The sequence below is a fragment of the Musa acuminata genome, chromosome BXJ2-2, assembly GCF_036884655.1.
Source record: "Musa acuminata AAA Group cultivar baxijiao chromosome BXJ2-2, Cavendish_Baxijiao_AAA, whole genome shotgun sequence".
NCBI lineage: Eukaryota > Viridiplantae > Streptophyta > Magnoliopsida > Zingiberales > Musaceae > Musa > Musa acuminata.
Window position 1 is genome coordinate 32654862 of NC_088339.1, and position 124896 is coordinate 32779757.

General features: G+C 39.5%; 14 protein-coding genes, 1 long non-coding RNA gene and 1 pseudogene across 26 annotated transcripts in view; 8 read left to right on the forward strand and 8 right to left on the reverse strand.

Moving 5' to 3' along the window:
* LOC103976460 (large ribosomal subunit protein eL20z) overlaps positions 1-1655 on the forward strand; it is a 5157-nt gene extending 3502 nt beyond the window's left edge. Inside the window, exons 3-4 of the mRNA XM_009391665.3 lie at positions 286-400; positions 1464-1655. Of these exons, the coding sequence (XP_009389940.2) occupies positions 286-400; positions 1464-1523 (175 nt within the window). The 3' untranslated portion in view covers positions 1524-1655. The remainder of the gene's footprint in view (positions 1-285; positions 401-1463) is intronic.
* A 4257-nt stretch (positions 1656-5912) lies between these two features.
* Positions 5913-9323, reverse strand: LOC103976461 (OPA3-like protein). Its single transcript, XM_009391666.3, has 4 exons — positions 8979-9323; positions 7134-7268; positions 6757-6843; positions 5913-6326 (listed from the first exon to the last, which is right to left on the reverse strand). The coding sequence occupies exons 1-4, from the start codon at positions 9105-9107 to the stop codon at positions 6171-6173; spliced, it is 507 nt and encodes a 168-aa protein (XP_009389941.2). The 5' UTR covers positions 9108-9323; the 3' UTR covers positions 5913-6170.
* Positions 9324-9556: 233 nt separating this feature from the next.
* On the reverse strand, positions 9557-10291 carry LOC135605049 (uncharacterized). Its single transcript, XM_065094730.1, has one exon. It carries the CDS (start codon positions 10221-10223, stop codon positions 9621-9623), a length of 603 nt encoding a protein of 200 aa, XP_064950802.1. The 5' UTR covers positions 10224-10291; the 3' UTR covers positions 9557-9620.
* A 7750-nt stretch (positions 10292-18041) lies between these two features.
* On the forward strand, positions 18042-33146 carry LOC103976462 (uncharacterized). The gene is made up of 14 exons (XM_018820418.2): positions 18042-18510; positions 20792-20953; positions 24756-24821; positions 25008-25151; positions 25275-25388; positions 25538-25639; positions 25747-25932; positions 28329-28418; positions 28494-28628; positions 29835-29957; positions 30636-30721; positions 31032-31644; positions 31724-31801; positions 31894-33146. Exons 1-14 carry the CDS (start codon positions 18199-18201, stop codon positions 32722-32724), a joined length of 3042 nt encoding a protein of 1013 aa, XP_018675963.2. The 5' UTR covers positions 18042-18198; the 3' UTR covers positions 32725-33146.
* A 599-nt stretch (positions 33147-33745) lies between these two features.
* LOC103976463 (uncharacterized) lies at positions 33746-37035 on the reverse strand. 2 transcript variants are annotated; one of them, XR_010484701.1, is made up of 4 exons: positions 36766-37035; positions 36245-36699; positions 35897-36022; positions 34205-34345 (listed from the first exon to the last, which is right to left on the reverse strand). XR_010484701.1 is itself a non-coding variant. In XM_009391668.3 (3 exons), the coding sequence occupies exons 1-3, from the start codon at positions 36928-36930 to the stop codon at positions 33910-33912; spliced, it is 1056 nt and encodes a 351-aa protein (XP_009389943.2). In that variant the 5' UTR covers positions 36931-37032; the 3' UTR covers positions 33746-33909. The 2 variants fall into 2 exon arrangements, 1 of the variants encoding a protein (XP_009389943.2); XM_009391668.3 differs by lacking the exon at positions 35897-36022 and having other exon boundaries at positions 33746-34345; positions 36766-37032.
* A 1481-nt stretch (positions 37036-38516) lies between these two features.
* LOC103976464 (uncharacterized protein At4g28440) lies at positions 38517-40794 on the reverse strand. Its single transcript, XM_009391669.3, has 2 exons — positions 40467-40794; positions 38517-38947 (listed from the first exon to the last, which is right to left on the reverse strand). The coding sequence occupies exons 1-2, from the start codon at positions 40711-40713 to the stop codon at positions 38757-38759; spliced, it is 438 nt and encodes a 145-aa protein (XP_009389944.1). The 5' UTR covers positions 40714-40794; the 3' UTR covers positions 38517-38756.
* Positions 40795-43613: 2819 nt separating this feature from the next.
* Positions 43614-48071, reverse strand: LOC135584462 (auxin response factor 11-like). Of its 2 annotated transcripts, none has more exons than XM_065096985.1 (15): positions 47487-48071; positions 47298-47407; positions 47065-47160; positions 46913-46969; positions 46626-46778; positions 46451-46535; positions 46252-46342; positions 46011-46175; positions 45748-45861; positions 45522-45594; positions 45276-45441; positions 44553-45175; positions 44258-44445; positions 43996-44158; positions 43614-43910 (listed from the first exon to the last, which is right to left on the reverse strand). In XM_065096985.1, exons 1-14 carry the CDS (start codon positions 47530-47532, stop codon positions 44017-44019), a joined length of 2109 nt encoding a protein of 702 aa, XP_064953057.1. In that variant the 5' UTR covers positions 47533-48071; the 3' UTR covers positions 43614-43910; positions 43996-44016. The 2 variants fall into 2 exon arrangements, with proteins under 2 accessions (XP_064953057.1, XP_064953056.1); XM_065096984.1 differs by having other exon boundaries at positions 43772-43910; positions 46626-46820; positions 47487-47677.
* A 4843-nt stretch (positions 48072-52914) lies between these two features.
* On the reverse strand, positions 52915-60891 carry LOC103976466 (uncharacterized). 2 transcript variants are annotated; one of them, XR_010484702.1, is made up of 2 exons: positions 60153-60891; positions 52915-53094 (listed from the first exon to the last, which is right to left on the reverse strand). It is a non-coding gene; the product is annotated as an uncharacterized LOC103976466 (long non-coding RNA). The 2 variants fall into 2 exon arrangements; XR_010484703.1 differs by having other exon boundaries at positions 60148-60891.
* A 2754-nt stretch (positions 60892-63645) lies between these two features.
* Positions 63646-66740, forward strand: LOC135606154 (exportin-2-like; annotated as a pseudogene).
* Positions 66741-68595: 1855 nt separating this feature from the next.
* LOC103976468 (uncharacterized) lies at positions 68596-77703 on the forward strand. Of its 2 annotated transcripts, XR_001976883.2 has the most exons (7): positions 68607-69282; positions 69480-69674; positions 70655-70684; positions 70783-71892; positions 75243-76443; positions 76851-76958; positions 77236-77703. XR_001976883.2 is itself a non-coding variant. In XM_009391671.3 (5 exons), exons 1-5 carry the CDS (start codon positions 68842-68844, stop codon positions 75792-75794), a joined length of 2328 nt encoding a protein of 775 aa, XP_009389946.2. In that variant the 5' UTR covers positions 68596-68841; the 3' UTR covers positions 75795-76459. The 2 variants fall into 2 exon arrangements, 1 of the variants encoding a protein (XP_009389946.2); XM_009391671.3 differs by lacking the exons at positions 76851-76958; positions 77236-77703 and having other exon boundaries at positions 68596-69282; positions 75243-76459.
* Positions 77704-78650: 947 nt separating this feature from the next.
* LOC103976469 (phosphatidylinositol 4-kinase gamma 4) lies at positions 78651-82275 on the forward strand. The gene is made up of 2 exons (XM_009391672.3): positions 78651-80366; positions 81716-82275. The coding sequence occupies exons 1-2, from the start codon at positions 79053-79055 to the stop codon at positions 82124-82126; spliced, it is 1725 nt and encodes a 574-aa protein (XP_009389947.2). The 5' UTR covers positions 78651-79052; the 3' UTR covers positions 82127-82275.
* A 571-nt stretch (positions 82276-82846) lies between these two features.
* On the forward strand, positions 82847-88148 carry LOC103976470 (uncharacterized). Of its 4 annotated transcripts, none has more exons than XM_018822284.2 (4): positions 82847-83620; positions 84505-84688; positions 87425-87536; positions 87640-88148. In XM_018822284.2, exon 1 carries the CDS (start codon positions 82974-82976, stop codon positions 83544-83546), a length of 573 nt encoding a protein of 190 aa, XP_018677829.2. In that variant the 5' UTR covers positions 82847-82973; the 3' UTR covers positions 83547-83620; positions 84505-84688; positions 87425-87536; positions 87640-88148. The 4 variants fall into 4 exon arrangements, with proteins under 4 accessions (XP_018677829.2, XP_009389949.2, XP_009389950.2 ...); XM_009391674.3 differs by having other exon boundaries at positions 84508-84688; XM_009391675.3 differs by having other exon boundaries at positions 84552-84688.
* LOC135606155 (probable pectinesterase/pectinesterase inhibitor 34) lies at positions 88120-90151 on the reverse strand. The gene is made up of 2 exons (XM_065096988.1): positions 89059-90151; positions 88120-88978 (listed from the first exon to the last, which is right to left on the reverse strand). The coding sequence occupies exons 1-2, from the start codon at positions 90149-90151 to the stop codon at positions 88281-88283; spliced, it is 1791 nt and encodes a 596-aa protein (XP_064953060.1). The 3' UTR covers positions 88120-88280.
* A 791-nt stretch (positions 90152-90942) lies between these two features.
* On the forward strand, positions 90943-97410 carry LOC135606157 (cytochrome b561 and DOMON domain-containing protein At3g61750-like). Of its 3 annotated transcripts, none has more exons than XM_065096989.1 (6): positions 90943-91771; positions 93701-94164; positions 94928-95079; positions 95187-95431; positions 95994-96292; positions 96933-97410. In XM_065096989.1, exons 2-6 carry the CDS (start codon positions 93745-93747, stop codon positions 97191-97193), a joined length of 1377 nt encoding a protein of 458 aa, XP_064953061.1. In that variant the 5' UTR covers positions 90943-91771; positions 93701-93744; the 3' UTR covers positions 97194-97410. The 3 variants fall into 3 exon arrangements, with proteins under 3 accessions (XP_064953061.1, XP_064953062.1, XP_064953064.1); XM_065096990.1 differs by having other exon boundaries at positions 96003-96292; XM_065096992.1 differs by having other exon boundaries at positions 96006-96292.
* Positions 97411-99002: 1592 nt separating this feature from the next.
* On the reverse strand, positions 99003-121509 carry LOC103976473 (protein REDUCED CHLOROPLAST COVERAGE 1). 3 transcript variants are annotated; one of them, XM_009391679.3, is made up of 25 exons: positions 121313-121507; positions 121060-121152; positions 120895-120956; positions 120272-120364; positions 119278-119350; positions 118649-118981; positions 118469-118536; positions 118247-118378; positions 118044-118085; positions 116848-117372; positions 116392-116549; positions 115738-116290; positions 112727-112789; positions 112518-112619; positions 112087-112404; positions 111918-112010; positions 111738-111839; positions 111545-111649; positions 110865-110998; positions 108749-108932; positions 107873-108004; positions 107647-107759; positions 107335-107425; positions 103553-106042; positions 99003-99334 (listed from the first exon to the last, which is right to left on the reverse strand). In XM_009391679.3, the coding sequence occupies exons 2-24, from the start codon at positions 121118-121120 to the stop codon at positions 103745-103747; spliced, it is 5835 nt and encodes a 1944-aa protein (XP_009389954.2). In that variant the 5' UTR covers positions 121121-121152; positions 121313-121507; the 3' UTR covers positions 99003-99334; positions 103553-103744. The 3 variants fall into 3 exon arrangements, with proteins under 3 accessions (XP_009389954.2, XP_009389955.2, XP_064953059.1); XM_009391680.3 differs by having other exon boundaries at positions 99003-99337; XM_065096987.1 differs by lacking the exon at positions 99003-99334 and having other exon boundaries at positions 105866-106118; positions 121313-121509.
* A 2145-nt stretch (positions 121510-123654) lies between these two features.
* Positions 123655-124729, forward strand: LOC135606158 (plasma membrane-associated cation-binding protein 1-like). The gene is made up of 4 exons (XM_065096994.1): positions 123655-123823; positions 123897-123986; positions 124074-124158; positions 124237-124729. Exons 1-4 carry the CDS (start codon positions 123713-123715, stop codon positions 124548-124550), a joined length of 600 nt encoding a protein of 199 aa, XP_064953066.1. The 5' UTR covers positions 123655-123712; the 3' UTR covers positions 124551-124729.
* Positions 124730-124896: the final 167 nt, after the last annotated feature.

Here is a 124896-nt window from a genome sequence, read left to right on the forward strand (position 1 = left end):
TATATATATATATGTATACATATATATGTATATACATATATGTATACATATATATGTATATACATATATGTATACATATATATGTATATACATATATGTATACATATATATGTATATACATATATGTATACATATATACATACATATGTATAATGTGTGTGTTTGTGTGTGCATACTTATATGTGTGCATCTATACCTACCTTGTTTTTTAATCTTTCAAATATTTTTTTGTCATTTCTTAGTACGTTTGGAAGGCTAATGACATGTATTTTTCATTTCTGGAAGGTTCATAGTTGGTTTCTTTCTACCTGCCATTCCGTGGTATGTTGGATCTTTTATTCTACTTTGTGTTAGAGTAGACTACCGAGAGAAGCCAGGCCTAGTTGCTTGCACAATTGCAGTAAGTGATTTTTTAAAAATTTGTATTCATTGTGAACTCGTTTTTGTTTCATCATTTTGATTTTTGTTTCCTTCAAATTCAGCTAAACTTTACTTGTCATTGACTGTGAACAACATACCTAGCTGCAATGATATACTAACCGTTGCTTAGTAATTCCAAATTGATATTTTCCTAGTTGCATTTAAAGTTCAAAATTGTATTTGTTATTTTTGCAGATTAAATCTATACCAGTATTTTGAAACAAGGGCATCATGGTACTCATCTTTTAGTAAAAAAATTATCTAACTTAATTATGAAGACTTCACAAAATCTCATACAAAAAATATGGAGATTAGATTCAAACACTCATTCCTCTCACAACACCATCACTACCTGGCCCTTTGGTGATTATTTTTCTCTCATTCACATTGGGTCAATCCTTTCCATACATTTTGGGTTAAAAAGACTTCGTGACACCTCAATTGAGTCTCGCTCTTCTAATATTAACTCGGGCATAAGTATTTTGGACCAATGATTAAATCTATCAAGTATCAGTAATTTTATATCTTGGTGATGAATTTGCACAGGATTTTGTCCTTACCGTTGGCCATACAGTTTTTCTAATTATTGTGTGCTGCTGGCCTCTAGATATGAAACCTGCATTGAATGAGAACAGGATTTTGTCCAAACACTACCATATTATTTGCTTCTTATAATTATTTTGTGCTACTTACCTTGGCATGAGTTTGACACAGGATTGGTCTGACAGACTATTTCATGCCTTTTTATCTGTTGAACCATGGTTTTAATAGATGACTGCTTAAGGCAGTGGTGTTGGTCTTAAAACATAAGAATATACACAGACTCTTTTCATTACATTTGTGTGCATATTGAAGAATAATCATGACACTTGATAATGTTATGAGGTTAAACTAGATTCTAACTTCTACAAATTCAGTTGAGGATACATTTTAGTAGTGAACAGCATCTTAGAACTTACTTTTGACCACCTCATGTGTCCGTGAATAGATTTAATTCAAGGCGATATTTTCTCATGAGGATTGTAATGTTATTCTATGAGCAGGCCATCCTTGCTGCAATTGCTGCTACTGTTGGTGCAACCAAGGGAGCTGATGTGTGGTGATAAATGGTGTGATTATTGTGTATATGCATTCTTTCCTGTCTCTATACCTTGACTCTAGCAAAAATATTAGTTGGTGTTGTGGATGTACTTGTAATATGTCATGGTTCCTCAATAAATCACTGATTCCTTGTATTTTAAGCTGTAGTGGTCTTATTTGTTTGAATGTTCATACTTCCTATGGGAAAGACTTATTGTGGATTGGGTTCTTCCACAAGGTTTTCAGAGTAGGTAATTAAAGGTGTGTTTTGGGATAAGGTCTTAGTCCTCTCTACTTTAACCAATATAAAAAAGGGGATGTCGAGATAGTTATCATTATCAGCTTGGATATTGACTCGGTCAAGTCTTGATTTCAACTGATCCAACCTTACTAATTTAATTTTTTTATGAAAGCTAAAAATATAATAATGCATTATGTTAAGAATTATAAAAATACATATAATATGTTTGGTGGAGACAACTATGACATTTGAGTAATGTTTATGTATATTCGTATCTTTTTGTTTTGTTTATATTTTATACCGTGATATTTTGATTGATTTTTATAATTATTTCAAGCTTAGATAAAACTGTCTAGAAACAAACGATAATTATTTTAGGAGTTTTTTAGCTTCGCAGAGGTGAGGATTATTAGTCAGCATAACACCCAAGAGTTACATGGGTGGCACATGATTGGATGGGCCTTTTTACCTTCTTGGTTCGTTGTCTTGTTTCGTAATAATGCCATATGAGCACTTGTGAGGACTTCTGATCACGATGGACCACCTTGGACCTCTTGTCACACGATTATTTAGAGCTTGTGAAGTCTAAGTTTATAATTTATATTGTCTATCAAGTGTTTGTTGAAATGATGAATCTTAAATTTAAATGCTTCATCTAATCCGTCTTCTCTTTTGCAAATCCTTAAGGGATCATAAGAGATTTCAGAGAGGTTAACTTTATGTGGTGGGACACGTAAGAGTGTCACACAATTTAGACAAAACCAGCTAGGTCCATGATAGATGGTATCAAAGCGGAATAAGCACACTTAGAAATACTTGGCATACAAACATGAGAGACCTAAGAGTTGTGTTGAGGGCATCTAGCATACACGGTTGTTTAAGAGAAATGTGCGTTGAGATGTAGAGAAAGGAGTTACTCAGAAGAACCGGCATATGAGATTGACATTCAGAGAAATGACCAACCCTTCGTATGAGAGATACCACGAGGATAAGTGAGATGAGAAGAACACGTAGCACATAAAGGTTGGCATAGCTGAGTTCTAGCTATGGCTCAACGTTGACAACAAAACTTGATGGTGCTCAAGACAAGCGGAGCACTTAGCAAAGGATGAAACAGTGTTAGGAGGGATAGATTGCTTGGTGATGAAAGAGTTGTACAAAGCTCATAGAGGTGAAGAAAATTGCTAGCTCGAAGAATTCGGTATTGATGCAAGGACTTATATACAGACGATGGATTATCTATGTCCATCCTAAGGCGATTGAAACTTGGCATCATCTCTTCAGCATGTGAAGGATATACCCGTAGAAGGTTGAAGTGTGCAATAAGTTCAACATATTACTAGACCTTGAGGGGTGCAGTGGAGGGTTGTATTGAGGAAGAGTTATAATCTAGCAAGTGCATTTGCAGTGGTAGAACAATACATAATTTGTTCAGTAGTATGAGGTAGTCTAAGGTGATGGTGGTCTTCAAAACTTTCAAAGGAAAGAATGTGAAGAGAAAAATTGCTCTGATGGGCAGATTTTTAGGAGGGATAAGTCTCGATTCTTTAGAGGAAGAATCATGTATAACGGACCATACATGTTGAGGAGGGATACCTCAAGACGACAACTCCACAAAGCTCAATGAATCGAGCAAGTTGTTGTATGATCTCGCATAAGGTAATGTGTTAGTAAATACATTGCGAGATCAAGTAAGGGAATGACCCGAGGTAATACCAAATAAATGTACACTTAGAGTCAATGTGGAGATCTGATTTAATGGAGGAATGACCCATGGAATGGTGAGCGTATGTGCTACTATCAACTCAATGCAAATCGAGGAGCGGAGCAACTTGGGTGGAACTTGGTGAAGTGCCTAAGTCATATGAAGGGAGTTAACATAGAAGATGAAACTTGGAGTGGAGGCATAAAACTTACCTTGGATAGAGGTTATGGATATGAACTCTTGTAGAAGCAAGAGCGGGATTATATCATTCCATATCATTCTGATGGAGCGGACTCATCGTGCATGGTGCCAAAGTTAAAAGGAGCTTTGAGACATATACACATTATCTCGACGAAGTATTTAATGAAGGAACTAAGACGACTCAATTTGCGGAGGTGAAGTTAGGGTCAGAAGGCCTTGGCATGGGACAAAGAGGATGTGAAGGCGAATACCCTTGAAACATATGTCACAATGTTGTCATTCAAGTTACCGCGAAGAAAGCGATGTGCAATGGAGATTATGTAAGGGTAGGGACCTAGGATCCAGACAATGATGCACTAATATCAGCAAAGTTGATGGGCTTCGATGGTTACTTTACGATAAACTATTCTAGAGCTATGCTTCATCCAGATGTGACCCAAGAGCGAGTTAATAAAGATCAATTACCAAAGAAGCGAACATAATCGGAGGTGGGGGAGGCCCTACGATGTGTTGGCAAAGGTTACTCATGATGAGATCACAGTCCGAGTTCATCCCACAAAGATCAAATGGAGATATCATCAGGAGACGATATAGTGCAGCGAATCATGGTGGAATAGTATGAGGCAATGCGACATGCACAGGAGAAATCCCGTGAGGGACTTGATCATACGGAGGTATAATCAGGAGCTACCGAAAGCTCTACTTCAGTGAACAACATGACGACATGAAGGTTTACGGATTCGATGAGTGAATGTTATAATATTATAGAGGTTGGTCTTCTTTGTATGTATCAAATTTTGTATCGGATGCAAGCCTTGATCATTAACATATGAGTTTATGTGCCATAGAGGGAAAATTTTGAGTGCAAATACTAATGAGCCTCGTGGGGGAGACATAATTATATAGAGGTATAATCAGTACAGTTGAAGAGTTGAACTATTTCATAACTAATATTTATTTAAAGGAGCTCGACAAGTCCAAGAATAAGATCTAAATAAATATTGTTACCAATGATGTAAATGAGAACAGAATGAGCTCTACAACATAATCTTAGAAGCTATGCATGAAAAAAGTGGAAGACAATAGTAAAATTGCTTTGCACATATTCAAAGACCTTTGGAAGAAAGTGGAAGACAACAATTGTCAAATTCTCACCAATGGTGATCAATTCTACTAAGAGTAGATTGTTTACTTCATTTCCCAACAGAATATCAATTGAAAGCAAAAGTGATGCGAACTTACTTAGATGTGATAATTAAATAGAAGAGGAATCGATGGGTAAATTTTGTGGAGGAAAGACCTAAAAAACTTCAAAGTTGGGAAGGTGATGCTTGTTAAAGCTCCATAGGCATCCAACCAGTTCAAGTGATGCAAGACATTTGAGAGACTAGCGCATAACAAGGAATGTCTCTTTCTTCATTTAAAGGATCCGTGCAAACCAATAAAAATTATCACAACTCGATTGACCTCACACAAAAGCCAATCATTGGCGAGTTGAAGTAGCATGGTATATCAAAGTTCGATTATTTAACAACAATGACAAAGAGTAGTTGAGAGCCAAGAGACACATTGTAATCAGAGCAGATGAGTGAAGATTTAACAAAAGCAAGGAGATGCAGCATCCGCAAAGGCTTCGACAAGAATGTCGAAAGAATAAGTAAGGGAAAATATCATTGACAAAGTTGTAAATAGGGTGTTCAATGTAATGCTCATATATGTACATGTCTCTTAGTTTTGTTCATGCTTTGCACAACATGTAGAAGGCTTGCAGTAAGCTTGACAGCCTCATTTTGATTGGCTTTTGTTATTGTTTAATGCTTGTAAATGTAGGTTATGTATAATCATTACGCAGAGATAATAACCCAAAAATAAGTCATCCAGACAATTATTTTTGATGTTTTCTAGCTCTATAAAGTGGTACGAAGTGTCAATCAATGTAATATCCAAAAGTTACCCGGATGACACGTAACAAGATGGGCATTTTGGATAGTGTCTAGGATTGATTCGTTATCTTATTCCATAGCAATATCATGTGAATACTCGTAAAAACTAGTAAAAACTCTTAACCACAATGAACTACCTTGCACCCTTTATTACGACTATTTAAAGCTTTCGAAATTTAAATTTATAATTTACATTATCTATCGATTGTTTATTAAAATGATTAATTGTGAGATCCTGAATTACAAAATTTCTCTAATTCGTCAAATCATAAAAAGTTGATCACGAACATAGATGTAAAGAGATAGCACAACTCAAGTAAAATAAACTAAATTTGTGACAATAGATCTATTAATCTTCAAGATTACATTAATAATTATTTAATAATTTTTTTCTTTATTTCCAACTCCAGTAGAGAAATAAAGCTTCGTGACACTGTACATTGGCTTGGATGTGTTTCACCGGCGAAGAGTGACTATAGAACATGACCTTCCTACAATCCAACCACTAACACAAGATGCCCTACCTCTCCAATGGAAGCATCAACACCCGGTTTAGCGCCAGCACAGGAATCTTCTCGAGTCATTCGGATGATTTGACGCCTTCGAGTGCGTGAGCATGCCTGAAGTTGAGAATACCTGAAAGGCCTCGTCCCTTGGCAAGCCGTTCGATCTCGCTGATCTTCAGCTTGAGTTGTTCTACTTCTCTCACTAGCTCTTCCTCTTTCTGTTTCATAGCCTTCAAGAACAGAAAAACACATTTTTGTTAGATAACAGAAGACGGCTTAAAGTAAATTATAAGGCTGCAACACTGCATTGATAATATAATGATTAGAACATCTTGACCAAGAGAAACATGCCTCAATAACCAAAACAGAAATGTGTGTTTCTTGCAGTTGACTCGAGTCACATGCCAGAAGACTTATCTGAAGGATGTTCTTTGACCTATTTATGGATTCTTACAAGTAGCACAGGATTGGAAAAGCCAAAAAAGAGAAAAGAACTTCTCTTAATGAATTGCAGTTGTTTTGTAGCTTATATCAACCCCAATTATCTTTCAGGTCCACGTAGATTTTCTAAATGCAACAGAAGTTCCAAAAGAAGAAAAGGAAATAATTTAACAATGTAGAAAAGAAAACATACTTGTGAATGAAAATTTCAGTTATTACCTCAATTTCCTGCCTGCGGATTTCCTCCTTCCTAGCTTCTGACCTTGCACTTCTTTGCACCTCAAATATCAAACCAGCTCCGGCCACCTACCGACCCAAAGAGGCCAAGGCATAGTCAAACAAAATAAAAATGCAAAGTTTCCTCTCATCTATTAGAAAACAGAATCTTCACGACATCAACCATGAGAAATGCATTAGTTATCCTTAGAAGGATCGACACATAAACAGTACACAGGGCAAACTTGCAATCACCAATTCATAAAACAGTTTCTATCGATTGCTGGCACAATAGAGCATCTAGTAATTATCAGCTTCAGTTCAAAATATTAAATTTGCTTGTGGTTTAAGTATATAATCTATTCATGGCATGTACGTACTGAGAAAACGAAGAGTTCTCCAATAAGGTCCGCAGCAGCTTGAACAGCTTTTTCCTCATTTAATGGCTGGATCTCAACGTTGGTTGAATGACCATAAATTCGTCTTTGTATGTTTGTTGTGATGCGATGGTTGGCCTGTTACAGATACATTAAGCGGTAACCATGTTGTTATGCTACTAATGACAATATTTTCAAAGCTAAACTATTTTTTGGAGGATTTTTATGAAAATATAAATAAATGGTTGTAAACCAAGCAACCATTTTCTATACCAATCAGAATATATATCAAATGTGTGATGAAAGATAAAAAGAAGATTACATAATTCACATATAACTTAAGGCTGCAGGATAAATAAAGTGAAACGGGTAGGTTTACTACGGATTGTAGAGAATAATTGTCAGAATAATGATACCAGCTTGGATACATCATGAGAAAATGATTCAAGTATATGACTGGGCTATCATGATTCTGCAATGCTTTAGAATAAAGAAACTGCTACATTTAACCAGTGTCATAAAATGTTGTTGATCTTCTAAGTAAAGCACTTATTTTCTTTTCTACGTAAGTACAGATTTTCTGTCAGTGTAATAATGACCAATAATGCCAAAAGCATAATTACTTCAAAAATGTAAATTTTGCTTTTAACTGTAAAAAGCCAAAGTCAGCTGGGCCAGTTTTTTCGTTACTAAGAAAATAAGAATAAAATTTATAATTAATTGACATTACTTTATAGAGGAAAGGTAACTTCAAAGATAATTTTATAACCACCTCCAATTTCTTTGAGAACACTTTTACAACTGCCAAACGAATTTCCTTTAAGAATACTTTGCCCTCATTCAAGTTCAAGTTTATTATACAAATGGTGGCTCAGATCTCTCATCATCGTATGAGAACCATAATTATAAATCCTCTAACTAGCGGTGTGTAGTTAACAAAGGCCATCACTTAAATGTATTATTTACACTATCAACTTACTATATTCTTATAACTGAAATTCCACCTTGATAGTGCCATGATGTCCCTTGAACCAAACATGTGATGAGCGTCAATAACTATCTCTTAAACTGGATCTCTCTATAAAGAAATGACATAACTGATTCGACTAAAGAAGTCCCTTTTAATGAGTCAACTAGAAATTCATATTTATTTGTCATGAAAATTTTTGAATTTCAAGGATTGAGGTGTATGCTTAAGCAACTCGTAATAATATTTATTCCATTCGTCAAGTACTTCACAACCAAAAACCATAATGTCTCAACTACCTGGGTTTGTCTACATTGTTAATTACTTCAGTACTTCACTATTCATGGAACTTCAAAAAAATGTGAAACCTACAAGTTATAAGAATATCATGAAATTTAGCAATATTGTCGTACAGCACAAAGACAAGTCACATTGATCCATCCTCCAGAAATGGGTTTTCCATGCTATTTTAACTAGTAATTACCAGGTTGTACCACAATTTGTGACTACAAATCCTATAAAAGGATAACATCAAGTTCTACGTGGCCAAAAATGAGGTCAAAGACAGAGCCATTGGCATAGTCTCTAAAAAGTTACCAACTTCAGTAGTGCTTTGAAGTCACCAGCAACCAGATTAAAGAATTTCTCCGATTATGGTATGCATCGATCCACCAATTTACCCACAACACATTTTAATGAGGAGTCAGATAGTAGCTTTATCAACAAGCCAATTTCTAAGCATATGAAAGATCACAAATTTTGATCACTAGGTAGATAAATAAAGGGTTTTGGTCATAATAAGATCTCATCGCCCTAATCGGACCTGATGCTGAGTGTTTCTAAAAGAGGATTCAAACTCGGGGAAATGGAAACTTGAAGACCTGAGCTAGATTAATGATCAGCTGGCGGAACTTTGGATGGAGGCCGGCCTCCTTCTTGAGCCGGTTGGCGATGGGCTTGCAGACCGTCTTCAGAAGCAACGTCCCAAGCTTCACCACCGGCAAGATCATCCTTCCTCTCCGCACTCAACGCGGCCCAGCCGAGCCCTTGGAGAATTCCGGAGGAATCAGGCCAATACGAGGAGGGGAACGAGTGGATTCCCTCCCGACATTTGCGTTTTGTCCCTCGAGCTGGCTGCGGAGCGACGCCGGCCGGGACGGGAAAACCCTATCTCCGTCTCTCTCACACATCTTGAGAAAGCGCTCCCATGAGACAGATGCCGGGTGAGGCAGTGTGTCCCACAAGACTCTCATGTCGTGGCATAAATCGCCCTGCAGTCGTGAAAGATACAGAAGTACGCAGTACTCAACAAAGCAGAACGGTATATTTATACGCTATCAGTTCTGTTCCTGGCGATTACGAGTTACGACACTCCATTTCGAAACAAAATATGGGGGATGTTATCATCAATCGATCATGTCATGTGCGCTGCGCCAATGTATGGTGATCATATTTAATGCTAATCGCAGTGTGTACTCAGAAGAGGCTTACTCTTTGAGACTATGGCTAGAATGTTATTTTGCTTACAATAGCATCACATTGCGAGCCACCGTCCTCGCCCACAACCTGAGCTGCTCCTTCGCGTCTGCGGCCGATCTCCTCTCGTCCCACGCAAGCTTTGGAGGTGCAGTTCTCTCTATCAACCACGCTTTCGACAGATACGCTCGACACCCTCCGCAGTCGCCAGATATCGGCCTCTTGTCTCGCAGGCAGCGAACCACATCTGCGAGCCTCGCGCTCGGTCCTTCCTCGACGAAGACGAAGCCCAAGTCCCTGAATCCTTGGACCTCGAATGCCTCCATTTCGCTGTAGCTTCTCCACTTCCTCCTCCCTTGGATGAACCTCCTGCGTGATCTCTTGCCGTCCGGTTCCTTCTTTCGAGCTCGATGCGACGGCGTCGATGGAGGTCGGAGCAGCTTGCGAGCAATTTCAGTGGCACCAGCTTCTTCCTTGGCCGTGGTTGGAGTGCAGGGAGGTCTTGGTGGTGGTCTTCTGCCTTTGAGTGGATTGTGGAAGAACCAGTACTCATCTAAAAGATCCATCGGCGACTCCACCACCGCCTTGCCATCTGTGGCTGCAGCAGTGGCAGACCCAAATGCTTTCTCCTCTGCGGCCATGCCGATCATGATCACATCTTGGTGGACAGCGAGAGAGAGAGAGAGAGAGAGAGAGGGAACTAAAAAGAGATGGGGAGGAGGAGAGAAGCCTCTGGTGGAGCAGCAGCGACGGTGGTACAGATGCATGTAACGTAGCTTTGATCACCAAACGAACTTTAGCGGGTATCCATTAAAGGGATCGATTACATGCTGTGGGACATGCCGAATCTTTTTGCTTCTTCTTCTTCTTCTTCTTCCCGTATGGATCGATTACATGCATGAACATGTTGATCACACCGGTCAATACGTGCATGTATAGTATAATTTAGTATTTTACTACGATAATAGAAGGCATGAATTGCATTAAAGAAGCAAATCCAACAAGGGGCGAAAGTACAAGAACGCCATAGTGTCGTAACCTACCAAAAACATTGGGTTTGTAGGAGAGTTCATCCCTCCATACCCAATGCATCTTGTTAGATACAGTATAATTAGCTAGTCAGTTAGTCAATTTGGGTCATTGACTATGAAGGGATTCATTCTTTGGTGGATATGATTAAGGAGGGAGAATGTTTGATAGATCTGATAATTTCTTATTTCTTTTTTCCAGTTTAATTGATTTAAAATTTCAAATATTTTATATGAAAACTCATCCTAGACATTATTTAACATAATATATATCATATGACGACACATGAACATTAATTTAATATAAAATCTTAAATTTGTTAAGTCGTGGATCAACCTAATATTTATCGCATGAGCATCACGACGACTTCTGAATCTAAAATTATCGGCTAACCGATGCACAAATCGGTGATTCCTGTAATAAGAAAGAGAATTCAACATATCTCCATCCTATGATCAAGCCAAAAAACAAAAAAGGAAGAAGGAAAAAAGAACACCCAGGGCTGCCACAGATGTTCCAAAGCTGACTGTCTAAGAGTTCCCAACATGGATCCAGAAAAATACAATCACAGGAACAGCTTAGTTAAACAAACAAATCTTATAAGGTATGTGATGAAATCTTACACATGGTGATGAGAATTTCCTATCATTTCCATATCACTGTTTCTTTTAAGTGACTTCAAGATCGAAATGTTAAATGAAGCATAGGAAAAGAAACAAATGTATCATGTCAAAAAGATCAGACTCCAGGAATCAGTGATGGTTCTTTCCACCACTATTCAAGTTCTCATGAAACCTCTGTTTTCTTTTCAACAATTGACAAATCAAACCTCAGTAAACAAATAGTATCTAGATCCTCAAATCTAAGTATTATCAGAATACAAAAACAGGAAAGAGGAGATCGACGAAATGAGATGACTGCATGTTGGGAAACAACCTAACACAGCTCAAAAATGTTCAATTTCTCAATGTTAACTGCTGCTCAAGATGCATCTGACACAGTTCAGTATGATAGCATCTGTAGTCGGATTGGGTTTTATAACAAATTTGACACCAAGAAAATCTATAGTATTTCAAAGTGTTTCTTTACCCTATGGTTTTAGCTTCTCGACTCGAACCTTGGATACATCTGGTGGACACACAGCACAGAGGGGAAGAGCAAGCCCTGGAAAACATTCAAAAGTGCATGAGCTTACACCATTAGAATCATAAAAATCAATGCATACAGAATTCACTTCTCTTCTTTACCTCATGTTGTTATGTTCCCTAAAGCTAAATGATTACATGTCTTGAACCAAGTTCGGACAAACGTAAGCTTTTATGTAGAGTAGTTTGCAGAATTGTTTAATTAATGAAGGTCACATATACAAAAATATTGCATGACAATATTGGACAAATAGAATGACTATCTAAATATGATAATATTACATGATAATTCTGGATGACTATTTTGGAATATAGTTCCTTTTAGTATCTGTCCTAGAATATAAACCTGGATCTGAACCAAGCTTAAATAACGATGCACAACACACAATTTATTGTTGTCGAAAAGCTTCAATAACTTCACAATCACAAACCATATATGAGCCTATATCCACACACTGTTTGAAGAACTTGCCTATCAGGAAGAACTTGCCAACCATATATATGACCTAGAAAATGTGGAACTGCAAGCTACTGAGCAATTGGTTTTAAAAATAGCCAAACACAATCAGGCAACTGCTTAGGAGTCGATAAACACATTCTAAATTTTCTCTGAATTTTAGTACAAATTTTATATTTTAGTTCTATCATTCAAAATATATAAGATACAAGAATGTGCTTTGCTAGTTTGCTAAATATTCCTTTCAAATTTCATGCATTTTTCCTGGCATGAGACTAACAACATGATATGCTCCAAGATTCCACATAAAAACGAAAACAGTAACATCCACAATTGCTACACAAGATTTCCATTGAGATAGCAGACCATGGTTGCTATTTTCGTTGCAGAGGCTACAGAACATCAATAACACAAAACGGCTTATCAATATTTCACACAGCATTCGACACAATGTTCTTACCTTGTCTAAGAGCTGAACAAAATCATTTAAATTGGTTGGTATCAGCTCAGAATTCCAATCCCAGCAGCCCCAGTGGGTTGATGTCTGTCCTTCCAAAAGCAAGCATCCGGCATCAGCCTCACCGATAACCTCATTGGTTCTGAATTGCACCATGTTAGCACAAGTGGACCATATGCCAGAGTTGGCGCTGGTGTTGGCCTCACAGCAACATTGCCTCTCCGCTTCTTCTCTGTATCTAATGCAGTGGATGAAACTGATGCCAGAAGTGGTGTAGGCTGGGGTGCCTCTTGTATGGGAGCAACGACTTCCTTTTTCTCACTGTTTTTATCAGTGCTAGTGGTGGTGGTGGCTGCAACACTGGCAGTGGACTTAGAAGAGTGATGAGGCTGGTTGTTAGGGTGGTGGAGACACGACCGAAGGCAGTCAGTGCCACTGACCGAAGCGTCTTCCGACATCTCCGTTGACAGATTAGGCTCATACATCATCAAAAGAAGGCAGTCAGGCAACTCTGTGGCTTTCACTCCCCCCTTTTTCTGCTGTTTCGCATTCTAGTTGGTCATGTTCCCTGTCTCCATCAGCCTCTTCTTTAACTTCCTTTTTATCTATGCTATGTGAGTTTTGAACCTCAATGGTGTCTTTTGGTCCCTCTACTCCACAAAGCAATCTTCTTTGCTATTGTTTTCTTCATCGATTGCTTTCTTTAGCAACCTCAGACCATCCTTGTCGATGGAGAAGCTCCATCTCCCCTTCCCTCCTGTGGAGAAGCTAGCTCTTCTTATTTCCTTCTCACTGACCCAGCATGGTCTCCCCACCTCCCACTCTGTGGAGAAGATATGCCGCTGCCTACCCCTTTCTCTCGAAGCAGAGCTGCACCTCCCACCTGCCTCCTTTGGTCTGGAGACGTATCTATCTGATCTCCTCTCCCCCTTGTCTGTAGCAGTTGAGCAGATGCTAGATACCCTTCCTACTTCCTCTTCCTTCTTATCTTATCCATTCTCGAGATGAGTATCATTTGCCATCTCTTGCTCCTCTAGCTTTTCTTCCAGCTGAGCATTCTTTGCTTCAGCAGCTGCTATTTCGTGCTCTTTTATATCGCCTCCTGTGTTTTCATTCACTTCAACAAGCTCAGCCGCAGCACCTGTTAGGTCCTCGTCCATGTTTTTCTCCTCTTCATCTGGACTTAGCTGCACCTCCTCTTCCTCTGCCTCTTTTACATGATATGCTTTCATCAGTTCTTCTGTCAAAACCACTGATTGAAAGCATTTCTCCACTCCTCTATCTTCTTGATACACTTGCTCGGTTTCAGTGGCCTCTTTACCCGTCTCTTCTCCTTCCCCTTCCTCATTATACTCTCCATGATGATCTCTGTTCTCATCACCATTATCTTCCTCCTCCTCGCCGCGCACTTGCATGGCGGGCGAATCCCGGAAACGGCTTGCCAGTGCCGCCATTCTGGCTGGATCAGATCTGCGCCTCGTTAGCAGCAGAGTGTTCCTCGGGGGAATGCATACGCTGACCGTCGCTTCCTCCTCTTGTTCTTTCTCCACCATCATCACCGCCTCTTCTCTCTTCTCCATCTCCACCAACAACCCCAAGTTCTCTCTTTATCCCTCCCTCGATGGCCATTCCCATCTCTCTGTCCCCTTTACCTTGGAATACCACGCCCATGACCTCTCGTCTGTTTCCGGCTTTGCTGCCTGGAACTTCCATCAAGCACCTCGTGAACATTGCACCGCAGGAACTCGACCGCTTCTTGTCCTTGTTCGCGTGATCTCGACGAAGAATAGGAACAGAGGGACCTTGGGCCACAAGGGGAGAAGCAATTGAACTCGTACCCGAATGCCCTCAGCACCTGGCAGATGTTCACCGAGAGCTGATGCACCCACCTCTGATATTTGATCCGGAAGCACTCTCGCGCCCCGCCGACGTTCTCCTTCCTCCGAAAGCTCCCCACCCTCCGGCTCCCCCACGCCGTGGCCTTGGCCTTTTTCTTGCCTTTGACCAGCACCTGGGCGATGCAGGTGACCTTGGGGGAAGACGGCTCCGCCGCCTCAAAGGCGACGCCTTTCCGCCTCCCTCCAGGGACTGCGGAAAACATCGGGGATTGGCCGCCCTTGAAGCTGCCACTCGTCCAGAGGCGGCAGCTGAGCGAGGAGGACAGGGACGGCGTCGCTGCGGCGTTGCGACTGGGGAGGGGCTTGGACAAGGGCACGGGCATGGCTGCGGCCGAGCGGCGGGAGGTGAGACAGAAGAAGAGATCGCCAACGCCGGCTCAATGGTGAGAATGTGATCGGTCGCCTCCGCAAACGGAAGACCTCTTCTCCCGCTGGGACTACCTATTTAGACAACTATTCCTCGTAAGGACGAGAATAGCTGCTTTCATTCCCGGTGGGACTGTAAGCGAAAGTAGGGTTATTTACATATTAGCCGAGTTAGACCTCTTAATATTTTGATTTTTAATTTTAAAAATTATATTAGAATCCATTATAATTATGCATCTATTTTTATTTATTCTAATACCATCGATTTTATTGATAAAAATATAAAATAATAAATAAAAAAATAAATTTAACATTCCGATTAAGGATGACGGACGACATCGATGATGGCGGATGACAATACCGTTTAAGACCACAAGTGATTATTGTGGATAAGAAGAGTAATGGCAAAAGGTGAAGGTTGTTTTGTATCTGCATCAATGTCAATACAATCGTCGAATGACGTGGACATGCATATATATCGGTATTGACGTAGTCATCGAGAGATGAAAAAACCACTCGACATCTAAATCAACACTGATGCAAATGTAGAGCGGCAAAATGATCACTCGGTAACTGCGTCGATGTTGATGCAAATGCAAAGCGACCCTCATCTCTTACTTTTTTGTCTGTTAGGATAGATGGATTAAATGTTTCACTTTCATAACTATCGAGATTTCAATGAAAATTTTTTAAGTATAGAGACCAATATGTATAAGTCTAACTATATGGGTTAATATATAATTAACCAGTAAAAGAATGATAAAAATATATAATAATAATAATAATAATTAAACAAATCTATAAGTGCATGAGGATAATGGGGCTCTTTTGTGAGCTAACATAATTAGAATATTAATTCAATGATTGTGTTGGGCGATGATCTATTATGGATAAATTTTTCAAAAAAAAGTTATTATTATTATTTTGGGTAAAATACTCTTTATTTTGTAAAAGATGATATTACTTTGACCCTTTGTCTTATCGACCACCATCATTATGTAACTATCTTTGTTTTATTGCAAGGCCTTGCCATTGCTCGAAGGAATTGAGGTGGGGGACGAGGCTGAGGGCAAGGAGACAACCATGGTGCTACATCTACCCCCCACATGCCTTCTGCCATGTTGGTCGTTGAGCCCTCCATATGTATAACAATTATCGACCTTAGCGAAGGGAAATGAGATGATCACAATGGGGCTTCCCTTCCTCCTCCCCACATGGGCCTCCATACAAGGCTTCGTCCATGCCTCCTTTGTTTAGTTACTTTGTTCCCTTGATTGAGTGACACCAAAGGGTACAAGTAAGCAAAAGCAAGCTCCTTCAACGTAATGAGTTCAAAATCTTGGAGTTTGAGGATACTCTCCTCGAAGATGACATGACGAGAGGCATTTGAGGTGGAGGTGAGGAGTGAAGTGATAGCAACAACATGCGTCGTGGTGGAGACGAAGGGCGAGGGCCTCGCGATGGACCTTTAACGATGTCTTGGTAATACGCGAACAATGACTAAGGTGTAGCTAGTGAATGAAGGTGTGATGATCGATGGGGCGGAGACTAGGATAATATCATCTTTTAAAAAACTAGAGATGTTCTATGAAAAATATAAAAAATTAATTTTTTATAAAAACATTCATCTTTTTATATTTTTTAATAAAAAAATTATATATAAAAAACCATCTATCTCCGTACATGGTTCGTTCTTTCAATAAACATTAAGAGTCGACAAAGAAGAACAAAAACAATATCATCCTCAAACACTCATCGGTAGACATGAGGAGAGTTGTGAGTGTTGTTCAAGTTAGATCAATCACAAATATACTTTAAAATTATATGAAATGGATGATAAGCACCGATGCAGTACTCATTAGAGTTGATCAATATCGAGCTATAAAATTGATCATTTCGAGCCCACAATCATCGATTCGACAATTGGGAGCCCTTTTAAGCTTATAAAAATCTCTCCCTATTCCTTCTTTTATGCTGTAACCCACCAACCAAAGGTTCTTAGGACACATTGTTGTTTATAATAAGGAGACAATGATTTACCAATATAATTTATCCTGGAAGTGATTTCAAGATTTGGTCCGATAAATCTACATACAATATTAAAGGATGGATCTATTGGCTATAAAATATTGTCATTCAATTTAGTAGTAGAAGCATGTATATATTAATGTTATTTCGATAGTTTATTTTACTCAAATATTAGAATTTTAATATATATTTTAACATCTTAACTCTTTTTTCTTTATAAGTAATTCAAAAGTAACTTTCTTTCATGGAGGATTGATCGTACAATAAGAATTTTAATTTTTGATACTTATACCCTTGAATTAATATTCATTTTATAGCTATATATTTTAGTTGTATTTAATTTTAACTTATACACTAAAAAATTGGGAGGAAAATATTAATTTTTTATTTTTTTAATCAAATTTTGGGTGTGTTGGTACATTCGAATATACCAACATAAGGTATCAATTATATCAATATCGATCAATACGTACTAATCCAACTAAGGATCAATGCACAGTACAAGATAATATACCATGATCGCATCAATATTTTGGTTTCGTGTACATACGAAACCAAAAATATTTTGATTTCTTTAAAGAAAGAAGAAACGAGTCTATAATTCGATACGAACTTTTAAGAATTTATGATATTTGCAATTCCTCTGAATAATTTCTTTAATCCCGAACATTCTTCTACTGATAATTCTTATAATTTACTATTTACAACTCTCGCATCTTATATTTTTATTTTTTTCCATAATCTATAATTTTGTTGTCGACATTGTTCGTTCGTCCGAGGAGGAGAAGGATGAAGAGAATATTTATATCTATTTATAAAAAAAATATTTTAAAAATAATAAAAGCATTTATAAGATGGGATTGTGAAAACATATAAATTACTTAAAACTTATTCGATCACTTACTAATTTACTTAAATTACTAATTTACATGGAAACACTATTAAACCCCTATCAACACTCCTACGAAACCTTTACAGCTCGACCGGACCGACTCATTCACGGCTGTCATCGGCTCCGCGGGACACGTAAACAAATCTCAACCATCCTTCTCTGCTCATCTCCCCGTCGTTTTAAACCCGCTGGCGCCCGTCCAACTCGCTTCTCTTCCTTCCCTCCCTTTCCATTTACTTTCTTCTCTGCCTCCTCCCTTTCCCTTCCCCGAGCAATAAAAAGCTGCCAAATATACGTCCGCCAAAAGAGAGCGCAATCTTCTCCGGAAGAGGGGGAAGTGATAGCCGAGCGAGATGATGCAAATGCTTCGATTCCGCGGGGGCTCCGCCTCGACTCCGTCTTCCAAGAACGCCCCCACCTCCCCCAGATCCGGCCCTCGTTCTAGCCCTAATCCTAACCCTAACCCTTACGATGCTGCGTCCGCATGCGTCACCCCCGGATCGGTCGGCCCGGCCAGGCCCCTGCGGCTGGTGTACTGCGACGACAACGGCAAGTTCCGGATGGACCCGGAGGCCGTCGCCACGCTTCAGCTCGTCAAGGGCCCCATCGGCGTCGTCGCCGTCTGCGGGCGCGCGCGGCAGGGCAAGAGCTTCGTCCTCAATCAGGTTCCTCTCCCCCACTTTCTCCGTTTTCTCGTGGAGTCATGGGATGTGATCTCTTGTGCTTCCTCTGAAGTTTTAGTTGATTTTGTTGATCGGCATTTGTCTCATTCGTTCTCGCGAAGAGAATTATGCAAGGCTCAGGCTTCTTTTTGTGAAAAATAAAAATTGCACTGAATACATTCATATTGCGGAGTAGGGTTTAGTAGTAGTTGACATCTGGGGAGTCTGCTTGCTATCTTTCTTTTTACTCAAAAACTCTTCAAGGAGTTCTGCCAATCGGCTACTAATGATCATCGATTATGGTGTCCGTGGATCATTGGGTGGGTGAAACAATTTCCGATATGCAATGAAGTTCTGATCTTGAATGAAATTTACTTTCTATGTAGTCTAAATTTTGCTAACGATACTTGAATTTTGCAACAAAGTTGTGTACATCATGATACTTGGAATTTTTCTAACGATATTGTGTAGACTCGGTAGCACACTGAACCATGGTCTGAGTCTTCCCTTTTTTCAGTTGATATTTCCATACACAGAGATCACAAAACATGCCAAAAAGACTTGAAGATCACATATGATATTAATTCAGATCAGACTTGGTTATCCTTCCTTATTGGGCTGTAAGATCCAACTAGGGCCTTACTTTATAGGTTTTGCATGCCACTTTACTGGAACCTCCAAAGCAATTTCCATACCAAGGAAAAGGATTACAGGAAATCAATTTAGGTGGTCCCTCTTTGAGGCTCAAGTCGTAATGAGTACAAGAAATAGAAAAAAAAAAGTCTTTTGCAAGAAAATGAATTAGTCAAAATAATCCTTACCAATGCCTTGCCCCCTTTATATATGAGTTATTTATCAATTAAATTATTGCCGCATAGGATTGGCACCCATTCAAGTGACATTTGGTATCATCATTGAACTAGTGAATTTAACAGTTTCAGAGAAGTGGATTGTTGTTATCGGCATGTTGGGATTGATTTGTCAAAGGGGTTTGTTGTAATATATCAATATTAAGGATAATTTATAAGATTTCTTTTTCATTTAGTAACATCGAGGTTCATCAAGGATCCACATTAATTCCTTACCTTTTTCACATCGATATTATATGAACTTATGAGTCACGTGTAGATAGACCTCCTTGGATTATGTTATTTGCTAATGATATTATCTTAGTTGATGAGAGTCTAAATAGATTTAATTCTAAAGTTATGTTATGAAGATAATCTTTAGAAACTAAAGGTTTAATATTAAGCATGATTAAAATTGAATATATGAGTTGCAATTTACGTAATACTAGAAATACACTAGATAGGAGAATATTCCTTTAACTAAAAACTTTAGGTATCTCGATCAATTATTCAACAAAATAAAGAGATTAATGATGATATCATTCATAAAGTAAAAACAAGATGATTAAAATAGTGAGGGATGTCAGAAGTCTTGTGTGATTATCTGGTATCTTTGAGATTAGAAAAAAATATAAGATAGTTATAGATCAATAATTAATTACAGATCTGAGTGTTGAGTAGTTAATAAATAACATATATAAAAAATGTGTTGCTGAGATGAAAATATTAAGGTGGATGCACGGAGTTGCTAGCAAAGATAAAACAAATATTTTTATTCATGAATAATTAAATATATCTTCTATAGTCGATAAAATGAAAGAGAATCATTTAAGATAATATGAAGATGTGCTTAGGAGACCTACAAATGTAGGAGTTAGAAGAGATGAAATGATTACCGTTAGTAGTACGAGAAGAGGTAGAAGAAGACCAAAAAAGACCTTAATAGAAACTATAAATAAAGATTTAAATACTCTTAACCTAATATATGGCTTTTTAGATATCTCAATGGGGGGCAAAAGATCCATAGACCATAAATAGTTGAGACTTGTGACTTTGCCGTTGTTGTTAATTGTTACTTGATAACATAATTTGTGCTCGTATTTGTTGTTGTGTTTTATCTGATGATGCCCCATCAGCTTTCATTTTCATAGATCCTACACATTATATCATAAAGATCATCTTGATGTATTCTTACAACTTTTTACACCTTGAAACCAATCTCTATCAAGAGGGTTCAGAGGTTAAAATGAGTATTCTCACAACAGGTTGCAATGTTGTCACTATAACTTCTTGGTTAGATTGATTGGTCAAGTTATCTTACTTCGGCGTCATCTTAAGTTTTTGTTTCTTTGCCATCATAAATACAGCATAAAATCATATGTTCTGGATTGTCTATATCACTTTTGACATGTATTTCCATCTTTGAAATTTGGTAGCTATTAGGAAGGAGCTGTGGATTCCAAGTAGCCTCAACTCATCGACCATGTACCAAGGGACTTTGGATGTGGAGTGCACCTTTAAAGAGAACTGCTATTGATGGAACTGAATATAATCTTCTATTGCTGGATAGTGAAGGAATTGATGCTTATGATCAAACGGTCAGAAACTGTTGGTTCTTTGTTAACATTACATGCCTTAGTTTGATAATCATTCATGTGTATATGTATGTAAAGTTACGGACAATGTAAAATATGTACATGCTCTTGCCATCAACAGACACATTTTTTCCTAAATTTTCACTTGCACTGCAGCTTCATATAATCCATATGGTAGGTATGTTCACATTATTTAGTAGGAATGATAATCCTTAGGTTTTGCTGGTATTTATTTACCAACTTAATTTGGTTTTAAATGAATCTATAGATTGGTAACTAACATGTCATGCTTCATCTGTTGGGTTAAAAAATTAATTAAGCTAGTTAACCATCTCTTCTTGGATATTGATTGGTTGCCATTCAAAAATGTCAACCAGTTTCATGTTCATTATTAAAAGTTGTTGTCTTTTTCAAAAATGGACATCATTTATGTTTAAATACTGGTAAATGTCTAGTGAGTTGCAACTTGTATTAGACAATAAACTGATATGATGATAACTTTTTCAATCTTTTCTGCACTAATACTAATAGTCTATTCAATGTTGATGAACCATGTTTTATACTTCTTGATAAGTTTGGAATGAATATTGTGAATGTTTTCTAATAAGATCTATCTCTCTTTGATACTGTATCTCTTGTTCTTCTGGTTGTTATTAATCCCGTAGCAGACATCTCATAAGTAGCAAGAAATCATTTTAATAAAAATCTAGAGTTAACTTAGTTCATGCTAGGAATAAAGGGCAATGCAAAAAAGAGAACAATGAAATGGTTTCTAAACTAAACGTTATCTTTGAGTGTATCAAGAATTTCACTTGAAGATTCTTTGGCTAAATATGTTAATATCCAAATGTATGGTTCAAGTTACAATAAATTTGTGATCTTTTTGGGTCAGTTATCAAAGAAATTGGATCATGTTTTTGGAACTATAATGTTCTGTTAATAAGTTTGCCTGAATTGTGTCTACTAAATTATGCACATCATTTTCAATATTAACTTAAATTCTTCTTTTTGCTTCTCATCTTTATGATTTAGTGCTTTACTTTTGCAACATGCGTATCAAAATTTATTTTATTTGGTAATATTCCTTTTCATTTTGAGTGATGTGTATCAATGCATTAATATTTGATCTTGCTGCTTGCAACAACTTTGAGGACCTTAACATTAAATTTTGAATCTTTGCCAAAGTGTAACCAGCATGTTAGTTACAAGGGTCTTTTGTGAATATCATAGTTAAATATTTTGCTCACTAATGTATGTTGTAAGTACATCAGAGTCAGAAACTTATTTGACTAAACAGTGGGAAACTAATGGATATATGTGTGTATATATATAATATAACACTCTTGTAACAGATTAAACATGTAAGGACCAAAATATTTTGACTGGTGAAATTGTCACTACCAGAAGTATGCACATTTTGAATTTGTAGTCATTATCAAAATCCTTTATGTTTGATGCTTAATTTGGATGAATGATATATCTGATCCTTTAATTACAATTAGGAATTTGGTATGATGACATTTAGGTTGATTGTGGATGGCTGATCCAGTACATAATATAATCTAACTTGATCATGTTATTTGTCTCTAACCAATCAATTTTTATGATTAAATATCACAACATATATATTCAATATCATCCCTGATAAGCCTATGAACTTGAAATCAATAATGTTCATACATTGTAGCTTGTAATTCTCTTAGATAATTATAGTTTTTTACTTTTTTTTAACGTATCATGGTTCATACTATAATCGTAAAGGATTTCTTACTATTATGTTGGCTTGGGTTCTAGAGGACAATTCTCATATTGTTTGATCTAAAAAAGCTAATCAGAATAATTTGAGCGCATGTTAGTGATTTGGAACTTAGGTTGAAGCAAGGTTTTCAATTTCAGGTAGTCCAAGTCCAATACATTCTAGTGTAAAGACACATGACATGTCAGAATGTACCATAATATCATTCTGTTGGGGAAGGGGAAGAAGAAGAAGGAAGAAGAATAATGGAGAATGAAGAAGGAAGAGTTGGTGAAGGAAGAAGAATAGGAGGAAGAAGAGAAGAAGAAGAGTAGTAGATGTACCATAGACGAGGCCGACTGGGGTAGTGAGCATGTGGGTGGCAGGCAACAGCGACAGTCGAGCCATTGACAGAGGAGAGGAACCTTACGAGTTGCGAGTCCTAGGTGACGAGGCATAAAAAAAAACACATTTTAATAAAAAAATGATAGTATCAAACTGCTTAAAATAGGTGGGTTCATGATAGGATATGCTATCAGATTGGTACATACTGTTTAGCGAAATATAAATCTCTGGGTTTTAGCAAGGTTCGTCGTACAGTACCGTACCGGCATTTCGACTTGGGCTCGGTACGGTACGGTACCGGTGTACCGGGCGGTATATCAGGGCGTACCGAGCGGTACACCCTGGTGTACCGAATAATTTTATACTTTTTTCATACTGTAGCAGTGCTACAGTATTATACTGCAGCATTGTAGTAGTGCTACAGTATAATACTGCAACACTGTAGCGGTACCGGGCGGTCCGCGTACCGGTAACCTGTCGGACCGGTACATATCGTCCGGTATGGGCGGTACGCTTCGGTATGGCAGGCCTTGGGTTTTAGTAACATATTGTGTATGTGCTTCTATGCCATGCTTGCCATGTCAAGAATTCACTGGCATTATACGAGGATATAGTTATCATATGAAATCAGTGTCGTTGCCCCTTGGTGTATCCTGATTATTTGTATGCATGAGATGAATTAATATTGACCAAAGTTGAATACTAACAGAACTGGGGATATAGTTAAATTGGATAGACAAAAAGTTCAAATAAGTAAAACTTCTAGGTATCTTGGATCATTCAAGAAGATGAAAAGATTGATGAAGATAAAATGAGGTTAAAGTGGAGAGGCATCAGAAGTTTTTGTGTGATCAATAGGTACCTCTTAGGTCAAGAGAAACATTTTATAAGTTAGCTGTTAGGATATTAATGCTTTATGGATTTGCGTGTTAGACAGTTAAAAATCAATAACTATAAATTTTTTTATATCACTAAGAATGAAAAGATAAATGTATGGAGAAGATATAAAAGGAAATGTTTTCATTTATAAACAATCAGATTTAACTATATTTATAGGATCAAAGATAAAATGAGGAACAATGACTTAAGATAGTATGTACATGCAATAAGGAGATTTATAGATGCTATAGTTAAGATAGGTGAAATAATTAATACTTGCAGAGCGAGAAGAGGTAGAAGGAGATACGGAAGACTATTTTAAATGATTTTGTAAATAAAGATTTGAATTCTCTTAATTTATCTAAGTATATTATTCTATATAGAGCTCAATGTGGTGGCAACAATTCTATGTAGCCAACCCCAAATAATTGGGATATTATGGCTTAATTCTCATTGTTGTTGAAGCACCTGCACAAGTGTATCATTTTTATGATGGGAACACTGAAATTTATTTTTTTTGTTTGCTTTAGATTCTTGCTCATGTTTTACCCTAATCAGGACTTGTCTTGTAATTTGATCCTGCACTGGACTATATGAGCAATGCATGTTATGAATGATTTCTTTGTGTTCCTTCACTAAAGCCTGTAGTAGAATATTTGTGTGATGCATTATACTTTATGTGCATTGTCAACTTAAAAACTATAATTCCTATTTCCTATACTTTATGGTAAATGTCAATTTAAATGCTATAGTTGCTATTTCCTATCTAATATGTTATGTCATCATGCTCTTCAGCAATCATTTCAAAGTGTCTAAAGTGGTGTCTTCCTCGTCCTTCTTTTACAGGGAACATACAGCATTCAGATATTCTCCTTAGCTGTTCTCTTGTCAAGCCTATTCATCTATAACCAGGTACAGATTCCTTTTCTGGAGTTTCAGTTTGCTCGTGGTCATGGAAAAGGTGGAGATTATGAGTTGGAGATCTTATGCATTCATTTAATCCTGTTTAGCTCACACCAAATTTGTTATCAGCACAGCCTCTCAAATAAGAAATTACTAATTGTTTGTTTTCTGTATTTCCTGTTTTATCTCCTTCAGATGGGTGGCATAGATGAGGCTGCACTTGATCGATTATCTCTTGTTACTGAGATGACTAAACATATCCGTGTTAGAGCAACTGACAGAATGTCTATGGTATCTGAACTTGGTCAATTTTCACCGATGTTTGTCTGGCTTCTGAGGGTGATTCTGCCTACCAAGCTAATTATATCATTTTTACTGCTTATTGAGACTGAGATTTTGCTTAGGTTTGTGAAGTGATTGACCACTCATATTGATTACCGTGGATGACCCTATGATTTCTAGGACTTCTATCTGGATTTGTCTGAGGATAACAACAAAATTACTCCACGTGATTACCTAGAGTTGGCCTTAAGGCCCATGCAGGGTGGAGGAAAAGATGTATTGGCAAAGAATGAGGTATTTTGCTTAGTGCTCTTGGAGACATTCAACTTTGCTACTTAGCTAGCTAATAACAACTTTCTTTTGGGAGTGATTCCAAATTTCTTACATGTAACAGTTACATATTATCATATTGGTTACTGTTCTATTTCATGAAACACTGACAGATTCGGGAGTCAATTTGTGCTCTTTTTCCGGAAAGAGAGTGCTTGACACTTGTGAGGCCATTAAATGATGAAAATGATCTCCAACGCCTTGATCAAGTTCCTGTGAGGATATTAGACTTGCCTTTTAATTTTTCTTTTTTAATCATTGATCATATTAGCTTTTCCAACCTTTATTTACTTATTCAGAATATACTCTCTTCGTCATGCAGGTAGCAAGATTAAGACAAGAATTCAGATCAGGCCTTGATGCATTGATGAATTTTGTTTTCGAGCGAACCAGGCCTAAACAAGTAGGGGACATTGTCATGACAGGTCCTGTTCTTGCTGGCATCACACAATTGTTTCTGGATGCTATCAACAATGGGGCTGTCCCTACGATATCCTCCTCATGGCAGGTTTATCAAGTTGTCAATATTTACATACTCATATGATTATGATATAGTTTACTCTTTTGTGGACAATGGCTTGAGATGTGTCTTCTTGTTCTTGTTCTTTTGTGCATTTGTTTGTATGTCATGATGCTTGACCTATCAGATTGTAGAACCTTAATGGATCTGTTAATATTCATATGCTCTTGCAGGCTGTGTGTGTTCATGGGCCTTGTTTATAGGGATTCAAAAACTTATTAAGCTGGTTTGTGAGTTCTTCAAATCAAACCATGTTTTTACTTGGAAACCAAACTGTCCAAACTCAATCAAATCAAACCTTGATTATATCGTCTATTTTGTTCACATTCTATAATCAACCTGTTGAGCTTATGCCACACAGTTCAACTTACAAACAACAAGATGAAATACCTCTCTAGGGTGTCATTGACATCACCAAATATTATAAGCAGTTCTTCTCTTATGAAGTTGGTCAGTTAGTGTGAACAGTACAAAACTTTGCAAAAAGCAATTGTTATATTTACAACTTTCAAAATATCAAGACCATAACAAACTATTAACATTTGAGGGTGGACCTTTGTACAATGGCTCCATCATGATCTGAGACAGTCTCTATATTTGAAGGTAAGGCTGTGACATTGACCCACCGCATTCTAGGTTCCTTCGATTGCAATAATGTTGTTGGCTCAAAACAGAATTTTCATGCAATCTTGGAGCTAGACTTCTTAAGAATGATTACTAGAAAATTGCCTTGTGCAATTATCCTAATGTAAATGAAAATTATTGTAATTCTGAAACAAATATTTTGAGGCTCGTCATCTCAAAGGTATTTATCACTGATCAATCTAGCAAACTTTCTTTGGTTTGAAACTTTGAATAGAATGGCAGTGTGTTTGTGGCAGCCATTTTTATGCTTTGAGCCCATTTGAAGGGAGCAATTATAAAATCTTTTGGGATCATCACTTCTGTCACAACTTGATAAGATATAATAGCCAATTGATCCAGACAAAACAAGTTTCAAACACATACCGAAATGCTTATGCTCAAGACATGCATATTAACCCTTTCTAGTCTTATATTTTGATCCTAACATTGATTCTTGATGATGGATTAATTGATCCTCTCAATCTCCTGACTCAAATTCGTGACATTCTCATTAGGATCCACATGTGAAATATATAGCCCTTCCCTAATCTCTTGTTGGTGGTCTGAAAGACTTGTGAACCACATTGGTGGCTCCATGTTGATCTTGCCCCTTGCACCATCCATTGTAGGTACTTCCTATTTAGATCTGTTAATCCATACATCGGGTGTCTTATATTTGCTTAGGTACCAATTTCCAAATTAGCTTTTTGTAGTATACTAGCCTAATAACCTAGGCAAAGCAAGCCATACTTTATATCTCATAGTTTAGTGGTGAGTCCATTTAGTCGTATCAACTAATGCATCAGAATTTACCTTTCCTGCTTCCACTTTGCTTCCTCCTATTCCTTATCCTTTTCTAGTGCACTTCTTTCTCTTTTTCCTCCAGCACCTGTGCCTGAGAGAAGGTGTGCGCACAAGGGTTTCAAGGTAGGATCCTGCACGATTTAATGGTCGTGATCTACCATGTTAGACCTGTTTTGACATATTAAAAAGAGAGTCGATTTTAAGTTTGTCTTGATAAAGTTGATTAAGATTGGTTAAAACATCAAAACTTGGTCTGCTTGGTTCTTAGTATATTGGTTGTCCGCAAGTTGGTTCTCACTTGCACCAGTACATACAACCTGTGACAAGAGGTATACCACTAATTGTCATTCCTTTCCCTTAAGTCAATCTTTAACATATTGGAGTTGTTTTATTGCATGATTAAGATAAATATCATGTTTCTTCAAGTCAATCTTTACCACTTGCACCAGTACATACAACCTGTGGCAAGAGGTATACCACTAAGTGTCATTCCTTTCCCTTAAGTCAATCTTTAGCATATTGGAGTTGTTTCATTGCATGGTTAAGTTAAATATCATGTTTCTTTATGGCTAGGTTTTTGCAACCACAACTACACACGGTAACAACAAATCCATCATGATACTTGGATTTCACATCACATAAATTATTTAACATGCTTATATTATTATTACATAATCCAGTCAAAATGTTTGCATAGTGATTTAGTTTGTTTTTGAGGATTTAACACTAGGCTATGTAGGCATATTTAGTTGTTTATGTTCTGAATTTCTATTTTTGGAAGTGAAACGTTAATGTCCTACTCTGCTTGGTATTAGCAAATTTCTTTACTGTTTTGGTTTTCAAGTTCTGTGATAGTATGCCCTCATGATAGTTAGTAGCTAATGAATGATTAGAATTTCAGGCATACATTTTTCACTTTTCTTAAACTGTTATTTTTTTGTATTGTTTGACTACAGAGTGTTGAAGAGTTGGAATGCAGAAAGGCATATGACTTTGCGACTGGGATTTACTTGTCATCTTTTGATCGCACTAGGCCAGCTGATGAGGTGATGTGACACCATAGATGATAAATGGATGACAACTTTTTTTTGGACTTTCATGGGTGCTAACTTCGTCTACAGGCTATTCTCAGAAAAGTACATGAAGATGCTGTTCACAAATCACTTGCTGCCTTTAATACTTGTGCCGTGGGTGCTGGTTCAGCACGATTAAATTATGAGAAACTTCTTAAGAACTTCTTCAGAAAGACATTTGAGGTATGTGCCAGATTTAATCCGGATATGATCATTGGCATCTGTTATAGGTATATTGTTGTTTATAGAATCACAAACATATGTCTGTTCTCTTTTGATTGTATTGTCCACATTGCTTAAAGCACAGTATCATCGTGCAGACTACCATGAGAAATGCCCAGCCCATGTCATTTCCCTACATCTTTGGTGCTAGTTCGACATAAGGAGTGTTGTGCTGGTATCTGCCTCCGGTGCAGTTCAGTATTTTCCATGCTGGAAACAAGTAGCAAAATACACCACAATTTTTCTCCCAGTGTTTTGCCTTCCTAGAGCAAGCTTTATAGGTTTGGGAAAAGGGTCTGAAGCCTCATAAATTTCATACATTTTATGACTTTTGAGATCCTTTTACTTGTTGGACCTATTTGAATACAGAGAGTGAAAGATCTATGAAAGAAGGGACTCAAACTTTTGTAGTCTTGGAGTAGTCAAGGAACATGTATTGGGCTTAAAATTTTAAGCTGTGTTTAAGAAAGCCTTTGATAGAATTGGCTCTGTTTCATTTTGGATGTCCTTTCCCACAAAGAACAAGGTCAAATGTATTGGTTGGTTTAGAGCTTGCATCTTTTCAAGATTGTTTGTCATTATTATGCTCAGCAAAGCTTAAATAGAATAACTGCTGATCACACGTAAAACATAGAGAAATCACGAAGCTTCCTCATTGAGATTACTTCAGCATGATTTAGAAAATTAATAGATTAAGTATTAAAGTCCTTAAATACTTTTATTTTTGGCAGTAGATGAGATGAGCTTCTTGTATGCTATATCATGTGGCATAGGAAAAGTAGAAGCTCTAACACATTAAAGCTGTGACACCTTAAAACATCTAATGGATGTAAGAAAGACATGGAGTAAATGGATGTATTAATTTTCAGCTAAATTCAAGAAAACATGCCAGCTGAAATTTCTGAGATTTAGGATAATCGGCTGAGTGAGATTGTAATCCGTTGGAAATCTTGGCCATAACTTAATCCAATCACCAAGTTTTTTAAATTAGAAATTTATCATGTTTGTACAAATGTTTTGGATGATCTAACCAGAAATTTGCTGATGTGGTCAGGAGACCCTAAACCTGCTAATCACATTTGTATCTGGCATCTGCATGCATTTATATATTAATATATAAAAATTGGTTGTCATGCTAGGTACTAATTCTGATGAATGCTTTTGCAGGACTACAAGAGGACAGCCTTTTTGGAGGCCGATAAGAGATGCTCAAATACCGTGAGAAGTATGGAAAACAACTTGAGACAAGCTTGTCATGATGCTGATGCTAGAGTTGACAGGGTGATTAAGGTGAGCATATAAGTACCAAAGTTGCAAATTAATAATGAGCTAGTTTAGGAGTATTGGTCATTGTTCGCTGTAATTTATGTGCTTAGGTAATATAGGCAGAGGAATTGGGAAGTGGAGGTTATATGCTTGATGATGCTTACATTTGATCTACTAGCTTGATTTTTTAACAATGCAGACAAATTTTGTATTTTAATTTGAAACGATATGAAGGATCCATTATGTTTATCTGAAAGTTTAATTATGAATTTTAGATACGACTATGAAAGGAAATACAACATGGTCGAAATTTCATTCTTTGCTAATTGCATTTAAGAATTTTAAACCAGTAATTTTTAAATCCAAGGTCGCAATTAGACTGCTCAAGTGATTATAAATCTCTAAACACTCTAAAGTAGGGTTGTAGTAGGGTTATATGGGCATATCGAGAGCTCTTATATGCATCACTTGTTGACATACTGCACCAAATAATACAATGCAGTCATTGAAGTCATTATCTGTCATTTGGATTGTATATCAGTCTATTACATCCCTTCTAGTTGCCTAGCTGCCTTTCCCTTTATTTTTCTCTTTTTTTCTCTCACCACATGATCAATTTTTACACTGATAGACACATTCTGCATGGTTTAATTTATTGTATCATATGTACCTAAGACCTCAATATTATTGAAATTTCATCAGGTTCTGAATGATCTGATCTCTGAGTATGAATCATCTTCACATGGTCCAAGCAAATGGAAGACATTGGCTACCTTCTTATTTGAGTGGTTAGTTGTTGTTTTTTGCACGTTGCATTCTTTTACTCTGATATAGCAATTATTGGTTGCTAGAGATTTCATAAGTTGCTCAGTTTGGAGCAGCTATAACATCGATTTAAATCAATGTCAGTCTGGTGGGTTGTGTCCCAGCCGCTTCATGGCTGTCCAATTAACCCTTTATATGAATTTATGAAAGAGTTCTTTATGTGTAGAACTTTTTGACCTGTTTTGGTGGTTCCATAATTGGCAAGCTTTTCTGGGTTGACATTGTTTTGTTTTCCAAGCTTTTATCTTCTAGTTTTGCTTCTTTGTCTTGCAGTTTGGAAGGACCCATCAAGGATGTTTTTGAGAAGCAATTACATCAAACTGATTCAGAGAGGGGTATTCTTGCATTGAAATGCTGTTCAAATGAAGACAAATTGGGACTGCTGAAGAAGCAACTTACAGCAAATGAAAAGCACAGATCTGAATATATGAAGCGTTATGAGGATGCGATCATTGATAAGAAAAGAATGTCTGAAGATCTAAGTTCTCGTATTGTGAACTTGAAAAGCAAATGCAGCACGATAGAGGAGTGCTGTATTTGTCTGTCCAAGGATCTTGATGATGTTAGACGTGAGTCCTCTGATTGGAGAAATAAGTATGATCAACGTGATTTGGAGTTGCAAAGAGAAAAAGAGAAATTCTATGCTCAAAAAACAATTCTTGAATCTAGTTACACTGTTACCGAGGGGAGATTCGCTGTTGCTCATGAACAGGTAATATCTGCTCAAGAAGAGGCATTGGAGTGGAAACAGAAATATGACATTGCTGCTGGAGAAGCTAAAGCAGGTCTGGAGAGGTCAGGATTAGTGCAGGAATGGGCTAACGACAAGGCACTAGAAAGGGAAGATGTGATAAGAGAAGAATGGGGCACTGAGTTGCTGGAAAAGGTTAATGTTTTTTTTGCTTATATATTGTTTCATGATTCTTTCATCAGAAGCTTGATTCAACATCTATTGGATGCAATAGGAAGAGGAAATCAAGAACTTGAATGCAAAACTGGAGAACACTGAGAGCCTCATTGGTACCATGGGTACGCAATTGGAGGTAATTTCACACTCAAGGATCTCATTTCTTTTGACTAAGGTTTATGATACAGTTACTGATAACATAGACGATGGTGCACTTTGTATTTGTAGGATGTGGAATCAAAAGTAGCACATCATAAATCAGAACATTTGGGCTTGAGGAATGAAATCAAAGAATTGCTTGAGAAAGTGGATTCTATGAAGGTGATGGCTCAATCACATGAGAACCAAAGCAAAATTCTGGAACAAGAAAAGGAACATCTTGAAGAGAAGTTCCTAGCTGAAATAAAAAAATTTGATGAAACAGAAGAACGGATCAAATATGCTGAAAGAGGTGCAAAGATGGCAATTGAGTTGGCTGATGCTGCGCGGGCTGAATTAGTTATTATCCAAAAGGACAAAAGTGAAGCACAACGACTTGCACTTGAACGATTGGCAGTGATTGAAAGAGTTGAAAAGAAAATTGATAGCTTGGAGCACGAGAAAGCAAAGTTGACGGATGAAATAGAGAGGCTGCATCAGTCTGATGCCTTGTTGAAGGTTTCATCACTTGAGAGAAGAGTTGAGGAACGAGAGCAAGCAATTGAGGATTTGTTGTGTCAGAGTAATGAACAAAGATCCAGCACAGTCCATGTATTTGAGAGCCTTTTGGCCACGGAACGTGCTGCTCAAGCTGAGGCCAACTGTAGAGCGGAGGTCATGTCGTTACAGCTACAAGCTACTCAAGGCAAACTGGATAAGCTCCACCAAGATCTGACATCTATACTTCTAGTCGAGACTGCACTCGACAGCAAACTCAGAACTGTTTCTCATCATAAACGTTCTAGAGACGATGAGTTTGGTACGGGCTCTATGGAAAACATTGAAGATGGCAAAGATCAGGCAAGAGGTGCGAAACGATCCAAGAGTACTACCAGCCCGCTGAAGTATGTTTCCTCATAAGGTGATGGTCCGTACAAAGGGAAAGATTCACGTTTTGCGGAGCCAAGAAATTCAGGAAACTGAATCTGAAAATTACATGAAGTTCACTGCTCTGAAACATAAACAGGAGCTTGTGGAACATGGATTCGGTGCATAGCTGTTCAAACAGAAGAACCCGAACTTGAAAGAAATCCATTCTCTTTCTGAGAAGCCATATGATTTGTGGGCACTGTTTATTTTCTGTCTATAGAGTCAATTTTTAATGCTGTTAATTGAGTTGTGCATATAGTGTTACCCAAGTTTGCTAGGACTGCATCTTATGGATGTGGTTACCAAATTCCAATATGAGATGGAAACCAAGCACTCGTAAAATATGGAAGTCTGGCTTAGGTGTAATGATTGATGATAAATGTGGAAACATGTACAAAGTTTTTCGTCGTTAAGTAGTTTCTTTACTGTATGGTGTTCATTTACTGTATTGAGATAAGCATTCTGTTGGGGTTATGTAATCTTTAACCAGAGGTAACCTGTGGTCGGAGGAGTTGCCCTCTACTTAATATACATCAAGGAAAGATGGAAGAGAGAAGATCATGAGTATATATCCGCCACTCAAAATGCATTTACATTTTTACAGTGAGAATAACTTAGTAGTAGAATCCTAAGATCCAATCACATCTTAATCACTTACCTTTGTAACAAAATTTCTGAGCACAAAAGTGATGAAAAAGTAAGCAACTTAAAAATTATGTACAACTGAGATGAGAATATTTTTATAAATATATAAAATTCATTAAAAAAATAGCTTTTTTATCGGATGTCTTCGAGGAGACCAAAAAAAAAAAAAAACAAGGATCAAGTTTTATGAACTTGCGCAAAGATATGTGATTCTCCTTATGAACTTGCGCAAAGATAAGGAGAATCACATATAGCTTCTTATTCATGAACAATTACATATAGCTTTGACAAAGGATAAAACAAACTGACGAAATTAGACTCATCAAAAAGAGAGAAAGTTTTCCCAATAGTAAATATGAAAAAAGAATAAAAAACAGAAGAAGATGCACTAGCTTTTGATTCATCAGGGTATTCAAATAATTTCGAAATTAAGTTACAAAAAAACATTGATTCAAAGCCAATCAAGCTTTTGAGCTTCCCCTAGCATATATTCTCAGCACTAGACTTCGAGCAGCATCGCTATATCCCTTCTTATTGAGCCAACAGACGTTTGATCCCAGCCTTCTGTTCATGCGTCAACTGTGTCGGGAACTTTATGTTGAATTTGATCCGAAGATTTCCTTTCCTGGAGGGATCTTTTGGAACTGGCATACCCTCTCGATGGACCACCTCCTCGTAACCAGGATGAATGGAGTTTATGGGGATAGTGAGGCTGCGACCATCGAGTGTCGTCAAATGAACAGTATATCCAGTCAGAGCCTCGACCAAAGAGATTTTGAGTGTCACGATCAGATCATTTCCCTCCCTCGTGAAGACATCATGTGGCTTTTCATCAATGATGAAGACTATATCTGCAGGAATAACATAGGGAGCTTCATTTCCTTTTTCTGGGAAAGTAATTTTTGTACCCTTTTTCCAACCTGGCTTTATATTAATTGTCAGAATTTCTTCCACTGTCATTGTTTTCCTGCATCACACAGGAGTAAGAAATATATTAACATAACAAATATCAAAATATTCAAATGAAAATTAAAATAAGCAGTGTTGAGCCTGTAGAGTGACCAGAATGTTAATCTAGATCGCCTAATGGAAGACTATATGTGTAACAGTTAACCATCAGTCAAAAAATCTGCCATTCAATCGCAAGGTCAGCACGGAAGAAAATGTGAATTGGGATCATGAAGGTGCCAATGTGATTAATTCCAGAAGAGAATGCCAAAAAATCTGCCAGAAGAAAGTGTGAATTGGGGTCATGAAAGTGCCAACGTAATTAATTCCAGAAGAGAATACAACTGGAAAGTTAATTTTGAATAAGCATTGCAGCAATGGCTCTCGATACTCGAACCAGAAAGTTTGGCGCAACAGTTCTACATTATGCAAAGAGATATCTAGTACCAATCTTGAGCCATAACTGTAAATCTTCCCATACTAGCACCTTTGTTCCCAGAACAACCAGACCTCCGTGGCTCCTTATGACCAGACCCAAAAGCATTTTCCACTCACTAATTTTACATCTTTTATTTAAAGGGAAATCTCAGCCTTACCACTCACCAACTCAAAATGCATCTGTCATTTTCTAATTTTATATCTAATTCAAAGACATGTTCAAGTCTGAATGAGATGCATCACGGAAAAACAGTGCGGTGCAGCTCTATATCTTGTACAGGGAGCGGTCTAGTTCAGATACAGTGCATGACTATAGTTTTTACAATATAAGCACCTGATAACCAGAAAACACTTTTCCCAAGTAATTAGCTTCCTACTACAACTACCATTCTCTTGTTTTAGAAAAGCTGGCAACAGCATTATATCCTTGCATATACCTAGGATAGCAACTCAGAGAACATCTAGTGCGGTTGTTCTTACATCTTGTGCAGTTGTTTTAGAAAAGAGAGCAACTCAGAGAACATATACCAAGGATTCTGCACAAGATCAATTATTTGCATTTCTGCCACAATGAGGTCAAGGTGCTACCTTGACCTTGAATATAAAAGTATCACATTATATCCTTTCAACTAGTATCAGGTAACATATAAGAAGTAACACTTTGAGGAAAAGAACTCATATCCTCTCGATCAAAATGCAGATTTGATGCTAAGTAACATATAACAGTGCTTTCCACTTCCTTTCAGACACAACAAAGCAATCGTTGATTACACAAGTATGTTAGCCATATATATAACATAAATTTAAATTAAAATCAAGATAAATATAAACAAACATAGAGACATTAATTGCAAATAATTTTGTGGAAGCATGTTTTTATAATCATATATGAGTATGATTACCTATTTTAGATAGTAAACATGAAAGCATTTATAGGACCTAATGAAATACACTGCTTATTTGAAAAGACATCCGAAAACAAAGCTGATTCAAGACAAATAGAAGCAGAAAGCTTCATTGATGAGTATTAGGCTATAAGACTCATAAAAGAAACCCACTCTATTCACAAACAAGTACAATCCCACAATGAACACTACAACTTTAACATAGCAGATATACGGCTGATACTTACAGTTATCAACGGATTCACAATAAAATATCATTGACCATAAGAATGCAGGAAACTGGCTATTCAGAATCATCTTTCTTCAAGAAAGAGTAACAACACCATTACTGGTTTACCAATGGATCCACTTGCCTGTAAATAATCATGAACTTGCACTTCTCACATCTTCTTGGATTGACTTAAAAGCATGACATTTCAATTAGAGAAAGAAAGGAGGCAAACACCAAAAGTCACTACAGTTAGATCAATTTCATCTTCCTAAGAAACATGCACTAATTAGAAAAGCATGATGACAAAGGATGCAAGCAAAAGCTTTGGCACGTCTTCGACAACCAAAGAATGGGAGAAATTTACCTGCTAGCTTCCACAATTTCCCTCGAAATCTTCATCTTCTTGGCGGTCCCTTTAAACAAGTCCTCCAGGCTGCACGGCAACCGGTTCTCAATCGGCGCGGCCTTGCGCGGCTGCTGAGCGTACATCGACGCGCCCTCCCGGCCGCCGCCAAAGGCCGACCCAAAGAAGTCATCCCCGAACATCCCGTCCATTCCACCAGGGAACCTCGATCCGCCCCTAACACCACTACCGCCGCTTCCCATGCCACCGAAGGGGCTGGAGTAGCAGAAGAACTCCGCAAAAATGTCGTCGGCGCTCCTGGGATTGAAGCTGAACGAGGCGGGCCCATTTCCAGCGGCGGAGAAGAAGGTGGAGCCGCCTCCGGGGTCGCCAGCGCCCGGCGACGGGACCTGGCCCTTAAGGCCCTCCTCGCCGTACTGGTTATAGACGGCGCGCTTCTGGGGGTCGCTCAAGACCTAACACAAACAAGACAAGATCGGATCACGGAGGAGGAAGATTAGACTGGATCGGTCGCGCAAGACCTCGTAGGCCTCGGAGATCTGCTTGAACTTGGCCTCGGCATCCTTCTTGTTGTTGGGGTTCTTGTCGGGGTGCCACCTCATGGCGAGCTTGCGGTAGGCCTTCTTGAGGTCGTCGTCCTTGGCGTTCCTGTCAACGCCCAGGATCTTGTAGTAGTCCACCCCCATCCCGTCCTCGTCTTCTGCCGCTGTCGCCGGCCGTCCTCTTCTACTATGGTCCGGACTTGGTTCTTTCCCTCTTATTCCTTCTCTTTCCTTGTTGGAGAGGCATCGAGATCCCATGGAATCCACCCGGTCCAATAAGAATTGAATTAACCTGATTCGAGTCATTTGCTGATCCTGGCCGGGCGACCGGCTCAGACCGGATGTTAGCGCATTTGATGATCGAACCGGACACGATCCATTGATTGCGTGAAGCTAAGTGACCCAAATAATAATAATAGACGAACGTCCAGACTTCCGACGAACTCTCGAGCTCCCAACGAAATCGCATTCTTGACTCCGAGACCGAGCTCCCAACGAAATCGCATTCTTGACTCCGGGACTTCATTTTGCTTTATGCCTTACTATTGTAGTTAATCCCGCACATGTAAAAACACACTTAAATCTATACAATTATTACTAAGCATGAATCATATTGTCCGACATATCGTTGGTCCATCGACGCTTCGTCCGATTCTTCAACACATCGTCCTCTCTTGCGGCTTATTGCCCAATCGTCCAGTTGACCTCAGCAACTCCGATATCCTTGGCATAATGTCTACTTTTCGATCAACACATCGTTCTCTCTTGTGAGTCGATTTCGATCAATATTCTACTCCACAGGAAAGAGATTTCAGCTGCCGCCTCACACACAGTAAAAATAAATAAATGTGGATTTACCTTTTTTTGATAGAAGAATTACTGAAGATTCTGGTGACCGAGAAATAGTCCCAAAGAAATCTTTTACAAAATCATGCTGCCTTTGCTCCTATAAAAGAATTTAAAAAAAGCACAAAATGATCAGCATGCAATACTATAATTACCCTCTTTCTAACTTTTGCATACACACTCATATATTTGATTTATTCTTTTCTCATCATGCCTTACAGAACAAAGTGGCAAGTTCAGAGGTCCAACACACCAAAAGTATATGCTGATCCTTTGGGAAATGAAACACACCAAAAAACATGAAGGAACAAGATCAGGGGAAGAAGAAACAGTGGCTGCACTGTAACAAATATAACTTGGATAAATTTACAGACCAGAGAAAAATGACATGCACTTGGACCACTCAAACAAAACACCATCCATGGAAGGAAGCTGCTATAGCAGGATCGCTTACATACACACACAGGTCCTATTATAGCAGTAATCACAAATAGCAAGCTCTCGTTGTTTCGAAACATGATAGGCTGATCACATGGGATGGATGTTCCGCATGTGGGGATCATACATTATCAGCCGCTATTTCATCTCGACCGAGCGTTCTGTTTGTTCTGTGGAAATATTTAACATTTTGTTGCTGAAAAAACAAGATCATGACCAAAGATATAAACATCTCGATTGAATAGACATAACATCAAAGTCATATATACATATAATGGTCACATGCATCGTAGGTCGGTTTACCCTAGAAAAAACTGAACATCTCAGGTGAAATTTCATAGTCCTTTTCAGGCACTGAGAAACCCAAATGTTAAGGTGAACAGAATCCAGGGGGAAGCACTTAACAGAAACTGTAAAGCAATTAACAGGAGTATTAAAACAACATATGCTACCAAAAACAGCAGATGGTTGTATGTGCATCATGATTGATAATTCAACCATCTTCCATCATTCTGATTACAGATACCAGCAGATTATGATAGATATGCGCCAATGCAGAAACAAAAAGTAGCCTTGGTGAGATTTTGTATAACCCCAGATATTGTTCCAACCAAAACATATACGTTGAACATCTATGAAAAGTAAAGTCAGAAAAGCTTCCTCATCTAACAATCCTGTCCAACGAATCACTCTTCGCTGACGTTCACCAGTTCATACTCGATCAATGATAAATTGTTACCCTCCTTCACCACAAAATCAGCAGGTTCAGTAACCTCAACTCGGCCCCACTTATCAACAGCCAGCCTCATGCAACCCTTGAACATATCTATCTTTGCATTGCGCAGGATGACAGTAGCACCAGGCGTCAGCAAGTCAACTGTACGTTCAGAGAGTTTCTCAATAATTAACGTCAATTTGTTTCACTTAAAGGAGCAAAAGATTAAAATGAGCTTTGGATCAATAACTGACTATTGGCAACTTGGAATCTACATAATCCTCCGTTCATATCATGATTTATCAACTAAGTAGTAGCAAGCAGTAAAAGTAGAACATGGTTAGTTTTGTCTATATAAGTAATACAAGTTCAAAACATGCACCTCTAAGATTGGGAAAGTCATATAAACAACTCTGAGAGAAGGAACCTACCTAACCATTTCTCAAATAAAATCTCCTTAGTGTAGTTACAGTAGACATCCAGAAATTTGAAACAGTAATTTGCATAAGAAACAACTACCATATCAAGTTTAAGCAAAAAAAAACACTAACTAAATGTTGTAGGTGCGATTTTATAAACAACTAACTTTTTAAGCAGCAAGCTATAGGCTCCAACAGAAAAGCAAATTAGCCAGGACCACAAAGACATGCTCCATTAAATAACAAGCATGATCCGGTGGGCTCCTTCTGCAGGCTAATTTACATCGGCACTGCCAACCCATAGCATCTAGGACAGGGCAAAAACTTGCAACCAGAGACACAGCACAGAAGTTGTGATAAAATTTGAACTTGTGTGTGCACGAATTGGTTTATGATTTCTTTCCCAAAGAAGTATTTGTGCATCATCCACTTCCTTGTTCTTGTAATAAATATTAGATGGAAGACTAATCTCACAACTTTTACAGCCAACATATGAAGATCATGGAAATACGCTTGGATGTTGTTTACCAGTCCAATCACATAAAAGTCATGCAACTTAACTCACATGCAGAGGGACCTCCTAGGACATATTATCTATACATTATTTTTTTCCTTAAGTTTCATTTTGACATATCTCAGTATCTCGACAACACAACTGGATATGTTGTTTGAATTTCCATCCGATCCAAGAAATATATAAGCTCTATGAAACTTAGTGACATCACAAGTGCTTGTAGTTGTGATGCTAACTCATGGAATTACAAAGCAGATATGTTGAATCACCGGCTTCGATGGATTAAATGATAGTCCGTCTTTGGCAAATACCATTGTTCCATCCACTACAATGTGAGGTAGACAAAAACGTGGTTTCTAATTCCGTGTATGCGGTTCTCAACCTAATGCCCCGAAATAAATGCTTCACAAACCAACTTAGCAAAAGTAAACGACAATCACAACACACGACGATCTATGACTACCAACTCTGTCAACAGCGCATGTTTTCCTTTTTTCTGATAGCCATACGCGTACTGGATCAACAGATCACAAGTTGCTCACGAAATCTGGAGATCTAAAGAAAAGGTTTAACTTTTCTCCCTTTTCTTCAAATGCTATAAGATTAGCCAACCTCCTTTGCCACCCTTTCCTGAGCTCGTCAAAGGAAGGAAGGAACGAACAAGATCTAAAGCAACGAAATCCCTCGGGTCGCGTGTAGATAGATGAGGACGTGAATAGAGAAAGAGTGAAGGGTCGGGGAGGGGCACCTTGTTCGTTGCGGGCGGTGAAGACGATGCAGGCGGTCTCGTCGCCGACGAGGCACTCGGCGATCCGGGTGTGGCGGAGGTGGGCGGAGGCAGCGCCGCCCTTCTGGAGCACCGTGGTGGAGTTGACGACCTTCACGACGAGGGTGTGGCCGCCGGTGCCCGGCCTGAGCTGGTCCACCTTGGTGAAGATCGGCTTCCTCTTCGCCGGCTTCGACTCTTGCGCTTGTTGCTGAGCCGCCGTCGCCATTGAATCCCGATCTCAACCCAAGAAACCCTAACCCTAGTTTCTCCGATACGAACAGAACGAAGCAGCAGCCGTGGCGGGGCAGTTGTCTCTTAAATAGAGGGAGACGCGAGGAGCGATAGGACGGTGGTTTTGGTTGACATGCCAACTTTTTTTGCTTTTGTTTTTGCTGAAATAAATAATATATACGTAAATTGTGATGACTATAAATAAATAAATTTATTTATTTATTTGGCTTTTGACAATTTTACATCCCAATTTTACTTAGTATTCTAATAAGCTTCTTTTCAAAGTTCTTTGAATCCATTCAGTGAGTTAGGTTGTTGGTTGTTTGATGTTACGATGCTTTTGTTTACGAAGGACACATCAAAGGTTTTAGATACTTTTATTCTCAAAGAATATATTACGCTTCGAAGACGAAAGATATGTTGAAAATTGAGATGTTTTCACCTACCGAGGATACAGCTTCGGATGCTTTTGTCCGTCATGATTGAAAGTGTTATGGGTTGGGACAAAGCGTCGTAGATATAGTACTTGTTAAGCGGGTCAATGGTATAATGCTCTTACAACATGAACCCTCCTAATATCAAATAATATCAGTCCAACTTAGCTTAAGCCTACGTGGGTAAGAAATCAAAATGGAGTTGAAAATGTCTCAAATGCTCGATTAGATGGTAGCACGCACAAAGACTAAAGTTAGATGAGGTTCCCAAGACAGTCCCTCCAACACTTACATCAATAACGAAATGAAGGGAAAGTTTTTAATAAATAGCAACTAACCTTTGTTACTATGGTTTGATAGGTTTTTTAAATTGGTTCAACTAGAAAGAATATTCTACGACATAAATGGAATATTCACCTACTATTTTATATTAGGTTCATATCCATACGAGCTTAATTGTTGATTGCGGTTCTATCTTTCCTTGTCTTGATTAGACTATCGTATCGATTTTTGATTGAATGAATATTTCTTTTATCGTTTATGAAGTTTTTTAATGAATCGCCATAGAAGATCTTGTGAGTCTTTGAGAGTAATTGCATATAACCTCCTATAATTAATTATGATTAGATGAATATGTCTAACATGTCCTATACAAAAATAAGTGTCTTCAACACGTGTATCCTTCGTAGACAAAAGGATCCAAAGTATTCGATGCGTCATTTATGGACAAAAGCATCATAACTTCCAACACATCATTTATAGACATAAGCATCTCCTAGGCATGATGAGACTTTTGCCGATAAAAACATCCGAAACATTTGATATGTCCTTCACAAACAAAAACATTCAACCATCCGATATGCCCTTCGGAGACACAAGCATATTAAATGCCAGGAGAAGTGGGCAGATCGGCCCACCAAAGTAAGTTTGCCCGACGTGGGCAGATTGGCACAGCAAGTAAGCTGGGTAGATTGGCTCCTATAGCTGATCGGCCCAACAAAATAAGTAGCCCACTGTGGCAGATCAATAGCTAATCAACCCCAAAAAGCAAGCTGACCAATAACTGATCGACCATGCAAAGCATGATGGTTAATGTGGGCAGATCGAGATTTCCTGTAACCTCATCAAACTACAAGATTTCCTGCAGCTTCAGGACACCTTACCCACCGGAGGTGAGTCCCTTAGCTCCATTGCAGGGTCGGGCAGAGATAGGCTTCCACCACCTGGTGTAGGTGCCTCGACTCCCACTGCAGCAGGTCGGCAATGACGGGCTTCCACCGCTCAATATATGCACATTGGCTCCACTACAGGGTTAGGTGGAGATGGGCTTCCACCATTTGATGTAGGCGCCTCAGCTCTGTTGCAACAAGTCATCGATGTTGTAGATAACCGATTGATGGGCACCTCAAACTTGTTCCACCAACTGATGTGGGCCTCGTGCCATCTTCGTTGTTGATCGGGAGACGACGAGCTTCCGCTATCCAATGTGTGTCCCTTTACGGCTCTATTGCATAGTCCAATAATATGTCGAAATCCCTATAGTAGAATGGACGAGGGAACTCTGTGCAGTGGTCATCTTCTCCGGCCACGAAGATTGGGATTCCGAGATGCATTGGCATATCATGACTGAGGCAATGCGGTTGCGGAGAGTTAGCTCCAGGCATCGCAGGTCGTATGCTTCTCCTGCTGCTTCCGCAAAAGAGGTATCTTTAAGTGGAAGGCAGGTAGACAGTGCATGCTCTGCTGCATATTGGTGCTGCACAGGGTTCAGCTGCAGACCTACTTCTCATGGATGGATGAGAGACGAATGCTTTGCCCTATATTCTTTAGAACTAACTCATCATGAATGCTTTGTTTGCTTGAGATCGGTGTCCGTGTGGAAGGAGTTATCTCTCGGCCTCGACGACGGAGACTGTAAGCTGGTTTGGGATGCAGAGTGTTTCATGTGGTTTCTGATGTCCTCACTTTTGTCATCAACTACAAAAGTAGACATCGGAGTTCGGAAGGTCAAATAAAGATCATGGAGACAACTCATGCTTCGATCTGTTTGTGAGCGTCAACATCACTGGATTAAATCACTGTCTTAACGATCTTCAAACATTCTGCATTTCAGGATCCCAAGTAGTTCCAATATCGTCTAGTTTGCATCACAATCTGAAACTTAAGATCAAAAGAAAAGAAAGATGTTTCTGCTTTCATTCATAACCTCGAACTGTGAGTTGTTGTTCCTTGCTGGTCTTCTATTTTTTGTTTTGTTCTCGGTGACAGATGAGTTCTTGTTGCTGTATGATAACTTTCTGGAGTCATGTTCGACCTATAACCAGACAAATATCCAGAGAAAACAATTGCCATTCACCTTATTCGGTATCTTGGTTCATCGCAAAACAACAAACATAAGGCTAAAATGATCTCGAGTTGCCATCCAATCAAAATTTGTACAAGAACAATCGATACGTTCAGATAGGCGGTAAAGCTTGATTAAACCTGCCAGTCACTACAAGTAGTGAAGGAGAAAGATTCAAATCATATATTTACAAGTTGATTACGATGACGACGACGTTACTGAAAGCTATAAGACAGAAAATGAAAGACAGCGACTTGTAGAATTAGAAAAACAAGCATACCCAAAGCATGTATTTTTCTTCCTTCTGCCTCCCAAATTAGCCTCGTGAGAACATGGAGTCGGAAGGATTCTTAATCACCATCAGCTTCATTGCTGTAATCCTCCCTGACTTCCCGAGCTCTCAGAAAACTTGAGCTGCAAATTTTCGATGAATAATCTGCATTACTTCGGTATGAAGATGACAGTTGTGCAACTATAACCGAAGAATCTTGATATTTACCTTTTAGGTTCCTGCTAACTATCATCCTTCGGTTTTAAGATCTTTATTAAGACAAACATCTTCTACATCATGAAGTAATGGAGTGAGCCTGCCCCCAGGTTTCATTTTCTTTACCTCTTCAGCAGGGTAGATGAAGATCTTTCTGACCATATTGCAGAATTCCCTGTTCGGTTCACATTTGAATTATTAACCATCCATAGAAATACAAGTCAAAATTAATGCCACGAGATAAAAGGATGCTGAGGTTTCAGAGGAAAGTTACGGCCAAGGGTCATCGCCAACTAGCATCATATCATCCTCGTCATCGGTGAAGACAACTTCCCATTTATTCCGGTCTCGAAGCTCCCCGTGGATCTCAAACATCTCTTCCAGCTCTCTAATCAGCTCATCATATCCTTCTAGAATCGTCAGATCCACTGCCCGACCGACTGCAACACCTTGCATGTGAACCTATTGATTGTTCCAGGAATCAATTTAGCAATCATAAGAGATTGTTTCGATCGAAAGGTAAGAATATCTTTTATTTATGCTGGTCCAGGACAGAGGAGCACATTCACCTTGGTGCGGCTTCTGCTCAAACAGTTCGGTGCACCATGAATCTCCTTAAGACTGTCCTGTGGTGAATGCTTCTGTTCCTTTGAAGCTTTTGAAAGGCCTGATTTCTGGTCAGAGTCTTCCACTGATTCCGACAAGTTAGCAGGATGCTCAATGGGATCGACAACTTTGCTGAAATGTGTGGTCACCATGTTGGTGCTTGCCCGGCTTTTAGGGTGATCAAACAAATCAAACCCAAATAGCCGGTAACTGGTGCTACCACCTCCCGGTTTCTTCAATTCTGCTACAGCACTACCCAACTTTACAGACTGCTCCTTAACCATACAACTGGAATAAGCAGGACAGGAATTGAACTTGGTCGCTTCATTAGTTTCTCGGAAACGATTCAGCAAACCACCCATCAGCAAAGAACCCGAACTCCTAATCGGAGATTGGGCTACCTTCAACCAGTCAAACAATCCAGCTTCGTGAGAATTTGAGCGAAATAGGATATTGTTTTCCTTGCATCCTTTCTGCATGGATGGCCAGGTAACTTGAGCTTCAACATTTTCAGCCTCGGTGTTTATTACTGCAGCTAAATCATGTGAATCAGTTGTTCGCGAATACCAGAATGTTGCAGTAGGTTCTGCATGCAGAAAAAATTGGGGAGAATTGTATGATACGAGGAAATATTCAAATAATGTGTTCCTAAATGTACAAAATATGAGATAATCTTTCTTCTCTACCAAGGACTGAGAGGTCAGCTGTGTCACTAGCTTGCCTAGATCTTTTGCACTTGACTACAGCGGGCTGTGGGACATTTGGCACAAGCACCGTGGCATCAAATGGCTCGATTTCCCAAGGAGAAACTCTCTCAGGTCGTTCGATACCGGCTGCTTCATCCCATTGAACCTGAAGCACATGAAAATTATAGAAAAAGGCAAGCATTAAAAGAATTGACGCAGAGAGGAGTGAAAAAAATGTGTATCAACCTTCAACGATCTCCACCTAGAGCCTGTCCATTGCGAAGAACAGTCTTCGATCCCAACAATAGTTCCAGAAAACCTACATGTTGAGAACCGTAATGACAACTAATTACATAAGAAATGTGATTATAAAAAAAAAAATCTCTCCCACACTCCGTAGAAAGGAAAAACAAACACTAAAGGCATCAAAATGGCAATGATACAAGATGTCATCTGTGTATAGATAAATCACCTTTTCTCAGGAACATCTTCACCCTCAAATCTCATCTTAAATCTAGTTCCCAGAGCAAATCCATTTTTCACAGCCTCTAAATACTTGTTGACATGAACAATGAATTGACTTGTTCTGATGTACAGGCAACCAAAAGACAATCTTTAGATAGTTACCAGATCTATAAGGTAAGAAAATGGGAAGTACTGTGTTCATCAGAACAAACTAAAAGGGACAGGAAGCATCACACTTTCTCAAATATGGCCAAGGGTTAGGTCCCAAACCTTGGTTTGTAGTAGACGGTAAAGAGGGTATGAGTCGTTACAGCATGTGACGCAGTCGCAAGCACACCTAGATGCATGCTCTGACTCGATATCACCGATGTTGGAATCGGTGCCTGTTGCCGTGCTTGCCGTCTCACTCCAACACGCAAATCGCCACACTCCCCTCTGTTACGCTTGGATGCTCAACATATCATAATTGCAATTGCAAGAACCCAGAAATTGACGGCATGAGCAGTAGTACCTCAGGAAAACAAATGCATCCCCAGCAACCAGTCTCTTGGAGGTGACAAAGGTACTCCATCCGGTAGTGAGCAAGTGCCTCCGAGGTTGACCTGCATCATATCAGCTAAGTCAACAGACAAAGTGGCATTGCCACATAAATTGGACTTGGAATTCAACACCTAAACATCTCTATCACAAACATATCTGAAGATGTTTACCCCTGAAGATGTGCTTGAATCTCCATTCAAAGTTGTGGAGATCCTTGGCGACCAATTCTTGAGTTGGGATCTGCTGTGACAGGTCCTGAGGTAAGAGGGGATTCCCACGATTAATCAGATCATTTTGGAGAAGGAAGGCTAAATGGACGGAGACAAAAGAGAAGAAACCACTAACAAGTGGAGGAAGGCATTCTGTGGCATGTCGCCGGAGTACGGAGAATCCACCATGTGTGCTGGTGTCTGAGGCTGTCAAGATCTTACAGAAAGAGTAGACCGCCGGCCTCGGTTGCTCCGGTAAGCATGGATCAGGGCTCGTAGGCTCATGTTGCTGTCTCGATTCAGCCAAAATTAGCCTTTCTAACACTAAAACCTTCAAGGATTTAGTGGAAGTAATTTGACGATCTCTTCATACCGAATTGAGAACCAAAGAAAGCGAAAACCAAGAGTTCATTGAGTTCTTACATCTGGTTCCGGTTGCAGAATAATTTGAGCGAACACTTCATCGGTCTCGGGATCGGCCTAACATGTAGTTGCAATCAAACGAAAGCTTAACATAATTTGAGGTTGCTGAGATGAAAAAAAGGCGAAGCTCTAGGGAAGAAAAGGAGCTCTACTTTGAGATGGACATCGACGACGCGACATAGTATCTTGAAAGGGAGATTGAAGAGGGGTATCTGCTGATCCAACTCCTGGTTCGTCGACGCCTCCAACTATGATCACATCCAAACACCGCACCGTCAACAAAACGCAATCTTTTTGAGAAGAAACGAAGCAAGACAGGATTTTTCTTCCTTTTTCTTTTGCATTTGCTGCATTTTCATGGCGTGTTATGTGTGGATCTTGTCACCTGTTCCATATGGCCCTGGGGGAAGTAGAACACCCTCTCCCTGGGCCTCGGCACTTCAACCAGCGGCCCCGCGCACGCCCTCCATAGCTCCTCGTAGAGCTTATCTCCTCCTTCAAGAGAGAAGCATCAGAACACACTGGTGAGAGAGACCGGAGAGTGGCCCAAAGGAGCCAACTTTCTCGCTCTCACCTCCTTCCGACCTCCCGCCGGCCCAAGCTCCAGCTTCGTACGCCATGGAAACCGCGTCCCTTTCTCTTCCCGTCGTCTCCGCCCGGAAGCAGCAGCGGAAGCAGCGCAATATCAAGCAGTAGGTGGAATTCCCACTTTCCTCCTTGTCCTCTTCGAGGTGCTATTGCAGGGGGCAACAGCAACAGCAGTTATCTTATTACCCCCATTAAAGCAGCGGCGCAGGAGCGACATCACCACCCCATTCCCCACCTCAGCGCCCTCCGCTATGTAACATTCCTTCTTTTATCTCTCTCTAGAGTCTAGAGCGAAGTGTCACACGAGTTGGGATCCTCTGCGCTCTGCTGTACTGCACGATCCTTCCGAGATCCGAGCAGCTTGTGATGTGAAGTGGCGTGGATCGTGGGAATTTACTGCACACCGCGCGGTACAACAGAGGATCTCAGCTCTCCAACTGACGCACAGTTGCTTTGCTTTTGCTCTCCGCTTTCTACTGGCCAATGAAGCTTCAAAAAAGCGATCTTTAAAAAGGGGGCAGCCTCTCCTCCTTTCGCCTCTTCTTCTTCTCTCCCACCCACCACTAGGCCAACTATAGACTACACTGCTGCAGTTTGTGGACACAGGACAGAGGAGGGAAAAAAAGGAGCTAATCATTGCGATGGAACCCCATGAAACAACTCTTCCTCTCTCCGCCTGCCTTTGCAATAGAGACAGCCGCCTGCGGGTCCCGAATGCTGCCTCCAATAGCATGACGGGTAGGCAAGTGTCGCTGTGGCCGTGAGGGAGGGAGTACAGGATTGGGGTGGAACAGGGGAACGCCGTTCTCTCACGGGGCGTCCGATAACGGCGGGGCCCGTTCCGTGTTGTTACCGCTCCGCACAGTGGCGGACGGCGTCAGGTCGCCTCGCCGTTACGTGACGCCGTCGGTCTGCCCATTCGCAGGCAAGCGGCTCGTGATGGGCGGCCTTTTTGCCAGCTCGTACTGCCCTCGGTTGTTTGAGGTATTACGGTCATGCCACCAGTTGCGGCGGGCCCCGCAGAAACACGTGGTGTCATCTCCAGAAAGCTAACGTGGTCCACAGGAACGCGTAGGTGCTGCCACGTGTATCCTTTCTACCCGGCTAAAAGTTACCCGCGGACCTGTCCCGTCCCGCGTTGCTGTGGGGGCCATGGGTGAGCTAAACATGACCTCACCCACGGCCTGAGCCTCGCTAGCATTCCGCACGCATCTGAAAGCAATGAGCCCTAAAACTCGTGCTTTTGTTTGATAATTCACGTGACTCGTATTCTTGGTTATTTTCTCTTTTGTTTTATTTGATTTACTCAAAGGTATATATACAATAACAACATGATATTCGAAAAGAGGATGAGAAGTTCGGGCTTAGATATTAATCAATAAGAAAATATATATAATTTTATGATAATAAAAAATATATATGACTAAAGGAGCTCACATACATACGTACATACAGAGTAGAAAAGATAGATAATGGCGACGGTGATTGTGGCAACGTTAGAAAATAAGAGATTGATTGACGGGAAGAAGGGTGGAGGCACAACCACTAGCTCGATGGAGAGTTCATGATATTGAGATTCGATGAAACCAATGATATATATAAGTGTCAATAGTATCGAGATCCAATAGAAAGAAATGACACAAAAGAAATACGAGTGGGGTAGGACGAATGTGACAAGTGAATGTGGAGACGATGGATGAGAGATAGTAGTAAAAGTTTTTTAAAAAACTTATCGACCTTGACTTGATCGAGAGAGACACATTAGAACCTAACGTGCCAACAAGTTATCGGAGATGTATCTGAATAAAGTTGAACCAACTTTGCCCAAGATTCTAGGCTTTCCGACTCATGACTACCACCACCACCACCATACCATATCCTTCTTTACTTGCATGCTTTGATTCCCAAAGCTTCTTTGCGAGCATTATTATCATCTTCTGCTCGCACTGCAGTGTGGAATAAATCGTGTGTGTATGTGAGAGAGAGAGAGAGAGAGAGAGAGAAAAGTGTTCAAAGGAGGTGCGGCGAAGTGAAATCCTAAGAGACAGACGCGAGAGGTGGGTTGTGTAGACGTTTCCGACTTTGCTGCTGGTACAAAGAGGCACCATTGCATGATTGGTAATCGCAAGTGAGTTTTACGTCTTCGGCCACCCTGCATGGTTGATGGACATCAAACTTAAGCCTACATAATTGATGATCGGAGGAAATCAAACCAAACCAATCCAACTCTGAAGAACCAAAGTATTAAGTTCGGTCAAATTAGACAATGGTGCAGGAAATATTCCTGTGAGAACTCGAACGTGAAAGTTGTCAGCTACGCAACAATATATTCGACGACCAATGCATTGTTGGAATCGGCATGACAAAGTTTTACGCACCAACTAACGCAATAGAGGAAAATTAGTTCAACAAACAGTTTTCCCTTTTCTTTCTCGTTCCACTATTTTTATTGTCCCTCAAGTTAAATTAGCATATATATTCTCGTAAAATAAAAACAGAACTTTCATATATAAATATACTTTTCAATTTTTCAAAAGAAAATATATTCTATCATAGTAGATTTCGGAGCGAAAACTCAGTCAAATTAGATAAAACTTAGAAATTTATACATTAAAAAACACACATAGAAATGTATTATATTTTTATTTATTTTAAAACAGTAAAAAGTGAAATAGGAAATTTAATACAAGATTTTTACAGATGATTTTACCATCAAAAAATTTTATCAACTAAACTAATCGGAAACATTCGAATACGTAAATGATATATCTGGGAGTTATTCCCAGTGCAGGCATGGCAATGCATGATGTGCCTGCCAATTGGCAATCGACAAGACACCTCCAGTGTTGAGTTGGTCCCAGTCAATTTGACCGAGCCAAGACAAGCCAAGACCAATAATTGTGGCCGGTCCCATCTACGCAACTTTGCACTAATGCTCACTCACTCTCTCTTTCTATATATATATATATATATATATATAGCTTGTCAAGCTACCAGAAAGCATGTGTTCCATGACCACCTGAGAGACTCAAATTGATGTCCAAGTTGGCATGCATGCATGCATGCTCAATAGCTAAATTAATCCTTCAGACTATACAGTGTCCATATTGTCAAATGCAACATCAACCTTTTGATTCTTTCTCTTTCTAATAAAAAAAAGAAGATAAATTCAGCATAAAAGAAGGACCTCCTCCATGTTTAAATAGATTATTTTACTGCACTGATTCCCATATTATGAAAAAATACTTCTAATATTTTTAATTTCATTTGGTTAGTCTACTTTGAACCGAAAGAATGATAAGAAAAATTAAAAAGTATAATTTCCTACTCGAATTAATAAATACAACACCATCCCTCGTCCAAAAACCTTAATATGAGCAATCAACTATATAAAATCATCAAAGTCAATTCTCCAGAGTTTTTAAAATTTTATTATGAATCAAATCAAATTGGACTGACATACCACCACAAGTAAAATTTGAAGTTATCCCTACACTCGACAAACTCGAGACAAACAAGCCACACTCATCATGCTTGGATGGTTGCATCCATCCACCATGACAATAATCATGAGTAGCAGTAGGACTATCTTTTTCTTCTCTTAATCCATGTATGCTTAGGATTGGCATGTATTTTTCCTATAGGCTTGGTTGGCTATTAATATCCTAGACAACAATTCTAGAAGCTCACTAGTTGCTACCTTATACTTAGGTACATGTGAAGATAATCCTACTAAGAGAGGAGAGAGAAAGGAGAGGATTAGGAACTAATGTTGACATCAAGAAACACCTAATCTCATTGGTTGTGCATCTAATGGCAATGTCAGGAAATCTAACAGGTATCCAACAACCACTAATTATAGTCTAATCATATCATCCTAATACTAAACAAAATGTGTGTGCAACACTTCACACTTACACTTGTGGGGTAGCCTGGTACACTTCCCTTTTGCTTGTCATGTTTATCATAACAAGTGATATCTTACTAAAGTTAAGTTGCAGAGCTTGTTATCTAGCATATATCACATGCTTTTATCTTTAAGGTTGGATTCCTCGAGAACAATGGACTTTTAGCAATGCTAGACTATCACTCTCTTAGATTTGCAGACAAGCAAAAGTGGATTCCAAGAAAGGATTAGTTTATAATTCATTCCCGACCAATATCTTTGAACATTAGATATGGGATGAAGGCTTCTTATCCAAATAGAATTTCCCTCTCCCGGTGCACTATCTAAATTCCCCAATTTTCAAGGCTCTATGTATGCATGACATCTTTAAGTGTTAGTCTTCTAAAGATCACCATTATGTAAGAGTATGAACTACTATAGGCAGTGTATCTTAACAGTCATTGTTGTTAGAGTTGCCCTTCATTCGACTGCAAGTGACAACTCACTTGCTTGGCCTTGGTGGAGTCAGGACACCAATCCTTATTCTGTGTGCTGTACGCCATTTTCTAGTGTCATGAGCTTTTGTGAAGCTCAAAGTACAGATTCCCATCAGTGATTGCTACTCCTGCTATTACATGAACAACAACTTTGAACTATCTAAAGTTCACACATGATAGAGATGCTCTGATCAAACTTCACATAGTTCTGTGGAGAGGGAGACAGAAAAAAATTCAGAGTAAAAGGATAAATCTATTTTTGTATTTGCATGTTGTAAAACCCTAATTACTATCCTAACATGGAAATAACAGCTCCTGGGTTGATGTTCACAACACAACATTGTAACTAAAGCTCTTGTGATGTTGTAAACCCTAGTTTATCATTAGTACAGCCAAGATATAGAGGAAACAGCTGCAGTTGATGAATGCTGTAGTCAATAATCAAAACAATAGTTGTTTTGTAAGTTTTAGGTAAAAATGATAGCATTGAGATAGACAAATGTTCACCTTAATTGTCATCAATAGTCACTATTTTATACTATGTTCTTTCATGACCCATTTTAATTGTCAAGAAGTTGGATCTCAAAAAAGAAAAAATGAATGAACTTAAGAGGGTGTAATTGTTCTTGTTAAAATGGATCATAATGGTTTTCCCGGCATCCATTATTCCTATTATAATTGGACATCAAAACCTCTCATAAATTTTGTCTTATTCTTCATATCTATTTGGACTACCAAACCAAGATCTAGTTTTAGGACCAAGCAAGTCAAACCATTAAGACCTAGATTTAGTGCAAGTTAAAGGAAGACAAAGATACTCTTAAAAAAAAAAAGGAAGACAAAGATTTAGAGAATGGCTTGGTTGCACATTTTCTTGATAGTTTTTAATTACATTTATATATTACTATATGTAATGTAATATCAAGGAGAATAAAAAATCTTGACATTGATTTATTTAATACTAGAGTCCATAGCATGTTAAGGATGTAAATTTGCAATAGATATCAGTCACGAGAAACAGAAAAGTGGAATTATCGTAAACAATTTTAAATTGATATTAATTATTCAAATAATTGATATCTTAAGAAAAAAAATGGAGCATGTGATTACGTCAACAAAAGGCAAAATAATTCACCTTAAGATGTAGGTCAACTCACAGTCTTGGGATTTGTACCTCGAAGTATAAGCAATGAGTCCTCCGTTACATTCAGCTGCAAGTAGGGTCTAGTCAACTTCTGTAAGACTAAAGAAAACAATTCTGCAGGATGAACATTATGAGTTGCATTTGCTAAGCACCAAAAATATTCTACATTGCCACTGCAATAATGTAAAGGCTACTCTCTTGTCCTAGGTTAACCTTAGTTAAATCAAGTCTAAACTACATGGAATTGAACTCCTAGCTGCTTCAATTTTTTTTTATGTAGGATTCTTCTTCTAATGGAGCTCCATGAGGCTACTCCAGTGCATCTCTAAACAATAATTGCTGTCTCTATAAACTTTATGAGCGAGACAGGTCTCTGTTCCAACCACAGCCTGCTTGCTTTGGCATCAAGCTCCTCCTTTACTGTTAAGTGCATGGCATCCATGGGATCATGGGGAATATGTCTTGCTTTACTTGAGTTTATTTTAAGATGGACAAGTTAGAGTGAGCCATCATGGGTGAGCATAAGTGGAGGCTTTTGCTGTGCATCGTTGGCACATTCAATGGTCATTGGGTGTGAGACTAAGTGGCTTCCTTGAGGCATACCACCATGAGGAAACCAGACTGTTTGTCCCAGTGATCTCATCTAATGGCTCTAAAAGTTTGTCTTAAGGTGTCCTAAACTATAAGCTCTCCCCAACCTAAGCCTCTCCTACCCCTCTCAGAATGCATCTTTTCCCTCTACGGTGTGTTGATAAGGGACAAGCATGGCAGATAGGTATATATTCACGTAAGCTGATGTCAATCATCTATAATCATGTTTGATGTGCTGATTCAATTATAGAGGCACCATTTCCACAGTAGCATGGCTTAGTCTTTGCTCATGAATGCAACCAGAATTTAGATATACTTAAGCCAATATTAATCATACTATATTAATATTAAAGCATGGTTCACTCCCATCTCATATTTGGGAGCCCATACATCAATTGTTTGGTGCATCCTAACTGGGTCATCTCATCAGGTTGGGCCATAAAATTATGGAAGAACTTGTACAATTGTCTGCTGCTTTAAGTCCAGGTGGAAGTGGTCTGTCAAACAAAGTGAAAAATCATTGGAAGTAGTTGCTCAATGACAGAATCAGGAGAAGGTCATAAAAATATGGAATCCAGCATGATTCTCTGTTCTGACTCATGATCTTTGTTCACCATAAAGCATTCGACAAAGATATTTTAGTCAAACTTAACTGGCTTGTCCCAAGGAAGCAATAACTACATAAAAAGTTGGCCAAGCCCTTCAATTGTACTGTGCAGAATTATGGTAGTTGATTGCACAGGGAAGTGACTAAGCATGGTTCAAGAAGTTTCTTGAGTTTGATGGCTCCCTAGCCTCATTTTGACATGGTCATGTACCCATAGGAGTGGCAATGGCAATGGGCCAATCAAGGCTTAGTCCAAAAACCCTAACCCTTAATCCGACTAATATCAGTTCATTAATGTTTTGGTTTTGCAGGAATGTCTTAAGCCTTCCATTCAAAAAATGATTGTATGAGATTGATTGCCCAAGAGGACGAATTAAGTGCATAAGACTCACTAATATGGGATTCGAGGAAGATTAATAAGAATGATTTATGAGATTGACAAGACAATCATTAATATGAGATCTAGAGAGGATCAATAAAATTGATTATGTCTGAGATGGACATATGCTGCATGTACGGTCTTTCTATTTTGATAAACTAATTAGTGCCAACAGATTGACAAAGCAAAATTCAGGAATTTAGCATATATTTCTTACCATTTACCATATCCTACAGCTACAACTCTAATAATCCAAATGTATGTGATGGTTTTTCACATATAACAAACAATACATAAAAACATAGATATTAGCTTTACTTTTGTCTACCTGTCACTGATTCAACTGATCAGACTTGGATATTATGCTTCAAAAAATAATCATGAACCAAGAAAGCGATCAAAAATAACAAGAAGCAAGGTGTATTGAATTTTGCCTGGACTATCTGGATAACAATTCCATCCAACTGTGTCTATGTAACACACACAACGAACATAACAAAAAAATTGTAGCATTAACAACTTCTGAAGAAAAAGAAAAGCATATTAAATAAACCTGTCTTGCAAATATAATCATTTGCTGTAGGATTAAAGAAGCATATTGATAGAAACGCGGCAAAGAGCAAAGAAATAGAGAAAGTTTAGGTAATATATGTACTCTTTTATGCGGTTCCACTACTTAATTTTGCGGCTGTGCTTTCTTGATTCCTGCTTCATAATCTTTTCTCTTTAAAAGAAAGGGCACAATTTTTTTAATAATTTAGTAATTCGCCACCTTTTTTCCTTAAACAATTACAACTTGAAGGGGCTAATTACCACCTCCCCCCCCCCCCCTCAAGTTAAATCTCATTGGCATCCCGATCTCTAGACTTAAAAAATTTATATTAAAATTCTTATAATTATAATTATAAAAGTAAAATATCTAGGTCCATTTACCCTAACGTCGTCGGTTTTACCAACGGAAACACAAAAATAATAGATAAAAAAATAAATTCAATCGTTTCCATTGGTGGTGGAAAATAACGTCGATGGTGGTGGATGACAATGTCATTAGGAGACGCGAGTGACTATTGTAGATGAGGAGAGCGATGACGAGATGTGGGTGTCGCTCGTCGACACAGTTGCCGAGTGGCCCTTTCGTTGCTCTGCATCTACAACGGTGTCGACACAATTGTCAAGCGATGAAAGAGGTACCAATGCAGATGTCGAGCAGCCCTTTCGTCGCTCTACAGCTACGTCGACGCCAACACAGTGAGTAGCCCTTTCACCACTTTGCAACTGCATCGACACCGATACAGTAAGCGACCCTTTCGCTGCTAGGCATCTACATCGGCGGCCCTTTCGTCTCTTGGCAACTACGTCAACGCCGACACAGTGAGCAACCCTTTCGTCGCTCTGCAACTGCGTAGATGCCGACGTAGTGAGCGTCCCTTTCGTCACTCTATATCTATGTCAACACTGATGCAGTGAGTGGCTCTTTCGCCGCTCTACACCTGCATCGACCGTCGACGCAGTTGCTCAGCATCTACATCAACGGCCCTTTCCTCATTCGGCAACTGCGTCGACACAGATGCAGCGCTCTGCATCTGTGTCGACGTTAATGCTGATGTTGAGCGACCCTTTCGTTGCTTGACAATTGCGTCGATTCCAATGCAGTGAGCGGCCATTTCAGCACTTGACAACTGCGTCGACGTCGACGCATTGAGCGGCCCTTTCGCCACTCTGCAACTGCGTCGATGCTGACATAGTGAGCGGCCCTTTTGTCGCTCAGAAATTGTGTCTATGCCGATGCAGTGAGCGGCTCTTTGGCCGCTCTACATCTGCGTCGGCATCGACGCAATTGTCGAGTGACAAAATGACCGCTTAGCATATGCATCGGCGACCCTTTCGTCACTCGACAACTACATCGACGTCGGTGCAAATAGAGAGTGACGCAATGTAGTCCAACGCCGCTCAACGTTTGCATCAATGCCGACAGTTGCTGAGTGGCTACTCTACATCTACGTCAGCACCAACGTAGATGCTGAGCGACCCTGTTGCCGCTCGACAATTGCGTCGACGCCGACCAGATGCAAAGCGGTTTAAGGGTCGCTCTACAACTGCATCGGTGTCGACGCAGATGAAGCTCATCCAAAACAGCTACCCACAGCCCCCCAACGGTGCCATTGTCCGCCACCACCAACGTTGTATGCCACCACCATCAACTGGAACGTTGGAATTACTTTTTCACCTATTGTTTTCGTATTTCCGTTGATGAAACTAATGACATTAGAATAAATGGATCTAGATATTTTACTTTCATAACTATAAAAATTTAAATATATATTTTTTAAATCTAAGAACCAGGATACTATAGAGATCTAATGGTAATATCTAATTAGCCTTCTTTGAGGAGCTAAACTGAGGCCCATGTTTCCTCTCTCCTTTTTTGTCATCAAATAGATTCATTCTCGTGTCAAAATGATTTGACTGAAGACAAAGACAGCTGGTTGATATTTTTTACCTAGTCAATGAACTTCTTAAATATCAAGCCAAATGAAAAGTGATAGCACAAACTTACCTTAAAAGGGTTGGCTTACATGCTATGTGAACTAAATTAAGCACATAACTGAAACTTCAATATCAAAAACATAACTTCAGTTGTAGTACAGGAACATGAGAAGGAGAGGACTAAATGTCTCCATATTAACTGCCAATTCCATCAAGAGTAAATTTGTTAAGCTTAAAAAGGCATACAAAACAAAAGCACAGAGAAAGAAGATGATAAAACTTTCATTTTAGCCAAAATTAGAAAACACAAGTTCTCTCCCACTTCTGTAAGTATTTGATTCCACATTCCTTTCCTTTGCTAGACATAGATGTCCCAGGTCTCCAGCCAAAAGAAAGTGGCAGAAGTGCCTTTTCTTCTTCCCTAAGTTACATATTTGCCTTTTTTTCAGAAACCAACTATCCCTTTTTAATTCATTTAGCTTAACATATGCTTAACTGAGGATAGATGAATCATACAAAGAACAAATCTACATCTCAAAGAAAGTTCAAACATGGAATTGGAGATAACATAATATTTTTTCAGTTCTACTGCAGACATCTAGGGGAACACCAAAAATTTCCCATACTGGATCACTTACATGATTTAAGGAGACTCTTCATGTCCACAAGGAACAAAATAATAGAACTTTACTGTGTTGCATCAAAAAATAAAATCTTTGCCGTCTTTTGGCTCCACACACACTCTCTCTCTCTCTTTTTGTGTGTTTTTTCATGTCAGAGAACAGTGCTCAAAATGTCCATACATGCAAAAGAAATAGATGCATGCAGCTCTTTCTTTTAAAAGCAAAGCGAACTCCATAGTAAAGATCCAGCTTACACCTCCACCCCACCCCCCCGCACTTCTCTCTCTGTCTCTCTCTCTCTGTTTTCATGTAAGAGATCAAATCGTCCATACATGCAAAAGAAAGAGATGCATGCAGCTCTTTCTTTTCCAAGCAAAGCGAATTCTATAGTGAAGATCCAGCTTACCCTTTTCTCTCTCTTTCCGTGTGTGTGTGTGTGTGTTTTCATGTAAGAGAACAGTGCTCAAATCGTCCATACATGCAAAAGAAAAGAAAGACATGCATGCAGCTCTTGATTTTCCAAGCAAAGTGGATCACGTTAAAGATCCAGCTTACCCCTCTCTAACCTTGTAGTATATATTTTTAATGATAAGCTTAATTTCAGTTCTTCATCAAACTAATCCTCAAATTCTACAATGAAGCTTTAGAAAAAGAAACATAAACTTACCACTTCAAAGCTTATTTAGAATTTATTGCATAAAGAAAGATACTACAAAATGACCTAACCACAACTGAAGCCTTACATCAAGTTCATCTTATAACAACAAATAGACAAATGAGGTTCAACAAGATGTAAAAAGAATAAAAAAAGGTAGAGATCATTAAAGAAACTATTTCATAAATTGGGAATTACAAGTAAGAGTAAGAAGGAAGAAATTGAAATAAAATGTCAAACTCTATGACAAATTAGATAAGATTACATACAATTCAGCTATACACGATCTCAAATAGTCACTGACAATGAAAATTTTGATGTAGAATCACCCATAGTGATATATGGTATATAACTATATATATATATATATGTTGAAACAAGTCAGATCTTAGACAAGTACATCAAGTCAAATTGGTACCATGTGCAATATATTTATTAGATATTCTTGGACAAATTTTGTCCTTCAATTTAGTCACTACCGTGGGAGTTTGGAGTAATAATATAAGCTGTATTCTTATATGTGAACAGATTTTAGATATTCAGATTAACAGGATAATCAAATGCTAAAATTTATGATCAATTGATCTAAACGCTTCACTTGATATATGAGATAAGTTTATCAATTAAGATTCTTACAAATGTTATCTGCTATCATGAACATCACATACTATCCAAGTAATGCAGATAATAAATTGGAAAAAAAATAAGTGCAGCAGTAGTTTGAGAGCTTTGCAGATGCTCGTCATGATATTATGACTGACATGCATGATCATAGAGCAGATGTTGCTATAATGTGAACTACCAAGTCATGGTCCAAAGTGGAGCACAAATGCCAAAGAACATGAGAAACGATGATGGGAACCACAACATTATCTAAATCAAGCATCACAGATAGTTAAGATGAAGCATAAAAATATTTCAATTAGGATAACTTGTTAAAAATCCTAGAAACACTTGCTAGCTATTTTGGTCAGATGCGAATTTTATTGCTACATGAAGTATTCAAATAATTATAAGTCAAATCATTTTTTTCTCTCTTGATCAAGAATATTAATCTTCCAAGTATTATGATGGATAATTAAGGGGTTGCTTCATATGGAATAATTGCCTCATGGGACTTTGTCAAGTCATGAGTGCAGTCCTTTTTGGCTGTGATCTGTACACTTACTAGGCCATTCAATTCGTAGGAGTGACGGGTGTGTACAAAGGGCAGGGACGTAATGACTCACAATTACTAGAAATTCCTCATTGAAGACCACTAATTGCAATGAATCTATCCCATCGCGATCGAACTTTCAAAGATTACACGGGCCTGTCAGCCAAGGCTAAGTCAACCTTAAAATCACAAAATAAGACAAACTTGTTGGTATTAGATTAAATAACTTTCTACAAACTCCTTCATACACATTCTTAATTAGTTGACATGTCGCATGCTTGTCTCCAAACTCAAGATTGATGAATTTTTACCGAAGCAAAGTACATCTAAACCAAATGTACAAAATTTTCTATGGAAAACAGTTCCAGAAACATCAGATAAAGCTTTCATGCAAACCAAGGAACTCAAGGCCATATCAAATTATCATCAGAACTGTCAATGTCTTATAAATTTCTTGAATTCACAAAGGCACTTGTATAGATGAAGAACTAACAGGGACACGACGAGGGATGGAAAAGGAAAAAAATCAGAACATACACAAAGGCAGCTAAATTGCAAATAAGCTCAACATTGCAGATCAGAGATATACACACTAAAGAACCGGAATAGAACAGAAAGTTACCATACATCTCGAAGTATGTCCTGGAGAAGCTCACTGGACCACCAGCATACGCCATGTTCTCTCAATAACGGAACACAGATCGGGGGCAAGTGAATCGAAGTGGGTTTCATTTGGTGATGCACTCAAAACCCTTACAGATCGATACCCAAACCCCTAGGAGGAGGCAACACACCACGAGATCGATGAGGATTATTGCCCGAACGTGCTGCCGCCACACTTTATGCACCATTCTCGACCCACCATTTCCAGGGTCGGAATCAACAATGTCGCGATTGCCGGCCGAAATCACCATCTTACGCTTCCCCTTCCCACATTTCTTCTCCTGGAGGCAGAGGTGGGGGAGGGAGTCGGAGCCGTCGCCTCCCACAGCCGCGGCGCGGCGTCGGAGGGCGGTCGACGAGGAGAAGGCATCGCGGAGGCGGCGGAGGAAGAGGAGGGTGTGGGGCTTGCCGAGGATAGCCTTATCGGAGATGACGAAGAAGACAAGGGGGTCGATCATGAGGAAGGCAAGATCCGGCCGCCGGTGGTGTGGGAGTAGTGGCGGTGGAAGCGAGGCACTGGGCGGCGAGGTCCGGGGGGAGATCGGCGGTGGAGAGCTCGGCGAGGATGGCGGTGCCGTGGGCGACGCAGGCGTAGAAGATGGGGTTGGGATCGGGGACGGGAATCATCCAACCGGAAGCCGAAGAAATCGGAGGCTTCGGTCGAGGGATTCATGCAGGCAGGCAGTTTTATTTCCGAGGTTATTACAAATTCACACGCAATCGGAGAAAGAGAAGGAACCTTGATATTATTATTATTATTATTATTATTATTATTATTATTATTATTATATATATATATAATCCCTATTCTCGTTAGACCCTCTGCTTCGTCGACACAGTCCTCGCCCGCAGCATAAGCCCACCCTTGTGCACCTTGGGACTCATAGTGCTCGCCCATTCGTGCGAGGAAGGAGGGGGTGCGAAGGTAACGATAAATTTGATGGGACCAACGAGGGCAACGAAGGTGGTAATGATCCTTGCACCCCTTTCTCTTTCTTTGTGCAAGGATCACGGAGAATAATCCTAACCGCTAGTGTCATTGATGAGGATGATGAGAGTGAAGTGACCGGTTCAACTGAGGTCGAAGGTGATGACAGGGGCAATAGTAGATTCGACTAGCCAAGGAGGAAAGAAGGTTACGACATATATGAAACAATGATGATGCAGGGTGTTGGTGAACAAATATGATATGATTGGTGAGTCACGGTCTAACGGTTCGATATTGGGAATTCTTTGTCGATTTAGCCGAATGACAAGGTGATCGTGCCCTCGGGAAGAGGTGTTTATTGGCGTTTGTCAGTCTCCGGGCTGGTTGGCAGCTCTCCCTTGGGCACTGGATGGCGACCCCTGAGTTGAAATGCTCGTCACTCACGGGTGGTCATTTACCTGTAAAAATGGTTTTCGTCGGGTGATTTCTGACTTTGACCCCTCTGATGAACAAGTCAGTTGTGGGTTTAATTGTTTATTTTTTCCTCTCCCCATGGTCGGATGTCGGCCAAGGGCTTTTATACTATTGTACGAGAGTCAGTTACATGCGGGTTCGACATGGTCGTTGATCCTCGAGGGATGGGATGACACTTCTGACTGGCCACCGTCTCGGGACGTGCGGAGCGACGTCAGACGACACCGCCCCGAACTCTCGGGACGGGACATGTTGAAGAGCATTTCGATACGGATTCTGACTTGGCGTATGACATCGGCTGTGACGTGTCTTGGGCCCAAAATATGCCTTATCACAAGGTGGAGATGATAATTATTATTTAAAAAAATATTCTATAATTTTTAAAAAAAATATATATATATTTTTAGAAGTTTTTAAAACTAATATTTTTTCAAAAAATTATCCTATATATAAATGGTTTTTTTTTTATTTTTTTTTAAAGAAAGAGATGTATTACTTCAATTTTCTAATACAGCACAAAATCTATCAAATTTTGCTAAGCAAGACTTGTTCTAAATGCAAGATGATGATTTAAAGGTGGTAGCTAAATATGCCAAGTAGCACTCATGTTTCCCTCACAATAAACATGACAAAATTTATGATCCTGGAATAACTCACCAATGTTAAGTATGTTACACACACAATTCAGCCAAACAAAAAGGCAGATAGGTTATCCTTATTATTGAGGATTTTAATGATATATAATCTAAGTGTCCGATTCAATTCCAAATGCGATATTCTATAACCAAAGCTTACTTCATTCCATATTTGATAGCCAGGAGTTCTTTATCTTTTAATAGCCATCTATTATATTATATGTGTAAACATAAAAAATATTATATATAATACGAAAATAATATTTTATATTAGGATTAAAATCAAATAATATTAGATCGATTTTATGATGCATACCTTTTGATGTAAAATGATCTATGTGTGATTTGCAAATACACCATTTTTAGATTCAAAATCATTATAATTTACAAGGAGAACTAGATTCTCCTTAGATACATACATTGATGGTTCATAGAGGTTGAGAGAGAAAATATAATATCTCAGCTGCATCATTTGTGATATACGTTATTTAATTCTATCTATTTATAGGTTATTTAATTCTATCTATTTATAGGTGAGAGCAGAGGATTTAGAATAAATTATTATGAGAGTTTCTCTAAGGCATCCCCTAAAGAATCATGTTATAATATAAACTTCTTTTTTATTAATCTATATCTTTCATTACAATCTAATTAGTTATATTATATATCTTATCTAATTATAAAAGATCACATAATCTAATAATCTAAAGAATAAAATTACACCTACCAAAAGACAAGACTTATTTCATCACTTAGACTTCAGCAAATATCTAGCATCATAACATCCATTCATTAATAACATATCTTACCCACCCAATTTTTTAGGTGTAGCCCAAGTTAGAAGAATCTAACATTCCTCTGTGACTTCCTTCAGACTAGTTCGAATATTCATAACATGAACATATGCAGAAGTTGTACGAATAATAATATGTATAGGTTATCTTTTACACTATAGAAGATAGTTTCGATCTTTCAAAATAGTTAGTAGTAGACTATGAAGGATCTAAGAAACCAACCACATTTTCTTTTTAATTATTTAATAACCAAACCCTTCTTTTGGAGACAAAAAAAGAAAATTATGATTCTACTCATTAAAATCACCCAAAGAAATAAGAAGTCCCCAAATGATCAAAATACAATCATTTCATATAAATAAATTATTTTTAAAAATCTAATTGGACGATATTGATTTTATAAATTGATTATAATTTTTTAATATAGTTATATATTCTAAATCATCAGATCAATTATAATATATTTATTAGCTTACTAATTTAGATGTATATATATATATATATTAAAAATTTAAATCATAAATATGATATTCTCAAACGGGAGAAAAGAAGGGAATTGCTTTGGTTGTTGGGGAATTTGATATACTCGAAAATAAGTATGTATATCAAATACTTGAATGAGCAATTCCTTCCCCAATTTGATACACTCTTTTACCTCCTCGCGGCCTCGTCGCTCCATTTCAAATCGGTATTGCTTTGGTTTTACCGGCACTTCTCCTCTCTCTACTTCTGCCTTCGACTCCTCCTTTCATGGCCGATCGGTTCGGTCCCTGAATCGTCCTCCAATGGGCATCGGCACTGAAACCCTAGCGTCATGGTTCCTCCAATCCCTCTCGCGCGATCCCCAACCCCGCCGCGCCGCCGAGTGCTCCCTCGCTGCCGCCGCCGACCGCCCCGGCTTTGCCCTCGCCCTTCTCCAATTCGCTGCCACCCCCTCCGTCGACGACGATATCCGACTCGCCGCTGCCGTCCACTTCAAGAATCACCTCCGCTCCCGCTGGGCCCCTTCCCCCGCCGGCGCCGCCGAGGAGCCCCTGTCCTCCTCCGGACCCCTCTCCTTCCCCGATCTCCGCCCCCGAGAAGGAGCAGGTCAAGTCCGTCCTTGTCTCCCTTATGCTCGCTGCCTTGCCCCGCGTCCAGCCCCAGCTCTCTGAAGCCCTCGCTGTCGTCAGCTCGCACGACTTTCCCCAGTCCTGGCCCGCCCTCCTCCCCGAGCTCGTCGCCTCCCTCTTCTCCAAGTTCCGCATCTCTTTTGACAACAACGCCCTTCGTCTTGACCTCAAGCACTGCCTCGATGTCTTCGCTGCCCCCCTACTTGAGGTCTTCCTCAGGACCTCCCGGCTCATCGCTGCAAATGTCGCTGGCCCTCCTGATACTCTCCGCCCGCTCTTCGACTCGCAGCGCCTTTGCTGCGATATCTTCCACTCCCTCAACTCCGTCGAGTTACCTGAGTTCTTCGAGGAACACATGCGCGAGTGGATGACCGAGTTCCTGGCCTACCTTGGTACTGCCTACTCGCCTGCGGTTGAGGCCGAGGGCACCTTGGAAGCCCTTAGGGCTTCCGTGTGCGAGAACCTCCAGCTTTACATGGAGAAGAATGAGGAGGAGTTCAAGGATTACCTCAATGACTTCGCGTCTACCGTGTGGAAACTGCTGCTGACTCCAGGTTCTTCGCCGTCACGTGACCAGCTCACTGTCACCGCCATCAAATTCCTGACGACGGTCAGTACTAGCGTCCACCACTCACTGTTCGGCAGCCCTGAGGTACTCCAGCGGATATGCTCAAGCATCGTGTTCCCTAACATCCGGCTCCGTGAGGAGGACGAGGAGCTGTTCGAGATGAATTACATTGAGTACGTTAGGAGGGATATCGAGGGCAGTGATATTGATACTAGGAGGAGAATTGCATGTGAACTTCTGAAAGGAATCGCCTTGAATTACAAGGAACAGGTTACGACATTGGTGTCAATGCAGATACAGGAAATGCTGAAGGTCTATGCTGTCAACCCAGGCGATAACTGGAAGGAGAAGGACAGTGCAATTTATCTTGTGGTTGCGCTTTCTCCAAAGGCTGGCAGCAGTGGTGGTTACCTTGTGGATGTGGAGAGCTTCTTCACCTCGGTCATTCTTCCTGAGCTGCAGGAGCAGAACGTGAATGCTGCCCCAATGCTGAAAGCTGGTGCACTAAAGTTCTTTACAGTTTTCCGTGATCAGATACCTTAGCAAGCTGTTATGGCTCTGCTGCCCCATTTGGCAAGGTTCCTGATGTCTGAATCAAATGTGGTCCATTCATATGCCGCAAACTGTATTGAGAAGCTGTTGCTAGTGAAGGACAGAGCAACAGTGTCTGGGTCAGATGTGGTTACTTTGACTCCTCGATATGGTCCATTGGATATCAATTTTTTTTTGCCACAACTGATGACCAATCTCTTCAGCACATTGCAGTTCCCTGAGTCACAGGAGAATCCATACATCATGAAGTGCATCTTGAGAACTCTTGGTATCAGCAACCTCAACAGTGAGGTTGCTGCACATTGCATTTGTCGTCTGGCATTTGTGCTCTCGGAGGTATGCAAGAACCAACATTTAACCACTACCTCTTCGAGTCAATTGCTGCACTGATTGGCAGGTCTGGTGAGAAGGACCAGGCACTTATCCCAGTGTTTGACGCAAGCCTGTTTCCAGTCCTCTGGAAAATTTTAGTTGATGATGTGACCGAGTTCTGGCCATATGCCTTCCAAATATTTGCCCAGCTTGTTGAAATGAGTAAGCCACCACTTTCTGATAATTACATGCAGCTATTCCATGTGCTTCTGTCACCAGAAAATTGGAAGAGGTCAGGAAATGTCCCTGCATTGGTTCAACTGCTGCAGGCCTATTTGCAGAAGGTTCCCAATGAACTCAAAGATGAGGGAAGATTGCATCAGGTTGTACAGATATCTATAGGTCTTCTTTCTGCTTCCAGAACCGAAGAACTGGGTTTTTATGTGCTCAATACTGTGGCGGGGAATCTCAGCTGTGAAATTGTAGCACCATACTTTAGAGATATATGGAATGCAATTTTCACCCGGTTGCAGAATAGGCGTGTAGCAAAGTTTGTAAATTCTTTTGTAATATTCATGTCATTGATTTTGGTCAAGCATGGTCCCAGTATTCTCGTGGAGTCTATAGATTCTCTTCAGAAGGGCTTATTCATGCAGATCCTTCAACCATTTTGGATTCCTAATTTGAAGCTGATTTCAGGAGCCACTGAAATGAAGCTGGCATCAGTGGCTGCAACAAGACTTATTTGCGCATCCCCAGTCCTTCTAGATCCCTCATTCAGTGAGCTCTGGGGAAAGATGCTTGATAGTATCATCATCTTGCTTGCTCAACCAGATCAATACAAAGGGGAACTTGAAAATGGTGAGGCTGATATTCTTGAAACATTGGGTTTCTCAACAGCCTTTGCTTGTCTTCATTATGGTGGGAAGAAGGAGGAAGACCCTTTGAAGGAGATAAGGGATCCAAAGGAGTTTTTGGTGACATCATTGTCTAGACTTTCAGCAAGTTATCCAGGTCGGTACAGGACAATGATTGAGAAGTGCGTGGATCCGGCTAATCAAGCTGCTCTTCTCCAGCTCTGTACCACTTTCAATTGTGCAATTGTCTAGGTAAGAAAATTCATGTAGCTTCTTAACTTTTTGCTGAATATGTTTACAATTTTATGAACTTTTTCTTTCATCATTGGACCTTGTTGTTATGTATTGTGAAATTCTTAACTTAAGCTATGTTATTAGGTATTTTAGAAGTTATCAGAAAATTCCCCTTTGTGCTAGTATCATGAGTTTAAATAGCTTATGAATCAAACTTCTTGTTAATTTGCAACATTTTCTTTCTGGTAATGAAACACCTTTTTAGTAATGGTGGGTTGTATCTAATTAGAAGCCATCACAAGCCTTACCTTCGTACTTCTATGCCACCTAAAAATCAACCAAATTAACCTGCAATACAGGCACCTCTAACCAAATCTGACCTTAGACTAGGCCAAGCTGGGGATTTTGATCCCTTGGTAGTTAACAAAGATGAACGGATAGACTGAGAATTCTGCACCACAAACCTATAGTGTGGACTAAAAGATAATAGAAAGCATAGCCTCTGGTTGCTACTATTTGTCTTTGTCATTGTTGCCTATTCAATTCAACTTAAATGACAGAAGCATCATCGCCTGAAGTTAGCATGAATTATGGACTATGACTATACCAAAGGAAAATAGATAACAGAAAGGGTGAGGAGGAAGTAATTAGGATATTGGTGGTCGTGCAATGCAAGGGTTGCAACATTAGGTGTGATTGATGTGATGACAATTTAAGGTTACAATGAGGCAACGAAGCAACATAGCAGGGATGAGTGGATGACGGAGTTGAGAGACTAGACCTGGAAGAAAAAAAATATGAGTGATAGAGATGGTGTATTGAAATAGGTATTTAAATTAGATGAAGAGAAGAATTGTAAAACCCTTGATTAGTTTTACGTTGAAAATAAGTAAGATTAAGAGTATATTACTATCAACTTCAACTCAAGTATTTTAGCTAGTGGTTTGGGTCAAACGAAATTAATAGGCCTGGGTTGTGATAAGAATTCCCTGAGGATTAAATGAAAGAAAATCTTGTAAGACTTATTGCTGAAAATTACAAAAGATAATAAAAAATATAAAAATATTATAAAAGTAGTCTTTAGATGACTTTGGGTGACTTTGGGCTTGCAAGCTCTTATTTATAGTTTACTAAGGCTTAACCCTGTTTATAGTTGTCTAAACTTAAATGCTCTTATGACAACTATCATCGGTCCTTCATCTGACATGACTAAACATCGTTGATATATGCTCTTGCGCAGCTTCCAAGAGACTTTTAAGTTAGAAAGGGAAATATTATGATGTGAGTAAATATTAGTCGTTGAACACTTGCTCTGTAGGCTTGTTCTATGGCAAATGCTTTAGCATCCCTTATCCTAACAAAGGGAAATATTATGCTTTAATTCTCTAGTTCTGCTTATAATGGCATTTCCTCAATGATGCATGTGTCGATGAAGATGGAGCAAATTATCGAAAAAAAGTTGTTGGTTTTTATTTTCCTGGAGAGCTTCTTATTTTTTAGTTGGAGAGAACTTTTTGTTTTCAGGGAATGCACATAGGCATTATTGGTTGGCGATGGGAAGATTTCTTCGAGTCGGTCTTAGTTCGTCGAACACATACCAATTTAGATCATCCGATTTGGATTAATCCATGTACCAATTAGTTACCTGAGGAGCCATAAATACCAAATTGACTAATTTAGCAAAAATAATGGTTTTTTAACTTTTCAATCTTTTATATAAAAAACGACAAGTTCTGTTTTCTGATACTTGAAAGTTTTTCTATGTAGTTTTCGTTGGTTTGGTTCACTACGTTTCGATTCGACTCAAAAATTAAAAACTAGACCACTAAAAAAATATGAAAAAAACAAACTTAATTTTATTGATTATGATATATACTTTAGTATATATGTCTAACATGACGATATAATTCTTTTAGGGGACTTAATTTCTAATCATTATTCGTTGAGGATGAAGCTGTAAAATGAGGCGCATTGTTGGTTCCCAAAACGTGGCTTGGATAGCCGGAAGAGGATCGCTAGATCTCCTCCTCCCCCCCACGCGATCCGATCGCCCGCCCGGTCCGATCCCATCCCCCTTAGGGTTAGGCTTCCGCCGCCCCTCCGTCCTCCTCCAGCCAAGACCCGCCACCTTTCGTGGTGTTCCGGTGGCCTCCCGGCCCCTTCTCCGCTGGCGACACGCCCCCTCTGATGCATGCACCTGCGGCCGCGGAGGACGACGAGAAGGTCTTTGCGAAGAAGCCGCGCCACTGCGAGGCGGAGATGCCCCTCGCCGACGCCAACAATGAATCCTCCTTCTTCCCCGTGGAGGAGATCGTTCAGTACCCGCTGCCAGGCTACGTCGTCCCCTCCTCCATCACCTTTAGCCCCGACGACCGCCTGATCTCGTACCTGTTCAGCCCCGATGGCACCCTCTACAGGAAAGTCTTTGCCTTTGACGTCGCCTCTCGGCGGCGGGATCTGGTGTTTAGCCCGCCCGACGGAGGGGGTCTTGACGAGTGCAATCTCTCCGAGGAGGAGAAGCTGAGGAGAGAGAGGTCTAGAGAGAGGGGATTAGGTGTCACGCGCTATGAGTGGAAGGCGAGGTCCCTTTCGGGGAAGCACACCATCATGGTGCCGTTGCCCACTGGGGTCTGCTTTCTGCTCTTATCTGTTGTCTCTGCTATTTCTTGATTAGCTTCGTTGGTCCCTGGGTTTAGCGTAGTGAAAATTTTGTCTTATTTTCGCTATATTATTATAACTCGATTTACTATTCGCTGCTGCATCTATCGATGATTAACTTTCTTGTCTACGGTGAGAGAGATTGTGAATGTTCTCTTTTCTGGCAGATCTATTTACAGGAAATATGTGATACGGAGCCAGAGCTCAAGCTGCCGTGTCGTTCTAGTTCACCAATAATTGACCCACATCTGTCTCCGGATGGAAGCATGCTTGCGTATGTTAGAGAGGATGAGCTTCATGTTTTAAGTTTATCAGAGGGGCAGCCTAAGCAGTTGACTTTTGGTGCAAAGGAAAATGGAATGGTGAGATTCATTTCTCATTTATGTAATGTATTATGTTTTGGTGACCTTCCTTGTTCTGTTAAGCGTTTGCTTCTTGTTAGTGGTACCTTTATGACTAAAGTTTATTGTTTTGTTTTGGTAGCTGGAGAACCTCTGTATCTTCAGGCATTATGACCATAGATCTTGTTTTGTGCCACGTAATTTGTGACCCAAATGTCTAAATGAATCATTACTTTATGCCAAAGAAGATAATATTCAACCGAGTGGAGAAGTTAGCTTTTTGAACAGATAAGGCTAAATGATTGAAGCTGAACAGTAGTTGCACATCGAGGTTGGTCCAGTCTCTTTTGGATTTTAATACTGAAAAATGAAAAATACTTAGAAGAAATCAGAAAATGTGTGTAGATGTTGTTGAAAGAGTATCGTTCCCTACATTGTAAGTTTTACCACCAGCCTATCTGAGAATGCTGAAGCAAACAAAGTATCATCAAATACTTTGTTTTGATCTCGTTATGGTCTGTAAACACATTTGAATGTGTGTTGATGTTGTTGAAAGAGTCTCTTTGAGTAACAGAAATCAGACATGGTACTAATTCCATAAAGAAAGCAAGCATGACAAAAGAATATATCAGAAACATATCTTTACCTGAATTGTTTAGCCGATTTGGGAGTTAGCTTTTTGAATTTTTTGTATGTGGGTGCAAAAAGCAGGCATTAAACAAATTTTGTCGCTCTGCACTTGTATAGTATTTCTCAGTATTGAATATAAATCTGATTATTTCATAGGCAACAAGCTGATATATATATATATATATATATATATATATATATATATATATTCCAAAATCGACAAAATTTATCTGAGCATATATAGTTTTATGTGCATATATATTTTTATGTACACCTAGCATCTAGTAAAGAATTTATTATATGCCTGAATCTTTTAGTAGCCTATTTTCATGTGTAATGTCTAACCTGTCCTATCTGTTTTATGTTTTCAGACTCATGGTCTTGCTGAATACATAGCACAGGTATAGCCTTATCCTCTCATTGTAGTTATATATTTGCTTGGATGTCAGTGCATTGTAAATCAATGTCTTATTTACTGAATTACACTTTTTGGGTATAGGAAGAGATGGAAAGGAAAAATGGATTCTGGTGGTCTCCCGATAGCAAATATATTGCATTTGCTGAAGTTGATTCATCAGAGATACCTCTTTTTAGAATTATGCATGAAGGAAAAAAGTCAGTTGGTTCAGATGCACAGGAAGACCATGCATACCCATTTGCTGGAGCATCTAATGTAAAAGTTCGACTTGGAGTTGTTGCTGCCTCCGGAGGAGAAGTTACTTGGATGGATCTTATTTGCGGAGTGCAGGATGAAGCTGGAGGTGCTGAAGAGTATCTAGCCAGAGTGAATTGGATGCCTGACAATTCTCTTGTAGCTCAGGTTCTTAACAGATCCCAGACCAAATTAAAAATTCTTAAGTTTGATATTCAGACTGGAAAGAAAGTAATTTTGTTTGTGGAAGAACAGGGTACATGGATAAATTTGCATGATTGCTTGACACCTCTGGACAAAGGAGTGAACAATTTGTCTGGTGGTTTCATTTGGGCTAGTGAAAAAACCGGCTTTAGACATTTGTACCTTCATGATAAGAATGGAGTTTGTTTAGGACCTATCACCCAGGGTAATTGGATGGTTGAACAAATTGCTGGTGTAAATGAAAATGCAGGTCTTCTCTTCTTCACTGGCACCATGGATGGCCCACTAGAATCCAACTTGTACTGCACAAGCCTATTTCCAGATTGGAATCATCCCTTGCAACTGCCAAGGAGGTTGACTCATGGCAGTGGGAGACATGCAGTGATTCTCGATCATCAGATGCAGAGGTTTGTCGATGTCTATGATTCTCTGAACTCTCCACCTAGAGTAATACTTTGTTCATTACATGATGGAAGTATAATAGCACCTTTATATGAGCAGCCTTTAAGCATTCCACATTTTAGAAAGCTGCAACTTTTGTCACCGGAGATTGTGCAAATATCTGCAAAAGATGGTACTGTACTATATGGGACTTTATACAAGCCTGATGCAAGCAAATTTGGGCCGCCACCATATAAAACGTTAATCAATGTTTATGGTGGTCCAAGCGTCCAGCTTGTAGTTGATTCATGGATAAATACTGTTGACATGAGAGCTCAATACCTACGAAATAAGGGCATCTTAGTGTGGAAGGTAATTTTGGTTACTATTTTCTCTTAGTTGTGTGTTCAGGTCCAAAAACTGCAACACAATATGCTTGATTTGTTAAATTTCATTCTCAACATTTATCAGTGATTGCTTTGAAGAAGCATACCTACTAGTGGGATAAGGTTTGGATCGCTTGAACATGTTTGTTCTACAAGCATTGTGTTCAATATTTCACATCTTCATTTTTAAAAAGCCTTACCTAATCTTCATGCTCGATTATATTGTTTAGCATCTTTAAAATGGCTTGTTGATTTCACCTTGGCTTGCTTAACTTAGTTATGCAGTATTGTTTAAATTATATGAATTCCTTAATGGGTTTAGGACATATATGGTGTTTTATCGTGCAAGAGACTTTTTGCTTATATTTCATAATGGTCAAAAGGTAGGGTGGGTAGGGTGCCATGACCCTGCTTGATGGGATGATGAGTCCATTAACTTGTTGAGCTTCATCCATAAGTGCCTAGACGGCTCAAGTCAATGGTAGTCGGACCATCTGGTCCTTGTAAGAATATTCCATTATTTTGCCACTTCTGATATGGACTGAACCAAATATAACAAACTCCCCAATCTAATGACTTGACATCCTCATCAAGACCAACATAGTTCAAAATCAGATCATAAGATGGTGCACATGTGACCTAGCTCAATGGTGCCTCTATATCATGATATACCCTCTAATCTCATCCATAGATAGCCTTTTCCTACTTGAATCTCTCATCATTCTCACTACTATGTTGACTTTGGTATCATTTGTCACGATTTGATCTAACAGGATTAATAATCCATTAACTTGTTGAGCCAGAACCATTGGCCCAAAATGTAAGACCAAGTTAATACTAGTAGGCCCATTTATATCCCACTGTTCTCCCACTAATGTGGACTTAGCCAGGGTATTACAAAGGGAGATGGAGTTAGTGAACTTAAATATGGGAATACTAGAACAAAAAATAATTAAGTTCTTACAAAGTTGGTCAGTTGGGATAGTATTTTCTGATTGAAGAAGTTGTTGGGTTCTTTGTAATGTTCATTGTCAATTTCAAAGAATTCTCAGGTTAATATGATCAAAACCATTTGAGGAGATCTATAAGTTAAATGTATCAAATTCTTATTTCATTGAAATTTGTGAAAATTTTGTGATGTAAAGCTTACGTTTGTCTTATAATGCTTCAGCTTAGACAACATATAATTTGCTATGTCTGCATCAAACCTTACTGTTTTTTGCAGCTGAGACTACATGTCATCATATGATCCACCTAAATTCAACTATAATAAATTGACATAGGATCTCACGAGTGACTGAGATTACATTGAAAAGTTGATATGGCTGCCATCTTGTGTCAAAACTCTTGATTTTGCAAGTAATGGATTTGAAGTTTAAACAACAACAACAAAGCCGTAAGTCTCAACTATATGGGGTCGGTTACATATATCTTTTGCCGTCAGTTAAGATCCATGTTCATGAGATCTGAAATAGTTTTACACTGGTCGTCGGTGACCTGACGCAATCCTCCACCTTTTTTATCTGGGCTTAGGACCGACATTGGTGGTGCTAATGGATTTGGAGTTCAAAGAATAACTTAAAAATGTTGAACTGTTGAAATACTTATGATGACTTAATTTCTTCGAACGTATCCTTTTATCTTTTTTCATCTGTTAATTATAAATTCAACATCTTTTCTTTATGCCTAAAATTTGAAGGAGCACACTGAACTTAACCTTTATGAGAATTTCTTGGTTAATCTTCTTCAGTAGTCTAAATGCTGTGCGAAATGTGATCAATGAAGTTGAGACATGAATACTTGAAAAGGAATTGGATCTGAAGCACTCCAATGTCCTTAAGACTGAAAATTTGTGACAGCAAACCAAGTAGGACTTACATGACAGAAATTGTCTGTGAAATGTTGAAGTTGAAGAAATAGAAGAAACCCTGTATGGTTCATCATTGCAATCTGGTCATAGATGAGCATTTATTGTGGGGAAGACCATGATATGATGATGAAAAGGCAACACATAATGCTCAAAGAATAGTTGTCTCATAATGTCATTGTGCCAACAATTTTGTTTCGATACGAACTAGTTCCGCAAGGTTATATTATATCATCTATAGTCTTATTCACAAGTTGTGATGCACAATAATTCAAATGGCTTGAAAAAACAATAGGAAATTTGTGTATAATCCATTTTGCATGACCGAGATAGCGATGGAAAGACCTCCTTAATTATTAAATGCCTTATGATTCAGAACTACTAGGAAAAAGGGAAGAGAGTAGAAGAGGAGCAGAGGAAGGAGATGAGAGGGTAGAAGAGGTGAGGAGACTAGAGACATAAGACGAGGAGAGATTTAAGAGGACAATAGATGATAATTCATATTTTAAAATCATTTTGTGCTGAATTACATTAGATAGGCCCTTTGTGTAGGCTTAAGTCGTAATAAGTCCTCATAACTACATTAACTCAAACAACAAATTCAAAAGTGTTACGAAGATCACGACAACAACCAAACCTATAATTCCAACAAGGTAAATGAAGTTCCAATTATTTTTGTCGCACAATTTCAGCAAGTCAAACCAAGTTCTAGGATTATTTATAAAAGTGTCAGCACACATTAGTGGAAGCACTCACTCCCTGGTCTTCTTGACTTGCACCTAGAGTGAATGGCTTTCTGAAAATCCTTATTTGGGTCTACATCACCATATTGTACCTCTTGAAATAAATTCCAGTGTATCAAGTCAAAACTTGGCAACCAGGTCATATTTTAGTTTTGGTATCTGTTTCAGTGAACCATTTAACAAAGACATAAGTCTCATTTGTTGCATTGAAATGTTCGATTAGAATTTTTTTTTTTTTTTTTGTCCAACCTGCATTTTGACCTTTTTTTTACCTCCCCAAATTTTCAGGACAAAAGTATCAGTTTGTGTCAGTATACACAAACTTATACAGGCTGATTGTATGTTTTATTAGTGTATTTTATAAAATAAGTTCTTTCTAGTACTTGCCCTTTTCAGGGAAGCATATGAACTACTATCTTTTACTTGTCCTTTTCAGGGAAGCATATGAACTACTATCTTTCTGTGTACATGGTCTAGGTTCAGTGTTTTGTTGGTCAAACGTATTCTAGGTTCCTCTGAAAAATAAGCTATTTGGTATTTATAGCACATATATTGTGTCCTTTAATTGAGTAATTAGTTGAATACCATGAATGTAGGTTGGTTTTACAGGTGCCCTAAGAAATATCTAGCTGTTACATATCAGCCCTTGCTTTATTTACCATATCGTAGTCATGGTTGTCACTACATCTTCCAGCTCAATCTATGGTTGCTGTTTTCTATTGGCAGCTAGATAACAGAGGGACCGCAAGACGAGGTTTGAAATTCGAAGGCCATCTGAAGCACAACTTTGGTCATATAGATGCAGAAGATCAACTTACTGGTGCAGAGTGGCTTGTAAGGCAAGGCCTTGCCAAAGTGGGTCATATTGGCCTCTATGGTTGGAGCTACGGGGGTTTCCTGTCGGCGATGAGCCTGGCAAGGTTTCCTGAGACTTTCTGCTGTGCAGTATCAGGTGCCCCTGTGACTTCATGGGATGGGTACGACACGTTCTATACCGAGAAATACATGGGTTTGCCAAAAGAAAATCCTGATGCCTATGAATATGGGTCGATCATGCATCATGTGCACAAAATCAAAGGGAAGCTGCTACTTATCCATGGAATGATCGATGAGAATGTGCACTTCAGGCACACCGCGAGGCTCATAAACTCGCTCATTGCAGCTGGCAAGCCATATGAGCTTCTGCTTTTTCCAGATGAAAGACACATGCCTCGTCAGCTTAGAGATCGTATTTATATGGAGGTGAGAATTTGGGAATTTATAGAGAGAAGCTTATGAAGGGAGCCACGATCTCCCTATTCGGCTAGTGTGAGTTTATACTTGAGAACAGTCAGGCAGCACCTATTGTGAATGTGGCCCAACTATACCAGTTCAATAAAGAAGAATTTATCTACTGAGTGGACGATTTTACTTTTTAGTGTCTCCTTGTGAATAAGAGTTTCTTGGAGGATTGAGTTTTTTTGTTCCTGTTGGTTTTCATTCTCAGTCTTCCAGTTGAAGTTGGTTTTCCAGCAGATGTATCTGTCTGATTTATGTTAAAGGTTTACCTTCTTTAATTGAAGCAACGAGGCATTCTGGTTCATCAAATCATTTTGTAGTATTGATATTCTCTCGGACTAGAAGAAACTTTGCAGACCGAGGCATATGTTATATATGGACAGAATTGAATCTGTATCAGAGACTACTAGATGGTGTGCATCAGTAGAATGACAGCCGGTGGGTAATCTCTCTCTGCCATGACACAAGTCATTGGTGAAAGTGTGAAACGATTGGGTCGATTGCCGGCTCAATCTATAAGCTGCTATATAATTATTTGGAAGTTCTGCCCGGGTTTGCAAGTAACTGCTGGTTGTTCAAAGTATGCTGCTGACTGTTTGTTGTATCGAAACCATATAATTTGATGATATTTAATACCAATAAATATCAGGTAACCTTTATTATTTTATCTAGTTGCACTGAAGGACATGCGTCGATATATTGTTTGGTAATAACTCTAGGAATATTTGGTACTTTCGACTTATGAGTATATGTTTTAGGTAGAAGATGACATTATATTTTCTCATTGCTTGATAACCTCTAGGTTGATCATGGAAACCATTGAAAATGATCTGCTAATGCCCAGTTTTGGTAAATTGATCTTATATTTGTCCTTTACATTTCTTCTTGGTAGTTTGGCCTATGGTATCTGGTTGGTTCACTACCTGGATTGATATCGAAATTACATGCTAGCATAATTCATGTATATAATTTTAATTTTTAGATCTAATTTTTTTGTCAAGCATTTTTAGATCTATTTTGAATATAAATAATTAGTAATTGTTTTTGGTTGATCAGCGCTATATACAGGATTGGGTCCCTTTCCATCATCGTAAGATATGAGTGCGGCTTTCGAAAGGGAAAAGGCCGTTTGAACTCGCCCTCCGACAGCCGTTCTCTTTGAAGGTGGGGTGTGTGGACCTGTTTATTTCATACTATTATTTCACTGGAATGATAATATTTTCTGAACATAAATTTCGCTGGAATATATATGCTAAACATAAATTTTGAGACTCGTTTATTAAATTCTAAATTCACTTATTGTTTTCTCATCTTATCTTTATAATAATAATAATAATAAAGAAAATTACTTATTTGGTATGATATAAACACAAATCTTATTGTCTCATCTTTATCTTCACAGAAAAATAAGAAAATTACTTATTTGGCTCGATGTAAACAGGTGAAGGATATTTTGGTGAGACCGCCTTTGATCGTTGTGAAGATGATCGGTGCGAATCATCAAGCACTCTCGTGGCAGTGACCCAAAGGCAATCGATGGTCACAATCGACGCGGCGGCACGCTCGTCGGGCGGAGCAACGTCTCCAAACAGACGCGTGCCTCTGGGGCCCACGTGCACATGGTTTCGCTTTGTCCGACACGTCATTTTCCGTTACCGTTAGTGGCGCCCAGAAGGGGACACGTCGAAGCCCGCGCCCCTATCCATCCCCGCTGCGACACCTCAGCCTCGTGTCATCATCCATCGCCAAACAAGCTTCGTGCCGGACACATGAAGTTACAGAATTACCCCGCCGATGATTGCGGTACATTTTCCTCTATTTATTTTTTTCTTTTCTTATCAATAAAAAAACATTACCTTAATTCTTAACATGTTTACGTTAATGCTTGTGTTTCATGGAAGTTTCTACATGAGATGACTATTCTCTTCCTCCTCCATTCTTGACGTTATTTGATCCTAAAAAAATATTTGATGTCTCAAAATTATGAAAATAAGTTAAAGATTTAAATTTATTTAATGATGCATATGTTTCGTTAATTTTTTTTACAAAAGAATTTGATAGAATAATAATAATAATAATAATAATTGATTCTCATTTGAAATAATATTTTTTTTAATTTTGTATTTTTTTTCTAATTGTATATGCTCCAAATAATAATTGTAAATTTAATAACATTATACATGAAATTTATATTTAATAATAAATAATAATAATAGATTTATTAATAAAAATTAAAATTAATGAAGTAAAAATTATATTAAAGAAGATAAAAATAACTAAGAGTATAAGACCTGATAATATTCTTATCCTTGTTAGATAATTTTAAAAATATATAAAAAATTTTTATATTATTAAGATAAGAATATTGAAATGGATATATGAAGTTAATAAGAAAGAAAATATTTTTTTATTGATAAATAACTAGCTATCATTTTGATAGAGGATAAGATGAGAAAAAATCATTTAAGATTATATGAATATATACTGAATAGACATTCGAATCTAATAGTTAAAAAAAATAAATTAATTAATATCAAGAGACGTAAAAGAAGATTTAAAATTTTTTTAATAAAAATTATAAATAGTTTAATTTTAATTAAATATATATATTTTTTTCTAAAATAAACATAAAAGATATATGTAATCAACCTCATCGGGTATTACCAATTTAATGTATGTATATGCTCTAAAATATCAAACTACTACACAACCAAGGGGCATAATTGTAAAACTACTGTGAGAGCCAGCTTCCCGGAATCCACTCTTTGAAAACCGCTGTCATCGCCACGTAAAGCCGTCAGTTGCCGTTATGTGCCTGGCCCGCCATATATATATGACCTCAAACCTTACCCATCGCGATCGGCCCCATTCCTTTCTTCTTCTCTCTTCCTCCTCGACGAAGGGAAAAAGGTGTCGTTCTGAGAGAAAGGAATCCTTACGTTCCAATCCGATTCCTCGGAGCAAATCAATCCCCCCTCTTCAGGTAAAGGAGTCGATCTCTGCTGCTCCATCTTCTTCCTCATCGATCTATTTCTTTCGGCAAGAAGGTGGGGCATCGTTGAATCCTTCCATTTTGCCGCGATTCCTTGACGCCCTAGATAGGCGGGGAAGGTTCGATTGCAAGGGTGGGATTTGATCGAAGAAAATGAGCCTTCCTGCCTGAAAAGGGGACAAAAGATCTCGCCTTGTTTCCTCTTCCTTTTGTCTCTTAGTAGCAAAAGAGGGCTTCTTGCTGTTACCCCATTCAGAGGAAAGAAGATGTCCGCCGCTGCCAGTGTCGTCCTCAGCCCCATCAGGGAAGACTCGGCCCTCTCCCCGGTCCGCTTCGATGGAGCTCTGTCTTCCCATTGCCCGCCGGAATCCATCCTGATCTACCTCGCCTTGCCTGGGTCCCCGGTTACCCCATTGCGGGTGTCGGAGTCCGACTCCATCGCCTCCGTGAAGCTCAGGATACAGATCCATAAGGGTTTCATGGTGAGTAAGCAGAAGCTGGTGTTCGATGGCCGGGAGTTGGCCCGTAACAGTAGCCTTGTCAGGGAGTACGGGGTTACTGATGGGAAAGTCCTGCACCTGGTCATCCGGCTCTCCGACATTCGCTCCATCACCGTCAAAACCGCCTGCGGGAAGAAGTACGAGTTCCAAGTCGAGCGGAGCCGGAACATTGGGTACATCAAGCAGCAGCTCACGAAAAGGGGCGAGAACTTCCGTGATCTCGAGGATCGTAAACTCATATGTGATGGGGAAGAGCTCGATGACCAGCAGGTGATCAATGATATCTGCAAGGACAACGATGCTGTGCTCCATTTTCTGATTGGTAATTCGGCGAAAGTTAGGCCAAAACCTGTAGGGAAGGACTTCGAACTGTCAATAATTGCTGCAGTTGCAAAGGAGGAGATAGAAGCACCAGATAGAGATGCCCTAATTGAGCCAGTTATCGTTAACCCAAAGGTTAACTTGTCCCCATTGATCATGAACATGATCCAGTCTGTATCTTCTGGCTTGGAGAGGGGAAATCCACCGGTCATGTCCTCAGAAGGCTCGGGTGGAGCATACTTCATGCAGGATGTCGAAGGCCACAAGTATGTTGCTGTGTTCAAGCCAATTGACGAGGAGCCAATGGCTGAAAACAACCCCCGCGGGCTTCCCTTGTCAAAAGATGGTGAAGGGTTGAAGAGGGGAACAAGGGTTGGAGAGGGTGCATTCAGGGAGGTTGCAGCCTACATCCTTGATCACCCAGTCGGTGGCCGCCGCTTATCCGATGAAATTGGGTTTGCAGGTGTTCCTCCGACGGCCATGGTGCGGTGCTCGAATGGAGGGTTTCATCATCCTGAAGGAAGTGGACGTATGGTGAATAATTGCAAGATTGGATCATTGCAGTTGTTTGTAAAGAACTATGGGAGCTGCGAGGATATGGGGCCTCGAGCATTACCAGTGGAGGAAGTTCACAAGATCTGTGTTTTGGATATAAGACTGGCTAATGCTGACCGCCATGCTGGGAATATATTGATCTGCAAGGAGGCAGGGCAGACTCTGCTGGTTCCAATTGATCATGGATATTGCTTGCCTGAAAATGTGAGTATATAAAATTCTAGATTCTTTTTGCAATAGAACTTAGAGTTTTCTTTTAATTTGAATTGTTCATGCATGTTTATACTTCTGTTCTGTTTCTTGTGCTATGTTTTTGGTAAAGTTGCTATAGTTAGCAGTAACTTTGATGTGGTATATATTTATCTTCTTATTCACTTACGGGCTGATCAAATTTTACATTATTGATTACAGTGTACGAACACTGAACCTTTTTTTTCTTTTTTCTTTTGATGGGTTTGTTAGCTACTTATACTATGGTTGTAAGCATTTACATGTTTTTGTTTTGAACAGTTTCAAGATTTTATCAATTTCTAGTGATAAACTGGAGAGCTACTTCTATACTTGTGTACTTGATGCTTGTTATTATGGGTAATTATCTGTAAAATGATTTTTTCACATAGATAGTTATAATGTGAAGTTGCTACGATAAAAAAATGTAAGTGTATAATTAGTTATTTGTGAAGTCATTAATGATGATAAGAGTGTGTAGTGTGTTCTATTCTTTAGAAAATTAAGTGGTGGAAGATGAATGTTACCTCTTGAAAGGTACCATTAATATCTAGGATAGCTTTCCATCAACATTGGTTTAGCATTTTACCATTGGTGCTTGCAAGTATTCCGAGAGAGATGTGTGGCAACTAATACAAAATAGTATGGTTCTGCCAACTAGCTAGTATGCTGGTAAAGAACTCAATTCTTTAAGTTGTGTAACAATCATCTAACTAATCATCAAGACAGAATATAAGCAGGATGGGCATTTTGAATGACCTTCTCTGGGAATAAGCTTGGAATTACCATCCGTTATCAATATTCTTGAGTACATTGGAAAGCAATTAGCTTGCTCTCTAATGAATACTAAATAACATGAATCAAGTGCAATCACTTGACCTTTCTTTTAAATATTTGACTTTGTTTGAAGCACTGAATATCTAGACATTAGTACAATGTTCATGTGAGAAATTCCAAGTAAAAAATAGACATTTGTAAATTTTGTTCTCTTACATAAAGCAGCTGTTTTCAAGTTTATTTTGCCATTTGGTTTTTGGAGGTGCTATACAGATTGCCCATGTCCGGACTACTTAGTAAATGTCTGCAGCATCTCCTTTTCCTTCTTCTACTATGACACAAGATACTTTTTATCCAACATATTTGAAGTAGTAGTGTCTTGGTTCCATATTAGAAACTTTCATGCATGTTAGTTTCGAAGTTTCACGATGGAATTTACAGCCATCATTCTGTTGCCCTAATCCTTGTTTTCTCTTATGATGTCTACATTGCTGCTAAAATTACTTTTTCTATAACCCAACTAACCAAGTTTTACATCTAACCTGCAGTTTGAAGATTGTACCTTTGAGTGGCTCTATTGGCCCCAAGCCCGGCAGCCTTTCAAAGACGAGGTTATAGACTACATAAAATCATTAGACGCCGAGGAAGATATTGCGCTCCTCAAGTTCCATGGTTGGGAGCTGTCACCGGAGTGTGCTCGCACTCTTCACGTTTCAACCATGCTTCTGAAGAAGGGAGTCGAAAGAGGTCTCACTCCCTATGACATCGGAAGCATCATGTGCAGGGAGACGCTCAGGAAGGAATCGAAGATTGAGGAGATACTCCGTGAAGCTAACGATACCATTCTCCCTGGCACTAGCGAGACTGCTTTCCTGGAATCTGTTTCAGAAATCATGGATCTTCACCTTGACAAACCAACTCTTCCCACAGACCGACTTCTGATGGTTCCAAATCTGTAAGAAATGTATTTTTACCCGGTGGATGAACTGCAGAGTTATCATCTTTGTTTGTTCTGTTAATATGTCATTTATTCCTCATTTTGGTATTCGCCTTGTATCTGGTTTTATTATTTGTTAATATGAATCGAGACAAAAAAAAAAAAATCGTTCTAAAATGAATTGTGATTGCTTTCTATAGGTTATATATGTTAGTTTGGCTTCTAACCATATCATTATTAATTGGATCATTTTTGTTAATCAATGCTGATCATACTAGTTATCCCTACTTAATTATCGAGGTCAATTTTAGTTTTTCTTGAAAAAAAATCAGATCCTTTCTCTAACTTTATTACTATTATTCCTTCATTTTTGTTGTTTATCTTCATCATTCATTACCATTATTTTTATTTTTCATCATGCCTTTTTAGCAATCAATCGATTTTTTTTAATTTTTTTTATTTATTATCTGTCTTGTTGAAGTTTGAAATTTTATTTTTTTGATCATCAAATTTCTTTAATTTATTCTATAATAAAGAGACATTTTCATAATTACAAACTTATTGCATTTAAATATTTTAATAATAAAATAATAACTAAAATACCTGAGATCCGATATTTGATCAGATCAAAATCCGGATCTGATAATTAGCACGAGCATAGCACGTGCTAAGAGCACCTCACTTGCTCCGCCGCCCTTCCTTTGCCTTCCTCGCTTCCTCTCACACTCTCACCTTTACATATCATATTCGGAGCAGAGAAAAACGTAATGTGAAGTTGAGTAACAGAAGCGTAATAAAGAGGAGGAGATCGAGTAAAGAAGGAGAGGGGAAAGGGTACCGAGTATTACCCTAATTTGGCACTGCTCCTCATGGCCAGATCGCCCGACTTCCACCACCGCGCCAGCGGCGGCGGCGGACGGACGAACCTGGCCTCTTGCCTCCTGGCGACGGCCTTCCTTCTCCTCCTCCTCGTCGCCGCTACCGTCGCCCTCTTCATCCTGTTCCGCCCCCGCGACCCCGAGATCCGTGTGTCGGCCTTCCAGCTCCCCGGCTTCGCCGCCGCCAACGGCACCCTCCGCTTCACCTTCAACCAGTACGCCGCCGTCCGCAACCCCAACCGCGCCGCCTTCTCCCACTACGACAGCACCCTCCAGCTCGTCTACGCCGGAAACCAGGTGGGGTTCATGTTCATTCCGGCGGGGCAGATCGCCGGCGGCCGCACCCAGCACATGGCCGCCTCCTTCCCCGTCGACGCGCTCCCACTGGCCGCTGCCGCCGCGCTGCCCCCCGGTGCCGCGGACGCCGTCGAGGTCGACTCGAGGATGAGCGTCAAGGGCCGGGTCCGAGTGCTGCGTTTCTTCACGCACCACGTCCAGGCCACCGCCGGCTGCCGCGTCGGGATCTCCGCCGCCGACGGTTCGGTTCTAGGGTTCCGGTGCTGATCGATCCGGCCCCAATTAAATGAGCGGAAAATTGCACGAGAATTGAGCGAACAAAACAAGAGAGGAAGAAGCAGGTAATAGTTCCTCTCGTTCGTCATGCTGTACATTATTGTTAATTTACCCTAACGGTATTTTGTCATCTTAATTTCTAATTTTTCCCCCCAAAAAAACGTTTTGGTTTTACTCACCGTTATATATAATATATAACGGTTTGTGTGTTGGGTTTGCAGATGTAGTTTGTAACGGAGATGGTTGTGTTTTTGATGGATATGTCGGTTTACTATATCAGCTGAGTGAGAGATCTGTTTGTGCTTTCTATTCAATTGTAGAAATACTTGTTTTTTTCCCAGACCACTTTTTTGTTATTGTCTTATGTTGTTTTTTGATAGAGAAAATTATATATATATATATATATATGTCATTATTCTTTATCAAATGATTATCATTTGACTGTTATTTAAAATTTAAATGATATTAAATATTATTCAGTATATTTTATGTATTTATATATCTATTTAACTCCAAACTGGTTGATGTTGATTGTAGGAACGTAATTATCCTTATCTTTTTTTGGTATCAATCATCATCAATTTGGTGGATTCCTATAAGTACAGGACTACAAATTGTGATTCTCCATTTGATGGGATAACATTCTCTATTCTAGCCCCATCATTGAATAGTTTTTTCGTATTTGAATAGTCTGTCATGGTTAGTTTTAAATATTATTTATTTATTACCATCGAATCTGATCTAATAACTCGATGAGTATGAAAGTGTGTGTATGTATATATATATATATGCTAGCTCCCTATCAGTTGTTGTCTTGATGTCTAGCGTGTTTGGCATTAGATTAGCTGGATATATGTGTACTGTGATATGAAACCTTTAATCTCTCTATCATCACTCAATTTTTCTTAGGGTTGCTTTTGTTTGGATATATATGTACTGTGATATGAAGTAGGATGAGATGATGGACATGGTGGCTCACTCGGGGGGCTCATGCAGCATCCTGTAGGGAGGATGATGAAGATGGCTCGTGGGGCAGTTGATACCATGAAGAATGCTTTGGGTATATGGGTGGCACCACCACCTTCATGGACTCTTTTGCTTCAGCTCCAGGTTGCCACCTTTCTCAACTTGAGGTATTATCAACTCCGAATACATCTGATCCTGATAAGATTATTGATTCATTAATTTTGTTTTAGCTTGAATTAATTGATTCATTGACTTTGTTTTAGCATGAATTATTTATCTAAAATATTAAAGCATAAGTTATCTATAGTAAACTCATCATATCTTATAAATCAATTTAAGTTTTTTATTAAAGTGTTACAATCTCTCCCAATTAAAGATTTGATGTTCTTGTCAAGATTTAACATAATCTAAATTAAGTCCCACCATGATAACTTTGAGATTTAATTAAATGATGACTTACGTACCCTCTGGTCTTATCCACAAATGATCTTTTCCTATTTGAGTTTCTCATCAATGCTAACTCATTAAATTCCTTAAGCTTCAATCACTAACATAAAATATATAAACATAAATTAATAATAATATACTTATTATTCTTATAAGTCATGTTAAATTTTTATGGTATTAAACAGCAGTGTTAGGTTGAAAAATAAGTCATTCATAAGCTGCATGTCCCTTTTCAGAATTAAGACATCATTTGTTCAGCACTCGGATGTTATCTTATTCCACTAAATCAAGAAAATGGACAATCTGGTTATGAATTATCTGATAGATTCATTAGTTATTATTTTTCGCTTTGAAATAAAACTTCTAGCTTGACAGATTCAAACTTTAGAATTTTTTTTCTTGCATCATCATACATATGTAGTAAATAAAAATTACCCAACAGGCCTTTTGTCACCATTTTTTTTTTTTTTGTATTTTGACATTATTAATGATATTGACAGGAATTTATGATATCAGTCCCCCTCTTTGACACTGCTAGAGCTCAAAATTATGAGAAAGCCTTACCCACATCACTAGCAAAACACTGGCCCCAGTATACTATGGAAAACCTACATACTGAAGTTTGATTAACCATTTAAACGATTGACAAATTACAATTAGTTTAGGAGTTGATAAAGCCATATTTATTCTAATATTGGTGTGGAAGAATGAAAAAGCCAAGACTTTATTAAGAGCCAAGGATGACTAGGGTTGATGGTAGAACAGGCAATTTCTTGTAGCTCAAAGAACTGACATTTAATGTTGATTTTATCAGATGATACCCAGCCTTAGCTCCCAAATTAGGATATCTGAGATCATATTTAGTCCTGAAAGATTGATTCCTTGAAAAAATCAAAGTACAATAAAAGATATTACTCTAGAATAGTTTTTTTTTTTTTTTTTTGCAGCAGACAATACTAGACAATAAAGGATAACTCATTTTATCTTGAGAAACAAAGAATACTGTATATGAAATAAAAGTTGCCCTTAGCTTGAGATTAGATGGTAGAATGTAATTTGAATTGTACATGTTTGATCCTGCAGGTTTCTTATAAAACACTTGTGGATACTCTGTAATAGTGGACTATCCACTACAGATCGGATATTTATTGGTAAACTTGGCACTGCTGATGACAGTCTCCATGTAGGACATCAAGAAACTCATAATGATTCATCTTTCTTATCCATCATGCACTGATTAACTTGTGAATAATTTAAATGACATGAGCCCAAGGGAACGACATAGGAAGTCCTAAATATTGATTGGATTTAGATGTGAACTACCTAATCTTGGATGGAACAAATTAAATTATAAGAAAATGATGGTTTCTTGTGAGAAAAAAAGAGAGGCCTGGATTTCATTACCCTAAAAACTGGTCACCAACCTCTTAAATTTAGGGGTCCTTTATGGATGAAATTTAACCTTCTAAAATATTTTTCTTATCCTAGTAAGCTCAAACACCACCAAATATTGTTGTTTTTTTTATAAAAAATTATCTCTCCTTTTCTGTGAAATAAAACTAGATTTCCATTTATAGCTTCTAAATTTATTATTTGTTAGAAAGAATTAAATAAGAGGAGGTTGATGACTACTTTTTTTTTTTTTGATATTTCATGTCAAAAGTTGTCAATAATTAAAGACATCCCAACACACACACACACACATTATTATTATTATTTTTCATTCCTTTTTCATTTTCTCTGATGTAACTCCAATTACAATTACATAACTCAAAATTCTAGTCTCCATCTAAAATTCCGAGTCAACAAAATCAAAGAAGAGTCAAAACTGCTACTTATTTTATTTATATCTCCTGCTCCCACTCAACTGAAGCTAAAACCAAATCATGTCACAATCAAGATCCATACCTGTATCCACTTAGAATTATTGAAGCAACATGGTCACTCTCCTCCAATATATTTATGTCCTTTTTTTTCTGGTTCTTTTTGTCCTTGGCTTTTTTTTTTTCTTTTTGGGGGCAACATTTCCCCTACTAATCATTGAGGTCCTCTCCATCCCACCTCACATAGAATCTCTATATATGGTAAATATTTTATAAAATTATTTCATTTTATCAATATATATATATATATATATAGTTTTATATTTTTATTAAAAAATTGTTTAACAGTTGTAATTAGTTTCTAATTTTCGGTCATAGAGGATCTCTCTACAATTAAAGTTAATAAAGGAAGGAGGATGCTAGCTAGTCTAAATTTGATAGGGAAGTCAAAGATCGAATTCCATTTTTATCGTTGACTAGGTTAGTAAGGTTGACAAATCTTATCTTACATCACCGACTCTTTCTTATTTTATTTTAATTAGACTAAATTAAATTATTTTTATAAAATATTAGCCAAAAAAATCTATATATAAATTATGAGGAGCTACCTTTGTCTCCTGGTTTTAATTTCAGAAGCTGCATCATTGCATCCCACCGACAGCTCCACGTGAAGAGCTGCTGCCCATCAGTGGGTTGAATAGAAGAAGAGAGCAGTCAATGGATATAAACTACGTGGCGGCGCCATGTGAGCCCTCTGTCACTCTCTCTCTCTCTCTCTCTCTCTCTCTCTCTCTAGCTTGTTTCTTCATCCCTTTAGTCAATGAGTTCAGCATTCCTGCTTCTTCCAGACCAAGTAACCATGGCAGCTTCGTTCGAGTCTTTCTCCTACTTTTAGCCCTTTGCCTTTCTGACGGGAACCTCAACGATCCTGTTACCCACCCTATGGGATGAGCAGAGCAGTGGGAGAAGAGATGTGATGACCACTGGGAATTAAGAACAGTTGTGGCCAAGGAAATCATGTCAGGATTCCACCCACTCGAGACACCATGACAAGCCAATGACTGCAGCTCACACTCGTCCATTCCCATCACCCCCCTCCTCATGACGCAGACGCTCGAGTCTTTGATTCCCTGCGAGCTTCTCGTCCATTTCCATCAACCAGCAGGAAACAATGACCATTTCGTTCTTGTTCTCGGAGCATTACAAAGAGGAAGATGAAGCTTACTGTAATCCATGTCACATTCTAGTGGTGGATCATACATAGGATTAGACATGTCGAGATCAGAAAGCTGAGTTGGAACGAGTAACTCTGCCCATTGTACAGTTAATGAATTCAGTAAGTTGGAGTTATTTCCTTTCTGAAAGATCCAAAAGAAAAGAAGAAAAACTATACCATACTCTTCAGAAGATAAAAAGACATTGAGAACTCGAAGAACTAGGAGAGCAGAGGAGAATGATGGATGGATTCGGATTCGATGGGAATGGCCATTTACGTCTCGAGGCCAGCCAAGAAGGCCACTCCGGTTGATGGCAGCCACGAGGAGCCGTAGATGAACTGCGCCACCGTGAACTTGCTCGCCTCCGCCGGCAGCGTGATCACCCTGTACCCGGGCCACGCCACCCTCATCCCCAGCGCCGACCCCGGCCCGTCGTTCATGTACTCCCCGTAGTAGAGCGTGTCCAGGGCGAAGGAGCCGTTCCACTCCAGCCAGCCCGCCGGGTTGATGTGATCCCCCATGTAGGACAGCATGTACACCACCCTGGAGTAGAGTTTCCATGGCCGGCCCAGGTAGGTGGAGAAGCTGGCCTTCACTGGCTCCAGGTCTGCCGCCGCCACCACCTGGCACGCGTGGATGGAGATGCCGGTGTTCTGGTTGGGGTCCTTGCGGTTCTGGGCCGTGATGGTGTTCTTCTGCATCGGCAGCGGCCTCCGCGCCCACAGGCTGCAGTTCTGCAGCACGACGGCGGCGTTGCCGAAGATGAAGTCGACGGTGCCGTAGATGTCGCACTCCCGGAAGAATTGCCGCTGCGAATGCACGTACAGGGTGTCCTGGTACCCGATGATGTTGCAGCGGTACACCACCGCGTGGTCGGCCCCCACCCGGAGCGCCACCGCTTGGTGTTTCTCCGGTCCCGCCCAATTCTCGATCGTCATGTCCCTCATTATCAACCCCGTCGCCGTCGCCGCTGCAAATACCCAATTTCTTCCTCAGCTCAATTCGATTCGAAGCGATTCGATCATGGCAAAGCACAACGCAGTGGCGTACCGAAGGTGGCGGTGTGGAAGGTGGTGAAGTTGTCATACACGCTTCGCGATCCTGCGATGACCGTCTGGTTCTTACCATCGCCGACGAAGAGGAGGTTCGTCTTCTTCCTTCCAACCTTGATGTTCTCCTCGTACCGGCCGGCCTTGATGTAGATAATGATGCGGCGGCTGCTGTAATCCGGCGCGGCCTGCACAGCGTCCGCGATGGACTTGTAGGTGCCGTTTCCATCCTTCGAAACCACCATGTCGGCCTGGATGTTCGCTGCCGGAATCTGTAGCAGCCTCCTGTCCTTCTTCCCCATCCATGACGGGAATTCGTCGTCGTCGATGGCGTTCAGTAGCTTCCTCCTCTTCCTGTTCTGGATGGGAACGCCGGAGAAGTCCTTGTTCCTGCTCACGCCCGCAAATATGGCGAGGCAGTTGCTGACGAGCTCGGCGAGGTCCTTCATGTGGCTCTCCATGTGCTCCTTGATGTAGAGATTCTGTACCTGTTGCAGGCCCTCGTCGCAGGTGTCCTGGTTGGTAAGCGCGCCGCTGAGCCAGGTGAGCACGTCCTCGTCGGAGGCGCCCCTGATCCGGGCCTGGGAGGATTGGGACGGCGACGCGGGGGGGGCCACGACGAGGAGAGAGTTGGAGAGCTGGTCGAGGGATTCCTCGAGCAGCTCCATGCAGTCGTCGAAGGCGGCGCGGGCAAGCCTGTCCATGGCGAACCCGGCGATGGCGGAGGTGCCGTAGAGGGCGGCGCCCACGCGGTGGAGCGTCATGTTCAGGGAGATGTGCACCAGGTCGCGCTCGCCGGCCTGGAGCGCGCCGGGGAAGTCGAGCAGGGAGCTCACGCACAAAGCCGGGTACCGAGTCAGGCTGCACGCGCGGGCGATGGCCTGTGTCGGCGCCCGAGTCGCAGGCGAGTTCGACCGCATCCGGCCACGAACGACGAGCCCCACCGAGACGCCGGAAGCCACGAGGAGGAAGACGGCGAAGACGACGGTAAGCCACAGGAATCGTCGCTTGCGAGTCGCCGACGTGTCGCGACTCGGCTGGAGATCGGAAACGGAGGGAACTGACTCGGACGAGCCGAGTCGGCCATATCCCATCTCTGGGATGTGCTTCCAAGAAAGAGAAGAGATGGGCGAGAGACAAGCGAGAGAGGAGCAGAGAAAGAAGCGAGTCTCAGCGACGACGCTTATAAGGGTGAGCCAAAGGTTGGTGAGAGGTCCATGTCCTGCCGCTGCATGAGCTGTTCTCGACTCGGTTGTCTCCTCTCCTCAGCCACAAGTGCTATATTGTCTTCACAAAGATCGATCCCCATTTGCTTCCACAGCCATGCATGCCTTTGAAGCCTCACTTTTGTGCTTTAACATGTCAGAAGAGCCACGACCTTTCTTAAGCCTTAAAGTAAACACAAGATAGAGTCGATCGATGAACGATACGAAGCTGCTACAGTATTTGTTCGGCATTCGTTGAACTGGAAGATCAAAGACGAGAAAGCCGAGGCCGGGAACAGAGCATGTGCTGCATACCGTGGAGATCATCATATCGAGGGACGAGGTGGGCGGAGTGCCGAGTAAAGCTATCGTGTGTATACATACCTCAGACTGTAATGGAGAAGACTGTGGATCGTGTGTTACCCTTTCTTGGGAAGAAGAGTTGGAGGAAGATTAGGTCACCTCGCCATGTCTAAGCCCACCTTGTTTCTCTGCATTCCCACGGGGTGCTCGCTGACTTACCACTCCTTGTAGGCTCCTCTCTCGGTCCTTTTTCCCCCCATCACTTTAGATGAAGCAAACAGAAGAACAGCCTCATCAGCATCCTCAATTCATCTTAGATACGATCATAGAGAGTGCACGCAACAAACAGTTCCTCAACCTGTCTGTGCTTCATAGGCGACGAGTAAGTGGGAAGGATAGGAAAAGTGCTTTGGTTGGTCCATTTGATCTCCGATTAAGAAAGAACAGAGAAGAAGCTGAGACGGTGAAACCAACCGGTCTACGGTGGAAGTGCATGAACAGTTGCTGTGTTCTTCATTGAATTTTAGGTGATGCATGTCGGTAACATGGAAGCTACTCATTCGTCCTCTGCTCTTTTCTTTGGCAGCGTAAGTAAATACATGATTCGTCCGGTGATGATTAGATGATGCGGTGGAGTTGGGTCTTGTTCTCATCAGTGTTCTGATGCTTCTCCACCAGTAAGAGGACAGTGTACCGAAGGATACGTACTACAACTTGTTGTCACTTTGACCTTTGGAAAGGCTCCACAGATGTCGGTGCGCAGACATGCCATGTTCTCTGTGCGCGTCGGCTTCTCCCCGGCCTCCCGCCCGTCGCAACTCTCATATTTGTTTTTCTCCGATACGAAGACAAATCTTGCAAGCTACACCACGTGGTGTAGCTTCGTCCCGAGCGAGCTCGTACAGCTAGTTGAAGGGGACACGAGCAGCAGGTCTGCGAGCGAAAGGGGCCCGACCCTCATCATCGTTTCGAGGTACCTCGATCGTCATTGTCATTTCGTCGAACGCTCGGGAGGGAGGTGGCTACGCTACGAAACACCAGGTCACAACTACTGGTCCACGGCCTTTGCTTCTTCTTTACCTCCCTCTCTCTCTCTCTCTCTCCTGCTCCGAGGGGGATCAACAACGTATGCGGCTTGTTCTGTCTTCCTCGAGGACAGTCTCCATGCTGTGGGCACTGCCACATGAATAGCCAAATGAAAGGGGGGTATGTTAAAAGCTTATAGATATATCAGTCCTCTTCCAATAATTTAAACTTTGCTATGATAAGCTCAAGTCTTTTGTGTGTTTTCTTTGGGTGTTTGATTAAAAATATGGATGCAAGAACTCATTGTTCTTTTTTAATGGTTGCCGGAGATTGGCGTATTTTGTTTGTAAGCTTAGAAACTAAATCTGAGAGGATTGAACTTTAAATCTTCATGGAACTCTAAAAGAGCCATAAATTCCCTCGATATTATTGTGGATATGGGTGAGGGTCGTGATAGTAGGAAACGAATAAATGAATCTGTTCGACTCCATCCATCTCGACCTCGACAGATGATCTACCTATGACGGCCAATTATTAGAATTGAGGTAAGTGAGCTAACACTCTAAACAACATAACCGTTTGTTTTTTTTTTTTCTATTACATTCTCATCTTGTGAGCTAAGAATGCTGCTAATTATATGTTACCCTTTTACCCCACTTAGTTAGACCTTTTTAGCATCTCGATTCTTAAATTTTTAAAAATTTATATTAAAATCTAGATCTATTTACTATAACGTCATCATTTTTTATCAACAAAAGAACAAAAATGATAGACAAAAAGGTAATTTCAATGTCTTAGTTATATTTTCGGTGGTGGCGGATGGCAACGTTACTAGGGGCTGTTGAGGGAGAGCGACAACGTCGATACCAATGCAGATGATGCAGAGCGACGTCGCTTGACAACTACGTCAGTGCTGCTCCGCAACCCCATCCTTCAACTCCAACCTAGTAGGATGACCTTCACTCTCTCCTCAATCACCCGTGTCGTCGTTTTGTGGTTGTTCGTCGAATATCTAGGGCTTCTTCACTCGAGACACCGCCATGGACTCGGAGGTGGAGAGGGAAGAGCTAGAGAGCGAGGAGGCCACAGGGAAGGTAATAAGATTGAGATTGCAGGAAGCACAAAAGGGGGTGGATCGACTGTAGACTTGTGTCGGAGACACGACAACCAACATCGAGAGAGTGGCAAGCAACACAGGTGACCTTGCCAACATGATGAGCCACGAGGAGGTTGGTGTTATGGACGAATGTGTCGTAGGCCCAACAAAGGAAGGTTGCGTCCGACTCGCTTTAGATTGTCACTCTACGTCGGTGTCGCTCGACAATTGCATCAGTGCCGACGCAGATGTAATGTTGTCCTCTTTCTTTATCTCACCTTTCGTCATCGCTCTCCCTCCTCATTCATAACAGCCACCAGCAGCATCGTCATCTGCCACCATCGAAAACTTAACTAGGACGTTGAAATTAACTTTTTTCCCTATCGTTTTCATTCTTCTATCGGTAAAATCGATGACATTATGATAAATGAATATAAATATTTCACTTTCATTACTATATGGATTTCAACATAAATTTTTAAAATGTATAGATCAAGATACTAATTAACACGAGCTAACACTCAATAACTTTTTATTTTGATTACATTATGATAAGTGATCATTTATCAGTTACTAAGAGGACTCACAAACAATTATCCATAAAAAAATTGATACATCCAATAAATAACTATTTTGTAATTGACCTACACGAGGAGTTAGTGATAAAACGAAAAAAAAAGAGAAGATTTTTATTATGACGATAAACCTTTTTTTTTATCGATTTAATCAGAAAAAAATTATGCAATATAAATAAAATGTTTCTTCGATATTTTTTTTATTAAATTGATGTTTACATGACTATGACTCAATTTCATGCGGATCGTATCACCTGAAATTATTCTCTATCACATTAATTGCTCATTTATAAGAAATGATGTTTTGAGTAGATTAGCTCAGTCTGACAACAAAATATAGCAGTAATCAACTTCTGCAAAGAGAGAATCCAACATCTTTAATTGGAATCATTCCACTGTACCAAATACTGCTGATTGATCACATTCTTTATGCTGCAGTGGAAGAAAAGGAAGAAGAAAATTGATAGATAATCTTGTTTGGAATGCTGAGCACTGATAGGATTTATAGTTTTCTTCTACAAACATCTGGCAGTGAGAGAGCAATCATGTTCTCCGGCTACCACCACCACCGCCACCGTCCACCACCGGATGCCATCATTCCCCACCCCCCTCCCCACAATCTTCCCTTGCAAGCAACAGCTCATCTTCCACCTTCTTTTCCCTTCTTTCATGTCTTTGCCGAGCTCTTCCTTCATCTCCACCTGCAATCTCCTCAATCTCAGACTGCAATCCAAATGCTGCGTGGTGCTTATCTCTCTCTGCTCCTCGCATGGGGAGCCATGTCCATGACAGTCCATTCCCAAGTGGATAGCTGCAGCTCAAGCTTCCTTAGCTTCCTCCCTCTTCCCTTTAATGCTTCCCAGCTCAACTGTAGGCCGGTATGGAGAAACTTCATCCTCAGGGTAAACTAATCAACTCATGGATTCCTTTGGATTTGGTCTTTCTTTCTATTTTCAAGCTTTCTATCACAAACAAAATCGACTCTTTTGGGTGTATTCACATGCAAAAATATGGGATTGCTAGGGTTCATTATGTATTGATTGATAAAAGAGATCAGACCTGTTCAGGTCATATGTTTTCATGTTCAAGTTGTGGTGGTAATCTGTCTCCTCAACATCTTATATTTTCATGGCAACAAATCTGCTATCTTCTCCTCAACTAATGTAGAAATAATGTGCTAACACATCTTATATGCTTGAAATGTTCTACTTGTAAACCTCAACCACCATCCAACAACAATCACAAGAATGATCATTCCAACTGTTAATATTGTATTCTCTTTCCTAAATCAGATAGATAATGACCAATTCAAACTGATCATTCTAAGTATTTATCTTTTGTTTCTCATTTCAAATGCTATAATATTAAATGGAACAATTTCTGCTGACAATCTATCGAAATAATAATAATGAGAGAAACTGGAATCCTACTAGTGTGGAAATAATGAAAAGATAAAATACCTTTGATCTACAGCAAGTTGCAGTTCTCCTAACATTTATTGTCTGTAATATGCTTCAAATATTTTACTTGTAAATGTGAACCACCATTCAACATCCATCACAAGAATGATCGTTCAAACTGTTAACATTGTATTCACTTCACTATGAATCAGATCGATAATGACCAATTCACACTTGTAACATTCTGGCTGTTCTTCCCTTTCAGTACTCTCAGAACAGAGACAACACTTTGAGCATCATCCTCTCTGCTGTATATACTTCTGGCTGGGTCGGGATCGGATTCTCAAGCGACGGAATGATGACCGGCGCAAGCGCGATGGTGGGTTGGATCGATATAGGAGGCAGAGCAAACATCAGGCAATTTTTTTTTTCTCTTTTTGGCAAATGATAAGTGCTGAGTTTGGTCCTTGTTATCATCGGTTAAAGTTTTTACCGACTAATCTAGCTAACATCCTCGACACCAGGCAATTCTATTTACGTGGCCAGACTAGTTCGGAAGTGATGGTAGATGAGGGCCAGCTACTAGAAACCGGAGTGGCACCTGCAGTTATTCTCTATGGGAACAACATCTACTTGGCCTTTCAGCTAAATGTTTCAGCTCCTATGGCTCAGCAGTTACTTCTATTCGCCTTGTCAACTGCAACTCCAGTTGAGTTCTACCTTATGGAACATGACGACAAGGCTTCGGTTTCATTCGACTTTTCAGTAGGTGAGTCTTCTTTCTCGGTCACACCAGTGGTTATATTTCTGTGGAATTTATTTTCCGAGTTGATTTATAATGAATGAACATAGTGGACTTCCATAATGGTTTTTTGTTTTTGTGTTGCTGCAACATAGAACCAGGTATTCTTCTTAGATCATAATATCAGTCTAGAGTTGAGATCCTACTCTTTGATTAAGGGATCAAAACGTTATCGGACAAATTTTTACACCTAAGATGAGGGCTCAAAATATTATTTTTATAAATTTAACACAGAGAAACATTGCTCTAGTAGTGGTATATCTAATTACTTACCTTACATGAGTATGCCGAATCTCACCCGATAAATTTCAAAGATGTCGAAATTCACCCTTAGATGAACTAGGTTAAGATTTTAGAACGAAGAACGGAATTCTACTGATACTTGGCATTAGATGTTTGCATTCCTTTGGCCTTGGAACTTTGTCATACATCATTCACATTGACTCACCTGTGTGATGTTTGTACTTCATGCTCATTTGAGTTCTATTGGTTCTTTTTCTCCGGAAAATGATGGCTTACAAGCTTGCAGTTTACATAGCAGGCACTGTAGCTGAACCTTCTTCCTACCCTAATCAGCTGAAGAGGAATCATGGAGCACTGGGCATACTTGGATGGGGAGTGCTGCTACCTGTGGGAGCAGTTGTTGCGAGATACTGTAGACTATGGGATCCAATGTGGTATTACCTTCATGTCATCATTCAATTTGTGGGGTTTCTTGCTGGGTTTGCCGGTGTTGTTGCTGGAATTGCACTTCACCGTAGACTTCATTCGGATGTCGCTTTACACAGAGGCCTTGGCATCTTTATCCTTGTGCTAGGGATTCTTCAGGTCAGTCTTACATATCTAATGACTCCAAACGTGTGTGTTATATCATATCTGAGTAACATATTAAGTCGACACTTATTACCATCTTGATGTTATTGTTATGATGTCCTTCGAACTGTCGAGCAATGGATGGTTTAGATAGAAATGGATTTGGCTTTGCTGATTCTATGCCCTATGAGGACTTGATACATGGTCGGCAACCTATACAAAACAAGTCGATCACCATAGACCATAACAGAATGAATCAGAGATTATTTACTCCAAAACAAGTCGATCACCGTAGACCATAACAGAATGAATCAGAGATGATTTACTCCGTTAGACAATTCTCAAAGTGCGACAAGATTTGCGAATCAGGTTAGGTTGTCTCTGTAATTCGGGATAATGATCGACCTTTGGACTAACAACTTTCTAGACCATGCAATTTATTCTTTATATAACAGGAATTCGAGCCTGTGTTTTGTCGACCTAGTTTACATGTTCTTACACACTTTTATTCGGTGTCATGTTGCCTTGAGTTGTTGCAACTAATTGAATAAACTAGTTTGTATTAACATCTTGATGATACCAAACAAACTATTTGCTCTTCTACTTGTACTTCCATTGATGTGAGTCTCTTCCTTCTTCTTCTTCTTCTGTGCAGGTAACTGCATTTTTCCTAAGACCTGGAAAAGGCTCCAAGATCCGGAAGCATTGGAACTGGTACCATCACTGGGTTGGGAGTTTGGTCGTCTTCCTTGCTGCAATCAACATTGCTCTTGGAATTCAAGTTGGAGAAGCTGGTAACTCTTGGAAAATAGGTTATGGAATCATCCTAGCCATCATCTCGATAGCTGTTGCTCTTCTGGAATCGATGCGGTGGTGGTCAAGATTGTCTGAGAAAACTGAGCCACCGGCATTTTGATCATTGATGGCCTCCAAATTGCAGAGGTGAAAGTGAGACTTGGAGGCTTGTGATGGTGGTACTCCCATGTCCGAGAAGAAGTGAGTGGATTTGTGTACTGCAACTGCTTCAACTCAGTTTGACATCCTGCAATTCTTATGGAAAGTTCTATATGTCTTGACAAATCTTAGCTTCTGTATCAAAGTTAGTAAGATGGAACATGAGGCTAAGATGTTTATGTTTCCCGTATTCCCCTTCAGTGAAGAACAGCAAGGATAAGAGTATACTAATCCTGCTACTAATTAGCAAAATGTTTTCTAGTTTTGATTGATCTGCATGTGCCCTATGTAAGCAAAACAGGTTCATGTAAAACAAATTCAAGAGCATGCAGCGGAATAGATTTATCTATTTAGAGCAGAATGTTTTCTAGTGTCAATTGATCTGCAAGTGTGCTGCTCTCCTTCATGAATGGTTATGGCAGCTTCAGCTTGCTGTTAGTAGAACAGTGTCACTTTCCCAAGCTCATTGAAATGTTCTCTCACAAGTAGTTTAGTAATGCTCTAGTAAATGAGACTTGTAATACAATTGAGACATTTTACTGATGATTAACACCATTTGGGAGAATCTTGTTCAGAGGCATAATTGGCTGACATAGATCAGAGTAGATTTAGCACATGAACTTGTAGCTAATTCAGGAGTACAATTGCATGGTCCCCGGAAAATTCTTCCTACCACCACAGTAGATGGTAAGATTATATGCCAAGGACTTCTCATTTCATGAGTGTATCTTTTGGAACCATTTTGATTCTTTCAACTTAGAACATTCTTACTAATAACACAAAACTTGCAAATAATTATTACATGAATACCAGCCTCCACTTTCAAATTAAATTTACAATCTATATCTTGAGGACCACTCCTAGGGAATTTTTTTGCACCAAACTTATTTTAAGATAGATATACAAGTCCTTAATAGCTCTTGCAATCAATCTTTGTTTGAATTCAAACTCTAGTAATTTGTTAGCTTTCTATAGGAACACATAATTCTTTCTAATAGCTAGTTATTCCAATACAAGTACTCATTTGTTACTGAGTGGCAATCATTCTTTTTAATCTTCCACTGACCCACCGTGCAAGTTAATTTTTTCTTTCTCATTCTCATGGTCTCTTCTCAATTTTTGTTGCTGGCTTCTAAGCTAGCAAGAAACTGCATTCCCTTATTATGGGAATCCAATACATTTATTCTTGCATTTGCCTTTCTCCATAATGATTATTATTTTTAGTTCAGACTTCAGACACCATCTGCTGTAACTCACATAATAATTGATTGGCTGATACTTGTAGCCTGCTTAAACCTCAAATATGCTCTATCTAAATTTTCCTGTTGAAGTCAAGATGTTAATAGGTTAGTAGTCTCACAGCAGTATGCCACTCACTCTATCCAGGAACAAACATGCAAATGTTGCATTATTAGTTGAGGATCAATAAAGCTAACATTAATTTGAAGTATATCAAGGGAAATGTTATGGTTGTCAACTTGCTACATAATCCGTTTGAACAATGAAGTTTTGCTGCAAGTTAGATGTGATAAAAATAAGACAACATTCAAACTCATTTCAGAATCCTATCCAGTAAAAGAGTAGCAAGTTCCTTGATGCATATCAAAACAATTTACATGCTCCCTACTCACGATACCACAAGAGTGGCGATCAGATTATGGAACTCAGCTAATGAAGCTAAAGCAATGTTCTTTAACATTACAACAGAAACAAATAAAAAGAGAGACATCCTAATAAAGGATCAAATTATTTCAGTTTTGTAAACATGAAATGAATTCCCACTGGGTACTGAAACCCCCAAAACTGTAACATTATATTTAGAATGTGCAAAATTATTTTGATGGGCAGGAAACTCGAGATTCACAAAATCCCAAAACTTACAACATTATGGCTTATGCAAAAACTAATAATAGAATCCTTGAGAACAAAAAAAAACTGAAGAGAAAAGATCCTCATATTTGTCTATCCAATGGAGAAAAAAAAGATGGCTAATATCTCCAACCTGATTCTACATAATTCTGGTCAAAAATTCTAAACTATTCCAGTTATCTCAAGGCTTGGACATTGTATTCTCCATGAACCTCAAGAACATATACTGCAAACCTGCTAAGAAAATGAAGATCTTCAGTAGGCTGACCGGAAAAAAATGCAAACAAAAGGTTGAATTAATGAATAATGCAAAAAAGGTAATCGTTTCAAGCATGGTTCGTCTTACAATATATATTGAGTCGTACCGATGTACCAACATATGGTACAATGGGACATACTGATATACTAGTATGTACCGTCCATACCGGTCTCCTATCAGATTGATATGGAACACCTGTACCGAGCGCTATGCTACGGTATGACGAACCTTGCTTTCAAGTTTCAATCCCTCTATTCAGTGGTAAACACTGATTTAACCCTGTGATATATCCAGAGAAGTTCTGCTGCCAAGATTTAATGAAGATGACAAATGACAAGCATCTATCCAGATAGCAATGATGAACCACACACAAAATAAGATCTTCACAAACATTAGCCCTTATGAGTTTCATTTGCAAGTTAAAAACCCAACCATGTGCCAAGCAGATGTAGGGCAACATAAATGTTAAAGCTGTCTATTTCGTGGATGGACAGTAACAAAAATAAAACCATTGTAATGATATCTTAAAGAAAAATTGGTTATACAATGATCATTCATAAATGTTAAAGCTGTCAATTTAGCGGTGTTATTGAAGTTAAAAGGACAGATCTGAGTTTCAAGAAAATGTGCTGTAAACTTTAGTACTGAGTAGAAATGGTCCTAGGTCAAGTCACATAATATATAATCAAAGTTTAACATTTCTTTCACTTAACTCTCACTGGTTAAACAAATTAACCAGCAAGACACAGCTATATATTCACATGCTAGCCAAAATCCAAGTGATTCTATGCAAATATCAGCCCATATACATGGTATCAAGGTTTGACGTATAGCACAAAATGATATGAAATGGATGGTATATATCGATCGACCATTACATGGACCAGTACATTTTGAGCGATAAACTGAAATATGGCCTCATAGTGGTTGATACAGGGCAGGGATTCGATTCTCGAATCGTATCGCCCAGTACGGGTGGTACGTACCGGTCCGCCAATTGACCGGCTCGCGGACTACCCGCTACCGGGCGGTATCAACCGGCGAACATGACAAGGAGCACGACAATGAGGAAGACGAGGCTGTGGCACTCGTACGATGGAGAAGGCATGACTGAGAAGAGAGTTGGACATGGCGAGACACGAAGAAGCGCTCCGTCGAACGGAACACGGTAGGGGGAGGGTCCTCGCTTCGTCGGGGGAAACACTATAGAGGGCAAGTCCTCGCTTCGTCGGGCGAAATGTGGTAGGGGGCGGAGGGATCGTGGCCGTTGTGGTTGGGGAGGTCGCAGTCAACGGCGAAGGAAGGGATCCTGGCCCAAGTTGGACTGCTGCTTCCCCTTCTCGTTCTCGCCGTCATCTTGGTCTTCTTCCTCACAGTCGCTGCTGAAGGCGGCAGCAACGGGGGAGTGGAAGATGAGCTCGCCCTGGGCTAGATCCCGACCGGATCCGGTTGCTGTGGGAACATTGTGGAGTGCCTCACGGGGGATGAGTTCGAGCTGGGGACGGAGGCGACCTGTCGCATCCTCACCCGCTCCGCCATCACCCCCTTTTTGTCTCTCGAGATGGAAAGGAGGTGATGGTTTCTTCTTCTTTTAAAAAGAAACCATCCTCACTCACATGCGAGATGATTTCTTTTTAAAAGAAAGGTGTACCGCTCAGTACGCCTTGGCATACCGCTCGGTATATCATACCGTATCATATCGAGCAAAACTTGGTACATTGGCACAGTACAAAATTAAAAACCTTGATACAGGATATGTATCAGCCGATATGGTCGAAACTTGTCTTGTATTGGTCAATACGGGTTGGTACCAATCAAAATTTGATAGATACATCCAAATCGGGTCTAGTTTGACCTCAATGATCAAATTGATTATTAGGGCCTCTTTTAGGGCTTTAAATCCCCTTCCCTCCTACCTCTTATGCTCACTCTCATTCTCGATACTGATCCAAATCGGGTCTAGCGTGAGCCCAATGATCAAATTGACTATTGGGGCCTCTTTTGAGGCTTTAAATCCCCTTCCCTCCCACCTCTTTCGCTCACTCTCATTTACTCTCTCATTCTCACACACATTCTCACACTCTTACTTGTGATTAAAATGCCAAATCGGTTGATTCAAGATCAATGGAAGCAACTTCTTCCCGTGCAACAAAGTTGTTCCTCGATGGATCCGAAAGAATAAATTCAATGTTTCCTCCTTATAACCTATTTATTTATGGTTTATATACACTTTATTCTTATCTAAATACAATATATATACCAATAGATTAGGAAAAAATCCTAAAAAATAATTTTTTAAATTTTTTGGCTATTTTTTAGCTTTTTGAAAAATCAGTATGCACCGGCACATCGTACATACTGGTCCACCCATGGATCGATACCACCAGTCAGCATGGCACGATGGTCCTTGCATGGTATATCTCATATATTGAGCAGTACAATCAGTTTTGAAATTTACTACCTGGTATAGGTGGTTCTGCATATACTTTGTCTTTTGCAACTTGAACTGGTAATTCTTGGTGGGCTAGATTTCCAATGAGGATAGAGATACATGTGTGCCATTGAATTATAGATTAGATCAAAAGCAACAGACATTAACCTAAAGAGCTAAGCAAAAGGAATTTGGTTGCATTGGATTAGCAAGTCAAACCCTGGAATTTGCATTAGAAACTTGGTGGTTAGAGAAACTGGAAACTAAACATGGATATCCAATCTGATAATCAAGATTAGAGGTCATCCATGATATCTGACACTCATGTGCAGTTGATGAGAATGGCTAGCCCTAAATTAAACTTATCAAGACAAAGGCTGCTCAAATGGATGTCCTCATTCTGTGGTGCAAAATGGATAGATCGGAATATAAAAGAAATATCTGAAGGAAACAAGTTAGGATTTATGATGTAAAACAGAAATTTTATTTTTGTATGCCATTTCATGCAATGAAATTTCTTTTAATTTTTTTTTAAAACGAGAACAAATAGAGCATAGTACTCCCAACAAAATTGGTAAGACAAATGGTTTATTTTACATGTTTAACCATATATCTATCTGTGGGAAATCTTCAGTAATGCAAAGTTGCAAACTATCGAGACTTTCATACTGTTTCTGATCAAGCCTTCCTCTCTCTCTCTCTCTCTCTCTCTCTCTCTCTCTCTCTCTCTCTCTCTCTGTGCCACACCATCTCTAATCTAAGTTTGCTCCTTGTCAATGCATCTAACAATCTTCTTGGGAAATGTTTGAACCACTTTAACCAAATTTCAACCAATATTTTCTATTCATGCTACCAGCAACTTACCATTGGAACAGTTGTCTATCCTTATACAGCACTTGAGTAAGAGAATTATGCTCTAAAAAAGCCCAAGAAAAACCTACACTAGCTAACTATGATATATGGACCATGCAATCAATAGATAATAATACAGATATCACGAAAGAAACAGTCACTAGAATTAGAGGGTAACAAGATCTCCTTTCTATTCTGAAGCAACACAGCAAGAGTTGACAATCGAGACTGATTAATATGAGGCCCTAGTTTCCATGACTACTGTCTGAGTTTATCACTTGGTTGTCACCTTTTACCCTTTACCCTTGATTCCAAGGAACCCTCAAGTTCCCAGATCATTTTGAGGGCTACATGTTGTATGTAGCAGGCATGAAATACCATTTGTAAGCATTTCTTTACCAGCACTAAGAAACAATCTCCTTATGATTTTATTCTTTTGGCATCGATTTAGAATGTGATTATCACTGTTCCTACCATTTCTTCAACCTTTTCATGAATGTTGTTTAATGTTCTTGCAGCATGATCTATGTTTTCCTTCCCTCCCAGTTTTGTTTCTTTTGGTCTCCACCATGTCTCCCACTCTGCTTACCTCTACATCTGGCACATTTTCTTTGAAACCTTCATGCAAATATCCATGTGTAAGTAATAATTGGTTCTCATGGTGGTTAAGAAGTATTATGCAAACAGCTTACTCACTTAAGTCCTCTATGTAGTCAGAATGGAATGGTAAACTGATTATCAACATAAAATCCAATAAAGTAATCATCATTAGTTTCTAAACTTTATAGAAACTATAATTCTGGTTAAGTAAATGCAATTAGCAGAAAATCATCATAGCTGCTATAACATATATGAAGCAAATTAATAACTAATTGCCTAGCTTGGACAACAAAGAGATAGCATCACTTACATTTCTGAATGTCCAATATATCAGAATTTGGTTTGAATTCTTTATAAAAGATCCCTTGCCCCGTAAAATAGCAATAAAACTGAAGTGCACGTTTTCCAAACGTCGAGTCATGTCCGCCTGGATGTAAAAGTTGACAAATGAAAACATCTTGCCTTCCTGCTAATTGAAGTCACAATATTCTCTTTCTTGCAACTAACTGACATTAGCATCTATACTGGAAGATGCATTTGCTGGTCTTACATCACTTCCTCTTACTACTTTGCTATAAACAACTTTAAATGACTGTGATCCATATGGCCTCTTGAGCAAACTTATAGGCAGCCTTAGTGTCTGTTTACGACGACTTCTACCCTTGATGTATATGCCAAGGCTCCCCTCACCCTCGTACTTTTGGCTACTTTCATGAACATGTTTTTCACCACTAGGCTGTGCATCTTCTCTGAAATCTGTCTCAGATTCCAATTCGGTAGTTTTTGTATTACTACTCTGAGATTCTTCAGCTTCCTGTTTCTCTGACAATTTCCCATCCAGTGATTTTCCAGTGTCTATAACCTGTGATTTCTCATTATTCTCGTCGGTTTTTGTTCCTTCTTCAATATTGATGCTCAACAGAGGGGTTAAGCTCATACCATTACTTACATCAGATGTCATAGTCGATTCCACCGTGGATTCAGAAATCGGACTTAACACAGGCGAGAAAGAAGAAAAATCCACTGGATGACAAACAGGCCATACTGATGCTGCAACAAAGTCAGGTGCATTTGGACCGATGTTGCATTGCCATGGATAATGGTTTCCGTGAAACATGTTGCTGTTCATAGCAAAAGTGGTATTGGGCATAATTTGAGGACGGGTATATGGTGGGTAAATAAATGGCAAAGGATGTAGGATGTTGGGAGACCTGGATGAAGATGCAAAAGGATGAAGAGGTGAGGTACAAATAGGAGGCACGGATGGCATTACAGCCGTTGGTGCAGCATGAAGAGTAGCACTCAATTGCCAAGGTGTCATTGTAGGAATCACACCACTAGGAGGAAGGCCAACACTTACAGGAAGAGGATTAATTACTACAGGAAGGGATGGATTAAATGGTGCAGCAGAGGCAGACAACTTCTTAGCAGGGAGCTCTCTGATATCACTGTCACTAGATGGTAATTTTACCATTGGGTCATCACTAAAAGTTTTCTCAGAGATGTCAACCTTTTGGAGATCCTCTTGGTGGATGCTGGAGGATGAACCGACATGAACATTGCTACACAAGACTTCCTCATGATTTTCTTCTTTGCTTTGTTTAGTGGTTAAGCACTCAAGTGTAAGTGTAACTATGTCAGATGTATTTTCAGACAAATTTAGATCATGACTGTCATTCTGTTCAACCTCTTGAACCTCATTACAAAGTATATTATTGTCAAAACTACTCTTGATGGGCATGCTACCGCTAGATGACAATTCTAAATCTGAAGCTAATGGTTCTAGTGGACTTTCCAATTCACAAACCCCCTCTCCTTCTCCTTTAATTTCAGCTTTGGTCCCCAAGTCTAATACCACATCCTGGGGAGAGTCATTTTCTTGGGCTATATCAGATATCTGAGTCAACTCAGCAGCATTTTCTGCATGTTTCTCATTCACAAATGAGTCCCTTAATTCTGATACATGTTTTCCAGTATATATCTCTTGTTTCAATGGCGTATCCTCTAGGGACTTTAGACTCTGAACCTTGGCAATTGTTCCTGGAGGCGCTAAAGCTACATCTTTGTATGATGGAGAATTTGTGAGACCAACAACCAAATGATTATGCGGCTCAGAAACATCACCTGTTCGGTACTTCTGATCCTTTAATACCTCATTGTCATGATGTAAATAGGGTGCCTGACCATCTACGGAGGGAGCCATTCTTTCAGCAGCATTCCTATAGTTATCAGTGATCTCCTGATTGGTAGATGAAGGCACTGACTTGACTCGGTAAGTCACAGCTCTGTATACTCTCCGACCAAATTTGGTGCCTGGTGACTGGATTTTCATGTTAAGATTATCACTGAAGCTTCCAGGAACTACAGTTCTTTTCTTCAGAACATAATAGCGGTTATTTAAATAAGAAAACCTTGGCTTAGATTGAGCAGTTTCACCAGGAACATCATTCATCTGATAATTGTAGGTCTTCCAAGTACTTGTACGCCGCTGCTTGATTCGCTGGCTTGAACCTCCACCCAACCTTTGCTTTTGAACAGGTTGCCAACCATCTTCTATTTCTGTATTTATGTCCCTTCCATCTTCATCATCAGAAGGAAGCTTATGCTCTGTTGTTCCCTCAGATTGTTGAGAAACTGCTGGCTGCTTTTCAACAACTTCTTCATGTTTAACCTCAACACCTGGATCAATTGTGTTTTTATCATCTTGGGTATTGCTGGCAGTATCCACTTTTTTCGTTCTATCTGAAATTGTAGCATGTGAATCAGCCACAATCAGGTTCTGCGAAGACTGCACTTTGACCTGAATCAGTACAACAATGAGTTCTGGAATAAAAGGTGTACCAATTGAAAGTCTCCAATGAAAACAGTTCAAGTACCTTCAAATTCACATATATAGAAAGTCAACCTTCTTCTAAACAGGATATGTAAAGGTTAGACATAATTTGAAAAAACACATATAACAAGGAACCAATAAGCATTACCGATGGGTCCATTTATAGGTTATCTGATTCATCCGAGAATTTCTTTCTGTTGAAATTTATTTTTATGTATATCTTATTTTAGAGATAAAAGCTACTGGTGAACAACATATGAGTAGAGAAACCCATAAGTGATTCAGTTTTAAGCAAAAAGTTTCACCAAAAGATTTCATCCAACATTATGTATGAGATTATGTATAATCTGGAATAGATGCTTAACTAAAGAACACATATGGTTCTGGTTAATATGGTTTAGTTTATTCATGTTGCCTTAGTTAACAATTAAAGTGATTTTAGAACTTTCAAGACATAAATAATAGCCAAAACAACTTTGAGAAAATTGGGTGCTAGTAAGCCAAAACAATAAGACCCTTGAGATGAGTTAATCAGAACATTATAGCTCATAAAGATTATCTGGATTCTAGATGCAAGACATGCTTCTCAAACATACTTTTGCTAATACTAAAGCATGGGTATTTCACTTATCCAGATGCAGAAAAAAAATTGTGGGAAAATGGAATATCTATTTCTGTTTTCCATGTTCAATTGGATTATCTTTCAAATAATAGGATAAAGGCTATCTAGAAATGCAGAAGTTTACAGTTTCTTCTTGATGTTCAGGCATAGGACAGGCATGGTAAAATAAAAATATGCCTATACTTGCGTGTTTGGTAGCAGACAGCAAAAGATAAGTGTACAAGTCAAGTACAATCTGAAATTCGGATTCCAAATTATGTTTAGCAACTGACTTCTTACTTGCATATTATACCTTAGGTCATTTTGTTAAACTAAAGATTATTCAACCTGATTCACTGCCAAAGAATGAAATCATTAACTCTATTAGTATCGCCTTTGAGACTTATTCAACTTATCCTGAACTTAGATTCAAGATTTGAGATTTTACATGTGGCAAGTGCAACAGAATCCTACGTGTTGACAGGCATGGATACTCAGGTTCTTGACCAAGACAACATATTGTCGGCATGCCCTCAACATGGTATGAAACCTCATGCAGGTACCAAGCTTACATTGTACATGTTGGCCAATATGACAACATGTAAAATCCATGTTTAGATTCTTGGGAGATAATAAACAAGATGAAGGCTCAATGTACCTTTAAACCCAAGTTCTTTTTCTTCACAGAGTCAGCATCTCTTCCTTTACCATCTTGGATGGGATTGATGTAATCAAGGAGATCGGAGACACTGCCAAGCAGAATATACACTAGCACATGATTTCATCACTTTATTAGAAGTAAAAAAGTAAGAAAAACCTGGTCTGGTGTATCTAGTTCATGAAAAAATTACATTCAATTCATGAGAATGTTACTATGTGGAGCAGGTATATGAGAATATACAGAGGACTCATGCTTATAGTAGCTATATACTAAACCATATTGATCTAATCACTGCATTTGTTGCTTTACCTTAGGTGGCCTTTGCTGGCGATAGATGCATCAGGCTTACGTGTACCATTTCGAGCAGCTTCTTGCTGTTCAAGAGCCTTTGACTCAAAGTACTCAAGCCAGGCAGCAGCATCCTGCAAAAATCAAACAACTTCCAGTGACAAGAGATTGACATGCAGAATTAGAAGAACAGAACAGAAAGAAAGATGTCCTCGTGTCTCTCCAGACAACGATGCATGTAAATTACCTGAGTACGCAAGTCATCAGGGCCAAGCTTTGCTCGAAGTATTTGCAGTGTTGTTTGCTCATGTTGAACACTCAAAGGATATGCTTCCATCAAGGAGAGTGCAATAGCTATGGCATGGTAACTTGCTGCAGTCTAACCATTAATGTAATAAAGAAAACTATAAGTTATTTATTCTTAATACTCTTGATATTATAACCAAAAGATCACATGCCTAAATTTTATTGAGAATAATTGACCAAGAAAGAATCTTGGTCTTGGTGAGATTGATAGTCACTCTTAAACCCATTAATTTTAACTATTCCAATTTGTAACTACATACAATTAATTTTTTATTGAGTTGTTATCTGTTTATGCCTAAACTAAAATCTATATGTTCTAAAAATCAACCAACAATTAATAAAACATTATAAAATCCTAAACTACTTAAAATATATGTAAAATTGTTAGAAAGTTATTTATTTATATTCTAATGTATTTAATCTGAAAATAATAACAATAGAAAAAACAGTATTACTCAAATTAGACATGGAAAATATCCAAAAATACAGAAAAAATAGAAATTTTAGTCTAGTGTTTTCTAGACTTGATCTAAGCCTAATTAATCTAAGTGTTAAATTTTTTGGGATCAATTCGATCTTCACTATTGGATAACTAACTTGTAGGGCATCATAAGAAAAACTTTATTGGAACTGAATGACTACAAAAATAAATTAATACCTTAGAAGGTGTGCAGTCACCAGTCAACTTAAACTACATGTGCTTCTATCTCAATATTTAGAATTTATAACCAATAGCCACAATATAGCTTGAAAAGAAGTATCTTAAAGAGTTAAGAGAAACAAGAACAGAAAAAAAAAAATTGAGAACAAAACAAACCTGAATGTGATCTGGGCCAAGTAACCTCTGATTGCATTTCAAAGCTTTATGAAGATATCTAAGTGCCACATGTACATTTCCTAGGCCTTCCTCCATCATGGCCACATTGATATATGTAGCAGCTGTGTTTGGATGAGATGGCCCACAAGTAAGATGCAAAAGATATAATGCACGCTTCACATACCTGATTAACAATCAACAAAAATAAATTATGAAAAATCATAATCAACATCTCATGGAGGCATGGTGATGTCCTATTACTTCTGGCATGATGTCAAAATTAAATAGCAAATAACCTGGAAAAGAAGCTTAGTAACTTCTAATATTTTGTTCCTCAATCTTTATATGCACTTAAGTTTTAGGTATTCAAATAAATCAAGGAATGCAACTGCACCCGAACTGGTCTGTACTGATCGGTATTTACCAATATGGTTTTCATGTTAAGTTGCATCCTTGGTGTGGGCAAATACGAATTAAATCCTGGAATGTCATCTTACAAATGTAGTTTTACCTAATTTGCATAATATTTTTCTCTCACCCAGGAAAATTATGAAATTTATCTACTCTATGAGGTTTTGATAAGGAAGGCAAACTGATGACAAAGGATCTACTCATTCTCCTTCTAGGATGCTGGCTATTGGACTTCATGATATAACTCTGATATAAATGGAGGTATCTGCTTTCTCATGAAAACCAACAAAATTACACAGTGCATCGTCTCATTCATTTGAAGGTCACAATGCACTGGAGAATCTAAAATCTAATCATTAATTCATCCACCCATTCTTTGGCCTTATAAAGAATAAGAAAAGAAATGGAGCCTGAAGTTTTCAAGAACTATGGCAGCAAATGCTTCACCTTATCTGAAGCCACAAAGCATAACTTTCTTAATCCTTTGCTGCCATTTTATGGTTATATCAAATTCTGTATACTAGTCAACATGAACTAATTAATAGACTCCTTCATATCATAAACATTCCATTGCCATTTTTAGAAAACATATTATTGAATAGCTTCTGGCATCAATTTCTTTTTTACGTTGTAGTGCTTGGCCATACTATATATTATGAATGAAAGTAAAAGCATGTCTAATTTAAGGATTGAGACTGATGTTTCTATCTTTATGTAGATCAGAATTATTCCATGCAAAGTTGCAAACAATATTAAATTTAAAAATCTAGTTGAAAAGCTTCAACAGTTACCACCGAAAAGAGTCTATTAAAAAAGTTTCGACAGTTACTGCCCAAAGTCTTACTTTTCAGTCATTGCAAATTTGCAATTATACATCATGAGATAAAGTATTAGTATTTTAACCAAGAATTTGGGGTTCGGCAACTTAAATTGGTGTTCGCTAGTATTTACAGGTCCTATGGTTGACCAATACATGGACCAAGCAATTTTGTCAAGTTCATGTTCATACCAGCTTATCGCCCGGTTATTATAACAGGCATATCATCTTATTATCTTAAAAATAATGAGCTTACCACCCAGTTATCTATACTCTCCATCATTTTCCTGATTTTGCTTGTTACTTATCAACCACTTCATCACTCTAGCCCCCATCCACTCTGCCAACAACACCATGAGCCCCTATGACTTGGTCTTCACCTAATAAAAATGATACCCCATGTCCTATGCTATGCCTCCACCACCTCTGCCACCGCCAGAAACTGTTGGTATGGTCTACACTGCCTACAACTATACTGTCATATATAATGTCAATCACACCAATACCACCTTGCTCCCCTGCCCTTTCTGCCACCTTGGCAACCCTTCTTGCGATCACAGGCACACATTGCCTCCCTCCTCTCCATCACCTCCTCTGACCTCAGTTCCACCCTATTTAGTCAATATTGGTATGTGAATCCTCACATCTCCACCGCCTTCCTTCCCACTCAATATTGACCGTTACTAAGCCATACCAACTCATGATACGGCTTGGTAGTCTGACCGATGATTGGTATTGGTACCAGACCAAGATTTTAATCCTTAATTTCAAGTTATAATAAGAATAAAATACAGTATATACTGTATATAATAAAGTAAGAGATCAGATACATCAAAAGAAAGCATTCCTACATAAAGGTGGACTAGGACAATTGGGTATTGAACTTACTTTAGAGCCAATTCAGTATGCTGAAGTCTATAGTAAAATACAGCTAGATCACCATAGCTCTTCATTGTATCTGGATGATCCAAGCCAAGCTCCCTCTCATTAATGTCCAATGCCTTTTGCTGATAAGTTGTGGCCTAAACATATCAAATGTCATTGTAATCCCAATGAAAGATAACAGAACAAGTTCGAAAGTCATAATAGAAAAATCTCAAAAGTCACCCTTCACATTCAAAGTTTTACAGTTTAAATGATGAGGAATCTGTAAAATTTACATATATACCATGATATTCAACCAAGTCAGAAATAATAGAACAAAAATGTCCGTGATGTATAGACTGATCCAAATCTTTTCAAAAGCTATGAACAAAATTGAGATATTTAGTTAAAAGTTGGCCATATTTAATTAAAAGAGGACAGCAAATAATAGACACACAAATGCTGTAGTGAGATATTGCACTATGATCTATCTATGAGATCTGTTGAGATTCACAGAGCTCACAGCAAACAATAGATGGAAATAGATTAAATACCAAACAAAATATTAGTTGTACATTCATGAAATTTCTCACAATTCTAGTTGACAATTTTTTATTCATAGTGGTAGAACCACACGACAAACTGCAAAATACTCCAAATTATAATAATCATGGCCTTCGGTGACATGAATGTCTAAAAGCTACCTGATTAAAGTCTCCGGTATGGTAGAGAACAACAGCTAAAAGACTGTAGGCTCCAGCAGTCATCCGATGATATGGGCCACAGACTGTGATTAATTTTGCCAGAGCCTGAACCAAATACAACTTTGTTATCAAAGGAAATGAAAGGGAAAATGAAAAGGATTTAAGATGCAGGATAACCTGTATATGCATCTACCTTTGTCCCATAGCTAACTGCATCTTCAAGTTTACCCTTATCAAGAGCCGTCTTTGAAGATTCCAGTAGTTGTCGTCCATCTGCAGATGAGCATGCAACTTGCTACAAAATATTTAGAAGAAATAAGATCCTTGACTGCAGCGAACAGAATTCCTACAAAACTTTCTTTTTGTTTTTTACCTTGTGCACAGGTACAAGGCTGATGATGTCCAATTTGTCAAAGGGAAAAGCTGAATCCATATCAAAGTCTTTGGGTGCCAATTCAATTCCCGCCTAAAAGAAATAAACATGTGAGCTCAAAGAAAAATCAAAGGCCACACACATGTTTTGAAAAGATAAAGACTATTACCTTATGGCACAGTCCTCTCAGGATAGCATATTTTCTTATATCAAAGTAGCTTGAAACTGAGAGTTCCCAGTCATATCGTTTTTTCAAAAATACTTCGAGCCATCTCCAGACAAGGGTATGCACAGGGACAGAAGAATGTGAAACACCAGAATCAGGAAGCCCAAGGAGCAAGTTAAGAGTTGCAGCTATTGATATTGACAAATCTCTGGTGTCAGACACAGCAGCAATTACAGCTCGTACGACATGCTTAAATGCTCTTACTATCATCTCATGAATACAGAGTGACTGTACATGGGACAGCTTCTCTGAAAGCTTGACCTGATATATTGATCAGAATAGTGCAATTAATCATATATTACTAGAATACATCTTGAAATTAATATATATTAGACCGTTTTCAAATTGATAACGAGAGAAAATGGTTGACTTACAACTCGCCCAAGAGAATGCATTCTTAGGCCTCTAGTATGCATAAAATCAGTCAAAGTACGACCATCAACAGGTGAAAGTTCCAATGAACCAAAGTCTGAGACCTGAATACATGTCAAGGTATAATTTAAACTCATCAGAATAGTCATTTGATAAAAAAAAATGGCACTATTTGATGAATTAGGTATAAGCAAATAATATTCAGGCCTACCAACTTCGGAAGAGCAACCTCATCATAATATCTCGATGCCATCTCAGTTAATTCCTGTGGAGACTGATAATGAAAATAAATTATATTCTCACCCTTATACTAAGCATCGCATGATATGGAAATTTCTTAGATTGATAGAACATAAATAGTAACATGTATGCTAAATATTAAAAGATAATATTATAGAAACTTTCGCCACATAAGTATAGCTTAGAAATGGTGCAACTTCTTCTAGAACTTCAAAGAAATCATGTTAGCTTAGTCTATAATTTTCAAAGGTCAGCAGTAGCCACTGAAAACCAATTTTAAGTCTCAAAAATGGATTGTGACTTTGTAGAACTCGAGTCAAATGACCAAGTGTTTCTAGTAAGGAAGTTAGTTCCATCATGTGCTCATGACATCTTTTCAGTTTCAAATATGACCATTAGTTAAGAATCTAACGTCCGATTAACACCTGTTCTACCTTTCCAACTTAGCAAATAAAGATGTTATCGATCATTTGACTGTAAGATTTGCTATAACATGTTCTCTTTTTTCCTTTATATGTTCTTTAGTTCGTGTACTGGATGAGTAGCATTTGCCAGCTAAAAGTAATCAAGGAATGAGTTGGCGCTAATGTACTACCTTGGTGGACTTTCCTCTATCAGCAATTAAGTCTCTGAAAGTATATGTCTGCTATAACATACTTTTAGAAATAGAAGAGAAATATAGAACTTAATAGAAAGATATATGTTGAACTGTTGTCATAGATATAACTCATATAATCAAATTTAATCAAAAGAAGATAGGATAATGGTGTTATTAGGAAAGACGTGAGAGATGAAAACGACTATAATTATGCAGCAACGGTATAGAACATGACAGATACATATGTAGCAGCATCTTTTAGGAGACAAGAACAGGTTTAAACAATAACTATTTGTTCAATAGAAAATAAAGTCAGCAAGGACTTTTAGAAGAGTGAAAAAGGAACTACTAGAATAGAAGAACAGTGAAATATTCACAAAGAAAAAGAGTGAAAGAAACGCAATGTTAAGGACTAGAACACAAAAACCAAGAGGCAGCAAAATTCTTCTATTTCAATTCACTTCAAGTCATGTCCATGCCCAAGGAAACGGTCAATTTACATATGCATGCACATACAAATGGCAAGCAGATTCCACCTAAAACACTATCGGCAACCAAAATAGAAAAAAACATAGTTTAATTTCCTTACATGACACCAATTTCTGTACATTCTGGCCTCAAAGTTAAGAGAAGCTGTTATCATCTGGAATGTTCTCACCCTATAGGACATACCCTCTAAAACTTCACTTCAGATTGAACTATTCTAAAAGGAAAGATTATGACCACTTAATGGTTGCCTGATTTACATGTACATTGGGCAGACAAAAAATCATGATGTTCTTATCACCATATGAAATCATAGAAAGTAATATTTTCTCTAAATTTCCTTCAAAATCTTCAACATTGACAGTTCAGAAATCAAGAAAACAACATAAAAATGAATTAGATGAAAATATAAAACACCGTGTCTAGCAATTAAAATAAGACAAATTCCATTTCTACAAAATTAACCAACAAATGTAAAGTCCAACTTTAGCTTCAAAACTGGTAAATTTTAATTTTCTTATTTTAAAAAAACTAACCAAATTTCTTTGAGACCTTCATAAACCTGTTCTGGAACTTGGGAAGGATATGGAAAAAAAATTGTTATACTTAATTGATCAATATAAAGTTCATCACTTGAGATGGAGCTTGACATCTAAATTAATCTTTTGTTATCCCATGAAATTTTGTGCCAAAGTAGGATCACAATCGTGTGGAGTCATATTAACTTAGACCACAAGAACCAGATCACTGAATCATAAAATTCTGACAACATTAAATATAGCTAAATGAATGTAACACTGATCATATCAATAAATGATTCATACCTAAACTGACCTAACTAGTAAAATGAAGCAAGTGAACTTAAGTTGTGAATCCTTCTTGTGCCAGTAATCCGGTCTAGGTTTCAAGTTCCATCCAATGTTGGAGTTGGATTTCTCAAACTTCATCAACTTAGGTTTCTACATAATCAAACATCTCCCACAATTCTTTTTTTCTTCTGTACTTTCTTCAATCTATGTCCTGTTTTATCTATCAAACAACCAAATGTTTGCCAGCTCAAAGCCTTCCCCCATTTTAAATTTATTTTCTCCAATGTGGCTAGCGAATGATTATACTACTATCTCAAGAGTGGGGGAGCATAAGAAACATTAGTCACAAATAAGTGCATCCTCATACAACAGCATTTAGTTCAAGGGTAACCTACAAACTAAAACCCGAACATCAACGAATACATACTCTGACCAGTGGCCCTGAACTACCATTTGAGAGGAATTTCAGATTAGAAAAGAAATACAATATATTTGATGGATGACTGGATGATATCTTTGTTAGGCAAACATACAATTCTATATACGGCAGCTTTTGAACTTCAGAATGAGGTTATATTAGTCATTTCATGTGCATTGACCTCTAAATAGAATTACTTTATCAAAATCAAGTTGAAAAGATGAAAACTCAGTCAAGAATGCATAAGCTAATGTAATCAAGATTATATTACAAGATAAAAATATTTCATGTTTCTCTCTTGGCATATTTAGTGAAACAAATAAGTTAATGAGGTTAATGTTGGAAAGTGCATGCACCTCTACTTTTCAGTGGCAAGTCAAAATGCCATATTGGACTATTGTCACAAAGATTCTGCATGAAGATACAAAAAGGAATTACGTGGAAAAAGATGCATCAGTAATTTAACTTGAAAAGCTTTTGTGTTATCATAATGTATCTAAGAACTCATTGTTCAAGAGGAAAAGCAGCAATCAACTCAGTCTCAAATATCAGATATAATCTTCATATGAAATTTTTATAACACGTTAATTAATTATGTGTATATATGTTCTGGATTTCAGGAAAACATAGTGGAACTAAACAAATCTACCCCAATTTTCTGTTCAGCATACCTTCATATGAAGTCCAGTTTTAGATTCTTGCAACCGTGTATATGCAGGTTCAGGTAGCAAATCTTTGAGCTTGCAAGCATCCTCTGTTGCTGTGGTTTCAACCTTTGGTTCCTCAAATGGCAACTTCACATCTTTCATTCCTCCAGGCGTCTCATCAGATGATTTCCTGTCAACTGTTGAAATCTTTTCTTCATCAAAATCTGGTTTCTTTTTGTGGTTTTTAAGAATTTTAAGAGGCTTCCCAAGGCCTTCGACTCTTGTCTCACTTTTAGTCTTTTCACCGGTTTGTTTTTTATCTTTTTCACCAGCCTGTTTCTTGTCTTTCTCACCATTATTCTGATCCTGCAAATGCTGTATCCAACAAGCTCCTAATTCCCATCTCATAGAGACATTGCATTCGGCTTTCTCTTCCTCAAGGTTCACTAGGCTGTCTGACAATAATTTCTCCACAAAGGCTTGTGCTGCTGAGAGTTCCTCAGGCTTTGAATTCTGTAAACTATTATATGTACTTTTCTCTCTTGATGTATGGTTTTTGTGAAGAAGCATTCTCAGACTGAAATAATGAATAATAGCTTCAACAGATTGAAGAATTTAAAACTATTTTATATGATAAACTGAGAGCATGAAGAAATATGCCTATACACTAACAAGCACCTGTTGATGTTAAAAGCATTTGCGCCCCCTTCAGGGTGATCTTTGATATCAACACCTTGCAAAGGTAAATGCTCTTCGCTTTTCTCATGATGGTTGACTTTCACAACAGCAATGTAACCACAGTAACGCACATTAACAACCCCTAAAGTGGCAATATCCTGCAGATGAAAGCCCACAAATTTGTTTCACTGAATTAGCTATCAAAAATTGTAAAACATTGTCAAGGTTTGCCGTACCGAGCCGTACCGCCCGGTACGGGCGGTACGTACCGGTCCGACAAGTTGTCGGTACGCGAACCGCCCTATACCGGTCCGCACTGTAGCAGTGCTACAGTAACACTGTAGCGCACTGTAGTAGTACTACAGTGCTACAGTGCTCGATACACCTCGGTGTACCGATCGGTACACCCGTACCGTACCGTACCGAACACGAGTAGATACAATTATATTCTCTTACATGAGCTGCTGTATTTTCATCTGCAGTGATTCCTTTTAGCAAGTTCCTCTCGACAAGATGTTTGGCATCAATTCCTGTTGTTTTACTTCCATCAATCTTTGTATCAACCTTGCATTTTGCATCTGAAACATCTTTGGTGACAGTGATGCTAAAATCCCCTACTGTCTCAAAGTGCAGGATGTTTTCTGACCCTACTGGAAGTGCATCATGTTTTTTCTCCATAGCTTGCTTTACAGCTGCGATGGCTCTTAATATTGCAACATCGACAAACAGGCTATGAAGCAGGAAAGCTCTCCTGTCACGGATTTGTCTTTCTTCTGCAGTTTTACAGGGCATGGACTTAAGGGAAAGGAACTCATTTGCCCAAGGCACCATATCGCTTTTTCCATCCCTACCCCAACCACCTCCATTGCCTCCCCATGTTTCATCCTCAGCAGGAAGGGAAGGAAATATGGATGGTGACTGAGCAGCAACTGGAGGCACAAGCCATGTGTTTGCACGAAATCCATATGGCAGATTTCCAAACTGCAAATAGGAATGTGCTCTTAATTGTTTGAGGAATTAGTACATTCAACAGGCAAATAGCTAGAACTGAAGGAAATTATGAATTATCAATCCAAAAGTAACATAAATGGTAAGAGACTTAAGCAAAGAAAAAAGTACACCTGCCCCAGATTTAAGATGTTGAAAAAAAACGATGTGACACATTGTGGAAAAATAAAAAAAGGCTGAAATAACTGATGAGCAGCTCATGGACACAACTTTCTTCTTTTCTTTAATTAATTTTCTTTACAAAATAAAAAGGTTTCAAACATATACTTACTACTTGCATCCTATACATGGAAAGACTAAAAACGAATTAACGAAGTGCTTTAATATACAAAATTCTGTCATATTATAACTTGGACATTGTGTAAGATTCATTTAAGTGGTAAAGATACATATGACAATAGACGTGGTATCAAGAATGAGGAAGATATATAGGGTTGTTGAAGCAAGCTGTTATAGGACATAGAATTAGATTGATTTTTGACATCAACGATCTTTTGGCAAGAAACATCCGTAAGTTACATATATCCACTTCCCAGCAAAGAAGGTAATAAGAATTAATCAAGCAAAGAACAGGAATAATTAACCAATCAGTGACCTCTTAGAAGTTCTTGTATCCACTATAATAAATAACATGAAAAAGTTACCTTATTTCGTTCCATGAAGGCTTTCATGAGATATTCGTAAGCCTGTAAACAGCACAGAATTCAAGAAAAGAATCTCGTTAGAGGCAAACATCACTGGCGTAACATATAATTCTAAGCAGTACCATGAAATGTACGGTAAAAGATAAGTTAAAGAGTAATGTAATAAAGAACACAAATAAATAGTAAAGAAATGAGTTATTGACGTTATCAAATGCTCTGCTGAGATGTCTCAGGAGATCAACAAGATTGTGGCACAGCACGCGTTGCTTCCCGAGACTGTAAAATCCCCTGGCGCATGCCTCGACGATCACAAGCTTTCCATTACACAGCTTCACCTTTAATTTTACATCCAATGTCGATCAAAACAGATAATTAGCAAATAGTAATTCATAGATATAACTTAAGAAGAATTAAACAAGACGTACTTCGAGGAAGAAGATATGATCATCGGACGGACGCTCGTCCTGCCGGAGATTCGTTGTTCGCCGGATGACTGCAACGGGCAAATTGATCAAGAAAACAGACGAAAAGAACGGTTTTTGCTTGATTCTCGATAAGAACATGCGAATTGGGAAAGAGAGGGGCGGGGGGAGGATTGGACTCACACTGGATGGGAGGGGTGAGATTGGCGAGGGAGAAGAACTCGTAAAAGGCGCCGAGCCGAGGGCACGCGCCGCTCATCTCCGCCTCCAGGTCGGCCGGCAAATCCTTGGTCGGGGACGTCGGCGACTGCGCCTGGCGTTGCGGATCCGGCGGGGCCTTGCGGCTTCCGCTCTCTCCACCGCTCTTCTTCCCGTCCTTAGTGGCCGCGGCGACGGCCGGGGGGGCATCCTTGGGCGGCGGCGTCGCCGGCGGCGAGGGGCCGAAGCAGGTGGTGGAGCAGAGTAGGTCGAGGAGGCGCCGCACGTGCGCCAACGCTCGTTCCTCGTCGTAGTCCTCTGCCCATCATCGCGCTCGTAATTAGATATTTTCCTCTTATAATCGCCAGTAATAAAAGCAAAAAAATAAAAAACAGTTTTCTGCATAAAAAAAGACTGTTTTTCTAAATAGCATTTCGTTTTAGAAAACGTTTTTACTTTCCGAACGCTTTTTTTTTTTCTTCTTTTCATTACAACAGACATTTAAAAAATATTTTTAAAAATTCACTTGATCAAAAAACACTTTTCATGACTTTAATTGCAACCAAATACACCAAATCTACTTATATTTATATTCCAATTGTATTATTTCTTACCTTCGACCAACGTAAGAGTGCATGGCTTAAGTGCCGTAATATCCACAGAATCCTTCAGCCTCGCTCCTCTGACCTGAAATAAAGGACACAATAAGACCAATTATTATCGCTTCAGTAATTCGAAATTATGTCCATTATCTTAAAGCATTTCTTTTTTTTCTGTGTCATATATATCTTGGACAGAAACACCATAAATAAATATATATTAAGAAGCTATAATTAATATTTAATTATTTTTTTTGTGACAGTAATCCTTTTATGATATTATGCACAAATCAACTCTTTTAATATTATTTTTTGTTCCAAAAAATAAAACTCTTTTTATGCCTTTCATTTTCTATGATGGGATGATTGGAAACAATTTGGACCCCAAGTGTCCATCCCACCTCATATCCAATTCTAGGTCAGATGTCCATGCAAAGACTTCCCACCTCATGTGTTCCACATGAGCCACGAGATGCGCATGGTTTTCTATTCACCATTTCCTATGTTCTCATCTACTTTGAATCCAAATCCATAAACCATATATTTTTCTGATAGCTTAAGTATTTGAATATTCGATTGAAGTTTTTGGTGGATAAGTCAGTGATGAATATTTTGTGAAGAAGAAAAAAAAACATAAATGATAGCAACTCATGCTAAGAGTTCAGCAAATCTAACTCGCCCTGTGGTTGAAATCCCACCAAAGCATGTCTAGCTTATGAAAAATGCAATTATCTGCACAACTTGATGAGCTACAGGACAATCTTTTTTCTTCCTTGTATGTGAAAACTGATGCTTGTCGAGTTTTCCGTCTAACTACTGTTCTTCCTTTTAAGGTCCCTATCGAAGTGGAAAGATGGATGGACTATCCAAGCACGACTCTGGAAAGGCAGTAACCCAACCAAAACCCACATCCACATCTTTGGCTTTGCATTTACTATCAATGTCTAGCAAACAAGAAGAATGAATCAACAAATCACAAGAAAACGAGTTGGGAAGATGAAGCTCTTACCTCATGGCACAAGGAGTAGTTGGTGAAGTTACATGTCGAGGTGTTAACACACAGCAGTCGCCGTACGTCGATGATCCTGTCAGTGGATATTCCCTGCAAATAAGCCACGAGAGGTTGCAGGGTGTTTTCTATGGCAGAGACGAAGGACCATACGCAACCAAAAGAGCAACCAATTTTGATTGCTGCAGTGATGATGGTGACGACATTATTTATCTGTACAAGTTAATTTCCATGAATTAACCTCTAGCTATATGGTACCTCAACCTTAGCTGACACGATGCAATATGGTCCCAATGAGTGTGCCAGTCTTCAGAAAAGGGCACTGAAGTGAACCACTCAGTTGCATAAATGCTAATAATAAATGCTCCGTCAGTAAATGTTCCTTTTATCGCTGGTGTTGATACCTCATATCTCGACGACAATGAGGTGGGATCTATCATTCTATTGGTCCAGTGAAGCTGAGAGTATAACCATCAGCTCGACTACTAGTACTTGTGTCCTTCCACGGATTAACACACTCCATGACAGTTCATACACGATGAACCTTTCATACTGTTCCATTTCATCCTCTTACCGAAAGAAAACATAGACCAGAGAAGGTGGTGAGAAGGGCATACACAGACCTTTAGGACGACATGAGACTCATCGGGGAGCTTCACTGTGATGTCCACAGCCAGAGGCAGAACTGGCACAGCAACAGCCAGTGGTCAGTCATCGGAACAAGCATGAAACCAATGACGGCAAGTGAATGGGTCAGGTTTTGCTCTTTAGCGGCGGTAACAGCTTACCTTTCTCATCTTTCTTCTTCTTCTCGCCCTTTCCCTTGCCTCGAGCGCCCTTGGGTGCCATGGGGGACCGCCGCCCCGCTCGCTTCCACTTATCTGTGAACCGTACATACACTCATCCATCACCCTTAACATATCAAGTTGGGTTTCAAGAAGATAAGCTATTGCATGACAACCCATTAAAATAAGCTTGGAACTATCCGGTCTCGGGAAAACAATACAGAGCAGAGATCTCTGGGAATCCAACAGCACTTACCACGAGAGAAGCGTTCGTTCTGCTGATGCAAAAGAGGTCGTATCAATCGGTGAATGGAGTTACGCCTGAGAAAGAGAGGAGGAAGCCGCCATTAAAGATAAGAGAGGCAGGAGAGGAGGGGGAGGAGGAGGAGCAGAGGAGGTAGAGAGATAGAAGCAACGCGAAGGATAGTGAGAGGAGGCGGAGATGGGGTGGGCTACGATAAGGGAGGAAGGGCGGAGATTTAACGGTCAGATACGACGTTGGCAGTTTATGGCAGCGTCCCTGCCCCAACAGTCATCCCAAAATTACTTTTCCCACTGCTTTTCGATCACCCGCTTTCGTACCTGAACATTGACTGGAATCTCCGACTGTATCAGAGATGTATATTTAGCGCGTAGGAGTGGATCCTTCACGAAACTTTTCGTGGCCGGGACCCACTTTTGGGGTGGAGACGATAGGGGGCGGCGTCACAGCCGTCGATCGGATCATGCGATGGTCGCTATTGGGAGCTCCACTTTGGGGCGTCCGCCCAATACGGGTCAGCCAGCGGAGGGTTTGGAGCACTTGGATTCGGATCCGAGAACAGTGGTAGTGGGTTTCGAGATGATCGGATACGGTGGACACAAAAAGTATTGGGCGGACAATAATTGAAAGCATGGCGGTTGGGTCGTCAAAAGGGTCCCACGCGGACCCGAACTTGCACCGCATGGGAACGGGCCACGTGGCGGCCGACGAGATAAAACGGGCTCGGAGGCGCGTAATTTGGGTGAGAGGTGATGGGATCGATGGAGGCCACCTGCATCCGAGTCCGTGCTTGCCGATCTCCGATCGACACCTGGTTCCGATGTCGGCACACGTGCGCTTCGCGTGGAATCGTATTTAACGTGGCGAGAAGAGAAAATTAATTAACTGATGTTGACGTTAAATACCCGCTCGTAGTTAAGTTGATTTGGACAGAATGCTATCAACGAGATGCATGCTTTTCTTGAGACAGTGACATTCGATTTCGTTACTATATAACGGTATAATTGATATATATATATATATATATATATATATATATATATATATATATATATATATATATATATATAATTTAATGTAATAACAAAATATTTTTTTTATTTTTTAAAAAATAAATATTTTAGACAAAAAAATACTATTTAAGATGACTATATCATAGGATATATAATTCTACATTGAATCAAATTTCTGTGTGTGTTATGTTACAAGAGCATTCATTACAAGACTAAGTTGGTGTTTGATAGAATCACGTAGAATTTACTGTATGATAAAAGACTATAAACACATCAGAGAGAGAGAGAGAGAGAGAGAGAGAGAAGAATGTATACAACATGTCTCCCCTATGTGGTTTCTATGCGACGTAAACCACTCAATAGAACTTGACTCCATGCCCATCAAACTCGGAAGAATCAACGCCACCTCGTCCTCCTCCTCCTCCATCGGCGGTGCTTTCTCTTCTCCGCCCCACTCGGAAGGCCCAGATATGAAGATAATGGCCGACCTTGAACCCATTGTTGCTCACCAGCTTGAAGTAGTCCCTGCCGAAGAGGACGACGTTGTACTCCCTCCCCAGTTGGTCGAGAACCTTCAGTTTGAGGCCTCCCTTCTCCCTCATCTGCGCTCTCTCCGCGGCGGTCATCATGCCCTCGAACACTGGCTTGTCGAGGACCTTCTTGGGCAGGAGGCGGTGATGCACCTCGTCGAAGTCGCTCTGGTAGATCTTCTTCTCCATGACGCACTTGGGGTCGCTCACCCCCCCGACCGTAGCAACGTAATTAGAAGTTATCGGGTTCTCTCTGATGCCGAACCGAAGCTTATCAGGCTAACCGATCCGGAGGACAAACCGGATCCCCTTTCGGGATCCGATCGAGTTTGAGTCCGATTGCATGCCGGGTTATTGGATCCAATGCGCTCCAATGGCAATCTCGTGGTTTTGTGACGTTGTGAGATATTTATTTCACGTAGGTATAAAATAAGGGGAAGGTGGCAGGGTCCCGCGTGAGCGCGGCCACGTGGCGCAGCAAGTGGCCATCGCGCCACCAGCCCCGGCGGCGGGACCCACAAACCAGCGAATCGCTTTCCGCCGCCAGCTGTCGCGCGTTTCCGCTCTCCTCCCTCCGTAATTGACGTGCACGCCATCGAGTCATCGCAATGACCTAAGTACCCTTTACGTGCCCCCACCAGCACTCGTCCTCCCCCGTCCGATGCGTGAGATTGATGATCAAGAGCTGTTATTTTGCCTTGAGCCGGGAGGGCTTCGACGTAATTGTACTCACACATTGATGGTGTTTTGGTGGCTGGTCATCTTATATTTCCCTGGCATTTTGTAACTTGGTGATCAGGCAAACAAGCAGAGAGAGAGAGAGAGAGAGAGAGAGAGAGAGAGGGGTAGAGATGGTTAACTACTGGAAGACGAAGGTCCTTCCAAAGATCAAGAAGGTCTTTGACCGGAACGGCAAGAAGGCTGCTGCAGCTGAGGCATGCAAGTCCTTCGATGAATCCAAGGTGGGGGCTTGGGCTTCATCTTCTTCTACCTCTTCTTCCTTGTCATATATACATACTCTTCGGGTTGTCACAGGAGGAGATTACCAAGGAGTTGGAGGAGAAGAAGGCAGACCTCCAGCCCAAAGTCGTAGAGATCTATGAAGCCTCTGCTGTTGAGATCAAGGTCCATCTTCCCCTCTTCGTCAGAGAGAAATAGTTGCAGATCCGTCCCGTGGAATTCAGCTAACTTAATAACTTTCTATGATCATAGACTTTGGTGAAGCAGCCTACAGAGTCGGGACTGAAGAAGAAATCAGCTGTTGTCATCAAGTTCATCGAGGAACTAGTGAAGATCGGTAATAATCTCTGTCTGTCTCCCTTCGTAATCTATAGTTTGCCAAAGGTGATCATGAGACACATATCGATCCACGTAGAATTCCCTGGCTCCAAGCCGGTACGCGAGGCAGCAAGCAAGCATGGCCCCGCCCTCGTCTCCGGTCCTGTTATCTTCATCTTCGAGAAGGTCTCCACCTTGCTCCCCGCCGAAGCCGAACCGGAACCGGAACCGGAACCGGAACTGGAACCGGCCGCCGCCGTCGAGACCACCAGCAAGGAGATCACTCCCGAGGGCGCGGAGGAGACCAAGAAAGAGGAGGCCGAGAAGGCGGAGGAGGCCCCAGCTCCGCCTGCTCCTGCCGAAGAGGCAGTGACTCCGCCGGAGCCTGCGCCAGAGCCTGCCAAGGCTTGAAGACAGACAGGTTGCCATATGATTCCACGGACCTGTACAGCTGCCGGCACCACCTGCTCTACGTTCACATCATTCGCTATACTTCTTCCTTTTGTTGTACGTAATCGTTGCTTTGTGAAGGGCTTGCAAGCTGTGCATAGCATTATGATCAAGCAATTGCTGTGTGATTTATTGGCTTATTCTATTGTTCTTTGTGTTGTCATGATTGAAGTTGTTGCCGTGTCGTGTCCCATATAGAGAGAGGGAGCTCAAGGAAACACTTCCTGTGGGCCTTTCACATGGTGCTTCTCTCATTGAATTCAATCAGGACTGTAAATAAGAAGAAGACTTAAGAGGCAGTCAAAGC

Excerpts from the sequence above, each read along its gene's own strand:
- LOC135605049 (XM_065094730.1), bottom strand. The coding sequence starts at position 10,223 with ATGATCGGCATGGCCGCAGAGGAGAAAGCATTTGGGTCTGCCACTGCT.
- LOC103976463 (XM_009391668.3), bottom strand. The coding sequence starts at position 36,930 with ATGGGGGTGGACTACTACAAGATCCTGGGCGTTGACAGGAACGCCAAG. Across the intron at positions 36,700-36,765 it reads AGATCTCCGAGGCCTACGAG|GTCTTGAGCGACCCCCAGAA; the intron begins GTCTTGCGCGAC and ends TGTTTGTGTTAG. Across the intron at positions 34,346-36,244 it reads GAAATTGTGGAAGCTAGCAG|GAAAACAATGACAGTGGAAG; the intron begins GTAAATTTCTCC and ends TGTGTGATGCAG.
- LOC135584462 (XM_065096984.1), bottom strand. The coding sequence starts at position 47,532 with ATGGCGTACGAAGCTGGAGCTTGGGCCGGCGGGAGGTCGGAAGGAG. Across the intron at positions 46,821-46,912 it reads TTCTGCAACCGGAACCAGAT|GTTTTAGTGTTAGAAAGGCT; the intron begins GTAAGAACTCAA and ends AAATCCTTGAAG. Across the intron at positions 45,442-45,521 it reads CTAGGTGGAGATCGTTGAAG|GTTCAATGGGATGAAGCAGC; the intron begins GTTGATACACAT and ends CATGTGCTTCAG.
- LOC135606155 (XM_065096988.1), bottom strand. The coding sequence starts at position 90,151 with ATGGGATATGGCCGACTCGGCTCGTCCGAGTCAGTTCCCTCCGTTTCC. Across the intron at positions 88,979-89,058 it reads CTTCCACACCGCCACCTTCG|CGGCGACGGCGACGGGGTTG; the intron begins GTACGCCACTGC and ends GGGTATTTGCAG.
- LOC135606158 (XM_065096994.1), top strand. The coding sequence starts at position 123,713 with ATGGTTAACTACTGGAAGACGAAGGTCCTTCCAAAGATCAAGAAGGTC. Across the intron at positions 123,824-123,896 it reads AGTCCTTCGATGAATCCAAG|GAGGAGATTACCAAGGAGTT; the intron begins GTGGGGGCTTGG and ends GGGTTGTCACAG. Across the intron at positions 123,987-124,073 it reads CCTCTGCTGTTGAGATCAAG|ACTTTGGTGAAGCAGCCTAC; the intron begins GTCCATCTTCCC and ends CTATGATCATAG.
- LOC103976470 (XM_018822284.2), top strand. The coding sequence starts at position 82,974 with ATGGCCAGATCGCCCGACTTCCACCACCGCGCCAGCGGCGGCGGCGGA.
- LOC103976464 (XM_009391669.3), bottom strand. The coding sequence starts at position 40,713 with ATGGCGACGGCGGCTCAGCAACAAGCGCAAGAGTCGAAGCCGGCGAAG. Across the intron at positions 38,948-40,466 it reads CACCGCCCGCAACGAACAAG|TTGACTTGCTGACGCCTGGT; the intron begins GTGCCCCTCCCC and ends CTGAACGTACAG.
- LOC103976473 (XM_009391679.3), bottom strand. The coding sequence starts at position 121,120 with ATGGCACCCAAGGGCGCTCGAGGCAAGGGAAAGGGCGAGAAGAAGAAG. Across the intron at positions 118,537-118,648 it reads TCTCACCCCTCCCATCCAGT|TCATCCGGCGAACAACGAAT; the intron begins GTGAGTCCAATC and ends TGCCCGTTGCAG. Across the intron at positions 111,840-111,917 it reads GCCTTGTACCTGTGCACAAG|CAAGTTGCATGCTCATCTGC; the intron begins GTAAAAAACAAA and ends AATATTTTGTAG.
- LOC135606157 (XM_065096989.1), top strand. The coding sequence starts at position 93,745 with ATGCTGAGCACTGATAGGATTTATAGTTTTCTTCTACAAACATCTGGC. Across the intron at positions 95,080-95,186 it reads GGAGGCAGAGCAAACATCAG|GCAATTCTATTTACGTGGCC; the intron begins GCAATTTTTTTT and ends CCTCGACACCAG. Across the intron at positions 95,432-95,993 it reads TTCATTCGACTTTTCAGTAG|TTTACATAGCAGGCACTGTA; the intron begins GTGAGTCTTCTT and ends ACAAGCTTGCAG.
- LOC103976468 (XM_009391671.3), top strand. The coding sequence starts at position 68,842 with ATGCATGCACCTGCGGCCGCGGAGGACGACGAGAAGGTCTTTGCGAAG. Across the intron at positions 69,675-70,654 it reads GTGCAAAGGAAAATGGAATG|ACTCATGGTCTTGCTGAATA; the intron begins GTGAGATTCATT and ends TTATGTTTTCAG. Across the intron at positions 70,685-70,782 it reads TTGCTGAATACATAGCACAG|GAAGAGATGGAAAGGAAAAA; the intron begins GTATAGCCTTAT and ends TTTTGGGTATAG.
- LOC103976469 (XM_009391672.3), top strand. The coding sequence starts at position 79,053 with ATGTCCGCCGCTGCCAGTGTCGTCCTCAGCCCCATCAGGGAAGACTCG. Across the intron at positions 80,367-81,715 it reads GATATTGCTTGCCTGAAAAT|TTTGAAGATTGTACCTTTGA; the intron begins GTGAGTATATAA and ends TCTAACCTGCAG.
- LOC103976462 (XM_018820418.2), top strand. The coding sequence starts at position 18,199 with ATGATGCAAATGCTTCGATTCCGCGGGGGCTCCGCCTCGACTCCGTCT. Across the intron at positions 25,640-25,746 it reads AACGCCTTGATCAAGTTCCT|GTAGCAAGATTAAGACAAGA; the intron begins GTGAGGATATTA and ends TTCGTCATGCAG. Across the intron at positions 31,645-31,723 it reads GCACTGAGTTGCTGGAAAAG|GAAGAGGAAATCAAGAACTT; the intron begins GTTAATGTTTTT and ends TGGATGCAATAG.
- LOC103976461 (XM_009391666.3), bottom strand. The coding sequence starts at position 9,107 with ATGATCTTGCCGGTGGTGAAGCTTGGGACGTTGCTTCTGAAGACGGTC. Across the intron at positions 6,844-7,133 it reads GAGAACTCTTCGTTTTCTCA|GTGGCCGGAGCTGGTTTGAT; the intron begins GTACGTACATGC and ends TTGGGTCGGTAG. Across the intron at positions 6,327-6,756 it reads TCCGCAGGCAGGAAATTGAG|GCTATGAAACAGAAAGAGGA; the intron begins GTAATAACTGAA and ends CTGTTCTTGAAG.